This window comes from Macaca fascicularis, chromosome 7, assembly GCF_037993035.2.
Source record: "Macaca fascicularis isolate 582-1 chromosome 7, T2T-MFA8v1.1".
Lineage (NCBI taxonomy): Eukaryota > Metazoa > Chordata > Mammalia > Primates > Cercopithecidae > Macaca > Macaca fascicularis.
The window spans coordinates 108,900,175-109,044,353 of record NC_088381.1 but is presented as its reverse complement, the minus strand read 5'-3'; positions in this window follow the sequence as shown (position 1 = coordinate 109,044,353).

Below are 144,179 nucleotides of genomic sequence, written 5' to 3'. Positions count from 1 at the left end.
ATAACACATTTTGAAATCAAATACACACAAAAAATAAGAATTAGTAAGCCATTTAAAAACAACTTGAGACCTTGAGAATTCCTTTAAGCCATACAAAAAACAAAACTAGTAACAAATCACCAAAGAGGAGCAGAAACAAATGGAAATCTACTTAAATTGAAGTAAGTGATCGTTCATCTGGACAAATAAGTCAAATTTTTCAGCCTTGGGTACCCTCTTCAATGTTGCTCCCATCCTTGTACAAATAGGCCTCTCAGTGAACAATTGTTTTCATGTCAAAAGTTCACCAAAGTGGCCAAAGTGATTTCAAATTGTCCCTGATGAAATTATTCCAATTAGAGAGATTTGTACATATATTATAATAACAAGAGAACAGATGCTTGGTTCAGAAAGAAACAGATCCAGAAGATTCCACAAGAAAAGAAAACAGTACTGACTATGCTTGCCTAAATTTGTGCTTTTGGAACCTAGTCAAATATTGTCATCATCAACAAAAGAACCAACAAAACCCATGGATCTTCCAGGTGAAATTACATAATGCAAGTCTCAGGAACACAACAACAAAATTGTTGGAAGTCTCCCTAAGTTCTTATAGATGACCCTGAATTTTTCAGCCTTGGGTACCAGATCAAGAGAAAGAAAGATTAAATCTAGAACTGTTCTCTTCCTATAAGTTTCTAGTTATAGACTCACAGTCAAGAACTATTAAGGAGACGAAAAGTAGTATTGTTAAATCCAGGCAGGTTCTCACCAAGGACAACAGTTTTTCAAATATAATCATCTCTTCTAAGAGACAAAATAAACTCAACATTTGGAAACTCACTGAAAATAAGTCAGAATTTAGACCTCCTGTGAGGCTTTCTCACGTTATTCTGGAAAGACTTATAAGCTGGAAGCTTAATGGTCCTCAAGTTAGCACAGTGTTTCTGAGTTAAGGGTTTTTGGCTGTGTGATGAGAATTTCTCAATTAAACCTCTGTTCAACATTCAGGAATGATAACTATTGACCGCTCCACAAAGACTATAAAAATAACCTGTTGATCAAACAAAACTAAAGTTACTAAACCTGACCCACCAAGGGACAATTTCACAAAAACAGAGACTTATTAGTGTCTAACAAGGGTAAATTTAGGGTAGATATTTATAAGTTTAGGGTCTGAAAACAAGTTGTTTATAGAGGGTCTTTGAAGTGAGAATATTGACTGCAGTTTGTTAAGGTTTGTGACATGGTGTTTAAGACTGGTGAACTCAGTGCAATAAGGAAAATAAAACTAGAATCCTGATTAACTATCTGTCCAGATATGAAGACAATTTTCCTAATATGTCATCTAACTGTTCAGATAAGCAAGGAATTTGCCCATACAAATCAGTTTATAAGTATTTTCTGAAACAAAAGACGAGTTATTTATTGGATTTTCAGACATCCTGGTCAAGAACTTCCTGTAACAATTAGAATGATGGTATGCATGGTCAAACGGATGTAAATTGTGCATTTATAAATGTGACTGTTTTATAGATGTGTCTAAATTATTTGAAATTCTTTTAGTTTAAAGATGGAGTCTTTCTCCCTTCTCCTCAATATAGGTTGGCCCTAATGAATTGGTCCTATGAACAGAATGTGGCTTAAGTCACTAATTTATTAGGCTATACGATAATCCAATGGGACTTTAGGTAAGCTTTGTCTTTCTTTAGGTGCCTTTCGACTCGTTCACCATGTTGTAAAGAAAGCCCAGGCCACATGAAGAGGTCACATTCTCATCTCACTGAGTCACTGTCAGTCTTTGAGTTTTCCAGTAGAGGTTCCAGACATTGGGAAACAGGGACAAACTATCCCTGGCATGCTTCATCCAAATTCCTAAACCACGTATTTCATGTGGGTTGTTAAACAGTGGTCTTCTCCTTATCCCTGATTTTGCTTTCCTTGTTATTTTTTTACCCCTGATTAACCATGATCTGAAAGTATTAAATTAAAAATTCCAGAAATAAACAATTGATGAGTTTTAAAATTTGCACCATTCTGAGTAACATAAGGAAATTTTGCACTGTCCTGCTCTGTAGCACCTGGGACATGAACCATCAACTTTTTCTCACCTATCCATGCTGTATACACTACCTGCCCATTAGTTACTTATTTGCTTTGATTATCATGTTGAAAGAAACAACAGAATATATAAAGTTTAGTACTAACTGCAGATTCAGCCATCTACTGGGATTTCCCCAGGGATAAGGGAGTATTACTATACAGCATTACATTTTGTGGAAAATTTGCTATACAACAGTTCATAAATAAAACAGATATACAATGCATATGCTTTGATAAAAATACTTCTATTAAGATATTTGATTAACCTGAGTATAATCTTTATAATAGACTCTGAAACACATTTAGTAAAGCGCATCAATCATTTTTTAAAAATATAAACAAACATATTAAAAGTGAAGACCAAAATATCTGAACAAGTGATGGGCATGGTGGAGAGGCAACTGAAAATATGCTGGATGCAGAAGGAGAGGCATGGCCAGGGCTCTGTGCTCCATGCAGCCAGCAGGAGCAGGGAATAAGTGGGAGCCCCACACCTTCCCAGTTGGCAGGGCAGGAGCCGCACCCTCCTTGGCACAGTTACAGCCATTCAGCCCTGGCTGCCAACCTGGGGATCCCTGATTTTTCAGGGGCTTGGGAAGTCCCCTTGCTTCCCTGCTGCCTGGCCTATCCCCATTCCTGCTCCCGGCACCCTCTCTGACTTCAGAGTAAAGTTGAGGCTGAGCCCAGGTGCTGTCATGACCCGGCCGAGTGGGCAAGCCCTCGGAGCTGCACTCACTTGCTGGCCCCCAGCTGCCTAGACCCCCTCTGCACTTTGGTCAATAACAAGCTTGGAAGGGAGGTCGAGGGAGCACTGAAGTCAACTTGGAGTTGGCCTGCAGGCACCCTTCAGCACAAATAGCCTGGGCAACATTTATAATATGATTGATAGTGGCAAGAGGCAAACAGTCTCCTGAGCAGAAATGGGTGGTTCCTTGGTGAGGTCTCACCTTCAAGCTAGGGACTGCCTGAAGCATGGGAGCCAAGCTGTAAGTTCTGGGTGAAGTCTTCAGCCTGAAGTGAGAAATTATAGTGCTATTTCCAGGTCTGCCCATGGTTGCCCATGATTCCTATAAAAACCCTGGACTCAGTCAGACTTAGGTATGTCAGGACTACTTGTCTATGGAAAGAAGCTGTTCGCTCTTGGTCTCCTCTTTACTGACAGCTGGACACTCATCAGGATGACCTGCCTGTTGAAAGGAGCTACCTCTTTGGATCTCCTGAGAACTGTTCTGCCACTCAATGAAGCTCCTTTCTGCCTTGCTCACCCTCCAGTTGTCTGCATACCTCATTCTTCCTGGACATGGGACAATAACATGAGACCTACCAAATGGCGGGACTAAAAGAGCTGTAATACAAACAGGGCTGAAATACACCCCTGCCCCCACCATGTTGCAGGTCAAGAGAAGGAGAGAAGAGCTGCGGCTCTTCAGGGAGTCCAGACCTAGGGGTTCTCCAAGCCAGGGCTGTGACACCATCTTTGGGGTGCTGTGGTTCCTGGTGTCTCCAAGCTTCCAGATGCCACTATATTCCCCTTATCCAGATGAGAGTGCCTGCGGCGGAAGCTGTTTGCAGTACATCTGGTCCAGGTGCAACTTCCCATGAAGCTGTCTTCCTGTGCTGGTGCCTGGAGCTGCCCGCCCAGCCACAGCAGCTGGGGTTCCTTGCTGTGCGCAGTGGCTGGACCTCATGCTTGCTCACCCACACACCCCTCCCTGCTCCACACCTGGCTCACCCTTGGCAGGTGTGGAATCTAGCCTGGTTGCACAAACTGATTGTAGCCTGCCAGGTCAGGTGGGTGGAATGAACCCAGTGGGCATTTGTATTACTTGGGTCAAAGGAACTGCCAGCCACAGAGGTTTCTGACTGGTGAAGCGACACCCCAAAGATCCTGTGACACAAGCTTAGTCACACACTTCCTAAAGTATGAAATGTCACCATTCTTCAAAAAGAAAGAAAGCATTATGATGAGTAATGAAACACAAAATATTTCCAAAAATAATTTCTACAGAATGCCACTTATAATGTTAATAAATGATATGTTAAAATATGGGAATATTTAACTAGTTTTCTCAAGGAGGCACCATTTTAACAAAAATTATGAAAAAATTAATGAGAAATAGTATTAACCAATTTTATTATATATTGTTTAACATTGTCTTCCAGCTCCCCCATTTACCCCCAAAAAATTATGGAAAATATTTGTAAAAATTACAGCTTGCCATTGATGTTCTTAGAGCAATAGAAATAAGTATTCCAACAGAAAAATAAAGAAAAGGACAAATGCAGATTACTTACATAAGAAGGATATAATTAATAAATGTTTTAATTAGTAACATCAAAAGTAATAGAAAATTCCCACAATTAAGCCAAACTAAAATGTTTTTTTTTTTTTTTCATTTTTTGCTTGTGAACTAGTCTTGCACATTATTTTGGAAGAATACATTAATTTAGTACCATAAAAATTTTGTAATACAAATTAAAATCAGTAAGATTTCAAAAATACATCTTTTTTGTAATTTTTAAGTCAATTTTTAGTGAAAATTGAGATATAATCAAGATAAAACAGATTTATTTGTAATCTACTTTCTCAAAAATTTAAAAATTGAAATGGCCAAATACAAAAAATGTTTAAACCAATTGTTATGCACCTATACAAGAGAATAATATAACCACTGAAATCTGGTAATTTTATTATTTTTATTTTTTTGAGACCTGGTCTCACTCTATCACCCAAGCTGGAGTGCACTGGCATGATCTCTGCTCACTGTAACCTCCATTTCCTGGGTCCAAGCCATTCTCCTACCTCAGCTTCCTGAGTAGCTGGGATTCCATGCATGCACCACGAACACCTAATTTTTGTGTTTTTGTTAGAGTCAGGGTTTCACCATGTTGGCCAGGCTGGTCTCAAAGTCATAGCCTCCAGTAATCTGCCTGCTTCAGCCTCCAAAAGTGCTGGGATCACAGGCATGAGCCACAGTGCCCGGCCTTATTTTAATCAGAAAAAAAATATATAAATAGCATAATAAAAATAAGAGTAAAGCAATATAAGATCTTAATTTTGTTGTGTATATATATATACACACACACTATATATAGACACACACAATATATATACATATACTATATATACACACTATATATATACTATATATGTATATTATATATGTGTGTGTATAGGAAAAACTTTACATCAGCTACGTTAGTTAGGGACTCTATATTTGTTATCTTAAATAGGTATTTTTAAATTCCATCCAACTTTCTCCATATTCCAAATTATAGAAACTTAACAAGTATTACACTTTTAATGAGAAAAAAAGATGTTTAATTTTCTGAAAACCTAAAATTTTAGAAAAAGAAAAATATCTAATAACCATAGAAATGTTTAGATCAGAGATATTTGTATGATTATTAAACCAATTTGTGAGACTTAAGAGCTAAATTTATCTTATGAAAGAACTACATAGGTATTTTTAAATTACTGACATTTTAAAAATTAGGCATACTAGTATTTCTATTTTTTTTTTGTTTGTTTGTTTTTTCTGGAGACGGAGTCCCACTCCATCAACCCAGGCTGGAGTGTGGAGTGCAGTGGCATGATCTTGGCTCACTACAACCTCCGTCTCCTGAGTTCAAGCAATTCTCCTGCCTTAGCCTCCCAAGTAGCTGGGATTACAGGCGCACGCCACCACGCCTGGATAATTTTTTTTGACTTTTAGTAGGGACAGGGTTTCACCATATTGCCCAGGCTGGTTTTGAGCTCCTAAACTCAGACAATCTGCCCGCCTCGGCCTCCCACAGTGCTAGGATTACAGGCATGAGCCACAGCACCTGGCCTTTAAATTTTTTGGAACTAAAAAAAAAAAAAAAAAAAAAAAAAAAAAAAAAAAAAAAAAGTGGTCAGGTCCATAACATAGCAGGAAATTAAACTAATTACTACACACAGCATGGAATTGTTTCAAATGATGCTTTTAAAGTTAGAAAGTATTTTTAAGTGCATTTCAAAGTTTTTTCATAAAGCATAATTCACAAGAAAATAAAAGCCAAAAGTGATGCTTGTACTATGATTTCTTTGTGTATTTTAATGTGTTTGGAATAAAAACTGTTTTTGTTTAGCTGATCAAAGCTGTTTTGGTTTTCTTATTGAGGTGGTAGAACATCACCTGTGAATTTTTATAGAAGCCTGGGGACACACTCAGCAGGATCTAACTTTTTGTTGTGGGTAAAAACCATTTTTTCCTTTTATGTGAAAGTTTGCTCTTTATTTAGAAGAAGGAATCCCTTGGTGAGGTGAGTTTTAGCAGAAAAAAATACAATAAAACATACATCTTGAGAGCGGAAGGCATCAGTGAGGAATGCACAACTGAAGATCTATTCATCATTTATATTATTAGAAAAAGTTTTTATTTGAAGTAGATGATAGTTTTGCAAAAATATACTTGAACATGTAATATTAACTTTGTATTCATTTTATAATAGAGTTTATAAATCTTAGGTAATGGTAGGTTTAAAACTTCTGATTGCATTCTCCCTCCTATATAATTTAAACACTGCATAGTAATATCCACTTTAAATCTAATCCTATATGCTTGATATGATAGTATCTTAAGCCACCCGGGATTCAAAATTTACAAACAACATGTTTTCAAATTGGACAGCGGTATTTTTTGTTTTGTTTTATTTTTGTTACAAATAAAAATTATCTTTAAAATGAGGTTAATATTTTTGTAAGATGCTTAAGGAAGTAAGCGTTTATGTTACTATTATGGGTGAATAAGGCCCCTTAAATTCATAAGCCAATGTCTTAAGTCAAAGTACCTCAGAATCTTATCTTAATTAGAAATAGGATCATAGAGTCATTTCAGATGTAATTACTAAGATGAGGTCGTACTGTTATATGGTGGGTTCCTAGTCCTGTATAACTCGTGTCCTTATGGAGAGAGAAAGTTTGGATGTGCATGAGGGAGGAGGCCATGTGAAGATGGAAATTATGCTGCCATAAGCCAGCAAGCACTAGAGATTGCTGGAAAACTACTTGACGCTAGAAGAGAGGCATGGAACAAATTCTTCTGCAGAGCCTTAAATAGAGTATGGCCCTGTTGGACACCTAATTCTCAAACTTCTAACCTCTTGAAATGTTTGACAATAAATTTATGTTGCTGAAGCCACTCAGTTTATGGCATGTTGTAACTGTAGACCCAGAAAACTACTACAGTTACCAACAGAATGAAGTGTCAGTTACAAATTCAACTTTATAAGTATTAAATAAAGTAGATGTCAACATTGGTAAAGCAAGTTTGCTATGGGTATTTAATTCAAGGCAGGTCCAGTTTATAATCACTTTCAAAATACTGTCTGGTTACATTTGGGCAGATAGGATGCTATATGTAATTACATTCAGATAATTACTTTATGAGTCCCACACAACTATATTCAGGCATACCTCATTTTATTAGACTTCACTTTATTGCACTTCACAGATACTGCATTTTTTTTTTTTTTTTTGAGACGGAGTCTCGCTCTGCCGCCCAGGCTGGAGTGCAGTGGCGTGATCTCAGCTCACTGCAAGCTCCGCCTCCCTGGTTTACGCCATTCTCCTGCCTCAGCCTCCCAAGTAGCTGAGACTACAGGCGCCCTCCTGGTCGCCCGGCTAGTTTTTTGTATTTTTTAGTAGAGACGGGGTTTCACCGTGTTAGCCAGGATGGTCTCGATTTCCTGACCTCGTGATCCGCCCATCTTGGCCTCCCAAAGTGTTGGGATTACAGGCTTGAGCCACCGCGCCCGGCCAGATACTGCATTTTTTTTGCATGGAAGGTTTACAGCAACCCTGTATTAAGCAAGTTTATCAGCATCATTTTTTTAAATAACATGTGCTCATCTTGTGTCTCTGTGTTATATTTTGACAATCTTCACAATATTTCAATCATTTATTTTCATTATTATTGTATCTGCTATGGTAACCCGTGATCAGTGATCATTGATGTTACTATTGTAATTGTTTTGGAGTGCTACAAACTGCACCCATATATGATGGTAAGCTTAATTAATCAATGCTGTATGTGGACTGACTGCTTCACCAATCAGTTGTTCCCCTATCTCTCTCCCTCTTCTCAGGCCTTTCTATTTCCTGAGACATAACAATCTGAAAATGAGGCCAATTAATAACCCTACAATGGCCTCTAAGTGTTCAACTGAAAGGAATAGTAGCACATCTCCCACTTTAAATCAAAAGCTATAAATGATGTTCAGTGAGGAAGATACATAGAAAGCTCAGATAGGATGCAATCTAGGCCACTTGTGCTGAATAGTTAGCCAAGTTGTGAAAACAAAGGAAAAATTATTGAAGGAAATTAAAATTGCTACTCTCTTTAATTCTGTGAAGCATCAGGGTGATGGGAAAGCTTCAGAGGAAAAGGTTGAAATTAGCAATTGTTGGCTTATGAAGTTTAAGGAAAGAAGTCATCCTCATAACCTGAGTGCAAGGTAAAGCAGCAAGTGCAGATGTAGAGGCAGCGGCAAATTTTCCAGAAGATCTAGCTGAGATAATGGAGGAAGGTGGCTATGCTAACAACAGATTTTCAGTATAGATGAAACAGCTTTCTGTTGGAAAAAGATGCCATCTATAACTTTCATGGCTGGAAAGAAGTCAATGCCTAGCTTCAAAACTGCAAAGGATTAGTGCAGAGAGGCAGATCTCTTGTCAGGGACTAATGCAGCTGGTGACTTTAAGTTGAAGCTGATGCTCACTTACTGTTCTGAAAATCCTAGAACTCTTAAGAATTATGCTAAGTCTTCCCTGCCTGTGCTCTATAAATGGAACAATTTCCATTTTGCTGGAAACAGAAGAGAGAGCTGGATCATAGCACAACTGTTTACAGCATAGTTTACTAAATATTTTAAGCCCACTGTGGAGACCTACTGCTCGGAAAAAAAATTCTTTGAAAATATTACTTACATAACTATGCACCTGATTACCTGAGAGCTCTGATGAAGGTGTACCAGGAGGTTCATGTTGTTTTCATGCCTCATAATACAACATCCATTCTGCTACACATAGGTCATGGAGTAATTTTGACTTTCAAATCTTTTTATTTAAAAAGACATTTTATAAGGCTCTAACTGCTATTCATAGTAATTCCTCTGATGGATCTAGGCAAAGTCAACTGAAAATCTGGAAAGAATTCACCAATTTAGATGGCATTAAAATATTTGTGATTCATGGGAGGAAGTCAACATATGAAGGTTAATAGGATTTTGGAAGAAGTTGATTCCAACTCTCATAGATAATTTTGAGGTATTCAAAACTGCAGTGAAGGAAGTAATTGCAGATGTGGTAGAAATAGCCAAATAAATAAAATTGAAAGTGGAGCCTGAAGACGTGACTGAATTCCTGAAATCCCATGATCAAACTTGAACAAATAAGGTGTCAATTCTTACGCATTGGCAAAGAAAGTGCTTTCTTGAGATGAAGTCTACTTCTGGTGAAGGTGCTGTGAACACTGTTGAAATGACAGAAAAGGACCTAAAATATTATGTAAACTTAGTTGATAAAGCTGCGTCAGGATTTGAGAGGACTGATTCCAATTTTGAAATAAGTTCTACTGTAAGCTAAATGCTATTAAACAAAAGTGTGTGCTACCAAGAATTCTTACATGAAAGGAATAGTCAATTGATTCAGCAAATTCATCGTTGTCTTATTTTCAGAAATTTCTACAGCCACCCCAAACTTCAGCAACCATTATTCTGATCAGTCAGCAACCATTCATATTGAGGCTAGACTCACCTCTAGCCAAAAAATTACAACTCGCTGAAGGCTCAGATGAGATGATCATTGGCATTTCATAACAGCAAAATACTTTTCATTAAGGTATATGCATTTTTAGATACAATGCAATTTCACACTTAATAGACTACAGTATTGTGTAAACATAACTTTTATGTGTACTGAGAAACCAAAAACTTGTGTGACTCGCTTTATTACTATATTCACTTTGTTGCCCTGGTCACGGAACTGAACCTATAACCTCTCCAGGGTATGCCTGTGTTTCAAAAAAGAAGTCTTAAGAACATTACCTAACTTCCTGAAAAAATATTAGATTTTAAGCTTTGCATCATTTTATTTGCTGTGACTCAGCACATAATAAATGTGTCTCTTGATATGACTTTCTTCCCAGATAATTAAGAACGAAGTTTCTTTCATGTAGATGGGTAGCAATTTTGTTAATGGTGATAAAAAAAAAATGCTGATCAGGAAGAGATGAGTCAATCAGCTTCAAAGAAACTTAAGAAAAATCAATATATTTATTAAAAATGAGCAGTTCACAGTAAGCACAGATGAAGATGAATTATTCTGTGTTATGTGGAATATCACCACAGGGAACAATTTCACTGAACTGTAAGAATGGTGAGGGATGAGGAGGGTGCCTGTTGGGGACCCCTGGTGCTTCTATAATTTAATAAAAGATAAAGAATTGATGAGTGACTCAGATTTCTTAGTGTAAGATGCTCCTATTTACTCAGTAATAATTTTTGACAATTCAATTTTCTAAGAAAAAATAATTAATCTTTTGCTGTCCACATTATTTGGCATGATATTTATGGAGTTTTCCTAAATATTCTATTTTAAAACGCACTAAGACTTTATTTTTATACAGTAGATACATTTATATAAAGTTAAGGTATTTCAAGATAAACAAGACAAATTGAAATAAAAAAACTTGATTTCCATTCTGCGTACAATATTCTCTATAATTACAATGTAGGTTTTGGCCACTTGTTTTGACTAACATAGCTATGCCATCATTTAAATGTCTGTATGCCTTTGTCTTTTGTAAATTAAAATTCAGACATACAAAGAAATATAATAAGGAGAGTTAGGAGAGCAGTGATAAAAGATAAAATGGCACCACAGTATTTCCTAAATAAGGGATAGTGGTTTTCTTCTATTTGTTTGCTTTTTGTAAACAATATTTTCTTATATACTATTTTCTCTTGCAAAGATGTTAATAATAACTGCAGAGTGGGTAAGTTAATTTTGTTTATTCACTCTCTGATATCAATGCTTCTTTGTTCATTAAGAAGATCTTTCTTCTAAGCCTTTTAATTTTCTGTCAAGCATAGAGTTTTCCTATTATTTGCAAATCTGTGCTAAACTTATATTTGTACCTAAGGTATAGTGTATCCACCAAATGTCATTCTAAAGTATGCATATTTAAAAATCTGTAACATATATATGTATATATTTGAGAAAAAATATATATATTCTGTTTTGGGAGTGATAATACTACTAATTTTTTTTTTAAATAATTAAAACTCAAAGTCAAAAATTAGTACAATTTTACAGGATATGTGAAAAATTGTCTTCCAAATAAAAAGGTAAAATAATTTAAAAATATACCTAACTTGTTTTATCATGGTTAATATATATTTCTAAAAGTGATAAAACTTAAAATAGTTATTTTTATTTACTTTTTTTTCTTTTGGAGATGAGGTCTTATTCAATAATATTTTTAAAAATATTTTCTTTCAAGTTTCAACCCTACTAGAGTAATAGTAATAGTATTGATTGTACTTTAAAGTGAAATAGTTTGTCTACATAATAATTTTAAGTATTTGCATAAGGATGTTTGCAATTTTAAAAATAATTTGCTACCATTACACTCTCTTAAATCTTGAATTTTCAGTTAGCTAAGTGCATCAATATAGGAGACAAAAAAATGTGATTTAGTTCAGATCAGAACCAAAGTCCTCTTTCTCAAGATACTCTCTTTATTGTCCACGTTTTAGTTTTTCTATACTTAACCATTTTCTTTTTCTCTATCTAAAAGAATGAATTTTACTCTTACACTAAAGAATAAATGGTGTAAGTATTCTCACTCTTTTCTAAAGTAACATTTATTGCTAAAACCTGTTTCACAGGATTCTAATTTTAAATAACGAGCAAGAAACTAAATAAAGAATCTATAAAATTATGTCTTTCATAGGTGTCTTTTATATAATAAATTAATAAAGATATAGATCATGTAAATTTAAGAAATATGTTAATTGAAATAAAATGTTAAGTTAATCAAAATCATACTAGGATGTTTATAACTAATACTAGTACAAATAATGAGAGATACAAATATATTGCAAATGTATGACTAGTAGTTCTAAATAAAGGATGTTTTGTCAGTTTACTCATTTAATATTTTATCTTTTATGCTTTTCGAGAGTAACATACATTCAAGAAGTAAAAAGCACAAGTCGACAACTTGATTAATATTTACATATTTAATCGCAAACTAGAAAATGATATAGAGTATTTCACCCAAGAATGTTCCTTTATGTTCGGTTTTAGTCAACATCCACATCTGCCCCACTTTGGAAAGCTTTCTGTCACTTTCTAGCACCATCAATTAGTTTTGCCTATTCTTGAACATAATCTTTACTAAGACAGAGAAAGCTGTGTTAGTCCTCAAGTTCTCATCACAGAACAATTTATTATCAGTTATACTTAATCACAAGCTTCTCTAGTAAAACGTATGGCAGTGCTACTCCAGCAATAGCACTGACAGAGTAAAATGTCAGATCATAACACCTGTATGCCTATATATTTTGCTCCATGGAGCACTGTAATTTGTGCACAAAGAAGCAAAAGGAAAAAACAAACTTTGGAGAAAGTTGTAGCTTTCATAGGACAAACAGACAAATGATTATTGGTGGAATATGCCCAACTATGAAGAAGTTCACTTTGTGTGATTTATAGGACATTACTCTCAGAGAGGGATTTTCTCGTCTTCATTTACTCACAGAATCCTTGGGGAAAAAATCAAGGAGCCTGCCTTTATAAATGCTTTGTGTATATATACTTTGGATTAACATATATAAGGAGTTATGCTGGAGCTTTCATGTACAAGCAGAGATGGAAAAGGCAACCTTCAACCTGCTCAAGGTAAATTTAGATCCTTTTGTACAGCCTCTGGAAATTCTGCCCTTTATAGAAAAGAGACTTTAAGAATCCTGTACATTGGACCAGGGAAGCAACAAAGAAGCATTCTCCCCAGCGTTTGTGATGGAAAGAAAAGCTCACTTTCCCTTAAAGAATCAATAAATAGGCTGGGTGCGGTGTCTCACGACTGTAATTCCAGAACTTTGGGAGGTTGAGGTGGGAGGATCACTTGAGGTCAGGAGTTCAAGACCAGCCTGGCCAACATGGTGAAACCCTGTCTTTACTAAAAATACAAAAATTAGCCATGCATGGTTGTGGGCACTTACAATCCCAGTAACTCAGGAGGCTGAGGCAGGAGAATCACTTGAACCCAGGAGGCATAGGTTGCAGTGAACCGAGATCATGCTATTCATTGCACTTCAACCTGGGTGACAAGAGTGAAACCCCACCTCAAAAAAAAAAAAAAAAAAAAAATAAATAAATAAATAAATACGTCTGCATATGCATACATGCAGACACCAAATTTTCATGGATTTTGATGTAAGGGCAGTCCTAGTCTAGAAATTAATATTAAAATACTACCTTAAGACTAGTGAAACTCAGTGAAAATGCAAAAGCATAATCCATATTATTGAAACATCTTTTCAAACCTTATAAACCCACAAATAAATACTCACTAGAAGAGCTCTGTTAGGTAGTTTATTCTAATCCCCATGAATGTGAATTTAATGTGATATCATGCTCTAATTTTGTTACATCATATGACAAAAGAGATTTTTCAAATCTAATTAAAGTTACTCATTAATGTATTGTGAGTTTTAAAAAGAGAGGATGTCTGCGTGAGATTGTCTGTGTGAGGGATATTGCAAGTGTGAAAAAGATTTGACACTCCATTACTGGTTAGAAAATACAGGGAGCTACATAAGGAGAAATGTGAGCTGCCTTTCAAGGCTGAGAGCCGTCCCCAACTGACAGTCCTCATTAATTGAGGTCCTCAGTCTCAAAAAGACTGAATTCTACCAAAAAAATGGAATGAGCTTGGAAGCAGAATTTTCCCTAGGTCCTATTGATGAGTCTGGTTATGCCAATACTTTGGTTCCAGCCCCCTAAGACCTTAGCAGAGAATGTGCAGGAGCCTGTATCAGGACAATTCTCTAGGAGACCTCGGACAGACTAAGTTTTTCCTGCTTTCTTGCTTGTAGTACTCAAGAATAACTGTAAATGTGCTGGCAATGCAGTATCTTGAAACAGGGGGAACTTTCTGAAAAAGTCTGAGCCTTGTTCCTAGTCTCCCTCCTAGGAGACTTCCAGGAACAGTCCCGGTATTGTTCTTCTCTCCCCTGGGAGCAAGATGTCCTTCAAATCTTTGCCCAATGAGTCATGTGACCCCTGAATGTATAACCTAGGGTGGGCTGCTTTTTTCCGGGTCTCTCAGCTGTGGTGGAAGTGGGGTACCTGCAGTTGAGACTTCTTCCACCCTGGGAAGCCATCTTGAGCCTTGAGAACTGGCTTGCAATGAATCCTGGACCTCTTTTGTCCCTTGCTGCCTACCTATTAGGTAATACATCCACTTCATGTAACCGGTTGCATATGAGTGTGTTATGTCTCACTGGACTCAGAGAAGTTGGTATTAGTTTGGTGCAAAAGGAATTGTGGTTTTTGCATTGTTGGAATTTGCTGTTTGATATTAGAATACATTCTAAAATAAATGTAGTTATGTTATACATCATTTTAGTGGGCATTTCTTGTTTTATGGTTTTTTTCTTTTTTCTTTTCTTTTTTTTTGCTAATGACTTATTTGCTGTCTATTTTATGTTTATTTTAGACTATGGAAATGATGTTGGACAAAAAGCAAATTTGAGCATTTTTCTTATTCGAGTTCAAAATGGGTCGTAAAGCAGCAGAGACAACTCACAACATCAAAAACACATTTGGCCCAGGACCTGCTAACAAAGGTACATTGCAATGGTCGTTCAAGAAGTTTTGCAAAGGAGATGAGAGCCTTGAAGATGAGGTGCATAACGGCCATCTATTGGAAGTTGACAACAACCAATTCAAAGCAATCATTGCCTGGCGTGGTGGCTCATACCTGTAATCCCAGCACTTTGGGAGACCGAGGCAGGTGGATAACTTTGAGCTTAGGAGTTTGAGAACAGCCTGAGCAACATGACGAAACCCTGTCTCTACTAAAAATACAAACATTAACTGGGCATGGTGGTGTGCACCTGTAATCCCAGCTGTCTGAGGCTGGATAATCATTTGAACCCTGGAGTCAGAGGTTGCAGTGAACCAAGATCGCTCCACTGACAGCCTGGACAACAGAGCAATACTCCATGTCAGAAAAAAATATGTGTACACACACATATATATGTGTGTGTGTGTGTGTGTGTGTGTGTGTGTGTGTGTATATATAAAGGTCGTCATCACCGTTTGGTGGTCTGCTGCTGGTCTGATCTACTACAGCTTCCTGAATCCAGGGGAAACCATTACATCTGAAAAGTATGTTCAGCAAATGGATGAGATGTACCAAAAACTGGCCTGCAGCTGACATTGGTCAACAGAAAAGGCCCAATTCTTTCCCACAACAATGCTCAACTACATGTCGCACAACCAATGCTTTGAAAGTTGAATAAATTGGGCTAAAAAGTTTTGCCTCATCCGCCATGTTCACCCTGACCATGCTACAGTCTTAACAAAATTTTCATGTTACATAACATGGCTTGGTATTTTTCTAACATTCATTAAGAGTTCCATCACCCTTTCTATGTAGCCCCAAAACTATCACCATAATTTTTGTTATAAAAGTACTCATTCCTGGTATTAAATATTTTATCTGTCAATTTACCCAAGCTGTGCAGCTGTAAAAGGATTCTAAAATTTCAGCATCTTACAAGAACAAATATTTATTCGTCATTCATGTTATATATGCATTACTGATTGAGTTCAGTTAACTCTTCTACTTCTTCATGAAGGGGCATAGGCTGAAGAAATAGCTTAAGATACATTGCTGGCTATAAGAAATAGCTTAAGATACATACCTCTTACCAGAGGTAAAGGGGAGAATACAGAGGAACCCAATGATGACTCTTCTAGTAAAAATGAATCTCCTCCATTTATATTTCTTTAACCAAAGCAAGTCCCACAGTCAAGCATATTATCAATGAACAAGCATGTATAATCTTTCCACAAGAAAGGGAAGTTTATATTTTGTACATTATAAGTTAGCAGCAGCAGCAGCAGTGTTTTTCACTTTTTCATTCCTTTTTTTTTTTTTTTTTTTTTTTTTTTTTGTCTTTGATGGATATAATTCCTTCAAATATTCCTGAAGTAGATGCTTTGGACTTTGTGTTGTACAAAAGAAGCCCATTCCTTGTTCTCAGTAAGCTCAAAATTTACAAAATAAGATAAATGCTTTGAAGATACATGGAAATGATGTGATTGAAGATGAACAGATTGTAACCAGGTGAAGAGTAGAGGGGAGTTCTTTCTGCTAAGACAGAGTAGATGTTATAAGAACAACCCTCCTACCAAGTCCTAATTAGGATAGTTAGATAAAATTCAAAATCCACCTGTTTGGAGTTACTACAGAGAAACAAAGGCAGCTGAATCACAGTCTTCTTCAAGGCACCAGAGAGAGGGGAAGTACATTTTGGTGAACCTAACATGTCACCAACTTTGCCCTCAAGAGTTTTTGCCAATTTGTATCCAGCCTGTGTATGGTTGAAAGGCAAGCAGAAGGTGCTACAAACGGCTGAAAAGTTTGGTAGTTTAGGTAGTCTTACGAGACTGAGAAGGCCGAAAAAATATTCACAATTTCCAAAGCAGCCAGAGTATAAAAGTTAAGAACCCAGACAGAATGAGAGACAAAGAGAATAAAGAGTGAACATCATTTTCATTCTCTTTTTTTTTTTTGTTTGTTTGTTTTGTTTTTTGAGACGGAGTCTCGCTCTGTCGCCCAGGCTGGAGTGCAGTGGCGCGATCTCGGCTCACTGCAAGCTCCGCCTCCTGGGTTTACGCCATTCTCCTGCCTCAGCCTCCTGAGTAGCTGGGACTACAGGCGCCCACAACCGCGCCCGGCTAATTTTTTGTATTTTTAGTAGAGACGGGGTTTCACCGTGGTCTCGATCTCCTGATCTTGTGATCCGCCCGCCTCGGCCTCCCAAAGTGCTGGGATTACAGGCGTGAGCCACCGCGCCCGGCCTCATTTTCATTCTTGAGCCATTTCTTAATTGGTAAGCAGGGCAGGAATGAGAAAGTGAGGAGATTCCAGCAGCCTCATAGAATGATGGAAAAAATAAGCAGATTTCAGGGGTTTCCAAGAAGAGAATTCAGCTGAGATCCTTGGAAACCTGCCTCTAAAAGTAAGTAGCACTGGGAACACAAGGGTTCTATAATGAACAAAATCCATCTTGGCTTAGCTCCATGCTGTGATAAAGTGATTTTCTCCAGCTTTAATTGCATACTAGACATAAAGATAACTTTTTTTGTGGAAGGATAACATCTTACAGAGTTGGCAATATTTTTTTCACACAATGTGTAGTATTTAATAAAAATTTACCAGTCACACCAGGAGACAGAGCTATAAGGCCAAAAAAAAAAAAAAAAAAAAAAAAAAAAAAAAAAAATCAGTGGAGCAGAATCACATTAGACCTAGTTACTACCGTGATCACAATGATTATTATTATTATTTTTTGAGATGGAGTCTTGCTCTTGTTGCTTAGGCTGGAGTGCAACTCTTGACCTCGTGATCTGCCAGCCTTGGCCTCCCAAAGTTCTGTGATTACGGGTGTGAGCCACTGTGCCCAACCTGATTAAATTTATATATATGAAAAATTAAGATATATGACAGCAATAGTAAAATATTTAAAAGCATGGTAAATGAAATGTCTTAAGGTCTTTCATTATTTAGAAATTGCTAGAATATGTAATCTAGATAAGAATGTAGCTTGTTAAGGATGCATATTATAGTCTCTAAAGAAAACACTAAGTTGTCAAATATTGCATAACTAACAAGCTAACAGAGGAGATATTTACGTAGCAATATTTGATTAGTTGCTATTTTGATTTTTCTTCATGTTTGATTAGAACAAGATGTTAATGCTATCCAGTGTCTCTGGGCATGAAGTTGGTGGACAGCTACTGAAAGAAGCACAAAAGAACAAATTGCAGAATCCAATTTCTTGATTAGAATCCCAGTTCCACCACTTAGTATCTACATGATCTTAAAACATTCTTAACCTGCTATATCATCATTTCATCATCTATTGTCACACAGTGATAATAATAATGATTATGGAATAGATTTTAGTGAATATTAAATAAGACATCCATATCAATACACTAACAACAATCCCTGGCACAGAGTTTGTGCTTAAAAATATTATTCATTATTACAAAAATATTCAAAATCTACTAATTTCAGTTTTTCTACTCAGACTTTCTAAGTGGCTGAGGGCCAGAAGAATAATTAATTAAATGCTTATTTTGAGAAACACTACAATATACACAATGCAAATTAATATTCAATCAAGTTCTTTTAAATGAACTAAAATAAAACAAATATAGTTAAGAACTTTGAAAATTTGGTGCATACTATATCATATTTAAAATAAAATTAAAACTGATTGCTTTGACATTTCTAACATATGACCATGATTGTACTGTTACAGAGTCTCAATCCTAAATGAACTATTTAGCTTGAAGAAAAGATTTTAATAAAACTTAAAACATATATTTAAAATGGAAATCAAAAAAACCTTCCACTGAATGTGATGACTGAGTTTATATTGTACCAGTCAATTTCATGTTGAATAATTTCTAAACTGTAAAGGCTTAAATAGTACAGCTATGACCACAATGTATACATTTTACACACCCATTGAACATTTTCTGGAGTAGCTTGATGTGCTGTGCATTATGAAGCAAATAGATAAGTGAAGCTCAAATTTGGTTATTTATTTTGTTTGTTTGTTTTTTTTGTCTTCCATTTACTTCTCTACATCAGGTAGGTAGAAAAAAATATGTTTTACTGGTGAACAGAATTCATTTGCCACTAATTGTTGGCTAAAAAATGGACAAATCCTGGATTAATTGGTTTATAAAAGGAAAACAACTAAGTGGTAAGTTAGCTCAAACAAAATATATTATTACATGAAGTTTTCCCTAAGGAAGAGTTTGCTAGCTGTAACCTGAAGCTATCTGAAGTCTCAGCCCATGCGCTCACCTCAGATACAACATAATTCTTCAGTAAATGGTGAAGACATTATTCTTTCTAGATTTAGAAAGATTTATTACAGGAAATATTCAGGTGTAAGGAATTGAATGAAACAGAATAAACAAATAATTACCAATTCAAATCAGTGGTGAACATCTTCATTACTATTCAAAAAGTAGTTTTTGTCTTAATAAATCCATATTAATTTTCTCAGTTTTCTAATATATGACTAACTTTGTTTGATAATCATTCCATTTAGCATCGATATTATTTCTGAGTTTGAAAAACAAACTCTGGATTTTGAGAAGCATAATTTGTATGCTTAAAACAAAGTTTCTGTTTCAGTTAATTGAAAGCTTATATGGACTTGCAGTGAGTGTGTAAAATAGAAATATCGTTACGCTAGACTTCTAATCTGAGCCCTGTTATGGGAAAAATGCTATTAAATACCACTGGCATATTGCTATGCACAGACCCTGTATTTTCTATGTTCAAACAACTCTTTCTTTGTTTGGTAGGCTGAAATGGAATGAAAGAGCATGAATTGAATATTTCGTGCTGTGCAGGTATGTATAATTCATAATCAACTTCTTCAAAAAGAAATAGATAAGAAGTACTGAAAGCTATAAATGAAATATTTCTATACTTAACAGATACACTGCATAAAGATCTTTTAAGGTTTATCTGCACTGATGCCGAAAAATTACAAAAATAACAAGCCACTAAGTATGAATCAGACAGAGAGAGAAATAGAAAAGAGTTAAACAGAACAATGGATAGCTGTCCATATAAAACATAGAAGTAGTTTTCTCTCAAGTAACAAAATGTTAGCAAAGTTTGTAGCAGGATATTTGAGTCAATTACTCACTTCTTCCCTTTTTTCTTGTGAATGCAATGTGAATGGTAAAGTTATTAAAAGAGGATATTTCAAAATTCCTCTTAAAATGTTAAATTAAAGATAACTATGGTCAGTTCCTTCCCTCACTCAAGTGTTCATTCATTTATTAATTCCACAAATCTTTATCGAGCAGCCACCATTTATCAGTGTTTATAAATGGAATGACCATGTAATTTATAATCCAAACTAAGACAAGTTTCAGTGTAAAGAGGAGACAAACATAGAATATTTTGGCGACAGTTCAAAAGTAAAACTGGCTCTTGCAAAACAGGCTTATATGAACACCCCCTTATAAAACTTGCTCTTTGAACTTAAGGACTTCATAGCGTATCATTTTATACTCGAAAAGGAACATAAAACTCTAACGCGGTATGACAACCACAAGAGCACCTCCAGGATGATAGAAATGTGTGTAGGATGAAACTGACCTAGTTAAGATCATGAGAAGATTTTTAGAGAAAGTAACTTTAAGCTGAGGAAAAGAAAATATTGGTTATATTTCAACTGTGTAATAATTACAGATTGGACTTAGTAAAACACTAAAAATAAATTCGAATCCTCTAACCAAATAAATCATTCAGCATAGGAAAAGATTATACATTATCTTCATGAAAACAAAATGAAGTTTGTGTGTTTGTGTGCTCCAAATCATAGAGTAGGTAGAAATACCCAGTCTGAGGCCTAGATCTGAATTATTAAAGAAAACTGCTAAAGTACCATAACAATTCTGTTATCCTAATAAAATTGTTCAATTCTGAATAATATCATAAGCTACAAAACGGTGTTCCCACTTATAAACACAGCAGAATAGTTCTGCTGTATACATACATCTAAACATTTAAAAAGGAGTTCTTGCTAAAAGTTCACTAAAAATATTTTACAACACTCATAACTGTTCTCTCAAGATTTTTATTTGGTGGTATTTTATATATCTTAACGAGTTATTAGAAATAAAAAATAAATTTAATGTTAAGATTGAGAACTGGATATTTACTGAGAAATCTGTTCTTATTGTACAGAAGAAAAGTTAAGCTGCTTCATACAAGGTAGCAATACTAATTATGATCCATGAAGCCTTGATTCCATATCCAATTCATGAAGTATAAGCATGCTTTTGTTAATTACTTATAAAAATGCTTATACAATGACTATTTTGTAAAATTCAGTAAGTAACTATAAATGTTAAATTTGTTTTAACTGAAGAGCAGTTAAATAGCCATAGCTATTTGTTTATAGCATAGTAATTGATTCCTTGATCTAACTGGCTTTCATTGCCAATGAATTTCAATGAGCCGTTTGCATGTGACAGCCTTAAACCTTGCCATCATAGGGAACAGTTTCACTTCCAAGGAAATATTCACAGTGCCCTCTTCCCTTCACATTCCTTGACTTTCATAGTTTCTAATTTTGAAAGATTAATCAAAATTTCATAATTCATTCAGTCCATCAATTCCTTTTTATTACTCAAATCACTCTGATTTCATCCATTAGCTAATAAATCACCCCCTGCACCATTCCCTGAAATTTTGTCCTTGCCTTTTCACTGCAATTCTTGTCAAACACACTTAGAGAACCCTGCATCACCTGCCACTCTACTTGCTATTGGTTACTGCCTTGGAGTTGATACCCCACAAAAGAATACTCAAATCCCCCAAAACACTCTTTAAAAATGTTTGTTTAGAGTTTAGTTTATAGTTATTTAGTGGCTGCTACTCTCCTTTTCTTCCCTGAATTCTTCACATTTTTCCTGTACGAAGACAATTTTAATCAATGATGTATTAAAGAGAATATCGCAATATAGATGTATGCCCTAATTTATCCTTCATTTCAGCATTACTTTGAAAAGAGAGCTATTGAGGGTTCACAGTTTATTTGAAAACTTGAAGTTTCTGATTGTCCTTCTGCTTATGTAGGCAGTCTTTATTATATTCTTCATAGGCTGTGCTTTCCTGCATGTTATTTGGCAGAGTTCTGGCTTGTGCCATCTCTGATATGTCTAATCCTGGATCTTCATTGAACTCTTATTCTCTCTTGATGATCATGGCTAGCAAATTGGCTGAAACGTCAGGAACAACTATGTCCGTATCTCTACTACTATACAATGAAGGCTTTATGCTTTACTTATTAATTTTTGTTCTATAAGATTATAGTATTTATTTTTAATAAATGCATTTAATGAATATATTTAATTTTTTCCAAATGTTTGCATAAATAAAAAACCTTCTTATTAAGAAATAAAATGAATATAATTATCCAAAATCTTCTACCATTGTCTTTTTCAGAAATGTTCTTCTAATTCTTTAAGATAGTTCCTTTACTTTGTTTTGAATAATTTTATAACCTCTACATATTATATATGCATGTGTATGTTTTTTCTGTTTTTTTTTCTTAGAATTAATAACTATAAACACTAGTTTGTGGTCACTGTTTTTTTTTACCTTAGTTTTGCTTTTTTCAAAAATCTGTAGATTAAATCCTTTTTATATCTACATCAATATTAAAGATGATCTAACATATGTCCCCATGTTAAGCATATCAATAACTGAGAGTGGTCTGAAGTTTACCTTAATTGCAGGTTAGCAAGCTCGTTGTTTCATGCATGCTGACAGGAGACAGAAGATTCCTGGGTCACAGACAAAATATTTTATGATATACAGGCGACAGCAGGAGCTTGTTCTTTGTGCAAGTTTCCTATGTGCCCCAAGTCCCTGGTGAGCCTGGACAGGTTGTAGGCACATGGTTTGTGACATAGCAGGGGAACCACCAACTTAGGAAATTATATTTCTTAATAATGGGATGCAAACAAACCTGACCAACATTTGCTCTAAAAGAAAACATTACCTTTATTGTACTGGATAGTAAGCAAACCCACCCTCTGTAAAGCAAAGAAAAACCCTTTCTTCCAAGACTGTTTTACAAGCAGCCTTGGAAATATAGACTATAGCAAAGGGATGTCAGTGCCTCTGCTGACAAGATGGACAGAAATGTGTGTACCATGAAGAATTATCTTTGAATAATGCAGACTTGCAATCAACTTCTTGTTTCACAATACAAAATAAGATTTTCTTCTTTCACATTTTCTGATTTTCTGGCTCTTTCATTTGATTGGGAACCTGTAATGTCAAATCCTTGATAATGTTAAGACTTTTTTAAAAATTTGCTCTTTCCAGGTAGTGTTTATTAATAAAAACAGAACTACCAAAACACAAGTTTCCTATAAAATATATCTGTTGGGATATGCATAAGAAAAAAAGGCACTGTTCATTGGCAATAAGAAATTTTTTTTTTTTTTGCTTTAAATAAAAGAAGAAAAATACATGCGATAATTTGATACAGGCACACAATGCAGGGTAATCACACCATTTAAAATGGGGTTTCCAGTCCCCAAAACATTCATCCATAATTATGCAATTATACTCCTTCAGTTATTTTTAAATGTACAATTAAATTTTATTGGCTATAGACATCCTATTGCACTATCAAATGATAGGTCTTATTACTCTTTCTAAATATGGTTTTCCTATCTATTAACCACCCCTACCTCCCCTACTATCCTTCCCAGCTTCTGGTAACCATCTTTCTACTCTCTCTGTCCATGAGTTCAATTGTTTTGATTTTTAGATCTCATAAATAAGTGAGAACATGCAATGTCTGTCTTTCTGCGCCTGGCTTATTTCCTGTAGCATAATGACCTCCACTTCTATCCATGTCACTTCAAACGACAGGTTCTCATTCTTTTTTATGGCCAAATGTTATTCCATTGTGTACCAGTGCCACATTTTCATTATCTATTCATCTCTTGATGGACACTTAGGTCGCTTCCAAATTTTGGCTATTGTGAAGAGGACTGCCACAAACATGGAAGTGTGGGTATCTCTTCAACATACTGACTTCCCTTCTTTTGGGTACATAACTAACAGTGGGATTAGTGGATGATAAGTAATTCTGTTTCCAGACTTTTAAGGATCCTCCAAACTGTTTTGATACTGGTTGTACTAATTTACAATCCTAGCAACAGTGTACAAGGGTTCCTTTTCTCCATATCCTCACCAGCATTTGTTATTGCCTGTCATTTGGATATAAGCCATTTTTACTGGGATGAGATGATATCTCGCTGTAGTTTTGATTTGCATTTCTCGGATAATCAATGATATTGAACACCCTTTTCTAAAGCTGCTTACCATTTGTATGTCTTCTTTTGAGAAATGTCTATTCAAATCTTTGGCCCATTTTTTTGATGGGATTTTTTTTTGTTTGAGCTATTCATATATTCTGGTGAGAATCCCTTGTCATACGGGTGGTTTGCAAATACTTTCTCCCATTTTTATGGGTTGTGTCTTCACTTTATTGGTTGCTTCCTTTGCTGGGCAGATGGCTTTTAACTTGATATGATACCACTTGTCCATTTTTGCTTGGTTGCCAGAGCTTGTGGCATACTGCTCAAGAAAATTTTGCCCAGACCAGTGTCATGGAGTGTTTCCCCAATGTTTTTTTTTGTAGTGGTTTCATAGTTTGAGGTATTTGCTTTAAGTGTTTAATTCATTTGATTTAATTTTGTATTTGTGAGAGATTGGGGTCTAGCTCCATTTTTCTGCATATAGTTATCCAATTCTCCCGATACTATTATTAAAAAGACTGTCTTTTCTCCAGGGTATGTTCTTGGAAACCTTGTCAAAAATGAGTTCACTCTAGGTGTATGTATTTGCCTCTGGATTCTCTATTTTCTTCCAATGGTCTATGTGCCTGTTTTTATGCAAGTACCACACTGTTTTGGTTGCTATACCTCTGCAGCATAGTTTGAAGTCAGTAATGTGATCAGGGGTTTTGTTTGTTTGTTTTACTTTGTTTTGTTTTGTTTTGCTTTTTTTTGGCATAAGATAGCTTTGGCTATTCTGGGTCTTTTTGGGATTTCATATAAGTGTTAGGATTTTTTTTCTGTATCTGTGAAGAATGTCATTGACATTTTGATAGCAATTGTATTGAATCTATAGATCATTTAGAGTAGTCTGGATATTTTAACAACACTGATTCTTCCTCTCTATGAAGATGAAATAACTTTATATATTTCGGTATCCTCTTCAATTTCTTTCATCAGTGTTTTATCGTTCTCATCATAAAGAACTTCTACTTCATTGGTTAATTTGTAGGTGTTTAATTTTATTTGTGGCATTTGTAAATGGGATCACTTTTTAAATTCTTTTTCAGATTGTTTATATTAGCATAAAGAAATGCTAATAATTTTTGTATGCTGATTTTGTATCCTGAAACTTTACTAAATTTGTTTATCAGTTCTAATACTTTTTGATGGAGTCTTCAGGTTTTTTCAAATATAAGATCATGTCATATGCAAACAAGAATACTTTGACTTCTTTCTTTCCAGTCTGGATGCCCTTTATTCCCTTCTCTTTTCTAATTGCTCTAGCTAGGACTCCCAGCATCATGTTGAATAACAGACATAAAAGTTAGATTCTTGTGGTGTTCCACAACTTACAGGAAAGGCTTTCAGTTTTTCCCTACTTGGTATGCTACTAGCTGTGGGTCTGTAGCACATGGCTTTTATTATATTGAGGCACGTTCATTCTATCTCCAGTTTTTGAGGGATTTTATCATGAAGGAATGTTGAATTTTATCAAATGATTTTTCAGCACCAGTTGAAATGATTTTATGGTTTTTGGTTTTCATTCTGTTGATATGATGTACCAGATTGATTTGCATATGTTAAACCATCTTTGCATCCTTTTTCAAAACCTTACTTGGTCATGATGACTGAATTTTATAACATATTGCTGAATTTGGTTTGTAGTATTTTATTGAGGACTTTTACATCAATATTTTCAGAGATATTGGCCTTTTCTTAATGTGCCTGTCTGGTTTTGGTATTAGGCTAATACTGGCCTCATAGAATGATTTTGAAAATATTCCCTCCTCTATTTTTCAGAACAGTTTGAGTAGGATACATTTTAGTTCTTCTTTCAATGCTTGATAAAATTATGCAGTGAAGTCATTGGGTCCTGGGCTCTTCTTTCCTGGGAGACTTCTTAATACAACTTCAATCTTGTTACTTGTTATTGATGTGTTCTGATTTGGGAATTTTCATGGTTCAATTCTGGTTGGTTGTTTGTGTCTAGAAATTTATCTATTTCTTCTAGGTTTTCCAATTTACTGGCATGTAGTTGCTCATGGTAGTCACTAATAATTCTTTGAATTTCTGTAATATCAGTCGTAATGTCTCTCTTTTCATCTCTGATTTCATTTATTTGGAACTTTTCTGCCAAAGGTTTATCGATTTTGTTTAACTTTTTGAAGCAACAGAAACTTTTTGTTGTATTAATCTTTTGTATTATTTTATTTCAATTTCATTTATTTCTGCCCTGATCTTTATTATTTATTTTATTCTACTAATTTTGGGTTTAGTTTGCTATTGCTTTTCGTGTTATTTAACATGCATTGTTAGGTTGTTTATTTGAAGGTTTTTTTATTTTTATTTTTTATGTAGACACTTATACCTATAAAATTCCCTCTTAGCACTCCTTTGCCCTCCTTTAGTTGCCCTGGCTGATGTCTCGTGACCCATGTTTTCAGGTATTATGCATTTGTGAATTAAGAATTAGAAACATATGATGTACACTGCATTTATGAAAATTCTTTTTTGCCCAACAAAGAGATAGCGATCTCAACTACTTCCTAAGGTTATTGAGCCCCCACTCATCCTGATTCAGTGTTTCTACATTTTATTTACATCTGGAAGTAGAATAGGTTAAGCCTTACAAGGGGCTCTTATATATTTGGCACTGAGGCAAATGCAAGTATGGTGAATGTATGGGGAAGCGAGACACACATAGATAAAAATTAAAAGACGATATATGATAAAATATACAATAAATAATATGTTACTAACTCTGGTTATATCGACTTAAGAAGAAGCTTCAACAATATTTTGTTTAAGAAGTAAATGCTTAATTTCAAAAGTTAAAATGTTTGTATTTTCCCTGATTAATATAGTTTTTGATGAAATATAGTAAAAATATTTGATTTCTTTTATTTAAATAACATCACTGAACAGCCTATATGGTTGTAAATTTGCTTACCAATATTTAAAATTGTATTTATGTTTTAATAATGGTTAAAGTCATCTAAAATTAGAGCATCAATTAGAATGGACAACTGTTTAAATTATAGGCAGATGGTCAATAAATGCTTTATTCAATTCTAAGCCATCTATGTACAATATCTTAGTATTTTTAAGCAATACAGAGATAAACCTGAAATTAATTATTCACTCTAGTTCTTGTTAAGCCATCATTTTATGAATTTTGAAATTAATGTTTTAATTATCATCAAAGATTATTTTCTTCTTCTTTGAAAAATAACTTTAATTTTTATTTTGGCAAAATCTTTACAAAAATAAGGTAATAGCTTTTCAGAAAGTTAATTCCCAGCACTTGGGACACTCATGTAATGAAGTGACAAATTAAATGCAATAGGACATAACAAAATGACTAATAATTAGTAACAAAATAAAACTTAATAGGGTAAATCAATTTGGAGTTGATTTTTTAATTTTTTTTTTTTTCTACTAATTTCCATAGCTCACCGAACAGTTACCATCATTTTTCTTGTATCCCCCTCGGTAGTGGTTGTTTCCCAACCTAGACTAAAATTATTATGAGACTACCAAAGGAGGGCACCCAAACAGACTCTAAGAATTCAATTAAACTAAGTTAAGTTTTTGGTTTTTCTTTTCTTCTTTTCAGGGTAGCTGTTTTTTTTCTTTTTCTTTCTTTTTTTTTTTTTTTTGAGATGGATTCTCGCTCTGTCGCTTAGGCTGGAGTGCAGTGGCGAGATCTCCGCTCACTGCAAGCTCCACCTCCTGAGTTCACGCCATTCTCCTGCCTCAGCCTCCCTAGTAGCTGGGACTACAGGCGCCTGCCACCACTCCCAGCTAACTTTTTGTATTTTTCATAGGAACGGAGTTTCACCGTGTTAGCCAGGATGGTCTCAATCTCCTGACCTCTTGAGCCACCCGCCTCGGCCTCCCAAAGGCGTGAGCCACCGGGCCTGGCTCAGGGTGGCTTTTAAATAAAAATGAAAATTCCTGATAAGGCATTGGACCAATGTCCACAAGTTAGATTATCTAGCTCCATACACACCTCAGGGATGCCAGGGACAAATGAATGGTGCTTTCTTTAATCATTTTCATTAGTACATAATAGCACCCACAGTTTAGTTTAGATCGGCAGTTTTTAACCAACACCTACATTCTGTGATGAATTTTTGCATATATTCTTAAAGTCTCTCAAATCAAAATTACTTTCTGGTTGTTCTGTACTCTTTATTGCATTATAGACAATGTCACGTTCTTGTCTGAGACAAAATATTGATGTTATCTGTTGATAATTTTGCATCTCCTGTGAATATTTAGGATAGCTACAACCTCTGAATATGTAGGATAGTTGAGCATAAAATGCATTTCATCTTTCCATAGGTCTAGTAGCAAAAGCATATCTTGTTTTCAGAGAGAGACTTGCAATTCCGACTTTTCTTGGATCTTTAATATTGGATTAGGTGTATTTTAAGACATACGAAAGTCTCTTAGGAAAGCATGTCATAGGTCATTAACTATTTCTTGTATTGTATGCCTTAAATTGTTTCTATGTTTGTAATGTGATACATACATTTCCACTTAAGCACATTATTTTTGAAGTTCTAGTTCAACTTTCAATAAAGTGTTATAATATGGAATAATTTCTTGAGGAAAATTTCTGTTAACTCTCCAATTAAAATTATGTAGATTTCATCTAAAATGTTTGCATTATAAATATACCTCAAGTTTTAATGGCAGTATAAAATAACATCTGTATAAACTATCTTATTTCTGAATGCTGCCAGTACCATATAATTGAATGCTTTCCTTTTTTTTGCTTTATCTGCCAGTATGCTCTAAATGTGTTGCTTAATTAAAGTAATTAATATGTTCTAGGTGATAGAAAAAAATCCCATTGAGTATGTGCGGGAGATAAATCATGAATAAACCAAAATAATTCACACATGAAAAGAAGGCTGTAAAATTCAGTAGATGGATGGTATGAGCAACAACATAATGCATTCTGTTTACATGATTTATGGCATTTGAAGGAAAATTAGTATTTTGCAAAGGTAATGATCGTGAAAAGGTTATACATTTTGTTTTTTTCTCCTGCTTTTGAGACAGTGATGAAGTGTTGCTCTTTTATTTTACCTAAAACACCAGATTTTAAAGTGTATTTATATTAGTCTACTACTAACTGTCCTGAGGCAAATGGTTAAGGAAAAGACCTATTCTTTTAATTACTCTCAAGCACAACTAATGATTGATTCATATTTTGTATACAGAGGATCTAAAACAAAATAAATTTAGTCTTAGTTATAAAGTCAAAACATCTTAAATAAAACAAAAGTTAATAGTTCATTTTGGAGAAGCAAAAACTATATGAAAATCATAGTGAATGTGCTATGATTCACCAAAGATGCTTATGGTAATATTATTTTAGTCTGATATTTTTCATTTTATTTATATATTTTTTTCTTTATTTAAACTGTATTTTATACAAAATAGTTTATTTTTGTTTGTTTTTTTGTTTTTGTTTTTGAGACGGAATCTCGCTCTGTCACCCAGGCTAGAGTGCAGGGGTGCGATTTCGGCTCACTGCAAGCTCCACCTTCCGGGTTCACGCCATTCTCCTGCCTCAACCTCCCGAGTAGCTGGGACTACAGGCACCCACCACCACACCCAGCTAACTTTTTGTATTTTTAGTAGAGGTAGGGTTTCACCATGTTAGCCAGAATGGTCTTGATCTCCTGACCTCGTGATCCACCTGCCTCGGCCTCCCAAAGTGCTGGGATTACAGGTGTGACCCACCATGCCAGGCCACAAAATAGGTTTAATAGTATCAGCAAAAAATTATTTTTATAAATTATAGAGTTTCTGCAATGAAAAACAAAAGACATAGAAAATAGAAATTCGTGTTTATTCAACTGTTTTTTCATTTTCAGGTATATCATTATATAACAGTCATTTGAACTCATTTTCCTGTAGTTTTCCAAATGCAAGATGACATATGAGGTAAAAGCAGTAGGAGGAAGACATCAAACGAGAGTAGAAATATGTGGTACATCCTACATAGCCTACATCCCTATGCTAGTAGGTAGACAGCAATATACATAGTATTATATGTAGTAAGACCTGTGGATTATGTAATAAATATAGAAATACTCAAATCCGTGTTCTGCCATTTACTGAATGTACTGTTTTGTCTATGTCATAGCATTTCTCTAAGCTTAGTTTCCTCACATCTAAATTATATATCATTTTAGATTCAGGGGGCAAATGTGCATATTTTTTTATAATGTGTACTGATGGGAATTGGGCTTCTAGTCCACCTTTTACCAAAGTGGTAAACGTTGTACTCAATAGGTAATTTTTCAACTCTGACGCTTCCCATCCCCATCACATCCCCAGTGAATGTGTATCGATTATTTAGCTCTCACTTATAATTGAAATCATGTAGTATTTCGTTTTACATTTCTGAATTAGTTCATTGAGGATAATGGCCTCCAGCTGCACCTATGTTGCTACAAAGGACATGATTTCATTCTTTATAATGGCTGTGTAATATCCCATGGTATATGTGTACCACATTTTCTTTATTGAATCAACCATTGATAGACCCTCAGGTTGGTTTTGTGACTTTGCTATTGTGAATAGTGTTACAGTATGAGTGCATCATTTTTATACAATTATTTATTTTCCTTTGGGTAGATAACCACTAGAGGGATTGCTGGGTTGAATGGTAGTTCTATTTTGGTTCATTGAGAAATCTCCATACTGTTTACCCTGGATGTTGAACTTATCTATATTCCCATCAAAAGTGTATGATCATTCCCTGTTCTCTGCCTGCATACCATCATCTGTTGTTTTTTGACTTTTAATAATAGCCATTCTGACCAACGTAAGATGATATGTCATTGTGGATTTAATTTGCATTTCTCTAATGATTAGTTATATAAAGCATTTTTCCATAGGTTTATTGGGCACTTGTATTTCTTCTTTTTTTAAAAATTGTACTTTAAGTTCTAGGGTACATGTGCACAAAGTACAGGCTTGTTACATACGTATACATGTGCCGTTTTGGTGTGCTGCACCCATTAACTAGTCATTTACATTAGGTATATCTCCTAATGCTATCCCTACCCCCACTCCCAACCCCACGACAGGCTCTGGTGTGTGATGTTCCCCTTCCAGTGTCCAAGTGTTCTCATTGTTCAGTTCCCACCCATGAATGAGAACATGCAGTGTTTGGTTTTCTGTTCTTGCGATAGTTTGCTGAGAATGATGGTTTCTAGCTTCATCCATGTCCCTACAAAGGGCATGAGCTCATCCTTTTTTATGGCTGCATTGTATTCCATGGTGCATATGTGTCACATTTTCTTAATCCATTCTATCATTGATGGACATTTGGGTTGGTTCCAAGTCTTTGCTATTTGAATAGTGCCACAATAAACATACGTGTGCATGTGTCTTTATAGCAGCATGATTTATAATCCTTTGGGTATATACCCAGTAATGGGATGGCTGGGTCAAATGGTATTTCCAGTTTTAGATCGTTGAGGAATTGCCACACTGTCTTCCAAAAGGTTGAACTAGTGGAGTCCCACCAACAGTGTAAAAGTGTTCCTATTTCTCCACATCCTCTCCAGCACCTTTTTCCTGACTTTTTAATGATCACCATTCTAACTGGTGTGAGATGGTATCTCATTGTGGTTTTGATTGACATTTCTCTGATGGCCAGTGATGATGAGCTTTTTTTCATGTGTTTGTTGGCTGCATAAATGTCTTCTTTTGAGAAGTGTCTGCTCATATCCTTAGCCCACTTTTTGATGGGATTGTTTGCTTTTTTATTGTAAATTTGTTTGAGTTATTTGTAGGTTCTGGATATTAGCCCTTTGTCAGGTGAGTAGATTGCAAAAAATATTCTCCCATTCTGTAGGTTGCCTGTTCACTCTGATGGTAGTTTCTTTTGCTGTGCGGAAGCTCTTTAGTTTAATTAGATACCGTTTGTCAATTTTGGCTTTTGTTGCCATTGCTTTTGGTGTTTTAGACATGGAGTCATTGCCCATGCTCATGTCCTGAATGGTATTGCCTAGGTTTCCTTCTAGGGTTTTTATGGTTTTAGGTCTAACATTTAAGTCTCTAATCCATCTTGAATTAATTTTTGTATAAGGTGTAAGGAAGGGATCCAATTTCAGCTTTCTACATATGGCTAGCCAGTTTTCCCAGCACCATTTATTAAATGGGGAATCCTTTACCCATTTCTTGTTTTTGTCAAGTTTGCCAAAGATCAGATGGTTGTAGATGTGTGGTATTATTTCTGAGGGCTCTGTTCTGTTCCATTGGTCTATATCTCTGTTTTGGTACCAGTACCATGCTGTTTTGGTTACTGTAGCCTTGTAGTATAGCCTTGTAGTATAGTTTGAAGTATGCCTCCAGCTTTGTTCTTTTGGCTTAGGATTGTCTTGGCGTTGTGGGCTCTTTTTTGGTTCCATATGAACTTTAAAATAGTTTTTTCCAATTCTGTGAAGAAAGTCATTGGTCGCTTGATGGGGATGGCATTGAATCTATAAATTACCTTGGGCAGTATGGCCATTTTCACGATATTGATTCTTCCTATCCATGAGCATGGAATGTTCTTCCAGTTGTTTATGTCCTCTTTTATTTCACTGAGCAGTGGTTTGTAGTTCTCCTTGAAGAGGTCCTTCACATCCCTTGTAAGTTGGATTCCTAGGTATTTTATTATTTTCGAAGAAATTGTGAATGGGAGTTCACTCCTGATTTGACTCTCTGCTTGTCTGTTATTGGTGTCTAACAATGCTAGTGATTTTTGCACATTGATTTTGTATACTGAGACTTTGCTGAAGTTGTTTATCAGCTTAATGAGATTTTGGGCTGAGACAGTGGGGTTTTCTAAATATACAATCATGCCATCTCCAAACAGGGACAAGTTGAATTCCTCTTTTCCTAATTGAATACCCTTTATTTCTTTCTCCTGCCTGATTGCCCTTGTCAGAACTTCCAACACTATGTTGAATAGGAGTGGTGAGAGAGGGCATCCCTGTCTTGGGACAGTTGTGTTTCTTCTTTAAGGAATTTCTGTTCAGGTCTTTTGACCAGTTTATGTTGTTTTGTTTTCCTATTGAGTTGCTCTTAGTTTCTGGATATTAGTGCTTTGTCAGAGGCTGAAGTTGCAAATATTTCTCCCATTCCATAGGTTATCATTTACTCTGTGATAGTTTATTTTGCTGTGCAGAAGCTTTTTAATTTCCTCAAGTCCCATTTGCTTATTATTGTTTGTGTTGCATTTGTTTTGGGGCTCTTCATCATAAATTCTTTGCCCAGGTTAATGGTCAGAAGAGTTTTTCTAGATTTTCTTCAAGTATTTTTATAGTTTCAAGTGTTATATTTAATTTTTAATCCATGTTGAATTAATTTTTGTGTATAGTAAGAGATAGGGGTCTAGTTTCATTCTTCTGCATATGGTTACCCAATTTTCCCAGAATTACTTATTGAACAAGGGGTCTTTTCCCCCATTATTTAATGTTTGTACATTGTTGATGATCAGAAGTATGGTTGTAGGTATGTGGCTTTACATCTGGGTTCTTTATTCTGTACCATTGATCTATGTGTCTATTTTTGTGCAAGTACCATACTGTTTTAGTGACCATAGCCTTGTAGTATAATTTAAAGTCAGGTAATGTGATGCATGCAGATTTGTACTTTTTGTTTAAAATTGCATTTCTTATTTGGACTCTTTTTTGATTCTATATGAATTTTAGGTTTATGTTTTCTAATTGTGTAAAAAATGGCATTGGTAAATTGATAGGGATTGCACTGAATCTGTAGATGGCATTGGGCACTGCAGTCATTTCAACGATATTGATTCTTTCAATCCTTGAGCATGAGATTTAAAAACACACACACACACATACACACACACACACACACACACACAGAGTGAGATCTCAATACCTCTCTGATAAACAAGCTAGGCTGTGAGAGTGGCTAACCTCTCATAAGTTGGCTACCGTTCTGAGATTGCTCCCTCATGAGTTGCAATGATGGCTATTAATCCATGGAGACTAAATGCTGTTAGTGGATCATGTACATCAAGAGTGAATCTCATTCAAACTAGGAGAAGATTCTAAACTGTCTGGCTTCACTGGATGGGTTCAGTTTACTTCTGGGAAGATAAAGACCTACAAAGAAAGTTGAATGTACAAGAAAATTATTTGTCGTTGTAGATGATATATACCCAAATGTTTCTTTGTTTACTACACTAATGGTACTAGGGGTGGAGGGAATTCAGAACAGACTTGGATATACGTGATAATGATGAGAATGCTTTTCTCCTGTAGTAGCCATTGAGAAGTACAGTAAGTTTATTTGAGTAAATACAAAGATTTAGTAGGCAGAGTTACATTGTGAAAATATATTTCAAATTTAAATTTACTTTTTTCTCATGCTATTTTCTCATCACCTATCCAGAAAGGCATCAGGGCTTTTTGTCTGGTTTCAGGCAGCAATATATCTATTTCAAAAAAAAAAAAAAAGGTCAAAAATACAAAGAACCACTTTCTCTCCTTAATTTATTTTGCAGAGATATGAAGTATATTTTAGGGGAAATCAATGGGAAGAGGGAAGGTAGGAACATAAGGAAAATGGATATTTCCTCTAGAATAAAATGGAAATGGATAACTGTGATTCCTCAAGTAGTCAGAATTTAGTCCCCATTCCCTACAAACACTGCAAGACTGGAAGCAAGATCTCAGAAAGGAAGGAGCTTAGTATGAAACCATATTATCTATTGACTTCCTCTCTCCCTATTTGGATGCCTTTTATGTGTTTCTCTTGCTCACTGATTGTCCTGTCTAGGACTTCCAGTACTATATTAAATAGGAGTGGTGAGATTGTGCATCCTTGTCTCATTCTGGTTCTCCAGGGGAATGCCTCCAGCTTTTGCCTATTTAGTATGATTTTGTCTATTGGTTTGACATAGATGACTCTTATTATTTTGAAGTATGTTTCTTCAATAGCTACTTTGTTGATGGTTTTTAACATGAAAGGATGATGAATTTCTTGAAAGGCTTTTCTGTGTCTATTGAGATGAACATGTGGTTTTTGTTTTTAGTTCTGTTTATGTGATGAATAACAGTTATTAATATTTATATATAGAACCAACCTTGCAACCCAGGGATAAAGCTACTTTATTATAGTAGATTAGGTTTTTTATGTGCTGCTGAATTTGGTTTGCTAGTATTTTATTAAGGATTTTTGTATCCATGTTCATCACCACTATTGGCCTAAAGTTTTCATTGTGTCTCTGCCAGGTTTTGGTATCAAAACGATGCTGGACTCATAGAATGAGTTAGGGAGGAGTCCATCCTCCTCAATTTTTTGAAATGATTTTAGCAGGATTGGTAACGGTCTTTCTTTATATGACTGGTAGAATTTATCTGTGACTCCATCTAGTCCAGGGCTCTTCTTTTTCTGGTAGGTAGGCTTTTTATTACATAATCAATTCTGAAACTAGCTGTTAGTCTGTTCAGTGTTTCAATTTCTTCCTGGTTCAGTCATGTAAAATTGCTTGTTCATAGGAATTTATTCATTTATTCTAGGTTTTCCAGTTTACGTGCATGGAGGTGTTCATAACAGTCTCTGAAGGTTTCTGTCAAGTGGTTGGTAACGTCTCCTTTGTCATTTCTGACTGTGTTTCCTTGGATCTTCTCTCTTTCTTTTACTAGTCTAGCTAGCAGTCTGTCCATCACTTTAACTCTGATTTTGGCTATTTTGTTGTTGTTCTATCTTTGGGTTTGATTTGCTCTTTTTTTTTTTTTCTAATTCCTCTATGTGTGATGTGAGGTTGGTGGTTTATTTGATATCTTTTTAACCTTTTGATGTGGGTGTTTAGCACTATAAACTTTCCTCTTAACATTGTTGTAGCTGTGTCCCAGAGTTCCCAGTATGCTTTATCTTTAGATTTTCCCCCCAAAGATTTCTACATATGATAAATAACTTCAGCAAAATTTCAGGATTAAAAATCAATGTACAAATGTCAGTAGCATTTCTGTAAACCAATAATATCCAAGTTGAGAGTCAAATCAAGAATGCAATCCCATTCATAACAGCCACATCCCAAAACAAAAATAGCTAAGAATACTGCTAACCTGGCAGGTTGAAGATCTCTACAATAAGACCTCCAAAACAATACTGTTGAAAATCAGAAATTACACAAACAAGTGGAAAAATACTCTCTGCTCATGGATAAGAAGAATCAATATTGTTAATGTGGCCATACTGCTCAAAGCAATTTACAGATTCAATGCAGTTACTATCAAAATACCAACAACATTTTCCACAGAAAAAGAAGAAAAAAAAAACTATTCTAAAATTTATATGGAATCAACTAAGAGCCTGTACAGCAAAGGCAGTTCTAATCTAGAAGAACAAGACTGGGGGCATCACACTACATAAATTCAAACTATACTACAAGGTTACGGTAACCAAGACAGCATGGTACTGGTACAAAAACAGACACATAGACCAAAAGAACATGTTAAAGAACCCAGAAATAAAACCTCACACCTACATCCATCAGACCTTCTGTGAAATCAACAACAACAAAAAAGAAATCGGGAAGAACTCCCTTTTCAATAAAAGTGGCTGAGATAACTGGCTAGCTACATATATGGAAGAATAAAACTGGACCCCTTCCTTTCATTATATAAAAATCAACTGAAGATAAAGACTTAAATATAAAACCTAACACTATAAAAATCATAAAAGAATACCTAGGAAATACCATTCTGCACAGAGGCCCTGACCAAGATTTTATTATGAAGAATACAAAAACAATAGCAACGAAAACAAAAATAGTCAAGTGGGACCTAATTAAACAGCATCTTCACAGCAAAAGAAACTATCTACAGAGGAAACAGTTAATCTACAGAATGGGAGAAAATGTTTGCAAACAATGCAATCCATACATCCAATGAAAGTATAATATCCATAATCCATAAGAAACATAAATAAATTAAGAAACAAAAACAAACCTATCAAAATTGGGCAAAGGACATGAACAAACACTTCTCTAAAGGAAGCAAATATATGGCCAATGATCATTTGAAAAAATGCTTAATACCACTAATTATTAGAGAAATGCAAATCAAAACCACAATAATATATCATTTCACACCAGTCAGAATGGCTATTATTAAAAAGTCAGAAAATAACAGATGTTGGCAATGTAATGAGTGATTATACATTGCTGGTAAGAATCTAACTTAGTTCAGCCACTGTGGAAAGTGATTTGGAGATATCTCAAAGAATTTAAGATGCAACTATCATTTGACCCAGCAATCACATTACTGGTTGTATATCCAAAGGAATATGAACCATTCTACCATAAGAACAGATGCATGTGGATGTTCACTGCAGCACTTTTCACAATAGCAAAGACATGGAATAAACCTAAATTCCCATCAACAGTGGACTGGATAAAGCAAATGTGGTACATATACACCATCGAATACTACACAGTCATAAAAATAAACAAAGTGATGTTCTTTTATGGCAACATGGATGGAGCTAGAGCTCATTGTGCTAAACAAATTAATGCAGGAAGAGAAAACTGAATATTGCATGTTCTCACTTATATGTAGAGGCTGAACATTAAGTATACCTGGACACAAAGAAGAGAACAATAGACATTGGGATCTACTTGAAGGTGGAGGATGGGAGCAGGATGAACTTTGAAAAGCTGCCTCCTGAATATTGTGCTCATTACCTGTGTGATGAAATAATCTGTACACAAAATCCCTATGAAATGTAATTTATCCATGTAACAAACCTGCATATGAACTGAAAATAAAAGTTGGCGGAAAAAAAACAAACAAAGGAAAAAGCTGGTGGTGTATCTAGATCAACTAGACTCTAAGGAGCGATTTGTGTTCTCAGTCTTGGCAGAGCTATTTATTAAGGGATGATACAAGTATGAACGATGAGACTCTAAGCTATATAAAGATGTAATACAATTTTAAAAACTTCTTCAATTTTTCATGCAAAACAAATCTAATTTTTTTCTATGACAGTAGATAATATGGTAAAGTCACAATGAAGACAGTTCTGTGGGGTTAGTCATCATATTTGTATTGATTTTATATAACAATGTCTGGACTCAAAATTTTATCAATTACAATATCTGCAAGCATATAAACTTAAAGAACACATACAAGGCTTATTTTAATTACATATTCTGATTGCATCTAGCTCTTCAGGTAGAATGAAAGTCCAAAGAGATGATATGTTATGAATAGCCTTCACAAGATTTTAGACATGAGTGGGACTTCATGTTGGCTTTTGGAATTTCTAGATGCCTAGAAACTGGTTTAACCTACTGCATGCAAATTGATCAAAAATACTTAGTACTTGTCTTTCTGGTTTAGAATTTCTGATATTGATATGATAGAGATAGAAAAGAAATATAGGCTTAGGTGCAATGACTCATGCCTATAATCCCAGCATATTGGAAGGCCAAACTAGGAAGATCACTTGAGCCCAGGAGTTCAAGGCCTGCGTGGGCAAAATATGGAGACTCTCATCTCTACAAAAAAATAAAAATAAATAAAAAATTAACTGAACATGGTGCTGCATGCCTGTGGCTCCAGTTACTTTGGAGTCTGAGGTAGGAGAATTGCTTGGGCCTAGGAGGTCGAGGCTACAGTGAACCATGATCACATCACTGCACTCCAGCCTAGACAATGGTGCAAAACTCTGTCTCAGAAATAAAAATAAAATAAAAAAGAAATACAGTTTGATATGATCTATGTAATCTAGACTCACTAAAATGTTATCTGTTTATAGTGAGAATATTCAGGGAGCATCACCTAAGTTCAAGCACTAAGTGTGTCTGAGTAAAGTGATTTTGAAGTCAGCATTGTACTATTATTCACCACCCTGAGGTTGCCTCTGAAAACACTCTGGCCAAGTTTCCATGAAGAGGCATATTAAAAATCTAAAAGAGAAAGTAAACTAAAATAATCAATACACTAGAATTTTTGAAATACACTGGGAGGAGTTCTCTCTTCTTTGTTTAGGGCTTAAATGAAATACTGTTGATGGTTACTTGGAGAGATGTCACTTACCTTTCATCTTCATGATGACATAAGATAGAATGAGCAGCTAAAAAGAATTGAGTTAAGCATGGTCAATAAGAAAAAGGGAGTTTTTCCTCAATTATTAGACAACTAGGGTCCATTGCAGAAATGGAAATAAATGAAGCAATACGGCATGCAGTTTGGCACTAGTGTCTTCTGGAGAACTTAACTGCTTATATCAACTACAAGGAAAAACGTGAGTCATCTTCGAACGTTGGTAGGAGAAAGAAGATGCAACTGAGAAACAGTGTTCTTTGCTATGTGATATAGGGGATGTGATCTAATGTCTGTCCCATCTGTGAGTGTAAACTAAGAAGTTTGTGCATTATTTAAAAAATAATTTCCTAAGTATTCAAAGAACAGGTAAAAATTTCTATATAAGACAAAATAAAGGCATTAAATTCATTTTCTTTTACAAAATACGATGGTAAGTGTCTTACAATAGAGGAATAATAATGAGAAGCAATTTCGATTGTTCTACCTTAAATAAATTTAGATTATAGCAGAAAACTGAAAATGAAGAAGTTAGAAAATATCAATGACTTTTAATATCTGCAATAAGCATAATTCACAGAACTATCGGTGAAGAAAATAAGAAATTTTCACCATCTATCTGACTATCTGTAACTTAAATTAGCCATCTCTAAATGTATTCAGTGTGTAAGAGCTGTCTGCAAATGCCATTGAAGCCACTGACAATAGTTTGAGCTCAAAATGTACTGCAATGGTTAATTTCATGGGTCAATTTGATGGAGCGACCATGCTTATGTATTTGGTCAGACATTATTCTGGATGTATCTGTGAGTGATTTTGGATGAACTTACCATTTAAATTGGTGGTTTTTGAGTAAATCAGACTGTCTTTCATAAGGTAGATGGAGATCACCTAATCAGTTGAAGGCCTGAAAAGAAAAAAACACTGACCTCCTTTGAACAAGATGGAATTCTGACAGCAGAGAGCCTTCGGTCTTCAACTGCAATACCAATGCTACCTTGATTCTCTGGCCTGCCATCCACCTCTGCTGAATTTGGACTTGCCAGCTCTGTAATGACATGAGCCAATTATTTAAAATAAATTTCTCTCTGTTAGTGTACATAATCTATTGATTCTGTTTCTCTCGCTCCTTTTTTGAGACAAGGTCTTACTCTGTCACCCAATCTAGAGTGCAGTGGTGCAGTCAATGCTCACTGCAGTCTCAACCTCCCAGACTCAAGCAATCCTCCTGTCTAACTAGGACCACAGAAACAAACCACCACTCCTGGCTATTTTTTTATATATTTTGTAGAGATGAGGTCTCACTATGTTTCCCAAGCTGTTCTCAAACTCATGGTTTCAAATGATCTTCCTGCCTCAGCTTCCCAAAGCGCTGGAATTACAGGTGTGAGCCACTGTGTCCAACTAGTTCTGTTTCTCTTGAAAACTGTAATACACGTATTACACATGTCATAGTTCTATAACATTGTATATTTTACTGTGTAAACCAATCCTCCATCCCCACTATTATCTCTGGTAGAGGTCAAGGTCTCATTGGGTATTTGACTTATGCTGTATCTTTTATCATATTCTGATATTAGTGTGTTTTTTAGTTTATTTTACTTAAAGCATGTGGATAGGAATGAATAGAGATTAACTAGGCATAGGAATCAGGAGAGGACAGGAATTAAAATATGTCAGAGTAAAGAACAGTCATGATACATACCATTTCCAGAACTGAAAATCTTCCTCTAGTGTATGAACTTTCCCAAATACTGTTGAAAAGGCTTTTCCTTGACCCTAATTGGTCTTAAACTGCTGTCTAATTCCTAAAACTTAACTCCTTTGGAGCTTTTGTGTCAATTTAAAATTCTATTCTAAGGCTTGGCCACTTTTCTTTCTTTGTATTTGCCAAATACAAACAGCAGCAACAATAACAAAAGTTCAGTGAAGAAACAAGTCAGGAAGCCACAACAGCAAAAATTGTGGAGTGGGCATCTCAAAGCGCCTGTTCCTTGATATATCTAGGAAAATTCAAGCAGAGACTGTCAACAATAACTTTTTAAGAACTCTGAGAAATAGTCATATGTTTACATCACTCAAACAAGTGTTAAATCATGGAAAGAGCAACTTAACATCAATAGGAAAACATTGAGTCATTTTTAATTGTTCTTATCCCACCTATACCTCATTTAGCCATAGTTTCAAAGATGGTAGCATGGAATTCCCCATGTGGGATCCTAACTCTTTTTTCTAGTAAACTAGAATAGACCTAATTTTTAAAGGATTATGTTTTTCTGTTATAAACAGCTTAGAGGTTACCTGAAGAACTGACACAATGCACTTTTTTTTTTCACCTACTCAGAACGCACTCAAAGTAGGTAAGTACGTAACATATCTGAAAATATTATAGGGTGAATGAAAAGTCTGCAGCCACCTGAGAAAAATACAGTTGGAATATACAATAGCATTCCAAAACACTAAGAGGAAACTGAAGAAATAACAAAAGTGCCTATATATACCAAGGTATCTAAAGATCCACATGAATACTTGGGCAGGACGTGTAGTTTAAAAAGTCCTGAGAAATCTAAACTTCTTTTCTCTGGCTGATGTCTAGTCACAGTACAAGCAGGAAATGGAGGCTAAGGCTGAGTTGTAAACTGCATGGCTAAGTGTTGAAGATGTGCCTCAGTGCAGGGCTAATCTGCAAAGACTGGGAGAGGTGTTATTTGTTGTTGTTTGTTTGTTTGTTCATTTCTTCCTCCCCACTTCCCTACAGACATTCAAGAAAAATTTTAGTCAAAATACTAGTTGAAGGCCAAGTGTGGTGGCTTATGACTGTAATCACAGCATTTTGGGAGGCTGAGGTGGGCAGATCACTTGAGGCCAGGAGTTCAAGACCAACCTGGCCAACATTGCAAAACCCTATCTCTACTAAAATTATAGAAATTAACCAGGTGTGGTGGCACATGCCTATAATCCCAACTACTCAGGAAACTGAATTGTTTTAATCCAGGAGTCAGAGATCACACCAGTGCACTCCAGCCTGTGTTGCAGAGTGAGACTCTATCTCAAAAACAACAGCAAGGAAAAAAAGAAGCAGTAGTTTAACACAGACATTTCAGAGATCACACATAAAAAAAATCAATACACACTTTAAAAATAGATTTTAAAAGTCACCAGACAACCTATAAAAAGTTAAAGAAGAAGACAAACCTGTGGATATATAAAAGTTTTAAGATTTATCAAAGTATAATATTAAAAAGGTCCAAAACATGATGCATTTAAAAAAATGAAAAAGGATGGCCTATTAACAGAAGAAATTAACAAAATCTTTTCTCCAAGGAAGTATAAACTTTGGTCTTAATATATAAAGAGTTTAAATCAACTGACTTAAATGTATTCAAAATCTTAAGCATGTTCAAATAGCTACGGAAAACCAGGAGAATGAGGCATGAACAAACAGAGAATTCTGGAGCTGCCAATTATAGTACTGAAACAATTACCTCAGTAGAGTGGTTCAATGGCAGTTTTGAGAAGATTGAAGAGAGAATTAGTAAAGTTAAAGTTAAGTGAATTAAAACTATCCAGTCCAAGAATCAGTATGAAAAATAATACTTTGAAGAATAATGAACCAAGCCTAGGAAACCTATGGAACACTATCAATAATCCTGACATACACATAAGGCTAATTCCAGAAAAGGAGATAGAAATAAGCGAGGAAATATTTCTTAAAATGGCTGCAAACTTCCCAAATTTGATTTTTAAAAAATTCACAAATATATGTATGTATTTAAGAATCTCAACAAATTCCATGAAGGATAAATTTCATGGAATTCATAATCAGACACTCTATTTACTTATAAATAAATCAAAATGTCAAAAACCAAGGGCAAACAATGAATCTTAAAAGCAAGGAAAAAGTGTATCATCAGATACTAGGGATTTTTTATAAGATCATCCGCAGTTTCTTATAAGAAACTATGAAAGTCAGAAGGCAGTAAGATGGAAAGTATGAAGAAAACTTTGAAAGTATGAAGAAAAAAAAGAATTAAAATTTTAAAATTTGAAGATCTCTTAACCAAAAATTCTATGTCAAGAAACATTATTCTTTATATATAAAGGGAAATTTAAGAAACATTCTAATAGACATAAGCTGAAGAGATTTATTTCTGTGAGACCTACCCTACAACAAATGGTAATGGGATTCCCTTGGGCCAAACTGAAAGGCAATAGAGGGTAACAGGAAAGCATATGAAAAAAATAAACAAGAAAGATGAGCAATCTTGGGGTAAGAAAAACTTCAACGACTTGCCTCAAAACTAACTACAAGGAGCAGCAGAAAATTAATTGAGTGAGAATGTGGAATCCTTTATACACCAGGACACTCTCAAAACAATAAAGAAATCTGCTGACATTTAGTGGAGTCTTACAGCTGATGTGACACCAACAGAGGTATACAGCTTAACAAAGAGATCAAGGTTAAGAGAGTGTAAAAGGAAACCATGCTAACACTACTGTTATTCAAGGGTCACTTTGTGCATGCCTAAGGCACCATTCTATGAAGAAAATCACAGACTTCACAATAGAAGGAACAGAATTAACTAAAATAGCGTGTTCCAGTTACTAATCAAATATAGAACCAAATAACATGACCAGACTAAAGAACTCAGTATCCTGTATTGCTATAATAAAATATCTTGTTACTGACTTTCAAAAAAAAAAAATTATGACATAAAAAAAGGTGACCATTCAGAGGAAAGACTGTAAGCAACCAAATCTGTCTATGAGAGGGCTCAGATGTTAAACTAAGTAAAGACTCAAAAGCAATTACTCTAAATATATTGAAGAATAAAAGAAAACTAGGCTTAATAAGTGAAAAATGTTGGAAATTAACATATACTTGATGGGAGAACCAGAAGGAGAGAAGGGGAAAAAAGTAACAAAAGATATTCAAAGAAATAATGATGAAAACTTACAAAAGTTGTGAAAAATATTATTCTACATACGCCAAAAAGGTCAACAAATTCCAAGTAGGATAAAGGCAAGGGGTTCCCCCACCAGAGACACTACAGTAAAATTTGAAACAAATTTGAAAAAAAAAAAAAGATACAGGGAAATTCTAAAAAGCAACAAGAAAAAATAATCATCACATTTAAGGGAACCCCAGTAAGATTAATATTTGGTTTATCTTCAGAAATAATGGGACTCATATTAGTGTGAGTTGACATAATAAATGTGCTGAAAGTAAAATGTTATAAATTATAAATCTTCTATCCAAATGGAAGAAAATATTTTCAAATCATAAATCTGATGAGGAATGTGTATGTAGAAGAGATAAGTACATTTATAACTCAAAAATAAAAGACAGTCAATTACAAATAGGCAAAGAACTTGAAGGCAGATTTATCCAAAGAAGTTAAACAAATAACCAAAGCACCTGCTAAGATGTTCAACATAATTAATCACCATGAGAATGCAATTCAAGCCACAATGAGATAGTGTGTTACACCTTCTAGAATGACTATAAGCAAAAAGACGTATCTTAACAAGTGTTGGTAAGGATGTAAAACAGTGAAATCTTCATATATCACCGGTTGAAATGAAAACATTGCAGTCACTTTGTAAAATAGTTTGGAAGTACCTCAAAGTTAAAGTACTTACCATAAGATCCAGCAATTTCAGTCCCAGATGTATATCCCACCCACCCAAAAAATGTCCACACATAAACTTATATACAAATATTTATAATAGCATTATTCATACTAGCCAGAAAATGGAAATAAATATCCACCAACATATGAATGGATAAGTACAATGTTGTATAATAATTGTGATGGTTAATTTTCTGTCAACTTGACTGGGCCATGGGGTGCTTACATAACTGGTTAAACATTATTTCTGCATATATCTGTGAGTGCATTTCTGGAAAAAGTAAACATTTGAATTGATCAATTGAGTAAATCATGTAGTCCTCCCCAGTGTGGATGAGCATTATTTAATCAATTGAAGCCATGATTACAATAAAAAGGTAAAAAAAGAAGGTTGGATTAACTCTGCCTGCTACTTGAGCTGAAACATCAGTCTTCTCCTACCTTAAGTGCTCATGGTTCTCAGGAGTTCAGACCTAGACTGGTATCTACAGTTTTGGCTCTCCAGCTTTTAAGCCTTCAATCTACACTACTGGCTTTTCTGGATCTCCAGTTTGTAGAAGGCACATCATGGGACTTCTCAGTCCCCACAATCATGTGAGCCAATACCTTATAATAAATCTGTTTATACACATGAAAAAAGTTCAGCATCACTGATCATTACAGCAATGCAAATAAAAACCGCAATGAGATACCATCTCAAACCAATCAGAATGGTGATTACTAAAAAATCAAGAAACAACAGATGCTGATGAGGCTGTGGAGAGACAGGAATGCTTTAACACTGTTTGTGGGAATGTAAATTAGTTCAACAATTGTGGAAGACATTGTAGTGATTCCTCAAAGATTAGAACTGGAAATACCATTTGAACTAGCAATCCCATAACTGAGTGTATACCCAAAGGAATATAAATCATTCTATTATAAAGATACATACATGTGTATGTTCATTGTAGCACTATTCACAATAGCCAAACACGGAATCAATCCAAATGACCATCATAAAGAAAATGTGGTACATATACAGCATGGAATACTATGCAGCCATAAAAAGGAAGGATGTTATGTCTTTTTAAGGGACATGGATGAAACAGGAAGCCATGATCCTCAGCAAACCAATACAGGAACAGAAAACCAAACACCGCATGTTCTCACTTATAAGTGGGAGCTGAACAATGAGAACACATAGACACAGGGAGGGAAACAACACATGCTAGGGCCAGTCAGGGGAGGGCAGACGGGGGAGAGCATCAGGAAAAAGAGCTAATGCATGCCAGGCTTACTACTTAGATGATGGGTTGATAGGTGCAGCAAACCACCATGGCACATGTTTACCTACATAATAAAACCTGCACATCCTGCACATGTACCTCGGAACTTAAAATAAAATAAAATAAAACATAGTTTTTAATTCAAAGCAATTTAAAAAATCTGTTTATATATTCATTTATCATATTGGTTCTGCTTTTCCTGAGAACAATGAATAATATGCCCTTACAATAGAATATTATTTACATATTGAATAAAACAAAAATAAAAATGAATAAAGTACTGGTACATGATACAATATAAACTTTAGATAAATTATGCTGGGTGAATTAAGCCAGTCACAAGAAGACCACATATTGTATGATTGCATTAATATAAAATATCAGAAAAAAGCAAATCTATACAGATGGAAAGTAGATTTGTCTCTATTCTCAACAAACACTGTTCTAAAGGAGATATAAAGCTGTAAAACAGTATATGACAAGGTGTCAATGCCGTTAGTCATTAGTGGATTGCAAATTAAAACCACAGTGAGATAACACTACACACTTTTTAGGTTACAATAATGAAAATTCCAAATGCTAGTAAGAATGGGGGTTATAAAAACATGTACAAGACTGGGAAGAAAAATAAGTTTGTTTGGATTTACAGTTACACATGGCTGGGGAGGTCTCAGAATCATGATGGGAGGTGAAAGGCACTTATTATATGGTGGTGCCAAGAGAAAATTAGGAAGAAGCAAAGCAGAAACCCCTGATAAACCCATCAGATCTCACGAGACTTATTCACTATCATGAGGATAGCATAGGAAAGACCAGCCCCCATGATTCAATTACCTTCCCCAGGGACCCTCCCATAACGTGGGAATTCTGGGAAATACGATTCAAGTTGAGATTTGGTGGGGACACAGCCAAACCATATCATTCCACCCCCGGCCCCTCCAAATCTCACATGCTTACATTTCAAAACCAGCCATGCCTTCCCAATAGTCCCCAAAATCTTAACTCACTTCAACATTAACCCAAAAGTCCACAGTCCAAAGTCTCATCTGAGACAAGGCAAGTTCCTTCTGCCTATGAGCCTGTAAAATCGAAAGCAAGCTAGTGATTGCCTAGATACAATGGGGGTACAGGTATTGGGTAAATACAGCCATTTCAAATGGGAGAAATTGGCCAAAACAAAGAGGTTACAGGGCCCATGCAAATCCTAAATCCAGCAGTGCAGTCAAACTTTAAAGTTCCAAAATGAAATCCTTTCCCTCCCTCCCTCCCTCCCTCCCTCCCTCCCTCCCTCCCTCTCTCTCTCTCTCTCTTTCTTTCTTTCTTTCTTTCTTTCTTTCTTTCTTTCTTTCTTTCTTTCTTTCTTTCTTTCTTTCTTTCTTTCTTTCTTTCTTTTTCTTTTTCTTTTTTTTCTTTCTCTCTCTCTCTCTTTTCCCATTTTAGATAAATCAGGTGCTTGTCCATAGATTGGCTTGCACCTAGCAGTAAAAGTTAAGATTGAACAATTCAAGAAAATTATTAGGAACTAATTTTACATGCTCTTTTTTATTAGATTTTGGTTGTATATACAGTTTTATATTTTAGGGATTTTTATTTAAATTGTAAATTTTTTGTACTGCCTTTTCTTTCAAAGAACAACAATGAGGACTATGAAAATAATGTAAAAATGTGTAAGATGATACAACTATCACAGATAAATTTATGACATATTGCTAAGTTATTGTGCACATCTAGTTACCATGTAATTGTTTAAGAAATTATTTGAATTTCATCAAACAAATAAATATGACATTCAAAGTTAACAATTATAAAAGTAATTAATATATTCTACTTACTCACTTTGGTTAGTTCAAATATTTTTCTCATAATTGTCATAATCACTATATTTTACCTTTTTCCTTTTCTTATATAATGCATTATGCAACTTAGTGTGAGCTGATTAACATGTACATAGTTCATTTATTAGAGTATGTTACATGGACTTCTAGGAATGATTTCTTTCCAAATGATGTAAAAAAAAATAAAATATTTTAGATTTTTCCACAAAAATAGTAAAGAATTGTAATTGAAAAAATAAAGGAGCCTAAGTATTACTTTCAATGTATAAATAACCTCACTCCATTTCGTTTCTTTTAGATCAGCCCCTTTTCACTTTCCTATTCATCCATAGGGACAATATAAGGCCTCCGTTGTGATTTAGGACAAGTGTCTATGATTTGAGCACATTACTGCTTAGGTACTTTTTCAGCATTTATTTTCATTTTATATGTTTATGCATTTTTATGATAATTTTACCTTTTTGGATGACATTTTTTGTCTTCCGTCACGTAAGCAGGGCTTGTTAGCTACAAACAACAGAAACTGATTCTGGTTGACTTAAGCAAGGGGCAATTTATTAAAGGGTATAAGAAGCTCATAGAATTTCCAGATGTCTGGAGAATTAGGCTAAACTAAGTATGCAAGTGCTGAAAAAGTTGAGACCCTAATATCACAAAAACAAACAAAAAATGCATCAGATTTTCATCACAACAGTTTTGTAAGGACAATGCCCCTACAAAGCACTGCACAATAGACACCAGGACTATCTTTAGAAATTAGATGTTGTTGCTACTACTATGATCTCAAAAATAAATTACCTGCTCTCATCTCCTTTACATCAATAACTCCTCACGGATGCCTCAACTCTTAACTTTTTATAGGACGTGCAAAGTCTAGGTAGCATGTGAGGAGTGGGGAGGCGGGAAGAACATTGGACGTTTATGATGTATGAAGGAAGTGATTATCTGGCACTGTTAACCTCAAATCTGAGCGTTGTACTGTTTCCCACTATATTCTTAACATGGAAACATCTCCACAGATAAAAAGAGTCTTTAAACACTGGACAGCTAAACAAAAGATGTCACTTTTACCACTTTGGTGCCCAGCATCCCACATTGCCCTTATTTCCAAATTTACACTTTTGCAGTAAGTTATTTGGGCTCTCCTAATAAAGTATTACCTTAGAATTTAAGAACCTCCTTCTGAAGGAAAATAACTAATAGTTCTACCAGCTATTTTAACCAGGTTTAGGTCAACGAATCTCAAGTAGAATAAACACAAAGTGAACTGTAACTATACATATCATAGAGAAAATGCTGAAAGCCAAAGTTAAAAATAAAATATATTTTTTTAAATGTTAAGCAGTTTTGTTCAGAATTGACAAAACTTGAAAACAACCAACATGTCCTTCAGTAGGTGAATGGATAAATTTTGGTACATCCAGACTATGGAATTTATTCAGCACTCAAAAGAAGTGAGCTATCAAGTTATGTAAACACACGGATAAAAGTTAAATAAAGAATGCTAAGCAAAATATGCAAAACTGAAAAGGCCTCATACTGTATAATTCCAGCTACATGACATTCTAGAGAAAACAAAACTATGCAGACAGTAAAATGATCAGTGGTTGCCAGGGTTTGGAAGAGAGGCAGGGATCAATTGGTTGAGCACAAGGAGTTTAGGCAAAATAAACCTATTCTGTATGATCCTGTAATGATGGATACATGTCATTATACATTGTCCAAACCCATAGAATGTATAACACCAAGAGTGAACCCTAGTGCAAACTATGCATTGTGGGTGTCAATGCTGGTTCACCGACTGTAGCAAGCGTACCACTCTGTTGTGGGATTTTGATAGTGAGGGAAGCTGTGAGTGTGAGTGGTGGGTATTTGAGAACTCTACGTACTTTCTTCTCAATTTTTCTGTGACTCTAAAACTGCTCTAAAAAAATGTGTGTGTGTACATCTGTGTGTGCCTCTGTGTGTGTGTGTGTGTGTGTGTGTGTGTGTGTCCCCCAGGTTGCTGCTCTGCTTTAATCTGTATCTTTTCAGCTTTATTTTGTTGTTAATATGACCTCTATTTTTGTAATATTTTCATTTGTTTTCTCCTCTTCTCTCTTGCTCACGGCCAACCCATTTTTAATCATCTTTTGTGGTTTTCTTATTTCTTCCTTGATCCTTTTGTTTCTGTCATAGGTTCCTGATTCATAGAAGCTATGTATACCACCCATTTATTTGCATCTGTGGAGGAATGCATGGTACGATTGCCCTTTGTTCCACTGCAACATTATTCTGCTGTGTGCTCTTCATCTGCCTTTTTGTTGATCATGTATTTTTTTCTTGTAGTACTTCTGAGAAAATCTTGACAACATTAAGAGGTAACTGGTGATAATAGAATTATCTTTTTTTTCAAAGCAATACCATGTGTTGCTAGAAGTCCTTCCCTTAGTGTTATCTGTATTTCCACTATTTTCAATTCAAGCTAGCAAAATCTTCCAAATTTTAATCACAGTCTCATTGAAATACTTTTATGCAGTTACTCCTGGTGGTAATATTTATATTAATTACAGATTTTAGTTTTAACAAACAGAAGGTGAATCTGCCAAATAAAGCAGAAAGATAATTTATTTAGGAAAAAAATGAAGCTGAAAATGTCTCAAGCAAGGTAAAAAAAAAAATGGGTTTCAATTTTTGAAAAGGTTTCAATTAATAAAGGATCAGAAATCAAATTTCAATCAAAATCTTATCACAGAAGATGTAGGCTAAATAAAATACTATCCTGTTTACTGCTGCTAGAGCTAGCACCATGCACACCCTGTCACTGACATAGGTGGGCCAGTTGGTAAAACTTCCCCTGGGAATAGTATGCTACTGCTGTTACTGCTGTCTCCTAAGTTTGTTCTGCCATGTGCCTGTTTCTTTAATTCACGAGACTGTATAATATAATTTGTTAATAGCATTCAGTTCTAAGAAAGTGTTACACATTCATGCAATCAGGAGTCTGCTAAATTGCAGATAGACAAACACATACATACAGAGAGGGCTTATAGCTTCAATACTAAAATTTCAGCCTTGGATCAAGACTAAACATGTAAACAAACAAATGAACAAACCTACTGGCCCAGATATCAAAAACAGTTGTTTGTTTGGTGAGTACAAACTTCTTAACTGATTAGAGCCCAAAATGGACAGAGAAACAAACAGGGAAACACTTACAAACCAGATTATCTCTTTTCTCTCATACAACAGAGAATACATACCTATAAGCTATTAATCAATTTTCAGAGATCATCAAATAGTAACATGTAAAATGAAATTACCAGTTACTTCTGTCTGCAGTACTTGGCTATAAACATGCCAGTTCTAAAAACAAAAATGCAAAATTAGTAGGGAAAAAACAGAATTAGGAAAACAGAGTCAGCAAACTTCTCTTGATTCTTTGGATTCTCCTCTGGGACCCAAGGAAAGACTCATCTGGACTTAAACTATTTATAAGGTGCACATTTTTAATAATACATTTGACCTGGTTCTGTTAGGTGAATCCATTGAGTATTGCAGCAGGAAGCCTCCAAAACTGCTCAAAGATAATGTTAATAAAAATGCAAAATCATGATTCTCATAAGGATATACAAATGAATATATGTTATATATTTTCTTTAACCAAAATGAGGGAACCAGGCAAATATTTTAACAGATTCAAATTAGAATTTAAAAAGACACACTTTTGTAACTGGAATATTAAAATAAATGTAAAAATAAAGACAGATTCTTCCACAGTGGGGGAAATCAGTCTTTTGACTCTCTACCAGACAAGGCAGAATTTACATAGAAAATAACGGTGAAACCTTGTCTCTACTAAAAATACAAAAAGTTAGCCGGACGTGGTGGTGGGCGCCTGTAGTCCCAGCTGGTCAGGAGGCTGAGGCAGGAGAATGGTGTGAATCCGGGAGGCGGAGCTTGCAGTGAGCCAAGATCACCCCTCTGCACTCCAGCTTGAGTGACAGAGTGAGACTCTGTCTCAATAATAATAATAATAATAATAATAAAGAAAGAAGAAAAGAAAATAATTTGTTTATAAGTAACAAATGTTTTGCTTCACTGTCAGATATCCATAATTTATGGAGTTCTAAAGTAGCTCCAATAAAATTAGTTATATAACAAGGAGTTAGACACACTATAGACAACTTACAGTTTTACACTAAAACAAGCATTTTTTTCTACAAGTGAATTCCTTGTAAAACATATGGTGATATTACAATGCTATATTTTCCTATTTCTCTATCTTTTGGTGATTATAGTTCTTATTCCGTAGAAATACATCTTTCTGTTAGCATTTCTTGAAGTGTAATTTTTCAAAAGCACAAGTTTACATCCAACAAATAAATGAGAACAACTTGACAGATTCACCTCTATTTCAGTATGTTTAAATGCATTTAAATTAAATATATATTTTTTCATTATGAGCCTTCCATATTACATGTAAGCTGAACTAAATTGTCTAATATACTTTAACTTTCTAAAACCCTGTAAGCAAATATTTCTGTAGGAACCACATCAAGAGCCATATTTTTACAGCAACCAAAGCTATCAAAACTGAACAGCTTAATGAGTATTCTAAGTTTATAAAATAATTAAACATAAAAGATTTCTTCATTTTTGTGTGCCTTTAAAACACCAGAAAAAGTCAAAATGGAAAATCAGATAAAATACAAAAATGACATACTAATTATATACTAGTTTAAATGTGATAGTGTTTTTTTCATTAGGATAATTTTCATCAAGATAACAAATTACTATTTTATAACTTGGGATTTATACAAATTTGCTCAACATGTAACCCAGATGCTTGACTTCTAAGAGCACTTTCAAAAATTATTGTTATGCATTTGATCATTAGAATGAAAATATAATTTACGTGTTTAAGTCTAAAGACACTATATTAATAGATGTATATTTTATTGTTTCAGATTAATGTAGTTATATTAAGTGCTAAATTGAATTATAATGCCAGCTGAGTTTTAGCATAGTGAATTACTATTTTTTCTAAATGTATTGTTTTATAACGGCATCTGGCAGAGAAACTCTATCAAGTGTTAACAGAAATAACAGTCTCATCTATCTAAAAAAAAAACCAAAAAACTGAAGGTTATAACTTACCATGTAAAGAGACTGGCCTTTAACTTCTCTTTTCGAATCATTAGAAAGCAATGATAGTTAGTTAGCTTTCCTTGGGCAGAAAATGCTGTATACTTTGTTGAGATTTTCAAATTTGTGTTTCCTGTCATTCGTCTTACCTCTTTTCTTGTGGTTTGTTTCAGTTGTTAGATGAAAAAATGTCTGATTAAATCCACTGACTCTGAGATGTGAATATATGGGAATGTCAATGATTCAGGGACATTCAGAAAGGAATGGTTGCAAAAATAAATATCTCCATAGTATGATTTATATAATTTTTTCACATATATGGGATGGTTCTGACCAGCAACAGCAAACTAGTTTCTGTTTCTGTCCTGCCACTGACTAGTCACAGACATTTGGTGTGTCACTCAACATATGTTTCCTTATAGATAAAGTGGAAATTATTTTGATATCATAGGGATCTTGTGAAGACTAAATGGTATACCATGGTACTTTCCAGGATCTCTTAAAAATAATTAGCTGCAAGTCAGACATAGAAAAATACTACATAATGCCACTTACGTGATGAACATAAACTAGTCAGACTCATAGAAGCAGAAGGTGAAATGGGATTGCCAGAGGCTAGAGGAAGGGGGGGAAAGGGGAAGCCTTAATCAAAGGGTACAAAGTTTCAGTTACATAACAACGAGTAAGTCCTAGGTAACTACTTTGCAGCATAGTGTCCATAGTAAACAATCCTGTATATGTGCTTACATATTTCTTCAAAAGGTAGATCTTAAGTGTTCTTACGTCAGACACAATAATATAAATAATAATAAGGTGGGAGGAAACTATTGGAGGTGATGGATAGGTGTATGGCATAGATTGTGGTGATATTTTCATGAGAATAGATTTGTCTCCAAATTCATCAAGTTTTATACATTAAGTATTGCTTTCTGTGTGCCAATCATACTACAATAATATGGTTTCACAATAAATAAAATGAATTTAAAAAAAACAACTAGCCAAAGAACATAGCCTTTAAACTATTATATAAAAATCTTAGAACACCAGTTGATATTTTATAAAGATTATTCAGTTTGGGTTCAGCAAAGGTCTTCTAGAAAGGGTCAGATAGCAAATATTTTATGCTTTGCAGGTCATATAGTCTCTGTTGTAGCTACTCAAGTCTGCCATTGCAGTGAAACCAGTCATAAACAATAAGCAAATACATGAGTGTGACTGTGTTCTAATAAAATCAAAATGTAAATATCATTGAAATTTCATTTGTCATGAAATATAATTGACAATGATCAAGTTATTAATTTGTAGTTATTTAAAAATAATTGTTAACATATGGGCCGTATCATAAAAAGGCAGTGTGCTGAATTTTGGCGGGCGGGGGGGGTTCCATCATTGCTCCTATTCAGCTTCTCTCTCTCTGGTCAAAGAGACCCTCTCTTCTTAATCCCTAGGAAACTTCTTAGAAAATGATTTAAAGGTACATGATAAACTATATATGAAAGAGCCATGTGCAAAATGGTAGAAGTCTATTCAGTGTTTCATCAAATTATTTCAAAAATAAAATAAATAATATATATAAAAATAATATGTTAGGTTTCCAAATTGCTTTATGAGCTCAATTAGAGAAAAGACTAAACTGTATCTATCTTTATAATTCTATTACCTAAGAGAGTACTTGTTATTCAATCAGTTGAAATTTTAAAAGTGTGTTAATTAATGTATCTAGTATCTGACAATATATTCACTTGAAATCAGGCTGGTTTAATTTATTATAGTCATTATGATTTATCAATATGGCAAACTATGCTTACAATTTGCAAAATGTAAGAAGATTCAAACTAGGAGTATGCACAAGTAAAAGGGACTGGACTTCTGCCATCGTGGGTCTTTATTGTGCACATCCTTATATGACCTTTGGTGAGTTATTAGACCTCTTTTAGCCTCTGGTAGTACAGGAGACTAGGTGATGACTAATGTCTCTTTTTAATACAAAGGCTTTTTGTGATGGCTTGGAACATTTATCATTAGAAATTATAAATAAATCTCCTTGAAAAGGAACTTCATTTCCCTTGTTAGATTTATCCCTAGATATTTTATAATCTTTGTGGCAATTGTGAATGGGAGTTAATTCATGATTTGGCTCTCTGCTTGTCTGCGTTGATGTGTAGGAATGCTTATGATTTTTGCACATTGATTTTGTATCCTGAGACATTACTGAAGCAGCTTATCAGCTTAAGAAGCTTTTGGGCTGTGTTGATGATGTTTTCTAGATATAGGATACTGTCATCTGCACTGCTTAAGGAAATCATAGAGGACACAAGCAGATGAAAAAACATTTCATGCTTATGGATAGGAACAATCAATATCGGAAAAATAGCCTTACAACCCAAAGCAACTTATGGATTAAATGCTATTCCCATTAAACTACCATGCACATTCTTCAAAAAATTAAAAAAAAAAAACTATTTTAAAATTCATGTGAAACCAAAAAGAACTCTCATAGCCAAGACAATCCTAAGAAAAAGAACAAATCTGAAGGCATTATGCTATTTGACTTCATACTATACTAGAAGACTACAATAATCAAAACAGCATGGTACTGGTACAAAAGCAGACACATAGAAACATGGAACAGAATAGAGAACTCAGAAATAAAACCACACGTCTACAACCATCTGATCTTTGACAAACATGACAAAAACAAGCAATGGGGAAAAGCCTTCCTATTTAACAAATGGTACTGAGACAAATGGCTAGCCACATGCAGAAAACTAAAACTGGACCCCTTCCTTACATCTTAATCACAAATTAACTCAAGATGGATTAATGACTTAAATGTAAAACCCCAAACTATAAAAACCCTAGAAGAAAATCTAGGCAATATCATTCAGGAGATAGGCAAGAGCAAAGATTTTATGATGACATTGCCAAAAGCAATTGCAACAAAAGCAAAAATTAACAAATGAGATATGATTAAACTAAAGAGCTTCTTCACAGCAAACAAAACTATCATCAGTGTTAAAAGACGACCTACAGAATGAGAGAAAATTTTTGCAATCTATCCATCTGACAAAGGTCCAATATCCAGAATCTACAAGAAACTTAAGGAAATTTACAAGAAAAAAAAAAAAAAAAAACCTCGTAAAAAATTGGGCCAAGGATATGAACAGATATTTCTCAAAGAAGACATACATGCAGCCAACAAACATATGAAAAAAAGCTCAACTTCACTGACCATTAGAGAAATGCAAATCGAAACTACAATGAGATACCATCTTACAGCAACCAAAATGGTGATTACTAAAAAGTCAAGAAATAACAGATGCTGGCAGGGTTGCAAATAAAAACAATGCTTTTACACTCTTGGTGGGAATGTAAATCAGTTTAATGATTATGGAAGACAGTGTAGCAATTCCTGAAAGACTTAGAACCAGAAATACCATTTGATCCAGCAATCCCATGACTGAGTATATACCCAAAGGAATATAAATCATTCTATTATAAAGATACATGCACATGTATGTTCATTGCAGCACTATTCACAATAGCAAAGACATGGAATCAACCCAAATGCCCATCAATGATAGACTGGATAAAGAAAATGTGGTACATATACACCATGGAATACTATGCAGCCATAAAAAGGAGTGAGATCATGTCCTCACAAAGGACATGATGAAGCTGGAAGCTTTATCCTCAGCAAACTAACACAGGAACAGAAAACCAAACACCACATGTTCTCACTTATAAGTGGAGCTGAACAATAAGAACACATGGACACAGAGAGGGGAACAACACACACTGGGACCTGTCAGGAGAGGCCTGAGGGCAGGGACAGGGAAAAGAGCTAATGCATGTTGAGCTTAATACCTAGATGATGGGTTGTTAGGTGCAGCAAACTACCATAGCACACGTTTGCCTATGTAACAAACCTGCACATCCTGCACATGTAGCCACCACACCTGGCTAATTTTTGTATTTTTAGCAGAGATGAGATTTCATCATGTTGGCCAGGCTGGTCTAGAACTCCTGACCTCATGTGATCCACCCCACTTGGCCTTCCAAAATGCTGGGATTACAGGAGTGAGCCATGGTGCCCAGCCAATTTTTATATCCTTGTTAATACATGCTAAAACCTTCCTTTGGTTTGTCTTAGCACAGAATCTATGCCACAATACTGTGTCTAATTTCAACACAAACCCAAGTATGTTTAAAATGGGTATGTCACAGATTCAGAGAAAGAAGTGCTTTCACACAAGGTGAGTAATATGGACAAACACAGTATCTACCCCCTGTGAAGGGAGGCCAGGCCCACTGTGCTTCACATTCCTAAGTGGGTATCAGTGGGGTTAAGTGGTGATCTCAGTGTCTACCTCCATGTGGCATCAACAAAATAGTCAATGTGTGATACAAGTTGGGGTAATAGACACTCTGTTTTCCTTCACTTATGATGTCAGTGGAAGCTAATGAAGAGCTGAACTTCCTGCCTCCACACATTAAGAAGAAAGAAATAGGTGGTTGGAGGTGGGGTAGTTGTTATTCTGCTTCCTCCGTGTCACTAGGCCCCAGCAGGGAGCCCTCATTTATGCAACAACAGAGTGATCTAAGTCAGCCCTCCACTTTTCCCAACCTTAGTAGCACTTGAGTTCGAAGAAAAACACATCATATAATTCCTTTCAGAGACAAGTTGGTGCCATACTTTTGCTGAGAAGCTATCAGCAGGGCTGAACTTCCACTCTGCTTGTCTGCAATACAGGCAGTGTAAAGTTTTATTCCACTTTTGTTGAGACCCAGTGGTACACTAAATATACATACATACTCAAACTGCCTTCACACTACAACTCAACAAGACGACGGGCTAATAAAAACAAAGAAAGATTAAGATTCAGATTATCATAAAATAATAGCCTAAACATCAAGACTATAATGAAAAAACACTCATCATACTAAGAACCAGATAAATCATAACATGAATAAGAAAAGACAATCAATAGATGCCAACACCAAGATGAAGCAGATTTGGGAATTATCTTACAAGGACTTTCAAACTGCCATTGTGAAATAGATTCTGGAAACCACAGAGCCAAAAAGTGCAATATCTGAAATGAAAAATTCACTAGATGTGCTCAATAGTAGAGATGACAGAGAATGGAATTTTTGTTCTTGAGGACAGAACAATAGAATTTAAACGATCTGGAAAACAGAGAAAGTAAACTGAAAAAATCAGAGTCTTAGGGACCTGTAGGACAATAACTAAAGAGCTAACATTTATATAATCAAAGTCTTAGAAGGAAAAGAAAGAATGCGATTAAAAAAAGTATCCAAAAAAAGTAACTAAAAAATTTTCAAATTTGTTTAAAGACATAAGGTACAGGTTCAAGAAGCTGGATAAACACTAAATACATAAATTCAAAATAATTCATGCTGAGACATATTGTATTGAACTTCCGAATACTAAAGAAAAAAAAAAAACTGCTGAAAGAAATCACAGATAAAAAGCACATACTTGTAGGAAGACAGAAATTTAAACGACAGTTGATTTCTCATGTGATACAATGAAGACCAGAGGAATTGATCCATTATTTTTCAAATTCTAAAAAAAAAATTAATCATGAATTCCATATTTAGCAAAATTACCCTTCAGAACTGAATGACAAAATAAAGATATTCTCAGAAGAATAAAGACTAAGAGAACAGGAGAGAATTTTGTGTGGTTATAAATGGTATAAGAAGGATCCTGGTGGGGATGTTATAATTCTGTATAGTCACTGCATCAATTTCAATATCCTGATTATGATATTTTACTATAGTTTTGTAAAATGTTTATTTTAGAGTACAGTGGATAAAGGGTGCATAGAATTTCTGTGTTACATATTTATTATACTCGCATGTGAATCTACCATTATCTTAAAATAAAACGTTTAGTTTGTAAGACTGACTTTCCCACTTCCTCTGTAACAAGATTGATGCTAAATTAAATATTTCAACTGAGGCTTTTAGAATGTCATAGATAATGGAGGCGTAGTTCACCATATAGAAGGGTCTGAGTAGGTATCTGAGAGTTCATGAAACCTCCTAAACCTTTACAGCCAAACAAGGGAATAAAATAAAATGTATGGACAAATTTTAAGAATTATTTTGGAAAGAACTGCGCTGTGAACTACATTCTCTCTCTTCACTTATGTCAAGAGAGAGGTGTATTTTTAGAGCTTGCTCTATTTATCCCATAGTAAGAATTGTCTTAATGAAAAACAACAACACTAATAATAACAACTAAAAGTTTGAAGAATTTCAGGGGAAAAGAGAGGAAATAATCTTCAGAAGTGTCACTCAGTTTGTCAGAAAGAGTTTGTGACAGAGATTGGTACATGTACTTTGGTCAGTATTAATTTATTTAACAAATGTTTGAATGTTAAATGGACAAAACATTTTAATGTTATATACTCAAATATATACAGTGATATCTTCTTGGTGGTGTGATATGGGATGTGGTTATTCTTTTTATTTGCTTAGAGTCAATAAAAAGGAAAATGACAAAGAGCAAGGTAATAAACACAAAGTAAACTCCAGGCATGTCAGAAATGCTCCCTGAAACTCAATACATTTTATTCCAATGCGTGAGACTAGTTCTCACAGAAACTTTAGTGAATTTTAAAAGTACAACTCATTTTTAATTGTTATGGAATTTTTCGACTTACAATCTAATACAACCACAATGAGAATAGGACAAAATAAAAAGATGGTTAGTTGGCACATGATTCTAAAAATAGGAAGTATATTCAAAATTTTGTTAGCCTTTAATCCAAATATGGAAGAATATTTTTATCCTACTTGTGGTTACCCAATCATGAAAAGGGGATCTAAATTCTTGGTTGTTTACCTCCACATCTGCCTTCAAAATAAAAGTCATAGGGGAAATACAACAAATGATATACATTCAACTTCTCTAAGTTATTATTATCATTATCATATAATGATATATACAATGATACACAAATATATATATTATATATTATATATTTTATATATATATGTGTAAGGTTATTGAGTGAGCGACCCTTTCAAACAGGTAATTACGAGTAACTCTGGGATGGGCAACCATATGTCAGTGTACAGGAAAACTCACATGATAACCATGGAACGTTTTTCTGAACTATTAATTTAAATTAGTGAAATTAATTAGAATCTCAATTAGGTATTTTTCATGGTAGATTGACTACTTCTACAATGTTACAAGTTCATGAGCTGTGATGCATGATATTGCAAAGTTCAGGTAGCTCATAAAGAGCTGCTCTTATATGGAAATTGAATTTGTAAATTAAGTACAATTCTGTCCAGTGAAGAATGTTTTAATTCAGCCCTCAATTATTTATGAGGCATGCACCTTTTTTCAGGAGACATCAGTTTAAATAACTAGGTAATGCTCAGGATTAACAATTATGGAGCCCTTTCAATAAGACAATATTGAATAAGCACTCATGGGAACTCAAATATAATTTTGAACCATAATAATTACTCACTATTGCTTTAATAAAACTTCATATGCATTCTGCACCCAAAAGATTTGCTCAGCTTTATGTATTTTACTCTTTTGCTCAACCTAAAATATTAGTTTTAAATTCTCTCATGTCACAAAAATTATTCTATCTATTATTTTCTGGAAACTAAATCTGTCAGAGGACTCAAATGCCCCTATTAAAGAAGGTGAAAAGTAATCTAGCAGAACAAATATTAGAAAAAAAAATCCATTGACTGATAAACAAAGACCAAAATTGTAGATTTAAAACATGTGTCACCATTGTAAAAGCAGCCCTTTCTTCCCTGAAGACAGTGAATTGGAAAGGTTTTTGAAGCATAACTCCTGGATTCTCACTTAAATTCTTATCCAAGAAATGTATCTGCAAAGCTAGCTGAACTCATCTTCAAGAACTGCTCACTGCAGAGTCAGATCATATGTGCATTAAGCCAATTCCAGTTACTAGAGACAGTATGTACTGGATTTTCAGCGCTCTAAAATCCATGTTTACACAGTTAGGTGTGTCCACTGGCTGAAACTTAAGGATCAAAGTTTTAAATTTAAAACTTTAGGTTAACCAGAGTAAAAAGGGAAAAGTTTACCCAAAAAAAAAAAAATCATCTTATACTACCAAATAGCATGGTTGTCATTTGGTATATCATCAAAGCAAAATAAGTCCTATTTAAATTATAGCACTGACAGAGATCTTCATTGTGATTTTGAATATCGTTGTTTTTGTAAAATAGCAGATAAGCAACAAACTCCTTAATGCTTACAAACAAGCAAAAACCAAGAGAACAAGCAGAATTGGCAATTGACATGAAGTACATAAGAAGAAAGAAATATACCTGGTAAGGTATATTTGTTTGTTAGCTATCTAACTGATTTTTATTAAAAATGATGTTTAGAACATAAAAAATGAAGGCCTGTGGGAGGCAAGACATAGATTTTATATTACCACAATAGCACTTACAAGGATATGAAGGGAAGAAACAACTGGGTATGTGATTTAAATGTAGATTAGCTGAAAGAGAGATGCTATCATGACCTTGCTTCATAAATACTGGATAAAGCAGGAATATGCAAAGAGGGCTGGTGATCTCCTAGCATGGCCAGAACTAGGAGGCTAGGAAGCCAGTGGGAGTTGAGTAAAATATAGAGAAGGCCGAATAACAACATTCTTGGATGCAGAGCCCATTCCTTCTTTCAATTTTTTTTTTTTTTTTTTTTTTTTTTTTTTTTTTTTTTTTTTTTTTTTTGCTCAAGAGGCAAGAAGCCAAGAAATTCCACTGGGCCTTGAGTTTTTTAGGATTCTAATTCACAGAACCAAATACCAACAGGAATCTTAGTAAATCCTAATGTAGGATGACTGAGGGTCCTTGAAACTCAGAGAGGCGGAAGTTTTGTGGAAAGAAAAAAATGCAGCACCAGCCCTTGGATAGTACTAGCCAGTGGACTACACCTAAATTAGGGCATTTCATACACTTGAAGTGTTAGAATATATAAGAAAACCTCATGAATATAAGCCAAAAAGTAAAATGCAAAACACGCAAGACAGATTAAATAATAAATGATATATTTTTGGAAACAAGGATTACATATTTCAAAACTCTTCTACCTTCCATACAAAATGAATTACGACATGCTCAAGATTAGCCAAGTTGCCTGGAGCCCTCCTTCACTCTGCACTGTGGAGATATTATGTCTCCTATCACACTTGAAATTTCTAAGTAGAAATTATTCTTCTGACTTATTAATATTGATAGAGAAAAACCCTAAAGTAGAAAGTTGAGTACTTTCACAAGTAACTAGACTTCTTGCTTTTAAGGAGAAAGTTGTGTCTAAAATATCCTATTTGGCATCTCATCCCTTATCCACAGATTACTTTGGCTGGCAATAGAAAAAAATCAAAAATGTTAAACATAAAGTTAAACAAAAAATTTATAACAGAGAAATTCAAAGAAAATTTTGAACTTAAGAAAAGTTTACCATAGTAAATATAGTAAATGGTAAATGTGCTATAATAATAAGTGCCCTGCTCAGCATGGCAGGAGAGTGGCAGAGAGGAGGAAAAATTTCTGGAAATAAAACTAAAGCACTTTAAATTTTATAGGCATATATTAAAATTAAATTCCATATATATGAAAATAGATGCTTAAACTATAAAATAAAGGTGGTTCGGAGAGTGTTTTAGTGTTATAACAAGTGTTAATGTTAGATGTTCTATTATTTAATCTAGATTTAAAGCATTTTAGAATATTGCTTTATTTAACTTTTTCTATAGAAGCAAATGGCTTTATATGTTTACATGTTTACATGTTTTGTATTTGAAAAGCAAAACAGGCCAGGTGCAGTGGCTAATGCCTGTAATCCCAAAATTTTGGGAGGCTGAGATAGGAGAATCACTTGAACCCAGGAGTTCAAGATCAGCCGGGGGAATCTAATGAGATTACATCTGTACCAAAAAAAAGTAAAAGAGCTTACTGGTGAAAAAAAGAAAAAACTTACGACAAAATTACACTGAATCTAATTACATATGTACTTAGCATTATACACATATATGTTAAATTGCCAGAAATCACCATTTTGGATATAAATATAAATTGTGTATAATTTATATTCATATAATGACTGTAGCCAGCTAAATAAATTAAAAATATACTATATATTTGTATTCAAATGGTCAGAATGTCTTTTGATTCCATAGATGTATGTGTCTAATTCCATGTAGATTTGGAAATTTAGAATTACTGGTGGATAGCAAGTGACATCTTGTTTTGTTTTGCATGAATGCCTTTGAATAGAATTATTAAATCCTTTCACTATCCTTCTCTATTCTTCTCCTGGCCCCAACAAGCTGGCTCTTAGAACTTTTGCCACAGATTTTGACCTGCTACTGATACTCTATGGATCAAGTCCTTACATGGCTCTAATAGCATCATTTCATCCCTTTACTGGTTTAGGCCCAGGATTGGTGACAGTCTCCTACCATTGCTAGTCTCTGAGTGACTTGATATTTCTTGGTTGTTTCCTTAAACATTACATGACTATGAATATAGTCCTTTAGGTAATTTTATTTGATATGTATTTGTGTACCCATTCTTCTGTATATGTATTAATTGACTATTTATATGTATTGATTTCTATAATGTTTATAATATTCTTGGCCCACGAGTTTTGAAAACCTGACAAATTACCTTTATTGATATATTTATTGTTTTTTCTTTTCTCAAGTTGTTATTTGTATTACAAACTTGTTTATACTTGGGCTTTTTTGTTTTGTCTTTTTTGTGTTTGTTTTGTTATTCAGTTTATAGTTTTCTATAATTGTATGGATCATGTATATTTATTAAATTTATTTTGGTAAATGAGTTTGTTTCCTATTCCCCAGAAGCACACTGCAGCCAGTTGTTCTAAAATAATTTATTGAAGAATTTAGTTTTCTTATAATCTCTAAATTCTTCCTATATAACATATTAACATTTCTGTATATAATGTTTATCTTCATTCAAAAATGTATTACATTCACTATAACTTTTTAGTAGTTATTTTACGTCAAAGAGTGTAGAAATTGGGGGAACTTAACATTACTTGCTAGGTAACACGTTAACTTGCCACAATTTCACAAATGTTGGTGGAACTTGCAAGAATCCTGGGACAGAGCAAAAGGAACTCAATGCTTGCCAGATCTCCTTGATAAAGGTCCCAAGCAGTTGAAGTGAAGATGCCCAGGCAGTTGTTGTGCATGCAGTGGGTTTGCTTTGCAGCTGAAAAACTCCATGCTTAACCCTGAACCTTTTATAATTGACTGGATGAAGACATTTTCTGTATTATACTGGGTGGCGAACAAATATGATCTGTCCTCCGGAGGGAAACATTATGTCAATCTTCTAAAGCTGTTTGCTATATAACAGAATCAGAAAAACAACAACAACAACAACAAGAACAACAACAACAAAAAACATAGCCAGTGTCCTGGATGCAAGATGTGCAGAAATTCAAAAGACCCATGTGAAATCATCTACTAACATTAAAAAATACAAGAAAATAACTGATTTTGGTAGAGGTATTTTGTCATTAACCAGACTATGAATATTTTAATTGATTTACTCTTTTTCCATAATTAATTGTATTAGAACTTTTATACAGACAAATCATTAAAAAATACTGATATTTTTGCTTCTTATTTCAAAATCTATCCAGTTTCTTTTCACCTTTCTTGTCCAATGACAGTACTCAGAATTCCAGAAAAAAAGTTTTAAAAATTCTATTGATAATTAAGTTTACACTCCTCACTTTAATCAGGGCATAACTAGATTTTCCCCATTAAGCATGATTGCTGTTTGGTGATACATACATGAAAACACACAAACACACATTTATACACATTCATTTAGCAGACTGGGACATTCAACTACACTCATTACTTACAAAAAGTTTTAGTGGATTCTTGGCCAAAGTTCAGGAGAAATATTTCTTCTTGCCAGGATCTAAATGACTTGTTTTATTTTTTAGCAGAAACAATGTCAAAAGAATTTCTTACTTTCAAACAAGTATTTCTTTATCATAAGAAATATCTCTAAAAACTCACTATAGTGTTAGAAAAAAGAGAGAAAAACAGTAACAGTAAGACAGTGTAGTCTATTTTTCTTGACACACGCTTCCATTTCTAAGATATCTATTGATAGCCTGATGTGGACCTGTAGAGCGTGGGGACTCTCACATTTCCTTTATCTCCCCACCCACATCTTAGTTTGTTAGTTTAGTCGTTATTTTGTACTGACATTGTTTACAGCATGTCATACTTATATAACCATAAGTGACAAAAATATTAAATTTATATATACATGGAGATCATATAAATTCCTGCTCACAATCAGTCATTTTCTCTCCTAGATTCTTTCTTTAAATTTTCTATTACTCTTTCATTATCTGGCTCAACTTAATTGCTAAATGGTTATGTCATTCTTAAGAGGAGTATATACATAAATACACATGTACACATATATATACACATATACACAAATATATACATATATATGTAGTCTTTCAGAACTGTATATGTGTGTGAGTGTATGTGTATATATATGCATATACAAAATCTTTCAGAACTGTGTGTGTATGTGTTTGTGTATACATATACACACAATAAAAACTTTTATTGAGTATATATACACACACATACAGGACTGTATATATATGTATATACATATATATACACACATAAAGTTCTGAAAGAAATATATATATTTCAGAACTGTATAAACATGGTTACAGAAATTTCTGGCATTGGTTACTATTACAGAGAAACACTAATGTGAATCTGATTTTCATTCTTGGTAAGATTTGCCGTTTTTCTGTCAAAATGTTGATTATAATTTTAAAATTTATACCTGATTTTCCTCAATGTAAAAAGTGCTTTAGTTATTCTTTCTTTATTTCCTTAACATTCAGTTTGCTTTTTCAATGGAAATATTTATTCCTTTCTTTTTATTTTATTTTTATTTTTTGGGGAATTTATAGGTATTTTTATTCAAGTAAGACATTTTGACAGCAAATTTCTGAAGACTTTTCAGGTCTAACTTTTTAGTTCTCCAGAGGGGTTGACAAAAATTTTATTGAATCATGTTTGTCTTCTCAACGTATGAAGTATTTTCGCAGGGTTTGGTTTAATATTTTTACCTATTTGTGAAATCAGTTTTGTGTTCTCCTTGATTTTTACATTTTTAATTTATTTGGTCAGTTTGGGGAAAGTTTTCTTGATATTGTTTGTATATTTATTTGCTGTGATTTCTGTTTGTTTGTGTTTGTTGTTATTGTTGTTTGTTGAGAAAGAATCTCGCTCTGTCACCCAGGCTGGAGTGTAGTGGTGCAATCTTAGTTCACTGTAGCCACAATCGCTCAGGCTCAGTTACTCCTTCTACCTTAGCTTCCCAAGTAGCTAGGAATATAGGCATGCACCACCATGCCTGGCTAATTTTTTTTTTTTGTACTATTTGTAGAGATAGTGTCTCACTACATTGCCCACGCTGACCTCAAACTCCTGGTTTCCAGTGATCCTCCCTTCTCAGGCTCCCCAAGTGCTGGGATTACAGGCATGACTACTGCCACTGGTCTTGATGTGATTTTTTTTTTTTTTTTTTTTAAATCTCCATTAGTCATTTTCTTCTCAACCATACTTACTGTGTTCTGTATTAAGGATAATGGTTTTTCATAAAAATATTTTCCAAAATACAGTTGCATCTCATTATCTAAACAATATTTCAAGCAAGAGCTTTACTTACTGTTTCTAAGTGCTGTAAAGTTTATTGAAAATAGAATCATGTAGACTGTTAATTTGGGGAAAGTACCTATTTTTACCTATTTATAAAAGCTTTATTGTGTTCTCCTTGATTTTTACGTTTTTAGTCTATTTGGTCAGTTTGGGGAAAGTTTTCTTGTTATTGTTTTTTAACCTATGCTTAGTTTGCCACATTTTCTCTAATAATAAAAATAACATAAATATTGAAGACATATCAGTAACGGTATTGTGCTTTAATCAGAATACAGTACAAGTGAAATGCTGACTACACATTGCTTCTTGTGCTTTCATCTTTAAGTAAATATTCCAATTTAGCTTCAGTGGAGTACATTGCAGTGAGTGAGTGCATACATTTAAAGTTACGAACTTTTTATACAAAAATATTAATACACTTACATATACTGTCCTAATGAACATCTCTTCTAAAACGTTGATGTTTTCTTGTTACTAAAATCCAAATAATGATACATTTTCACAAGGATATACAAGTGATTTGTTGTAACTTGTAAGCACCCTGTCTTCAGATATTAAACCAGCTACCAAGAAAATCGTATTTGAATATATATGTTTTCACAGTTCAATTCAATGGGAAATTTTTTCCATTAGAATGGAAAAATGTCAAGTTGCTTAAATAAAAACAGTGAGTGTGAAGAAGAAATTTGTGAGACATAAATAAGGGATAATTTTGCAGTAATAAATAAATTTAAATTCTTGAGAAAATATCTAGTTGTAATGATTGCTCATTAGATTCAGATGAAATTTTTGTTCAATTTCCTCATCTATGTCACCATTTATAAATATTGTTTACAATAATCTTTCCTAAGAATGACATTTGATGTTTTCTTGAGAAATATATGCCAATTATGAAAACAATAAGATTAGGATTTATAGAATTAACTGAAATATCACAATATTCTAACTAGGACTGAAGGAAGTTGAATATTAATATAAAAATTTGGTGAAATATTTTAGCATCAGAACTAGGTAGCAAGTTTTACATTTCTGGTTTTTCTTTACATTTCTTACTTTTATTCTTATTAATATCTCTTTGGTTATACAGAAAAAAGGACCAAAGTATAAAACTGGTAAAATTTCTTCCAACATTTATATCTATTTGCAATTAGAATGAATCTTTGAATATGTGAGAAATCTGCATATAGTAAAATAACAAACAAATCTTTAAAATAGTTTTTGTAACAGAAATCAAACTTTCTGAAAAACACTAAATATTACTTGTCTTAAGTGACTAAATATTTGAAAATTTAGAGAGTAACTTAGAAAGTGTATAATTCATAATTTATAAGATACAAATATTTTGGAAAATGTTTTCAGAATGTATTTCTTCACCCTCAAACTTTCCTTTATACAGAATGTAATTTCTCAGTTGAACAAAGTGATGTACTTATTTTTCAGTGTTTGTTTTCCTCCACTGAATACACAGATCATGTGTCCATCTTTTTATTTTTAAAAATAAATAAATAAAATATATTTTAGTTTTATGAATTTTCTATAAATTTTATCCTCCACCTTGCATGTGGCGAAATGTTAATACAAATTGTATTACTAGCCAATAGATTATATTTTTAAACCTTTAGAATTAAAACAAGAAACCTGCTCTTATGTATAAATCAGTTTTGATACTTTTTAGACTTTGTTCATTAGTATCTACCATAGTGAATCTAATTTAACACGGATTTGTGGAGTGATGCATTATATATAAAAGTATGCTTTTCTCTCAATAATGTTGTAATTCAAGTAATAAAGTTGAGGTTTAAATATATAGCCAACAGGAATTTTCATTAGGCACACTTCATATTGTACCATTTTAAAAAACTTGGAATGCTCTATAATCATAATTTAGATATTTGACTTTAAATGCAGTATCGTTCTTAAATTCAAAAAGTTTCCATAAAGTGAACATAATATAATTTATATAATTGTTTAAAGAGATTTAGAGACATTGAAGCTATATTCATAAAGTTTCTAACATTTTTTTCTTAACACACATATGTATAACACATTTAGCAAATTAACATTAACATATGATTTTTTGACTTTTAATTTAATGTTTTCTTGTATCTTTATTTTTAATTTGTTAAATTAGAGTATTAGATATTAATATTGTAGTTTGAAAAATGAGAACATAGCTTATTTACATCATTTTATTCTTCCCCTGGCTTCTAATTTTGATAGTCACTATAACTACCTTGTAGACAAGCAATATGTCTTAAAATTATTGGTCTCAAATAATTGAGTTTTGTTGCCAAGGGGACTTTTGGCAATATTTGAAGACATTTTTTGATATTGGGACTTAGGGAAAGAGAAGCTACTGGCATGCAGGGGGTAGAGGCTAAGGATACTATTAAACACACAAGAAAAGAAAAGGCTCCACAATAAAGGAAAGGTCCAGGAAAGGTCCCCACAGCAAAGAGCAAAATATCAATATCACTCATATGGCAAAAACATCTTTTAATTGGAATATTTAAATAATGTTTGCACCAACCACTTTATGTCTTTCAGGTATGTTAGAATAAGACACATGTGTTAGAATATAGTGTGTGTCACCTGGTATCTTTATCCTCTTCTCACTCATTTGATCTACCTCCCTCTTATTCCAAGTGGTTTCTGTGAAAGTTATAATAACACTACATTCTATAATAGTATTAAATTCTTCGTTAAATGCTCTATAGGTTTATTTTAAAAGTTGGAACATAAACAAATGATACTTGCATTATAATTTTGTAATAAACTTACACTCTAAAAATTAAGTTAGATACTTTTCCTTCTCTATTGGTAAAATGTCCTAACCCCTGTTCCAATCATACAAATATTATCATCCAGGTCAAATTAAATTTTAATTTTTGGAGCCATAAATTATTCAAGTCATGAAATATTAAAACTTTTAATTTGCTAAATATATCGACTATAACTTTTGCTTCTCATCTAAGTTAACTTTCTGTTTTTATTTTCTTTTCCATAGAAAGAAGAGAAACAAATGCTTATACTACAGATTACAATCCATCCACAGTTATTTAATTATCTCACTTTTTGTACTGAATATATTTCACTTTTTCTTTTTGAAGACATTTCTGTTGGTGTCCAGTAACCTCTTTTCTAATTTTACCAACTAATTTTTAGTTATGATACATCAATTTAATTTTGGGTTTTTTTTGCTTATATCTTTATATATGAAACTATATAAATATACCTTATTTCATCCTGTGTCATTCATTTACTTGACTTTCATTTTTGTTTTACTAGTTATTTTTCATACAAGATATATTGATTGGTAAATTTTCAAATTTGTTGTATACTTTAAAATGCCATTTGTTATTGTTGTTGCTGGAGGAATTGAGCTTCATACTTACCTAATAGTTTGGGTATATAGTTTTTGATGCAAAATACTTTTCATCCCTAACTCTCAAAGGTTTTGCCCCAATGTCTTTCTGTATCCAACATTTCTTATCAGAGTTATGAAGTCAGCCTTATTTTTTTATTTGTAAAATGCACATAGTTTTCTCTCTAGAGGCTTTTGCATTTTCTCTTTCTTTTTAGTTTTTCAAAATATCACAATAAAGTGTCAGTTTGGATTTTTCTTTTTTCTACTCAGCACTTGATGTGCTGAGCTCACACAATTTGAGGCCTTGTGTCTCCCTTCAAAGGGCACAAAATGCCATGCTCCATCCATGTCCTTGAACTACAATTCCTTAAGTGATTACTTGAATAAAGAATTTAAGTAATGTATTTTGAAAGTATTAGGTTAGTATTAGGTGCAAAAGTAATTACACAATAGAGGGATTTCAATGAGACTTACTTTCCACAGCTGTGAAATGTGAACAATAAAACTATTCTAATGATTGTTATTTGGAATAAATGAATCAATAGATGTTGAACTTCAGTAGCTGTTCTTTTTTTTTATTCACAATGATGAAAATTTGTTTTTTTTTTTTTTTGTCTTATCTTTATTCGATCTACATGTAGTACATAGGTTAAGCCCTGGGTTTCTTATTTTCTGTTTAATTAAATTAGAAAAAAAAGTTGCCAGTTCACTAAACAGTAAACCACCTTTATCTGCAGAGATACATTCCAAGACCTCCACTGAATGTCTGCAATCACAGATAATATTGAACCCTATATATTTTGTTTTTGCCTATACATACATATCTATGATAAAATACAATTTATAAATTAGGGACAGGAGGAAATTAACAATTACTAATAACAAAATAGTAAAATTAATTGAAATAAGTGACACAAGAGTTACTTGAATACAGCACTGTGACACCAAGACTATCAGTCTGATCACCATGATGGGCACTAAGTGATGAACGGGTGGAGAGCACAGACAGACTGAATGCACTGGACAAAGTGAGGATTCACATCCCTGTTGCGACTGAATGGAGCAGTGTGAGATTTCACCACTCTATTCAGAAGAGCATGCAACATAAAACATATAGTTTATTTCTAGAATTTTCCATTTCATATGTTTAGACCCTGGTTGACCACAGAAGGGGGAACTGGATAAGGAGGGACTGCTGTATTCATAGAAAATCCAGGTTAGTGTTAAAGATCAAATGAACATCATTTCAGTACCTATTTAGATAACTGATATCTTCATGGATTTATTTTTTTTTTAGTACTAGGCTATGACCAGGAAACACATTATTTTGCTTTTGTTCAGATTTTCCTTAAATTGGCCTTTTTAGCTATATTATATAAAGAGGTTGCTAAGCATCATTTGTTCTGTATTCTGAAAAGAATGGCAAACTAATTCTGAAAGAAAGTCTGATAATTCTTTCAAATTTCCATATTACTTTTAAAAAGTCAAATGTATTAATAATATCATATGAAAAAGTAAACCATAACATGATATGAAATGTAGACAAACATTTTGTCAAAAATCCTATTTTAGGGTACATATCAGGTAAACCTCCTCAAAGCAAACACACCCTTGATTTGTGATAACTTATGGGATAGAGGGTTAAAACTGGATAAATACTAAAAGTAGGAGTTATTATATCAAAGAGGATTTTTTTTAAGTTGTTATTTTATAAATCTAATTGTTTCTCCCCAATTTAGGAGTATTTTTTTTTTCAGTTAAGGCCTCATCTAAAAATGACTGTTACTGCTCTAATACAAAGACTGTATAACCCTTTTATGCTTCTACAGTACATCTCAGAGACTGCTGTGTGAAAGCAATGCTCTGGATGATACTGACAGATGACGCTAGCATTTTCTGAAGAGTAGAGTGTAAATAAAGCAGATCAGAGAGGGTTGAAAAATGAAAATGCTATCAAAAAGTTAGCAAAATATATTGGGAGATTAAGAACCTGCTTATATTGAAATAACCATTAGTTAATGTTTGAACTTAACAATTATATTAAAATTTTAGGAAAAATAAGTGGTAATTTAAGTGCATATTAGCAAAAAAAAAAAGAAAGAAAAAAGAGTACAAAGAGCTATCAGAATCAGGAAAGTAAATATACATACATTAGATTCAAAATAAAAGAAGAGATACTACTTTTCGTCATATATGAATAAGATGACAGGGAGTCATTCCATAGTAAGGAAGATAGAGGTAAAAAGAAAGAATTGGAAACAAAGTAACTTTTAGTCATTCATTTAGAGGTGGCAGTGTGGGTCTTTTCTAAATAATTTGGGAGTCAGTGAGAGCTTGAAAATGTGGGGACCCTAAATAAAGAAGTTGTTAGTCATACTGAAAGGAGACCTGGAGTGCATTTTTTGTTTTCGTCGACTTCTGCAAAGCCAGAACAGAGAAGCTCTACTGCAGTTTGTTCTGAGGAAAAGAGGACATGGATCCCAGATAATGAGAGATAGATTCTAGTGGCTTATCTTAATCTTGTACACATGATACTTTCCCTCAGAGAAGTTAAACTATGAGATTTGTGTCTTGACTCAGAGCCTTCTCATTTTCCCCAACTTCCCTGGAAACTATGCATTATTACTTAGGCAGCTTTAATCACTGTGTTGCTTATGTCCCCTTATTACCCAAGTGTACTGATCCCTCTTAACAAAAGCAGAAATTTCTCAATTCTTAATGTCCTTGTCTTATTTGTTATTTTTACCTTTGGATTGCCAAACTCCCCTAAATACTAATTTTAGTTTTCTCTATTAATTTCTGAATCACATCTCAATCCATTTTAGCTTGTTTCTTACATATACAATTATGTAATTATTTTTTCAAATGCTGTTAATGATTCTTTAATTCTCAGATTCAACGGGCATGCCTCAGCCTTTCTCTGGTTGGCTTTTTACCTTCACATGACCTTTTCCCACCCCATCATCATCGAAATCATCCTTCCTTGATAACATTCACATATTTCCTAAATCATTTTCTCTTACTTAATGAGCTTCCCAAATGTTTATTCTGTCTATGTCATTTACTATAATTTTATATGTAGTTGATTCCAGAAATATTGCCCCTACACAAAATATCTTTCCTCAATTCCAGATCAGTCTTCAATTGATTGGACACTTCGTCCTGAATATACATAGAAACCACAAATGGAATGTTCAAAACTCATTAACTTTGTACCCGAAATGCTCATTTGTATTCTGGATCTCACTGTATGTCATCAACATACCAAGACGCTGTATAAGCAAGATTTTGAGAGTTTAACTATTTATTTTTACCCCATCTGCTTCACCTGCAACTAATATAATATTTAGTTGTGTCAATTTAACTTCTAAACATTGCTCCAATTTATCTATTCCTCTCAATTCCTTTTGACATTATTCTCTACTTTCTATCACATGTACTGTTACAATAGCATCCCAACTGATTCTAAGCAGTCAATAAGAGGTTCAAACTTCTATTTGTCCTACCAGATTCTCACTAAAGAAGAAGAAGAAATAAAAGCTGATCTGCACTGATTCAATTCCATGGCTTGCATCTGACCACGGCTATGATTTTAATGTTCATCTGATCCAAAACTCATGTTGAAACTTAATTTTCAGTGCAACAGTATAGAGGGTGGGAACTAATGGGAGGTGTTTAAGTCATAAGGAGTCCACCTTCATGAATGTATTAATGCGGCTATAAAAGTGCTTCCAGAAGTGGGTTGACTCTCTTGTCCCTTCTTCCTTCTGCCATGTGACCATCAGTCTCCCTCCCCTGTGCAGCAGGAAATGTGCACAGTGCCATCTTGGGAAAAGAGAATAACCTCACTAGGCACCAAATCTGCTAGCACTTTCACTGTAAACTTTCCAGTCTCCAGAATTCTGAGTCAATAAATTTCTGTTTATTATAAGTTACCCAGTCTCTGGTATTCTGTTATTGGAGCACAAAACAAATTAAGAGAACCACACTTTTAATCATTGGAGTTTTCTTCACCATTATCATCATCTTATTAAGTGAAGGCTTACAGTGTGGCAGTCACTTACAGATATTTTACTTGATTTGTCTGATTATATGAGTCATTGTCCACATTTTGCAGAAAACTAGGTTTTAGGGAGATTAAAAGACTTGCTAATAAATAATGGAGCTTGGATTAGAAATTAGTCTCCATGCGATTGTTCCGTTTATGTTTCTGTACTTAGTCATCATTTGCATTTACATTGTTTGGTTTAATTTACTTGTTCACTTTTTCCTATCTCCTGTAACAACATAAACAGGAAAACAATGACCTCATTTGTTCTGACCATGAGTATTTCTTTAGTAATTAGACTAAAACTATGTACACAATACACACTCAATGAATAATAAATAAGCCCAGCAAGTCTATCTATAAAGCCTGTGATTTTATATTAACCAGTACACTGTGACAGTCAAAGGAAATGTAATTGACATTCTTTTGGAATGTCCTTTCTTCTCTCAAATGATTATATATTTGATCGTCCTATGTATTTGGTGATACCTCTAGATAGCTACCTTTGGACCGGCACCATTTAATCAGTTCATTCTTGTCACAATATTACTACATAGTAAACCATCCCAAAACTCAGGACTTAAAACATCAATAAAATATTCCTGTGTTCACATATCTGCAGATCAGCTGAAATTAACCTTTCTAGACTGGACTTAGGCTCTGTGCTTTGGTCTCCGCCCGGGTTTAGATCTGCTTTTCATGTCCTTTGTTATGAGATAAGAAAATGAATATACAGATAGAAAATGGCCAGACTATATATAGAAAAGGAGCTCTGACCACAATCTGCAGCAACTATTCCAGGAAGCTAACTCATTATCTCATAACCAGCCCAGGAGCTCAACCTGCTATCTATAAATCAGACTTATAGAACGTCAGGCCACTATCTGTAGCACAAGTCTAATAAACCAAACAATAACCCGGATAACAATCAACCCCAAGTATAAAACTTAAATAATTAATGACATTTTTCCTAACCTTTGGTCCTGCTTCCAAGGTAGAACCAACCAGACAAAGGCAAATACGTGCCATTATCCAATTACATAGGATGTCCCACCTATAGCTAGCCCACCTACAGCTTACACCATGTCAACAACCTACAATCGGGGCATATCTGAAGCTTTCTGTTTTTTCTGCTATGAAGTTTTCTCACTCCTCTTCCTGCTTTTGGGTCTCTGCTAAATGCAAATGATATAGTAAACTCTAAATAAGTAGATTTTCCTTGTTCCCATTTGACTGATCTTCATTTATTTTCACAGTGGTCTGTTCCGCATTTATCATGATAGGGCCCGAGCTACAGAAGTTATAATGTCTGTCTCTAACATCTTTTTGTCATAGTGGTCACTGGTGCACAAGACTGCAGACCTTCCCTATTAGCATATTTGATATTCCAATTATGTTTGTTTGTTCACATACTGTTGTTTAGAATCTTGTGATATAAATCAGACTCAACCTGAACACCCATGGACTCAAAAATTGTATAATCTAATCATCCTCAGTCAACATGAAATAATGCAACAGGGACAATATAAACATAATAAAAATTTCCTTTAAAAAAAAGAAAAAATGTCCTTTTAAAAAAAGGAAAAAATGTTTAAAGAAACTGTCATCCAATTCCCCTACACTGAAGAAAACAAATATTATTTGATCAGGCCCCACTTGCACTCCTTAGAAGTGATTTCCACTCCATTGTTGTCCAGCACTCTTTATTCTTACCTTTAGGAGGTATTTTCTTTTTGTCTTAGGTCACTTTGTGATGCTGTAACAAAATGCCGGAGACTGGTTAATTTATTAAAAATTAAAACTGATTTCTCACAGTTCTGGTGAATGGAAAGTCCAAGATCAAAGTGCCAGCAGGTTTGGTGTCTGATGAGGGTCCAGTCTCTGCTTTCAAGAGCACTCCTTGAATACTGTATCCTCTGAAGGGGAGGAACCCTGACAGGAGCTAGAAGGGCCTTGCTAGTTTCCTCCAGTCTTTTATAAAGCTGCTAATCTCATCTATGAGGGATCTGTCCTTAAGACTTCATCACCTTCAAAAGCTCTAATCTCTTAATATTATTGATGTAGGAGGTAGGAGTAGATTCCAGACTAGACTGAAGACTAGCTGAAACTGGGAAGAAGCACTGAAAGCACCTCTCCTTAAGACACATCCACCAGTGCCATGGCAGTTTACCACTTCTATGGCAACACTGGGAAGTTACGGCATCTTTCCATGGAAACATCTCGAAGTTACCACCCCTTTTACTAGAAATCTCTGAATAACTAGTTTCTTAATTTGCATGTAATTGCAAGTGCGTATCATTGCCTACGGGGTAGCCCGGCTCTGCAAGGAGAAGTACCGCTGCTGCTGCTGTACGCCCCCACTTCAATACACATTGCTGTTTAACACCACTGGCTTGCCCTTGAATTCTTTTCTGGATGAAGCCAAGAAGTCCCCCAGCAAAGCTCCAAATGTGGAGCTTGCTGTCCTGCATCACTATCACATTGGTGATTAACTTTCAACACATGAATTTTGAGGGACATTCAGGCTATAATATTTTTCTAATATCCTCCATGGCTATAACTGAACCAGACACTAAAAATATGCCTGCTTGGTAGCTGAGCAAAAATCTGGCAAAACCTTTGCTCAAATGGCATTCTCAAAAGCTTCGGTGAGGCTTTCCACATATTTGATTTCAGTCAACTCCATATTCAAAAGTTACAGACATAATTATTTTCAAGAATCAGCCCTCCCCATTGCAATATAAACCTAACTGTGGCTTCCTCAAACATAGTCTCTCTAAGACCTTGCCTTTAATCTTTCAACTAGTAGTTTTATATCAGAAAGGGTCTACAAGGCATGACTGTAATAATTAATGAACAATGGATGTGGTAGCCTTGTGCTTGATATGGCTTCACTCTGATACTTTGTTGGTCCAGCGATACACTTGCCTTTTTCCTTTTGTCTTTCAAGTCTTTACTTGCCTCTCAGTTGCCTTCTCAGTGAGGTGTTTCTGAAATCATATTTAGAATTACATTTGCCAACTTTATAACATTTCTTATCTATCTTCCTTTAGCACTTATCACAACGTAACATGACGTCCTCACCAGCTGCATGTGACCATTGTGTTTACTTTAGAGTCCCCAGTTTCTCTAACTATACTTGGAACAGAGTAGATATTCTTTAAATATTTCTTGAATAAATGAATGAATGAATGAATGATTCTAATGGAGCTCTACCCTAATTTATAAAATTCAGAGCTAACATCAAGAGAAAAGATATATACTGACTTACTTCAGCCCAAATAAAGAGAATGTAAAATACTGTCTCTTCTCTTTAAGGAATTTTCTTACCTAGCTTTCCCTGAAGCACTACCTATTATTGTAGACAAAATCAATTAATCACATTTTGTTTGAGCTAAAAGAATTAACTTTTAAAATTATGCCGTGTTATGTCTAAAATTTCTAAGTTCATCTAGCAATATTCTGGTACATAGTTGTGTCTATATTATTTCTTGATTCTGGGATAAGCTTTTCTGGAAGTAGGGGAGATATAAATATTCTACTACCTGTAAATGTGTTTACTTATTTTATTAAATAATATTAAGGAGACATTCTAGTTTATGCATTGACTTTTTAACACATTTCCAAATATGTTTCAATTACAATAATCTCATCACTTTTAGAGTCCCTGACAAATTTCAGTTATTAAACCTCTAAAATTTGAAACCAAATGAAAAACACTATTACACGTAACTAATTCTCTGTAACAATCTACTAACATTAAACAACTAACTATATGTCTGTTTTGCTGTATGTGCACTTTTTTATTAGTTATATCCATCTTACTCTTTATTGAGAATGTAGTAATTTATACAATACCAGCAATGTTTAGGTGGACAAGCTTTTTCCAGACATTTACTAACAAAACTTGCTACCAAGCTTTGTAATTTTTAAAAATGAAATTGGCATGATTTATTAAAGGAAAATTTATTCTGAAAACTCTATTAACAGTGTTACTACCGCTCATTGAAAACGAAAATTATTTCCTTGAGTTAGAAGAGCTTTAAAAGTTAAAACTTAAAAAGTTTTAAAACTGAAGGCGTTAGGTTAGTTGCTTTTGAATAGGAAACTTGGATAATTTTTAGATTCTCAGTTTAATATTTCCCACATCCATTTGATTGTCTGTCATTTACAGAGTGACATAAAATAATTGCAGATGCTTTTATAAAAATCTATTTGTCTGAGTTCCAACGATTCTTTCCAAATGGTTCCTACTTAACCTGTAGTTCCTTCCTTTTTACTAAATTTATACTAATTATCATGGAATATATGATTTCTAGGTAAAAAGTAAATAATTTGACTTACTCTGATAAATAGCCTAAATCTCTTTTTAATAGAATATATTTATAGTAAAATACTCCTCATTATAACAGATTGAAGTCAAAATGTTTCAAACAGAACATTTCACTCCTAAGAACAGGGGATTTCTGAAATATCAGAAACATCATGCCTACTGACAAGGTTCATAAAGTACCAGAGTACTTGTATAAAGGTGCTAAAAATGTCATTTTCATTTATATGTACTCTCTTTGATTGCCGAAGTGCTATGAGATGCTATATTTTTCTAATACTAATTTTCTCAGACGAAATGTGTACTATGGGTAAGAAGAGAAAGGTCAAAGTAGAAAGATTGAAACTGATCTTTGTACTATTCAGATTTTTGTCTTTATATTTAAAATTTTTAACTAATCACATTAATTATATTAACAGGGCTGATCTCTAAATGGATTAGGGAAAGACGTTTGCCTAAGTTGCCAATAAGCTTCACAAAAGCTTGAAATCCTTAAAGAAAAGTTATGTAAGACATAGAAAATGCTGTTGAACAATGATAACCACAGCATCAGTAAAAACTGATAGAATCATATTTAGTTTTTTAGCACTATATATCAAATGCATGTAGATATCGTTAACACATACAAATGAGAGTATTTATGAGTGGTAGTATGTGATGTAAATTTAAGTGAAAAATAAAAGATGAATGAAGTATTAAGGAGTCATCTTGCATTGCATTCACTGAATCTTCACAAGATTTTTGGTATATGTTTATGGAGAGACACAGATTCCAAATGTGAACTTGAATGAGATTTTGATTTCTTCAGCATTACAGTTGTTGAGAGGGTACTGTTTCAGGCAGCACAGCAGATGAAGGGGGATGTCATTAGTACTAAACAGTTATGTTATGTGATTCAAATAGCTGAGGGGACACATATGAACATGGGAAACAGGATAAGAAATGTCAGTGGGAGATTGTTGACATCTTGTGTAAGGTTTATAGACAAAATTTTTATTTAAGTTCCAGAAGGAAGTGAGGGAAATAACTTTATGGACATCTAGGGGAAGAGCACAGAAAGAGAGGTAAGAGACAGAACAAAGACCAGAACAGATGATGTACCTAATGCTGTGAAGGAACAGGAGAGAGAAGGGTACGACTACAAGACAGATGAGAAAGGAAGGAAGAATCACAGATGAGGACAGAAGAAACCAAAGGCCAGATCTTAAGAGCCTTCTAGATTCTAGATTATGATCAGGGCGTTGACCCTCACTGGGAGAGGGAAAAACCGTTGAGGGACTTGACAGAGGCATGAAATGAGCAGTTTCACACTTTATGTTCTACTACTAGATACTCTGCTACCAGAGATAATCATATATACAGTATAACTAAGGAGGAAATGCTTGATTCATATCAAATTGGGGGGATTCTCTTTAGAGTTCTAACGATGTAGAAGAGTTACAAACTCACTAGGTTACAAATAAAAAGGGTTGGACTGTAATCTCTAAGGCTTTTACTGTGGTTCTGTGGTGAGCTCAATATAGTTTATAATATATTTACATACAATGTAAGTTCTAAATGTGACATGTATCTAAAACTTGCTTGCGGGAAAACACTTTCATCAGAATCATGTCATATGCATGTATCAAAATATCCCATTCACCCCATTAATATGTACAACTATTATGTATCAATAAAATAAATAAATAAAATGGAAAAAAATAGAATGAGGCGTATGTAGGCTGTTTTGAAGCCTTCTCCTTTCTTTGCTAACAACTGATGTCATTCAATTTTTTAAAGTCTGCTTTTTCAGGAAATAATGAAGCAACAATTATCTTTACACAAGTGTGAAAGAAGTAGAAACTGAGAGCAGTCAATTAAATTTTAGGGTATGTTTATGTTATGTTATGTTATGTTATGTTATGTTATGTTACTTTATTTTAGTTAGAGTCTTACTCTGTCACCCAGTCTGGAGAGCAGTGGCATGATCTTGGCTCACTGCAATCTCCACCTCCCAAGTTCAAGTGATTCTAATGCCTCAGCCTCCTGAGTAGCTAGGATCACAGACACAGGCTACCTTATCCGTCTAATTTTTGTATTTTTAGTAGAGACAAGCTTTTGCCGTGTTGGCCAGGCTGGTCTCAAACTCCTGACCTCAGGTGATCCGCCTCAGCCTCCCAAATTGCTGGGATTACAGGCATGAGCCACCGTACCCAGTCTGTTTTGCTTTTAAGAAGAGCATTTAAAAATAAAATTAGGCAGTTGTAAAAATATTTTTGGGGGGAAAAATGACAGGATTAACAATAAAGATTCTATAAGCAAAATTTAAGAATGGTTGATGCCTTTTATATATATTCATGTTGAGAAGAAATGCTGCAAATTACTGATTTTGGTGAAAAACAATTAGGTAAATAAACACAAAATGTATAAAACATTATATTTTAATTTACTTTGATAAACATAATTTAGTTTTAATTATTTATGAGTTTTATGGATTTTCCATATGAAGTAAATGAACTCTAATGGAATTTTTAAAGATTATGAAATATTTATTCTCATCGATTATTTTCAGCATATATTATTGAGGTTATTCTTTGAATAAAGACTACTAATCTTAGACATGTTTGTCAAGTATATTGTATTTGGAGCTTAATTAATTGGGAAATAATTCAATATATAATCATCATATGGCTTAAAAAGAACGAAATCCTATTTAGTAACATGTTCCACTTCATTTATCTCAGATCAAAGGAAAAAGATGGAAAATTAATTGCCTGGTAATACCAAGCACAATAATTTCACAAAAATTACATTTGTTTAATTCATTTCAAAATCATATATTTTTAAAATCTTATACATTATTATTATTAAAACTACATTGAAGCGTGATAATTGATCATGAACTCTATCATGACCTTTGGCAAGAGATGTAATAAGACTGATAAGTATAATCTGGTGACAAAGCAAAAGAAATGGAACGGAATATGGAGGTTACAAAAATACATGCAATATTATACATGGTATTAGTCCATTCTTGCATTGCTATAAAGAAATACCTGAGACTGGGTAATATTTTTCTTTAAAAAAGGAGGTTCAATTGACTCATGGTTCTTCAGGCTGTACAGAAAACATAGTAGCTCTTGCTTCTGGGGAGGCCTTAGGAAACCTAACATCATGGCAAAGGTGAAGGGGAAGCACACACATCTTACATGGCCCCGTAGGAGCAAAAGATGAGGAAAGAGCTGCTAAGCACTTTGAAACAACCAGATCTCAGGAGAACTCTCTCACTAACAAAACCATGGTACCAAGGGGGATGGTGTTAAATCATTTATGAGAAATACGCCCCCATAATCCAATCACCTCCCACCAGGCCCCACCTCCAACACTGGGGATTACAGTTTGACACAAGATATGGTGGGGACACAGATCCAAAACATATCATATAGTAAATATAGTCTAATAATTTCTTAATATCAAAAATTAAAGAGGCAAATGGTAAAAATGTATTTAAATGAAATTTAAATACATGAATATATGACAGCTAAAAATAACAGTGAGGCTGTTAACATACTTTAGGTTTGACAGCAGATAGGATAGACATTATTCACCACTTACCTTCAGAGGTAATAAAATACTTAATTAAATTGAGCAGATAATGTCCTTCTTGGTGTCCCTATAGTTCTCTGCAAATAGTAAAAATCCTAAAACATTAAATGGGATTTATTATTTTATCTGACTGAATGGGTTACCCACTAAATTGTCAGTTTCTTGAGAATTGAATTTATGTTTCATTTATTTTTTCTAGTGCTTCCTTAAATGCCTGCAACACAGTAAGTAATGGAAGTTGAGTTAACATGGTTGTTGATTTTACAGTAATGGTCTATTAAGGAAAGCCTCAAGGACTAGTCTGAATCACTGTCTCCCTTCTTAGTCACCCATTCTCTTACTCATTCTAGTTGTCTTTTATCCCTAATGACTTCACTAAATAGGTCACTGAATAATATTATCATGTCATAATTTAATTGTTTCTATGTTCACATCTAAGTTAGTCTCTCAGTGGCATTTACCGTAATTTATTATCCTTATTTGGGAGGAGTCTTCTAGAATTTTTTAAACTGTACCTCTGTTTTGTTTTTTCATCAACTTTCATGTATCTCTTTTACTATTTGTTGTTGTTGTTTTTGGCTTCTGCTCTTCACTTTCATTCCAGGTTTTGGAGCATCCCAGGACTTTATTTATCCTTTGATTCATTCATCTGAGTTCTCTCCATAGGGGATCTCGTTATTTTACAAGCAATAATAAAAAAATCCAAATCAGATCCCTCTTTGATTTTGGTCTAAACCTTGTTTTTTATTTTTTCCTTTACCTTATCTATTATACTCACTCTCACCACCTTAATTAAGCCATGTTGGCAAAATCAAAGCCCATTACATATGTCATCAGAGTGACTACTAGTTCACATCAATATATATGATGTATTTCTTTCCTTGATATGGCTAGGGTATAGCTGTCAGCTCTACTGGATCTAGTTGATGCCATGAAATTAGAAGGAGCCCCTGGGATATGCAAGAAGGTGACGCATACCCTTTTCAGACATGACTCTTAAAAGTTTTGTTGTAGTCTTCTACTCATGCTCTAACCCCATGTCCGCTGGCCAGATAAACAGAAGATAGAGAAAACATTTAATCCATCACAAAGTGTTACATTATATATCACTTCTACTTTGCCACTGGTTGGGTGGTATCTGCTGAATTATTGGGATTCTCATTTCCTGTTTTTTTAAAAATGTTATATATACGTGAAAACAGTCTATAGGGTAGGCCTAACTTTTTTTTTTGTTACCCGATTTCTAGTTCAGGAGCAATCTTTTCTTTTAGTAAAGCAAAATATGGTTTCTTTAGTGATGAATATTTGTTCGTTTGGAGGAAAATTTGGGGACATGTTTTGTTTCTTTCCATGTTTATTTTTCTTATGTCCTTTCCCATTCTAAGCTTCTTTTTCTCCTTGTTGTCGCCTTCCTCTTCAGTGCTGATTTCCCTTAGGGTATGTATCAATTCATTCTCACATTGCTATAAAGAAATAACTGAGATTGGGTAATTTTTTAAAAATAAAAACCAAAGTTTTAATTGGCTAAGAGTTCTGTAGGCTCTACAGGAAGCATGTCAGCATCTGCTTCTGGGGAGGCCTCGGAAAGCTTCCTGTCATGGCAGAGGCAAACGGGGAACAGACACATCAGACGGCCAGAGCAGGAGCAACAGAGAAAGTGTAACTGGGGAGATGCTACACACTTTTAAACAATTAGACGCCACAAGAACTCACTCACTATCATGAGAACAGCAACAAGTGGATGGTGCTAAACCATCCATTAGAAATACATCCCCATGAGCCAGTCACCTCCCACCAGGCCACCCTCCAATGATGGGGATTAAAATTCAACATGAGATTTTTCAGGGACACAGTTCCAAACCGCACAAGGATAACTCACATTTGCTTTATTTCTACCCTTAGGGCATTATAATTCCAAGACTGCATTCTCATGTACCCTGTACACTTTTAAGTCTCTTCTCAGGAGTAAGTGCTCTGATGTGCCAATGAAATTTCTCATTATTTTACTACATAAGGTAGATTTTCTGGGGATTTTTTTGACCAATCTTTTTCTGCTTCTCTTTTCTTTGTAGTTTTTCTCTGGATTTTTACTTATTTCTTAGAAGACGTGCAGACAGTTAACATGGATGTGATGATGCTGTGAATGAAAGTGTTTGACAAGATTCAGTTTTCCAGTTTAATCCTTGAAAACATCCTATAAGCTGTATATCTTAATAGCTCTGCAAACATTAATCTTACAATTCTTAAAACAGGTTCATGAGGTCAGAATTATTATATTCATTTTGCTTTTAAAAGTTAGATAATTTCACACCTTTGTTGAGAAATAAAAATACGCTTGGTCTTCAAAATTTTTTTCTTTTTTTCTTTTTTTTTGAGATGGAGTTTCGCTCTTGTTGCCCAGGCTGGAGTGCAATGGCACGATCTTGGCTCACCGTGATCTCCGCCTCCCTGAGTTCAAGAGATTCTCCTACCTCAGCCTCCCAAGTAGCTGAGATTACAGGCATGTACCACCACGTCCGGCTAATTCTGTATTTTAGTAGAGACAGGGTTTCTCCATGTTGGTCAGGCTGGTCTCGAACTCCCAACTTCAGGTGATCCACCCGCCTTGGCCTCCCAAAGTGCTGGAATTACAGGCGTGAGACACCGCACCCAGTCGGTCTTCAAAATTTCTAACCATTACTTATTTCTTTGTTCTGTACTCCCTTCCAGATATCAGATTACATGATGACTTGCTTAAATTTTTAACCTTCTCACTTGCCTTCATCTCAGATAAAATTCAGTGTTTTATCGTATTCTGCTAAGAATAGAGACTTTGGGCACTTAATGTGCAAATTGAAAAATTTATTTCAACCATTGTTATGCTTATTTGGGATTTCAAAATGCACTTAAAATTCTATTTGTTATTTGAATAATCTTGGGCAAATGCTATTTAATCTCAGTCTCCAAGTGACTCTGAGTTTAAACCAAAGTGACATTCTTATTTACACTTATAAATAATGGAATCCTGAAAAAGAAAAATTGTCATAATACTATCTTCTATAATGAGGTATGCATGTAGGTAGTTTTCACTACACTTCTTATGCAAATTTAGGTGTGTGTATGTGTGTACATGCACTTACATATGATAATCTCATAGTCTCATACAAAGGCAAAAAAATCATATGAATAATTTCTGAGGATTAGATTGAATCTTTCTATTATAAGTTGAGAATTGGATTTAAACATGTCTTGCATTGGTGAATTCCTTGAAATTTTTATTGCCATATTTCAAGTTCTTATTTCCTACTATTTGTTTATTGCAGAATTATGGGTACTTTCTCTGAAAATACTGAATCCTCTAACAATAATTTTTGTCTGCAAACAAAAATCTGTGTAACCCATGATTCTTGATCACTTACATAAATAAACCAAAATATCCTAGATCAATATTCACCACAATTTGACACGATGGGAATAACTTACCTTCTGAGTGTCATATTCTCAATACCCTGATATGTCCGTATTGTAACCACAGACTTCTATTTGTCTTTTCCTTTGCACACCCTCAACTGACTTTCCTGTTTATGTTCAAGCTGAATGTTCATTCTTCATAAACATTTTGATAAAGAAGAATTTGTTAATACTGTAACAATTGAACTCTAGTATTCTTTATCGTCCCTAAACACTTAAGGTACAATGTGATCTGTTCTGTTGTGGTGGTAAGGTTGAAATACTATAGTTGTTCTCACACTTGGTCACATATTCAAATTAGATGTGTAAACTTTTCGATAGTGTCCATGAGTAAGCTACATACATGAACAATAACTGAATATCTTATAATACTAGGCCTTATGCTAAGCACTTCTGATACAATGCCCTAGTTAACAATTAAAAGACATCAACTCAGAGATGAAGAAAGTGGCATGCAAGGAAGTTAAAAAAAATTGCTCTTTATTTTCACTTCAATTTAACATATCCTTCAATTATAAATAGAAACCATATATCTTAGCAATTTAACACTTGTAGTGATTTTCTCCCCAATAGAAATTGCATATATTTTATACCATGTTACAGAAGTTGTATAGATTTAAACATATTATTATCGTTATCATCTTGAAAATTTTGTTAGTTAATAGGCTTAATGATAGATCTTGCTATTTAACATGTAAACAAAGAATTACCCATAATACTGTCTTCCAAATTAAATGTTATAAAATATTTGGTATTTCAATGTTGTTGTTTTCTTTGGTAATTATACTTAATTTTTTAAAATGAAGCCATTATTCTGAAAATGCATCTATTCTGATTCACTAGGCTGTAAATATCATGGAAAAAAATAATAACTGTATCTATTATCTGCTCACGCAATAGCGTACCTAACGCAGCCATAGTCACAAGTTCAGTGACTTACAAAACAAAAGAATGTTTCTCACACTGGTTTCCAGATTGACTGCAGTTTGACTGATTCAGGCTAAGCTTGGCTCTGCAGCAAGATAGGCTTCACTTAATGCAGTGGATTAGAATCAGGTCAGTGACAAATGAACCTCAATACCTGTGGATCAGCAGATACTTTTGGCATATTGTTTTCACAATAAATTAATCACAAGAACCAAGTCAAACTGGGCAATCACATTGAGGCCTGCTTGAAATAAGTCCACTAACATTTCACTGGCCAAATCATCTTACATGTCTAAGCCCAACACCAGGGGTGTAGTATACCCAACCCCAGGTAGGTATACTCCACCCAAAGAAGAAGAAAGCATTTTTGTTTACTGAAAAATAATCCAAGCTACCCCAGTAATCCTTGGTCTAGACCATATGATGTCAGAATTTTTTTTTTTTTATTTTTAGATGAAGAAATTGAGATTGAGATGTTTATATAATTGCCCTCATTCATTAAATTTAGGAAGCAGAGGCATACGTCAAGATGTTTCTATTTGATCCCAAATTGTCTGATCTTTCCCATATACATTTATCTAACCTTTGGAATTTTCACAACATATTTCCTGTAATGCAAAAAGTATTATCTTTAAATAAATAACATTCATTTATGTGGAAAATTATTTAGACTGAATATTTAAGTCTGAAAGTACTAGATAATGAAGATGTTACCGTAATTTAATGCTATATTAAACACTGAATACCAATGCATAATAATTATTCAGTTACAATTAGTCATGACACTAAACATTGGGAAAGCAAATCAAAACCATAATGGATACCAATTCACATTCATTAGGATGTCTATTATAAAAAAAAGTAAAGAAAATAAGTGTTGGCAAGAATGTGGAGAAATTCAAGTGCTTGTGCATTGCTGGTGAGAATGTAAAATGGCACAGCTTCTGAGGAAGACAGTATGGTATTTCTTCAAAAAATGAAGCACAGAATTATCATGTGATCTAACAATTCCACCTTTAGGTATATACACAGGTAATTGAAAGGAAGAACTTGAAGAGATGTTTGTAAGCCAATGTTCATAGCAGCATTATTCACAATAGAAAAAGATAAAAACAAACAAAGTGTCCATTAACAGATAGAATAAATATGTGGAATAATGTGGTATGTAATGTAATATGATTCAGTCTTAAAAAGAAATGAAATTCTGACATATGCTACAACATGGATGAACCTTATAAACATGCTAAGTAAAACAAGCCAGTCACAAAAGTACAACTACTACTTCATTCTATTTATATAAATTACCTAGAAAAGTCAACTGTAGAGACAAAATGAGAAACAGGGCTTCTCAGGGCCTAAAAAGAGAGGGAAATAAGGAATTATTTTTTAGTAAGCATAGATTTTTGTTTGGGGTGATGAAAAATTCTGGAGATGGATGGTGATGACGATTTCACAACAATATGACTTTACTTAATGCCACTGAATTGTACACTTAAAGATGGTTCAAATGGTAAATTTTACATTTATTTTGCCACTGACTAAAAAATAGAAATAAAAAAGATACTCTATTGAAGAATACAAAGTGGCTAATTTAAATCTATCAGGATTAACTAAATAGAGACATAATAAAGAAACAGGGGATAAGACAAAATCTTGAATAAGAAAGAACTTGAGAGCATACGATGAAATTTCTTTTAGTAAAATTGATGAAACAGGTGGGAGCTTGTCTAGATGTTTTTTGATGTTAAGTAGGAAGATGGTGGTGGAATCTCCAGGACAAAGCAAAAGCTCACCTGTGAGAATTGATCACAGGATACTAACAAATCTGAAACACAGTATCAGGTAATTGGACTAAACAGCATTGAATTCTTCTTGCCTTGCATAAAGATTTATAGTTTAAGGTGGAGGAAGGCAGAGTTCTGGTTGGCACCAAGTAACCCAGCTGTGGTGAAAATGGGACTAAAGGAAAGTAAACAAGGAAAGACTGACAAATGAACACTGTGTTTTACAGAAAGCCTATGTCTGTGACTCTAGCGGTTTTAGTGAACCTGGGATACTTTATAATTCAGTAGAATTCTCCTGCAGCAAAGCAGAAGTTGATAAATGTAACTTCAGCAAGCCTATCAACAATTGATGTTTGTCAAGAGGAAAAATGGAAGTATTTTCCCTCTGGTACTTTCCTGCAATAAATCAAAACACTTAGGTCTTTGACCAAATAAGACAATGAATCAGCAAAGGTTATCAATAATTGTCTTACTTTTCTATAGCCCAGGAATTTGCTACATTAAAACTGTTTTTGCATTCTAAATTTTACAAATCAATAACATATCTTCTTGATATTTCAAAAAAGTCAATAACATAATTAATATCTGATTATTAAAGCTGTGTTGCAAAGAATCAGCCAGATGTTATGTGGCCACTTTTTACCCAGGTAATAAATTATGAAATAATGATAATTTGACTTTACAAATTTGTCTTCCACATGAGCATAAAATTTATATTTGTCTCAGTTTTTGTCAGCATTAATAATGTGCATCATTAAAGAACATTAGGATCTGACCTGATGAAATGGAAAGGTGAAATAGAATAAATATAGAGTACTGTCTTTAAATCAATGAAAGCAGTCTACATGAAAAGAGAAAAAAAGCTTAAAGAAAAATATTTTAATGTGTTATAAAATAATGTAAAACATTTCATGGACGCCATGCTACTAGAAAAACATCTGTTTTATGCTAAAATCAATCATTTTTGTTTACTTTTGGTAAAATGCTAATGTTTATACCTACAGTTTATAAATATTGATTGCATAATTAATTATAGTTTGATTATTATGCATAACTGGCAAGGATAAATATGCTTCAGTATAATTGTTTAATAATTATTTTCTAAATATTAATTTAAAGCAGGTACTACAATTCAATATTCACTCTACTCCAAAATTGAATATCAAATACTTTAGTTTTGCAAAATACCAAGTATAATTGATCTTTCTGGAATGTATGCAATGTTAATCCTGTGGCATTTTGAATCTCCTAACTCAACCATCCACTTATCCTGGAATGTTCTAAAATCTACTTTGAGAAAAAAAAACTTACAGAAAGATTAGTATTCTACACTCATTTCTCAGTGTTAATTTTGTGGAAAGTGGAATATCAGAATAAATTTTTTAAATCTTGCTTTGTAAGGCCTAGACATTCCACTTTTGTTTCTGACCCTTCCTTGCTTTCAGATACATCAGCTAAGGCTGATCCCCAATTCAGAATGAAGAGCAAAAGCTTGACTTGGTACGGCCTATCTTGGCAGACATTCTTCAGGTTGATTGATTTGTAGATGGGCACACAATACCTTCCTCCGAATGAAACCCCAGGAAGTCTTCAAGAAATACCACGCAAACAAAATTTCAAGTTCCACTAGGAAAGTTATGTTATATGTTCCAGCTGAAAAACATTAGTTTGCAGCACTGGAGAGTGACTAAAGCAGGCAGAAATTGAAGAGATATAACCTATCAAAAACAGAAATTACAACATGTAATATTCATATTTATATATCTTTTAACCTGAGGGCACTCTCTAATCTATGAAGCCTGGTGTAGTAATAATTCAAAGAAAAAAACTGGTGTGGATAAAATTCAAACTTTTGTCGGATTCATGAGTTGGAGGATTCATTTTGGGGGTATCATAGCTTGTGGAAATTTAGAGAAAGGAACCTAGGAAGGAAGAAGCAGGGCATTTTTTAAATGCTCATATAAACTGTACTGAAATCCTTGAATAACAAGTGGACTGCATATATGCAGGAGGTTTTCCTAAAGTTCCATCAGAAAACAATAGTTTACAGCATTAAGAAGGCTGAGCAGGAGGTTTTACCCCACCCCTCCAGACAGACTGAGTTTGTAACTCGAGTGTCATTAAAGAAACAACCTTCTAAGAAGATAATCAAAATTCTTCTGAGAAAGATAAAAGAATTAGGTACCCTACAATGTATCACTCACAATTTATATTATGCAATTTAAAATGATATATATATATATATGAAGAAACAGAAATTCATGAACCCACAGAGAGAAAAATAAGTCAGCAGAAATTGATTGCAATATAACAACGTTGAAATTAGCAGAAAGCGACTTTTAAGCAATATTATAAATAGGCTCAATGACCTAAAGTAAAATACAGTCCTAATGAGTAACAAATGGAGAAGCATCACAAATTTTTAAAAAACTATAAAAATATTTATCATAAAACTACATATAAAGAAGAAATATCACTAGATGAGCTTAACTGCAAATTGAAAAATATAAAGTATTGATAATCTAGAAGATAAATTGATAGAAATTATCAGCTATGACAAATAGAAAAAAACTGCAATGAAACGATCAGGTCTTTTATGACCTGTGGAAAAATACCACGTGCTATACCAAATGGAGCTTCAGTAGAAAAGGGCAGAGAGAACGAGACCAAGGCAATGAAATATGAATGGTGTAAAATTGCTGAGCATTGATGATACGTCTAAAATTTATAATTTCAAGAAGCTCCACAAACTCATAATAGTTATAAAAACAACTTTTTCAATGTACTAGATAGCTGGAATTAATAAGTTTGGAATACCTAGTGCTATCTAGAATATGGAACAATGGGAATTTTTAGATACTGTTTGTAAGAGTGTTAAGTATTAAATCACCTTGGAAAATAGTTTGATACTTCCTTATAAAGTTCAATAATTAGTTATCCCAGGTTAAGCATTTTTTGCTACCAGGTATTTTCCTAGGATAAATTAAAACTTATGCCTCAGAATGATAGGCCCATTTTTCCCCCCTGTAATGGTCTAACAATAGAAATAAGCAAGATGTCTATCAGTCAGTGAATGGATAAAAAGTCATACATTGATACAATAGAATATTGCTTAGCAATATAAATGAACTGTGGATACATGCAACCACATGGAAGAATTACCCTGATACCGTGTTGCACAAAAAAAGTGAGATAGAAAAGAATGCGTGTTGTATTATCTCCTTTGTATAAACTTCCACATTAATCAAAATAATCTATGGTGACATACATCAGTTCAGTGATTTACTGAGACAAAAGGGATGTGCCAGTGAAAGAGCTGTTAGGATAATTTAAAAGGTGTTGAAAATCATCAGGGTAATGGTTATCCTGATATCCCAACTGTATCCTGATTTGCATATATACATTTACAAAAATTGTCTAATTGTACATTTAAGGTCTGCACATCTTTGTACATTTTACCAAAAAAAAAATACGAAATTCTAAATGGTATGTGTATTAGTTTCTTATTGCTACTGTAACAAATCACTACAAGCTTAGTGTTTTAAAACAAAAAGTTATTTTCTTACAATTCTAGAGGTCAAAAGTATCAAATTAGTTCCACTGGCTAAAGTCATAAAGTGTTCAGGCATGGTTCATTCTGGAGGATCTTGAGAATAATCTGTTTCCTTGATTTTTAGCTTCAAATTACATATATACACATACACAAAACTCTATTTGTGTGCATATACATATATATGTATATAAACATAAACATACACATCTGTGTATATATGCACAAATACATTCATATGAACATATATAACATATAAACAACTATATATGTGCATATCTACCTATTTATATGTATGTAATGTTCTTATATTGTCTCCTGAAAATAGTTCCTCAGTAGCAATGAGCACACCCAGCACTCGGATCTCGGCCTTTGGCTTCTAAATATCAGTCTTTACAAACACACAAAACAGAACTCCTTAGAGAAACGGTAGATTTCAGCTCTATGGCAGGGATCTTAAGAGATAAGCAAGGAAAACTTTGTTAAGCCAGAAATAAAAGAAGTGCTAAAAAAATGACTGAAACATGTTCAAAGGGTACAATTACATCTACAGTGCTTTCATTAGCCAATTCAGAGACAACTTTACAATCAAGATTACCAAATATTGTAATGAATTAAAAACTATAACCAGAGTGTCCGTAAGTAAGTAAATAAATAACACAACATTAAAACTCTTCTTTTGGACAGAATATCAACTAATTAATGTAGATGGGTAATATATTTAGAAAATGATTAATGTTTACTAAAACTAGTGGGTGAAAATTGCATACGAAAGTTATCCAGACAGTTTTAAAATATCCGCCAATATCTATTTAGTTAATACAAAGGAAAACTAGGAAATGTACAGGAGAGAAATCTGACAGAAACCACATTAACCATTAACTAAGCACTAAATAAACAATTAAGCATTAACATGCTTAAATGTCAGGAAAAAGAAACATGCCTCTGTATGTGCACTTGTGTACTGTTGCTACTTTTGGAACTTTTTCGAGTTTGAAATTAGATCAAAATAAAATGATTTTAAAAATCAGACACAGCACATCATCTTCAATCTTCCCCTCCCTTCATTGATTTGTGTAGTGGTAATCCCTATGTATCCGACATTGTATCAACATGAAAGTCATGGCAAGCATGTTGAAGGCGCCAGGTGAAAGTGGGAGAAAAATTTGAGCCTTAATTACACATTTGAGTCAATGACTTAGCAAATTTTGTAGCCATGCAGCTCTAGAGTTGCTAGGTGATATAACACATACCATGTATATTTAAGCCTGTTTTAATTGTGTTTTCATTTATTGCTGCCGAACCCATCAATACAAACAAAAATTCCACATCTTATATGAGCCAAACGCTGTTACCACTATAACAAACTAATTTAATAATATAAATGGAAAAATCATTTGGAAGAAATTTATTTACCAGTGAAACTGTTTGAACATTCTTCTGATGGATGGATTTCAATCTTGTTAAACAATTTACCCTTAATACTTGCCTCAGTGGCATGGATATGTTATTTAAATTCTTATGTGGCAAGTTTTACATCTCATTAATTATCTGAATAATCAATATACAAGCAATGCTATTTCCTTTCTCAAAATTAATGTCTGGGTCGCGCACAATGGTTTAGGCCTGTAATTCCAGCACTTTGAGAGGCCAAGGGGTGCATGTCACCTGAGGTCAGGAGTTTGAGACCTGCCTGGCCAACATGGGGAAACCCCATCTCTACTACAAATACAAAAAAACTTAGCCAGGCTTGGTGGCGGGTGCCTGTAATCACACCTACTTGGCAGGCTGAGGCAGGAGAATCACTTCAACCCTGGAGGCGGGGATTGCAGTGAGCTGACGTGCCACTGCCCTCCAGCCTGGGCAACAGAGTGAGACTCTGCCTCAAAATAATAATAATAATAACAATAATAATAATGTGTAATTATTATTAGATAATTATTATTAGATATTAATCTAATATCTTGTGAAGAAAAAGCAAGATTCAGACATTATTACAATACTATTGGATATTGCTGATGTATTTTGACAAAGAGTGACAGAAAGAAAGAGAGACAGAAGGGAGGAGGGGGAGGGAGAGAAGGAACAACTTTTAAACTCTTTGTTGATAAGTCATGAATTTTTAATTCATGGAAAATCTACATAGATTGTATGCAAAGCTAATAAAATTTCTATAAAACCTGCATCATATCATTGACATTATTGTGAATTTAATTTTTTAGTCTTTCTTATTAAATATCTCCCTGTTTCTTCATTTTCATTTCAAAATACACATTGAAAAAAATGTGTATTTTTCATTTTCATTTCAAATAAGCAAAGAAAATATCACTGCACTCATGCCAAATTCGGGGCTGCTAATATAGTAATGTGTTTGTAATTAACTGCCACCAAACAAAGCAACCAGTCACTGGTAGTCATCTGTACTGTTCAACATTTCTTTCATTTGAAATTGGCAACATATATAGTATCTGATCAATTCACTTCAAGATTTCCACCATTTCTATTTTGGATAATGTGTCCCTTGTGTGTGATAATTAAAACCAAATAATATCTTTAGTGTTTCAAACTTGAAACTCTGAGTAATAATAATGTAAGCCACGTAAAAGAAACACTTTAAAATGACCTGATTTTAGTGTAACTGTGTACCAAACAAAGTCAAGGTTTACTTGTTTCCAATATACTTTTTAAATGTTAATTTTGTTCTTCTATAGCATTCTCTTCCGAAGTGAACTATTTAAGTACACTTCTTTTATCATCATTTAAATCCAACAATTTGTTTATCCTTTTAAAAAATTATATTGGCCGGGCGCAGTGGCTCAAGCCTGTAATCCCAGCACTTTGGGAGGCCGAGACGGGCGGATCACGAGGTCAGGAGATCGAAACCATCCTGGCTAACACGGTGAAACCCCGTCTCTATTAAGAAATACAAAAAACTAGCCGGGCGAGGTGGCAGGCACCTGTAGTCCCAGCTACTCGGGAGGCTGAGGCCGGAGAATGGCGTGAACCCGGGAGGCGGAGCTTGCAGTGAGCTGAGATCCGGCCACTGCACTCCAGCCTGGGCGACAGAGCGAGACTCCGTCTCAAAAAAAAAAAAAAAAAAAAAAAAATTATAGTGATATATATACATACACACACACACATATACACACACATATATACTAGTTTGACCTATAATTTCTTTGCTTTTTTGCTTATAAACTCTCTCAATTATGTCAACATTTCTGCAATTATATTTTGGTTTGTTAAAATTTCGAGTTCTACTTTTGCCCATCATCTATACTGCAATTTTGTCACCAATTTTTTGTTTTACTTTCCATTAAAGAAAGCACCTATTTTCTTTCTTTCTATAATCTATATCAGACCAATTGTCACTCTTTCTTTAAGTCATTTATACTCTGTTGTTCTTTATATTTTCATCTAGGTATTTCTCATACTTTACCTGAGATTAAGTTTCAGATTAGTTGAATTGAAATTCTATAGTTAAACCTATTATCCCTAGGCTTGATAAGTCATGTGTGAAGAAAGTTAATTTGCTTGTGACATTAGCTATAGTCTAGAAAATGAAATATTTTTATCCATAAGTCACTATTCCTTCTTCATATAGACTTTTCTCCTTCAAAGTCCTAACTCTCAAATAAAAAGAAGTAAAATTTGTAGCCATGCAAATAAGCATTTTATTTTTCAAATCAGAATTTGCTTTTTGTTTTAAACATGCAAAATATAACAGAGATTTTGGGAGTAAGGCTATGGTGGTAGTATGATAACTTCATTGATTTTCACATAAGACGGTTTAGTAGTGGTTTAGAGTTTAACCTTTCTTTTCCTTTTTCCTTTTGGCACATTTTAGTCACACTTCAAGCAACTATTTCCCAAAAGAAATAATAACCCTATTCTTTATCATTTTTTCTCAGGAAGATAGCTTCTAGTCTTAAATTTCATGACCTACTAAGCAAGAAGCCATCAACTAGGGGGGAAATGATATTTGAATGAGAAACATCTATGTTCATTCATGATTTCCCATTAAATAGAATTTTTCAAGTTCAACAACCATTTTGACTTAATAGGTGATAACTTTAAATACAGGTGAAATGACTATATTAGAACAGGCGACATTTATTTTACATAAGCTGGAATATTTAAAGTCTTAGATACTGTTCATAAAACAATATTGGTATATTGTTTCCAGGAAGACAATTACTCTAGTAAATAATTGCATATTCACCAACACGGTTTTATGAACTATGCTCAAACCTTTAAATATAGAAGATATAATACTTTTTACAAAGGTTTGAACTTAATTGGAAAGTAATAAGTGCATTTAAAACACAGTAAACCTAACATCATTCCTACCTGGTAAGAAGAGAAATAATCCCCATTTGAAGAAGAAGAAGGAGAAAAGAAGAACAGACACTGTAATTTTTAAAATATAATTATAAGGGCTGGGCGCCGTGGCTCACGCCTGTAATCCCAGCACTTTGGGAGGCTGAGGCGGGTGGCTCACGAGGTCAGGAGTTCAAGACCATCCTGGCTAACATGGCAAAACCCCGTCTCTACTAAAAATACAAAAAAATCCAGGGCATGGTGGCGGGCGCCTGTAGTCCCAGCTACTCAGGAGGCTGAGGCGGGAGAATGGCGTGAACCCGGGAGGCGGAGCTTGCAGTGAGCCGAGATGGCGCCACTGCACTCCAGCCTGGGCGACAGAGCGAGACTCCGTATAAAAAAAATAAATAAATAAATAAATAAATATAAATAAATAAAGTAAGATCTAGAAATATCTACATGACATTAAAATCTTGCTTTTTGTACTATGCTAATAATGTATGCAAGAAAAATACATTCATGATTTACAAATAATACATTTCATGTAGACTTTAAATGTTTTCCTCAGATATTGTAAAGTGTAGTAAGCTCAGTGTGCCACACAGTAATATTAACCAAGTTACATCCTTGGACAGCTCTTATGCACAAAAGAGCTTCAATAAGGATTTTTAGAGTTTTTAAAATAATTCTTGTTTGTAATTTTTGTGTGTATATAAAATGTTCCCATAGACCAATGCAAAATAAAGTGATGACTAAGTTTGAATGTGATTCATTACCTAATAATATGAATATAATAAATACTTAGTTTTTCAATTTATACAGTAATTATTAAACAAATTTATTTTCAGTACTTTTTTAAAAAAATAAACATTTATTATGACTTGCAAAATACACTGTCATTTTATTTATTTATTTATTTATTTATTTATTTATTGAGACTCTTGTCAAGTTTCACTCATCGCCAAGGCTGGAGTTCAATGGTACTATCTTGGCTCACTGCCACCTCTGCCTACCGGGTTCAAGTGATTCTCCTGTCTCAGCCTCCCAGCTGGGAATACAAATGCTTGCCACCAAGCCCAGCTAATTTTTGTATTCTTAGTAGAGACAAGGTTTCACAATGTTGGCCAGGCTGGTTTTGAACTCTTGACCTCAGGTGATCTGCCCACCTTAGCCTCCCAAATTGCTGGGATTACGGGAGTGAACCACCATGCCTGGCCCTATATTGACACATTGATCTTTGAACGTTAGTCCATATCTTTCCCAACACTTGAATTTAGAATTCACTCACGTAGGCAAACAATGACTTTTATCATTTCAAGTATATCTTGATGTTGGAATGCCATTTACTGTCTCTCAGCAATATGTCTAGACACAACTGAGCCCAAGGCTTTGTTTGAACTTGCTAGTATCATCTCCTGAGAGGTGAAATACTAATGTAGTGTTAGTATATTGACAAAATACAGAATACTAGAACATATTCTTTAGATAAGAAAATTCTGAGAATAAACTAAAGCAATCTTCATTATTCATTTACAATCCATCATTCCCTGTATTGTTTCTGTATATAAAATTTGCTCTAATATAGATTGATCACATATGTGACATATATTATACTAAAAGCATAGTGAAATAAATACATTTCTGAGAAGATGAACTATAGTAAGGAAAAGTATAAATATGGAAGAAATCTGCAAGATGATGAGAAATCTGGGATAATGGAATATATATGTGTATAATAATGTCATGGCTGTGAATCAGATCAAATGAACACGTGATAGAACATATTTCCCCAACACTGACAAGGCCTCATACAAAAAGCACAAATATCAGTGAAACAGGATATTTATCTAGCAAAGTGATGATTGCAAGATGAATGACAGTATAGGCAGAAAGAAAGCCAAGGAAAGAAAGTATTAGAGCAAGCCTCTAGCCTGAAGTCTGAGTGACTATAAATAACAAAGGCATGAAAGCTACCAGGATATGTTTACAAATACAGTGATGACAACACCAAAATTAACAATAGTGATTCTACTTCTCTTCCAATACTTGACAAGTTCAGTATTCCTGAGCTGGTTATATAAGGATAAGTTAAAATGAAAACATTGTCATATTTTGTGGGTAGTTAAAGCATTCAGATAGAAGGCCACAATTAACCAAGAAGCCCTGACTTTAGGAAACCCAAATTATTTTTGTTTGTTTGATTGTTTTAATAAAGGAGATATTTACAAGAATCACTTATTTACTGGCTTCTATCTTCACTTGCCAAGTTTTGATCCATGGGTAATAACTTTCTTGCATTTCAGGACTATGTATATGTGCGTACAGAGCAGATTTTCACAGTATATGTTCCATACCATGGCATCACGAAGTCCCAGAGCAGAAAGCACGAGAAACGGGGATAATTGTCAGTTTGTCCTCACAGGGTCTACTGTGTGCTGATAGGTTTCAGTTTCCCCTTACTTCCCTTCATTCCTTCACATTTCCCTTATCCCCTACATCCAGATTTTTTCCAGAATGCCTGCAAGGCTGAACTGTAGCAGCTCTGGGCCCACCACCAGACAAAAGAGTAAAAGTCTTCCATAGACTTCTTCAGCAGCATACTTTTATGTTCCATGGTAAATGATACTGATACTTCAACGATCATCTTTCAGACCTTCATTTCTCATGTTCTCTCACAATTGTAAGGTTTAGTTCTCATGATAAGTCCCATTTCACATCACTCCTAACTGTTGAATTGACCTAGCCAACCTCTAAATGACATATGTCTTATTTATAACAGAGACTAGAACATAAATCTAGATGATTTCCTAGTTAATCTGTAATACAGAATTTTGGTAAATGCCGGGTAATAAATAGCAGAAAAATCTATGTATGTATTTGATAATAAATAAGTAATATGATGTCTGTACCCTCTGAATCCCATGGAGTGGAGCAACACATTACACAAAGTGAATAAAATCTATATTGGAGCAGAATACTATTAAGAATGCCATCACCATACTAGCAATTTAGTCATTCTTGTTACATTTAATGTAGAAATGAATGAAATGAACAAGGCAAAAGGCCAGGTTGCTATCCTGTCTTCTTTGAAAGATAGTATCCCTAGGTAAGAAGGGAGGCCATAAACACACACACACACACACACACACACACACACACACACACACACAGAGAAGCAAATAAAGAATCTACTGCTATACCTTATCTACAGTTAAAAAAACAAAACAACACAACTGGCATGTCAAAACATAAAGATCAGAAAGATAGCATGAGCACTTACAAGAGAACAGGGGAAAGTCAATTTAGTGATGGCTTCCATGATTGGCAGACACTGGTAAGATGAATATATGCATAAAGTCTAATCAAAGTTTTATTGTGGATGTTCTATATTCTCAGACTTTCATAGGTATATGAATCACCTTGGGGTCTTGTTAAAATACCTATCATAACAAATCTGTGATATGACCTGGTTTTTTTAATTCTTACAAGCTAGTAGGTCAGGTCACTGCTATTGGTCTTTGGACAATATATTGCTTAACAAAGATTTCATAGACAATAATTGAAACCAACAAACAAAAGCATACTGTTGGAAAAAAGACATGTAGATAATCAAATATAATCAAACGAGTCAACAAAGTTCATGAAAATAAATGTTTCATATCTGTATGTAAATTTAATTTCTTTGTAAATTACTTATAATCAGGTAAACATTTTAATAAAATATATTATGAAGATAAAACATTAAATATATGAACATGCTGAAGATAAGATAAAATAAGGAAAGGCCAGGGGTAAACACTCTCTCATCAGAAAATGTTAACTAAAAGAATTCATAACAGAAAAACTATAAGAAGTTCCTTCTTTTAAATTATCCTCATTTAATTGGTAATATTAATTATAATCAAAGTCAGTAAGATTTTAATAGACTTGGTCAAGAAGCTCTAAATATCATTTAGAATAAAAAATACTTGTTTTTTTTAAAGAAATACTAATAAAGACAGTTTATCATGCATTAAAATCCACATAGTATAAAATAAACTGCATTTTGATAGGTACGTGGTTAGATAGATAAATCAAACATAAGAAATAATGCACAAAGAGATGCAAATGTATATTAGAAAATAAAAAAAAAAAGACTGGCTGCGACAGCTCACACTTGTAATCCCCAACAGTTTGGGAGGCAGAAACAGGAGGAACGCTGGAGCCCAAGAGTTCAAGACCACCTTGGGCAACAGAGTGAGGACTCATCTCTGCAAAAAATAAATTTAAAAGATTAGTCAGATTTGCTGACATGCACTTGTAGTCCCAACTACTCAGGAGTCAGAGGTAGGAAAATTGCTTTAGCCAGAGAGATGGAAGCAGCAGTGAACCATGATTGTGCCACTGTACCTCAGCCTGGGGGACAGAGTGAGACCTTGTCGCAAAACAACATCAAAAGAATAAAAATGACATTGAAATCTACAAATAAAAATGTTATTTAACAAATACTACTTTCTAAAATATTTTATCAATATGCTACATATGCTGACATAAATTATAAGTTTTAAATATTTTAGGGTAAAAGTGAATTATAATATTTTAATAATATTGTGTTGAAAAATACAATATAATAAAGGTATAAAAATCTTTAAAACCATAACACTTAAGAGCAACTGTAAAACAAATTATTATATCTACTTCTGTTAACAGTAATACTGATGAGAATAGATTTTTATGTCCATAATCAACATTAATTATATAAAGGTAAATGAATAATTTGAAAAATATATGTTGCAAAGGAATTATATTCTTAAAGATAAAATATTTTTTTTAATTATAATGAGAAATAAGCACTGAGAGTAAAGGTACGTGCAACTGAAAAAACTATGTCCATTGTAGAGGATAGAAATTTGAAAATTAAAAAAAAATCTTCAAAAAATAACAATAAAATAACAACATGTCCCACATTTCTCCCTAATTAATTTCACAGAGTTAAAAATTATTTTAAAACTCATATTGATGAGTCTGCAGATGGGCAGGCAAACTTGTAAGCGACTTAGGGAGTACAAATGGGCACAACCGTTCTGGAAGGAGACCAAATTAAATACTCAGCATTTAAAATGTATATACAGCACTTGACACAGCTAATATACACCCAGAAACTGTCTATAATATTTGAGGCAAGAATATTTACTTATAAATATTTATAATTGCAGGAACATGTTAAAACATATACCCACTAATAATCCAATGGTAAAAATTACAGAACACATTGTTACAATGAAATTTTTTTCCTGTGTTAAAAAATTTTCTATAGGGTATATTTGCATGACAAAGAAAAGTTTTCAGATAAATATCTAGACAGTGACTATATACTTGGGTCAGTTTATGTATTGATTCACTTTCACTTATTTTGGCCAATATTTCTTATTTATTTATTTATTTATTTTTTTTCTGAGACAGAGTCTCGTTCTGCCGCCCAGGCTGGCGTGCAGTGGCTCGGCTCACTGTAACGTCTGGCTCCTGGATTCAAGAGATTCTCCTGCCTCAGCGTCCCAAGCATCTGGATTACAAGCACATGCCACCACGCCTGGCAAATTTTTGTATTTTTAGTAGAGACGGGGCTTCTCCATTTTGCCCGGACTGGTCTCAAACTCCTGACCTCAAAGTTCTGGGATTACAGATGTGAGCCACCGCGCCCAGCCTGGCCAGTGTTTCTTTCCCCAGCCCTGAAACTCCAGAACTCAGCTTGTTTTCCAGCTGGAGTTGCCCTGCAGATAAATCACATTATTGCTTTGATCACAGAGGCCAGATAACTGCACTGGTTGAAAAGAAACTGGAATGACTGGATGTCATACTAGCTATTCAGTCCACGTAGCCCAACCAGGATTTCTGAAGAAGTAACTCTGGTTACTGGAAGATGGGAACAAGGATGAACACCGTGGGTAAATTGCTGCCTTTGTCTATATCCCATCCCCCTCAGACTGTTCTGAGAAACTTTAGATTTCACAGAGGCTCTCTGAACACATTACACGAGACAAAGTATTGACCATGATTTTTTTGTGAAGCACTGGACAGTTTGGCAATACAATCCCATACACTGTACAGATATTAAATTTATCGTGCTCCACTTTATTGCACTCTGCAGATATTGCATTTTTTGTTTAAACAAATGGACAGCTCTGGGCAACCCTGCATCCATCAAGTTTCTTGGCACCATGTGCTCACTTCGTGTCTCTGTGCCACATTTGGTAATTTTTACAATAGTTCAAACTTTTTAAATATTAAAGCTGTTATGGTGATCTGTGGTTGGAGAGCTTTAAATGTGACTATTGTAATTGTTTTGAGGTGCCACAAGCCACTCCCATATAAGATGGCAAAGTTAATCAATAAAGGCGTGTTCTCACTGCTCCACAAACCAGCCATTCCCTGTCTCTCTCCCTCTCCACTGGCCTTCCTATTCCCGTAGACACAACAATAGTGAAATTAGGTCAATTAGTTACCTTAAAATGGCCTGCAGGTGTTCTAGTGAAAGAAAGAGTTCCACATCTCTCATTTTAAATCAAAAGCTAATCTTAGTGAGAAAGGCACATCAAAAACTGAAACAGGCTGCAAGTTAGACCTCTCGTGTCAACTAGTCAACTTGTGAATGCAAAGAAAAAGTTATTGGAGGAAATTAAAAATGCTACTACAGTGAACACAGGAATGATAAGAAAGCAAAACAATCTTATTACTTTTATGAAGAAAGTTTCAGTTTTTTAGATAGATAAACAAGTCACTAATTATATTAAAATAAGACCTAATTGAGAACAAGACCCTAACTCTCCCTTTATTTCTATGCGGACTGAGATGGTGAGAAAGCTGCAGAAGAAAAGTTTGGTTTATGAAGAGGTTGTTTATGAAGTTTACAAAAAAGAAACTGTCTAAAAATGCAAGGTGAAGCAGCACATGCCGATGTAGAAGCTGTGCAGGTTCTCTAGATGTTTTAGCTAAGGTAATAGATAAAGAGGGCTACACTAAAAAAAAAAAAAAATAGATTTTTAATGTAGGAGACTTAAACTGTAATACAACACCATCTAATACTTTCATAGCTTGAGACAAGTCAATACCTGGCTTCAAAACTTCAAAGGACAGGCTGACTTCTTAGGAGCTAATGTAGCTGGTGACTTTATGTTGAAGTCAATGCTCATTGACCATTTCAAAAGTCCTAATGCCCTTAAGAATTATGCTTCATTTACTCTGCTTGTGCTCTCTAAATGGAACTACAAGCCCTGGATGTTTAGTGTACACAATTTAGTGTAACTTTTATATGCACTGGGAAGCCAAATGTCCTGTGACTTGCTTTATTGAGATATTTTTGATAGAGTAGTTGGGCTAAGATTTTACTTAGACAGACAGACAGATAGACAGACAGACAGACAGACAGACAGACAGACAGACAGACAGACAGATAGATAGATAGATAGATAGATAGATAGATAGATAGATAGATAGATGATAGATAGATAGATAGATGATAGATAATTTTATGTAGACATAATGACTATTCACATTTCATTTATTGATCAGTTACTACTATGTGATCATTCTCCTTCCTTCTTTCCTTCCTTCCTTCCTTCCTTCCTTCCTTCCTTCCTTCCCTCCCTCCTTATTTCTTCCTTCTTTTTTTTTTTTTTTTTTTCCAAGATTTCACTCTGTATCCCAAGCTGGAGTGTGGTGGCACAATTATGGCTCCTTTCCCTGTAGCTCTGACCTCCTGGGCACAGACAGTCCTTCTGCCTCCGCCTCGTGAGTAACTGGGACCACAGGCACAAGTCACGGTGCCTGGCTAATCCATTGTTACTATTATCTGTAGATATGGGTGTCTCGCTATGTTGTCCAGGCTGGTGTCAAACTACTGGGCTCAAATGATTCTCCTGCTTCTGCCTCCCAAAGTGCTGAGATTACAGGCGTGAGCCACTGTGCCCAGCCCACTAGGTAAGTGTCTTTTGGGTACATTTAATCCTCTGAACAATTATATGAGTTTAATTGTATTATCACCTCAAATTACAGATGTGAAAACTGAGGCAAAGAGTGTGCTTTAAGGTCAGGTAGGTAGTAAATAATGGAATGGTAAAGTTTGTTTTCAAGATGGATTTTTAAACTCTGTGACACACTGTCTAACCATTTGAGGAGAAACACCTACCCTTCCAACTTTTCTACAATACTCATAATTGGGTAACTTAAAAGCAAACAAAATAAGCTAGTTTAGTCAACAATAGATTCAGAGGTAGTTTAACTATAAAAAACTCATTGTATGCACATAGCCCTACTATATTATTTTGCAGAAAGTCATGAAAATCTGCAAACTCAGAATATTTTTGGCTTTTAAAATCTGGATCCAAGTGGTCTCTTTTAAGCCATAGGTGATGTGCTAACCCAAAAGTAACAGATGGTAATTGGAAAATTTTTGTTGCCTATCACATCTTTGTGGAAATGGAATTTATGAATAAACTTATTTTCTACTTTGAATAAATCTAAAATGGTTGCATGTACTTCCAAAGTTTCTAATGGTGATACATAATATAAATAATGTAATCTAGATAACAAATTCACAAATCTATTTAAATCTGTAAAATCTATTTATCTTTAAAATGTGCTATCATCATATCAAATTTGCAAAATCTATTGGTCTTTAAAATATGCTATCATTTGTTGTATGACATATTTCAAATATAGAGTATAGAAATGGCCAGGGCTAGTGGCTCACGACTGTAATCTCAGCACTTTGGGAGGCCAAGGCTGACGGACCATTTGATGGTAGGAGCTCAAGACTAATCTGGCCAACATAGTGAAACCCCATATCTCCAAAAATACAAAAATTAACCAGGTGTGGTGGTATGCACTTGCAGTGTCAGCTACACAGGTATGCACTTGCAGTCCCAGCTGAGGTGGGAGAGTCACTGGAACCCAGGAGGCGGAGGTTGTGGTGGGCTGAGATCACACCACTGCAGTCCAGCTTGAGTGACACAGCAAGACTTTGTCTCAAAAAAAAAAAAAAAAAAGTACTTGTACTTACTCATGTGTATCCAAACTAAGCTACATCATCTTAACATGTTGACACATTAGATTTTTTTTGTCCATGAAGTAAAACATTATGGGTGCATTAAAGTTTTCAGTGAAACCCTCTGCTCTCTACCTGTTTTCCTCAGAATTAGTTTAATTGTAATTAGTATTACTACATTCTTATATTCTTGAGTGATAGGAGCATTATGTAAAATGATCTGGATGTCTTGTTAATAGTGAATAGAGTTTTAACAGTTAAATCCATTACTTGAATTTCCATTATGCTATTAAATATTCAAGTTTATTGCACAGTACATTTTGGTAAGAACTATTTTTTTTAGGAAATTGGATATCCTATCGATGTTTTCAAAGTACTCAGTTTAGAGTTTTATTTAACATATTTAATGTTGTTTTATGACAGTTGTTCAGAGTAATTAATTATCTCAAAGTGAAAACATCTATGTATCTACCAACCAAGTCAAGGAATATAACATTATTGGAAACTTACTATGTTCTGTTCCCTACTACCCACCATTCCTCCTCCTTCTCCAAACCTGATCTGACTTCTAATTCCATAAATTAAGTGGAATTTACTTTTTAATGTGAATAACAGAATCATAGAGTGCATGTTTTGTGACTGACTTCCTTTATTCAACATATGTTTGTGAAATGTATCTGTATTGTTTCTCATATAGCAGTTCTCATATTACATTTGGTTAGGTAGGAAAATGATCATTGCCACATAGCATTCAAAAATATTAACATATTATAATATACTCTATTATATCATTATATGAATATATTACTTAGTACCTTGGTACTCAAATTAGCAGCAATAAAGTTGACAGACCAAAAGTCCTGTGGTAGTGCTCATGTGCACATGTGTCATTTAGGAGTGGAATTGTCAAGTAGCAGCATTTAGAAATGTGTTTCACTATCTAATTCCACTAATCAATTGTCTTAAATGTTTATAGTAATTTATATACATACTTGTACAATATAAAACTTATTGCTTCACATTCTAGCCAATACTTGGTTTTCCCAGGATTTTTTATTTTGGTTATTCCTGTAGGTATGTTTTGGTATGTTATTATGATTTTAATTTACATTTCCCTTGTTATTAATGAGGTTGAGCAGTTATCACCTCACCAGAGAGTCATGTTTAGCCTTATAAGTAGCAAGAAAACTGGCATTGCATGGCCACGATGATATTCATTACAAAATATAGAGAATTTACCTATTATTATTATTTTTTGCTCAAACTGCTTAAGCTGTATCTACTCATGCCTTAAAAGCTGCCAGTTTACATGAAATAGTCATTAGTAGAATAAGTTAAACAACTTGTAAAGATATAATCAGAAAAATGTATAATGTGAGACATGCTTGCTCTAAAGCTCCATCGGTACACTCTCCTCAAAATCAAGTTAACTTGGTAGGAGAGATGAAGATGACAGAATTGTTCTGGATTAACAGAAGCTAAAGAGCCATGAAATAACAGGAAAATCCTTGAAAGTTGGTATGGTCTTTTAATGAAGAGTAGCAACCGAGGGTGTTTCTTTAGGGTAAGCTCTGAAGAAATTTAAATATGGAATGGATTTTAAATATTATTGCAATTACTTTTAATTTTTAAATTAATGGTAAATAACTTCAGGAGATGAATGCTGAATTACGAAATATGTTATTTTCAAGTTACTTTTTCAGCAATTGAAGGACAGAGGAATTGTTCTATTATTTCATCTTTTCTTATTTTTCAATGTGAGGTAGTAAAATTTTTATCAAACGTATCTATTAGTCTTAATATCTTAAAACTCTCAGTGCTCAAGCCTAGAATATAAAGAGCTTACAGTTCAAAGTGAAAAAGAGTTAAGCGTATGCATCTTCAGATTATATTATTTTGTACATAGAATTTTCTGAAGAATTAATACATAAAAATTAGTAAATTAATGGAGTAGGGTCACAGGATACAAAATATAACTACATACAAACATAAATTGTCTTCCTATATACCAGAAACAAGCAACTGAAAACAGAGTAAAAACTATTTGTAAGATAATAAGGACATAAAATATCTAAAATATCTAAGACTATATATATGTATATAGTTACGGTTCACATGCAATGTTTTCATCAGTGATAGATCACATATATGATATGTTCTGCTGAAGAAGGCAATTGAAAAAAAAGACAAGACATGGTAGAACAAGACAGTGGAAATGAGAATGTGACAATGAGAATGTCATATATCATGATTTGGGTGTTAATTACATGGAGTTCATATATTTGTCAAAGTTCATCTATAGCTTCTACTGCGTAACACACTATACCTAATTTTTTTGACCTGTCACTGTTTATTATTTCAGCACTAAAACTGAGGAGACTGAACTGCTGGCTCTTATTCCCTTTGTATTTGTGTAAGGATCACTGCACTAGCATGAAATGTTTTAAAATACAAAATGTACAAGAAAACACAATCCCAAGTGCTGTAAACATAACTGAGGATCAGTTCCTTTACTAAACATCCATTTTATAAAATACGAGGCTTCAACTGGAGCCCATCTGAGCCTTAAAGTGGCTTAATGCAGAAACTATTTAGCTTTTCTCATGATTCTGTGAGCAGCAGCAGCTACATTATTTGCAGGGCCTTGTGCAAAACGAAATGCCTTTGAGGAAAATTAACATTGAAGTCCCTAAATCTAAAATTTTTTTTCAGTCTTCCTATGGGATCTGTTTCTCTCTCTCATGAGCTATGACAGTGCTTTTTAAATTTGTTATTTCATGGACAGTGAATACTCACTGGCAAGTATGAACCTGACAGGCATTGGGAGTCCCATCCATGGCCTTGCACATGACTGTGGCTCGGTTGCTATTAAATTCCTTCTCCCGCCAGCTGCCAGAAAAATGCGCTGTGCTCCTACAAAGTGAAAGGAAGTCACTCAGCCCATTCTGTGGTCTCGATACCCCAACCCGTGACAGACAGGTGACCCCCAAAGGATCACAATCTATATTCAGGGATGTGTTTATCCTGGATCAAGGGAGGGTCAGGGGCTTGTTCCAGCTGAAGTGACTATAGAAAATGTTTTGCCAATTCACCCTAGGACAGGGACAGCTGCCACCATACCCCAGGTTGAGATGCCAAGGAGTGGATACTAAATATGACATTGACAAAGCTCGCACTCAGACGCTTGAGGGCAGTAGTGTAGGGAGGGAAGGCCAAGTAGAACCCTGGGCACCTGGGGAAAGTGGAATAACTGCTGAGAATATGTTTCAGGGAGACAGGGAGGATATGGGTTGCAGGATTCCATGTAAATAAAAATTCCAAGCACTTCCTGTATGCCCCATTGCCCCATGAGACTTCATTTGGAAAATATAATTTAAAAAATAAAATTATTAGAAATTTCAAGACAGAGATCACAGTATATTTAACCCCAGGAGCTTTTACACTATTGATCTCAGAGTTCTATGTAGTTACAAACTCATGAAGCCACATCTGTCTGTTGACCCTTGGAGGTTCTTCGGCTATCGGCTAACTCAGACAATCTCTGGTGTCAGAGTCCTACTTTGAACTAAATTTCCAAGATGGTCACACTCACATTTGTGGTGTTTGCTTAGATTTCGGCTGGAGCAAAAGAGATGGGTTGATCACATGTTGATCATCATTCAATAGGCTAGTTTTGCTTTTTTCAAACAGTTGTGGTTTAAAGGTTTCCAAGAAATGTAAGCAAGCAAGTCCCATGTGAAAGTATTTTCAAAGGTTCTGCTTTAGTCTCATGTTCCAATATTCCATTGGGCAGATCAAGTCTCAAGGCCAGCAGAGAGTCAGCATAGAACTATATTTGCAAAGGGCTTGTTTAGAAGGAGAGGTACAAGTTGCAGCCTTTTTTTTTTTTTTTCAGTCTACTAAGCTCATAAAACTGTATACTCCAGATCTATGTTTTTCCTTTATGTAAATTATGCAAGAATAAAATCAGTTAATTTTAAAAATCAATATACAATCTTGGAGAACCGCAAGCCCAACAACTTCTCCTGGAACTGTTACTGCATTAGCTCAGGTAGGTTGATTTGCTTTCCCATTCACCCTTTCTTCTGCTCCAGGAATTTTTATATTTTATTTTGTTGTTCTTGTAAGCACAGTTATGCATTTAAAATTGTTTTCTTAAGCATTTTCTAAGGTTTCTAGCAGATGGATTTTCAAGATATCTAGTCCATCATTTTGCTCAAATAAGCAGCTTGCAATGTGATTTTAGAATGACTCAAACATTAAAAGAATGAGAGAGCTATTATATTTGTGAAAAAGAAGAATAATGCTATTAAAAGAGAGTTAAAATCATATGAACACATTGTAAATACAGATTGCTATAGAAAGAATATGGTTAAGATAAGATGGTGGTTGAAATAAAAAGTCATGTAAAAGCCACCTTTTTGCCATACATCTAGGACATTTCTTTAGCTGATCTTTTTCTACAATTTGATTATTTAACATAAAATGACAAACAGCTTATGGCTCATTCTTACAATGATGGATCATCTATGGAAAGAGTATATGTCTACAAAAACAAAATGTGAATTTCAATATGAAAAGTTCATATATGTAATCACAGTATCATTTAATTTTTAATGCATTATAGCATTTTATGAATGACTGAATTTTATTTGCCCCAATGTACAAGGCTAGTATAGAATACATGTCCTTCCGTTTTTTGTGTGTGATATGTCATATAGATTACTATTCAATTAAAAAGTGGAATTTTTAAGTCCCCAAATAGTGTATTCAATTCCAAGCCATTTCTATTAGTAACATTTTTCTTTGATAGTGAAAGCATCTTTTCATAGTTTCAATGGCTTGTCTTCAATGCCATACTTTTTTTTCCCGTTATATTATAGTCCTTTATTTAAAAAGAGTAGTGAAAGCCTTTTTAAAGGTCAGAAAATTATATCAAGGGCCATCCTATGTGAATTTTGTATCACTGTTCCTAAAAGAAATTCAATCTTACTGCAATCCTCCTTTTATGAATTCCTGCTGACCAAAACGAATCATATTCGTAATATTTAGGTCACAATGGCAGTTAGTTTTGTGTTCAGTTGCTCTGAAATCTTGACATTTACAACCTGAAAGCTGCTAGAATTTAAGCTAGTGCACACTATAGTTTTTCTTCAATGAAATCTTCCTCGTTTTACTTGTAATTTTGTATTGTTTTTATTTTTACTATTTAAGCTTTCAAGTTGTAATATAGAAGCTCTCTGTTTATTTATTTTGTCTCAATTTCAGTGTACTTCCAAATGTATGTATTTTTTCATACGTGTTTTATCTCTTTTTTATCACTGCCTTCTAAATTTTCACACAGCCAAATAATTAGCTAGAGGGCATAAAAAGACTTATCTCTCCTAAAATAAACCATGTTTTCGTATTATGAATTTTGAAAGTACTTCTTCCTTATTATTTATATCTTTTTTTTTTTTTTTTTTTTTTTTTTTTTTTTTTTGTGAGACGGAGTCTCGCTCTGCCGCCCAGGCTAGAGTGCAGTGGCCGGATCTCAGCTCACTGCAACCTCCACCTCCCGGGTTTACGCCATTCTCCTGCCTCAGCCTCCCGAGTAGCTGGAACTACAGGCGCCCGCCACTGCGCCCGGCTAGTTTTTTGTATTTTTTTTTTTTTTAGTAGAGACGGGGTTTCACCGTGTTAGCCAGGATGGTCTCGATCTCCTGACCTCGTGATCCGCCCGTCTCGGCCTCCCAAAGTGCTGGGATTACAGGCTTGAGCCACCACGCCCGGCTATATCTTTCTTTCTGGAAATTTGTTACACTATGCCTATTTATATTTGACTGCATTTCATAAATCCTAAGAGGCATGATTTCCATATTTGAATGCCTCTGAAATTGATTTTGTCTTACAGTGATGTCATCTTACAATTACTTCTGCTTGAATAGCTATCATGACATAGTTACCATTATTTGTGAGTATGCAAAAAGTGATCATATTTGTCATAATTTTGTCACTTCAATTAATCTTCGTGTAAAGCTGATACTAAATTTTGGTTTTAATTGTCATGTTTAAACATTACTTTAGATTCAGCATTGCAACGGAAATTCATTGTGTATATACATATGCGTAGTATCAAACCATGGAGGTATAAATGTGATTATACCAAGCCAATAGTCATCATTGGAGGAATGATAGAAATTATCTATTTTCTTGCAAAACAGCAACCAAGTGCTTCATATCATCTAAGAAAGGAAGATATCTATGAGTGGATAGTTTATTTATATTTTAAAGCTACAACCAAAATACTATCTTTCACACATCAGAATGTACCTGATTCAAGATAATTATATTTTGAAATAATACATTTTAGAATATGTGTATATGCAAATGGGAGGAACTTAATTGAGAAGAAATTGATATACAAAAAAAAAAAAATTTTTAAGAAGAGAATTCTTGAGAAAGTTAAAGGGGTTAAAATATGGCTAGAAGTTGAAGCATGGGCCTTAGGATAAAATTCCAGAGAGATTTTCCAAGGCTGGTAAGAAATAAAAATAAAGCCTAGTCATAGGTTCTGACTCTTGTAATGTTTACAACAAGGTGTATTGAGGATTTATTATGTGTCAGACCTTGTGCTAGGCAGAGGAGATGGAAAGAGAACAGAATAAGTATTCCTCCTATTGAAGGAATTGGGTGTTAGAATAATTGTCACTCCTGAAAGTTTTAATTATACACTGAAGTGGGTTAAATTGTGTCCTACACAAAAGATATGTTGAAGTTCTAAATGTTGTCCCTCACAAAAGATATGTTGAAGTTCTCATTCAGTACCTGTAAGTGTGACACTATTTGAAAGTAGGGACATTAAAGATGTTACCAAGATAAGACAAAGTAATACTGAATTTGAGTGGGCTCTAATCCTTATGGCTTGTGCCCATGTAAGAGGAGACAAAGACATACACCAAAAGATGGATATATGACAATAGAGGTAAAGAGTGGAGTGATTCCTTTACAGGCCAAGGAACACCAAAGTTTTGAGGAATGGATCTTCTTCCATTCTAACTGGCAGTTTTTCTGACTATGTGAGTCAGATTTAGTGTATAAATAGGTATACGTGGGAAGGCATATATATGCATGCCAAAGTAGTAAGCTCCCTAATAACAATGCATCTAGGATTTTTTCTTTTTGTTTCAATATATAAAATGCTACACGTGATATAAATAAATTTATTTTTTAGGGAAAAAAACATTTTCAATAATCCTAGTGTACTGAAATTTTACAATGAGTGTTGCTTTCACCAAATACAATGTAAAATATAGGACATAAATGAGGAGATATGTTAGAATCCTGGGAAACTATTCTGACATTATTCAGTTTTAAAAAGTATGCTTTTTTTTAAAGACAGTGGATTCAGTGAAACTGCCGTAGTTATCTAAAAATAACTGGCAGGAGCAAGGTAAAGTATTTTAATATCCATTTGGGTTGCCCATAGTAGCAAAGAGATATGAAATAAAAGTAAAAATTTGGAGGCCTAGGCAGGCGAATCACAAGGTCAGAAGTTTGAGACCAGTCTGGCCAGCACGGTGAAACCCTGTCTCTACTAAAATACAGAAAAAAAAAAAAAAATAGCCGGTGCAGTGGCGAGTGCCTGTAGTCCCAGCTACTTGGGAGGCTGAGGCATGGGAATTGCTTGAACCCTGCAGGTGGAGGTTGTAGTGAGCCGAGATTGCACCTTAGTGACAGAGTGAGGCTCCGTCTCAAAAAAAAGAAAAGAAAAAAAAATCAAAAATCCTTCATGATTAACCCCCACCCCCCAACAAACTAGTCGTAGGGAGAATATACTCAAAATAGTAAAAGCCACAGCCAACATTATACTGAATAATCAAAATCTGAAAGTATATTCCTTAAGAACTGGAGCAAGGTAAGGATATCCACTCTCACCACTGCTATTAAACATAATACTGGAATTCCCAGACAGAATGAAAGGAAAACAATGATAGATGAATTCACAAAAGTATCAGGATACAAAATTAAGGCACAAATCAGTTGCATTTTTGTGTACCACCAATGCTCAAGCTAAGAATTAAATCAAGAACTCAATTCCATTTACAACTGCCAAACACATACAAAAAACTAGGAATATATTTGACTAAGGGGATAAAATACTTTTATCAAGAGAACTACCAACTGCTGATGACAAAAAGGACAAGTGACACAAACAAATCTAAAAACATTCCATGCTCATGGATAGGTAGAATCAATATCATTAAAATAAATATACTTTCCTAAGCATCTAGAGATTCAATGCAATTCTTATCAAATTACCAATGTCATTATTTTTGTGGAATTAGAGAAAAATTCTAAAATTTATATAGAACCAAAAAAGAGGCCAAATAATCAAAGCAATCCTAAACAAAAAGAACAAAGCCAGAGGCATTACATTATTTGATTTCAAACTGTACTATAAAACTACAGTTATCAAAACAGCATGGAACTGGTACAAAAATGGACACATATATCAATGGAATAGAATAGAAGACTCAGAAATAAATCCATACACTTTCAACCAACATCTTCAAAGTAGTCAATAAAAGTAAACAAAGGGGAAACAACACTTTTTAAATAAATGGTGCTTGGGAAATTGACGAACCACATGCAGAGGAATTAAACTTGACCCCAATCTCTCACTACATACAAAAATTAACTCAAGGTAGATTAAAAACTTAAATGTAAGACCTCAAACTTAAAAACAAATAAAATAAATAGAAGAAATTTTAGGAAAAGCTGTTCTAGATATTGGGCTAACCTAAGAATTTATGACTATGACCTCAAAAGTAAATGGAACAACAATAAAAAATAGACAAATGGTACTTAAATAAACCAAAGTAATTCTGCAGAGCAAAATAAACCATCAACAGAGTAAACACACAACCTGCAGAATGGGAGAAAATATATGTCTCTGATAATGGACTAACATCTGGAATCTATAAGGAACTTAAATTAACAAGAAACACCAAATAACCCCATTAAAAAGTGGACATGAGACATGAAAAGATACTTTTCAAAAGAAAATTTACAAGTTGCCAATAACATGAAAAAATGCCCTACAAAACTAGTCATCAGAGAAATACAAATCAAAATGCAATGAGATGCTATCTCACACTAGTCAGAATGTCTACTGTTAAAAAGTCAAAAAATAACAGATGTTGAAGATGAGGAGAAAAGAGAATGCTTATACACTGTTGATGGGAATAGTTCAACTTCTATGGAAAACAGTATGGAGATTTTTCAAAGTACTGAAAATAGAACTACCATTCAACCTAGAAATCCCACTACTGGGTATCTACCCAAAAGAGAAGAAATCATTTTACCAAAAGAATACCTACACTAATTTTCTTTTTGTTGCAGCACTATTCACAATAGCAAAGACATAGAATCAACCTAGGTGCCTATCAATGGTGGATTGAATAAAGATATCATATTATACATACACCTTGCAATACTACACAGACATAAAAAATAATGAAGTCATGTCCTCCACAGCAGCATGGATGCAGCTGGAGGTCATTATCCTAAGTAATTTTCTCAGAAAGAGAAAATCAAATACCACATGTTCCCATTTAAAAGTGGGAGCTAAACAATGGGTACACATGGATATAAAGACGAAAGCAATAAATACCTGGGACTCCAAAAGAATGGAGGGTGAGAAGTAGGGGAGCGTTGGAAGCTACATATTTGGTACCATGCCCTCAATCTGGGTGATAGTATACTAAAAGCTTAAACTCCACCATTGCAGTATACCTATATAACAAACCTGCACATGTGCCTCCTGAATCTATAATAAAAACACAGAATAAAATAAAATACAATAGAGATTAGACAGAAGAAAAGGATTATGAATGTTCTCATTTTAGAATTAATGAAAATAATTCAATATTGGAGACCAGGCTTAACAGTAATTAAAGATAAAAGGTTATCAATTAAAAAAAAGAAGCACAAATGACAAATGTATCTAATATACATACTTAAAAGCAAATAATCAGAAATATGCAAGAATTATTTTTGATGATTAAATAAACTAACACTGATTAATTAATGAGCTGTTTATCCATTCAACACTGAGTAAAAGCTTAATAATATTACCCAGTGTTGGCATTTTCATTGTTTTAAAAAGCTTTTTTTTTTTTTTTTTTTTTTTTTTGTGGCAGAGAACTCACAATTATTTGGACAATAGAGTGAAAAGCTGAATGAGCACTTGAAGAAGATGTATCCTCTGACCTAAACAAATGCCTATCTCAAAGAGCCACATCTATCTCTGTGCAAAGGACTGTAAAACTGGGTGCTGAGCTGCATGAGGTAAGAGGATGCAAATTTGAATTGTCATTTTTTTGGACAGGCGTGAAGAGGATGTTGATACGTCCTCTGTGAATAAAATGGTGTCCAGAAGTGGATGGGAGCAAAGCTTTTAGATGTTCCTAAACATCTGTTGTCATTTTCCATTGTTTACAGATATAGGCTGGAAGCGACTCAGGACAAAATATCCAAGTCTCCTTGTAAACATTTGTTTAGTTAACGCCAAAGGAATAAAGCTTTCAAAGCAGTATTGTTTATTTTATCCCTTTTTCCTTTATGTGTCCTGGAGGTAGGTGCCAAAGGGAAAGATACCGGGTGGTTAATAATCAGTCAGAGGTCATAAAACCACTTAAAGGAATATCAACAAAATAAATGTTTACTCTTTTGCACCATGAACACTTTTAGGTTACATTTTTTCATTTTAGCCTATCCTAAGTAATATATTTATCTAGGGCTGTATGCAAATTGATATAACTTCCTGGTGGGTAGCTTGGCAATATGTTTCAGGATCCTTACAAAGATGTGTTCATTTTCAATTTTTATTTTTATTTTTTTTTTAGTTTACTATTTTGTATGGAGACAGGATCTCACTATGTTGCCCAGGCTGGTCTTGAACTCCTGGCCAGAAGTGATCCTCCTGCGTTGGCCTCCCAAAGCGTTGGGATTACAGGTATGAGTTACCATGTCTGACCTTAATAATTTTTAAGTAAGGCAGAATGACACTCTCCTCTAAGGATTTACATACAAGTTGTTCACAAAAGTGTGGTTTACTTTTAAGAATAAATTTGAAATAACTGTAATAATCCAAAATATAGAAGCAATATCAAAATTATCATGTGTCCTTATAAAATGATATTCTGCAACCATAAAAATTCTGCCTTGGAGTACTAAAGAATACATTTTAAACCATCAAAGTATAATAAATAAAAATAAATAATAGCACTATGTATTATATATTTTATTTTCTAAAACAAATTTTAAAAGGTCCATGAAAATTTTAATTATTAGTTTTAAGTTGGTGGGACCATGAAAATTTGCATTTTATATATTTATGTGGTAAACATGTTTCCTAGAAATTAATGTGATGCAAAAGTTTTAAAAATGTTTACTATTTTAGTGGATTCTCATTTGAAATCAGTCAGAAGTACATATTGACTTTCAGAGGCCAGATCATAATCACAATTTATAACTAAAACTGTTAGGTAAAAGTATTTTCATTAATAATATAAATATATGTGAATTGAATGTAAATAATTATATACAAGAAATTATTGTCATAAAATGTAATCATGCTGATACTATTATACAAAGTAGAATAATAAACAGCATTTTATTAATGCATATTCAAAAATATTACTTAATGTATAAAAAACAATCTAGAACACAGACAATACCAAATGCTAACCAAGATGTGGAGCAACAAGAACTGTAACTTATTGCTGGTTGGAAAGCAAAAGCGTACAGCCATTTTGAAACCCAGTTTCATAGTACTTTTTTGTAAAACTAAATATGCTCTTGTCATATGATTCATCAGTGGTGCTCCTTGGTATTCACCTAAAATAATTGAGAATTTATGTCCATACAAAAACGTTCACATAGATGATTGTAGCAGGTGTATTCATAATTGCCAAAACTTGTAATCAACTAAGATTTCTTCCACAAATGAAAAGATAAATAAACAGTAGCACATCAAGAAAGTAGAATACAATTTAGCATTACAAAGAAATTCAATTTCAAGCAATGAAAAGAAATATAGAAAACTTAATGCATATTACCAAGCCTCCCAAAAATCTCAATCTGAACAAGGTGCTTATGGTTTGAATCCAACTATATGATATCTATATGCAAAAGGCAAAACTATGAAGATAGTAAAAATAGTAGTGTTTGCCAGGGTTTGGGTAGGGAGGTATGAATTGATGGAGCAGAGGATTTTTAGAGCAAGGCAATGAAACTACTCTGAATGACGCTATAATGGTTGATACAAATAATTAAACATTTGTCCAAATCCATGGAATGTACAGAATCAAGAGTGAAGCATAATGTAAACTATAGACTTTGGGCAATAATTACGTGTCAATGCAAGTTCATTGATTCTAACAAATATATCACTCAGGTGGGGAATATTGATAATAAAAAAGAATATACAAATTTGGCATAAGGGGTATATGGAAAATATCTGTACATTCTGCTCAACTTTACTGTGAAACTAAACTACTCTAAAAATAAAGTATGTTTAAAAATATTGAACAACCATGAAGGAAAAAAAATGTAACTTTTCTAAAATGCATCATTTCAAAGAACATTTTGATACTTATTCAAAAAGTATCAAAGATATATTTAAATCAGAGAGAAAATGTACAATGCATGTGGTTTTACTAAGATAAGACATTCTAGCCTTGTGTGAAATATTCGTATAATGCAATCTGACTCTCCTAGGGCAAGTCATTACCTCTGCACTATTTTATTTCCTAAAGTAAGTATTTTTCCTATTTGATTAGATTTTAAAGAAAATAATCAACAGTGAATTGATTTGACTTCAGGTAGAACCATTGTCTGTCATAAACTACCTATCCAATAAATAATTATTACATAAACGAATATATTAATTAATGCCACTATCAAATATTTACCAAAATTTCCAGTATTACTAAAAATTAAAAATTTTCACCATCTAAATAAGGCCATATAATATGCAATCACAATATAAAAATGTGCATATATAATTTTTTGAAAGTTTAATACATTTTACCTCCACTGATCATTACAAATTTTATAGTGTAGAATTATGTAAGCAGAAGGAGATAGTAGACAATTTAACCACAGGCTAAAGGGCCAGAGGACAGAAGGAACAATTAGTCTATAGGAACAGAGCAGCATCTTGGTCATTAAAGACCATGCACTTGTGAAAGTTCACAGCCTCCCAGCAGTGAAGAATATAAGACTTTGGAAGACAGCGAGTGGGTTCTATTGCACTCTGCACTTGTAGCTTCTATGTCAGTGACCAATACAGAGTAAATAGGAAATAAAGTTTTATTAAACTGAATAGGTGACTTTGAACAATTACCTCATTTTAGAAAGCAAATGAACCATACAATATGAATCACCCAAGCATAGCCAATCACCCATAATCATTTTAGGTGAATAGCACTTAAACTCAATTTCTTCATAACCTTCTTTCAAAATTGAATGTAAACATTTCTTATTTTTCCTACCTCTTTAACTTGAAATATATGGCTTTAGAGAAGCTTTGCTGACAAGATAATAACAGAATAATTTTCAATTTAAATGACTGTAACCAGAATGTACTTACATTTATTTCAGCATTAATTTTAAAGAGCAGAAGAAAATAATGGATCAGTGATTTTGTGATTTTGTATATACTTTTTTTTTTTAAACTTCTTTTTTTTTTAAATTTATTTATTATTATTATACTTTAAGTTGTAGGGTACATGTGCATAACGTGCAGGTTTGTTACATATGTATGCTTGTGCCATGTTGGTGTGCTGCACCCATCAACTCGTCATTTACATCAGGTATAACTCCCAATGCAATCCCTTCCCCCTCCCCCCTCCCCATGATAGGCCCCGGTGTGTGATGTTCCCCTTCCTGAGTCCAAGTGATCTTATTGTTCAGTTCCCACCTATGAGTGAGAATATGCAGTGTTTGGTTTTCTGTTCTTGTGATAGTTTGCTAAGAATGATGGTTTCCAGTTGCATCCATGTCCCTACAAAGGACACAAACTCATCCTTTTTGATGGCTGCATAGTATTCCATGGTGTATATGTGCCACATTTTCTTAATCCAATCTGTCACTGATGGACATTTGGGTTGATTCCAAGTCTTTGCTTTTGTGAATAGTGCTGCAATAAACATATGTGTGCATGTGTCTTTATAGCAGCATAATTTATAATCCTTTGGGTATATACCCAGTAATGGGATGGCTGGGTCATATGGTACATCTAGTTCTAGATCCTTGAGGAATCGCCATACTGTTTTCCATAATGGTTGAACTAGTTTACAATCCCACCAACAGTGTAAAAGTGTTCCTATTTCTCCACATCCTCTCCAGCACCTGTTGTTTCCTGACTTTTTAATGATCGCCATTCTAACTGGTGTGAGATGGTATCCCATTGTGGTTTTGATTTGCATTTCTCTGATGGCCAGTGATGATGAGCATTTTTTCATGTGTCTGTTGGCTGTATGAATGTCTTCTTTTGAGAAATGTCTGTTCATATCCTTTGCTCACTTTTTGATGGGGTTGTTTGTTTTTTTCTTGTAAATTTGTTTGAGTTCTTTGTAGGTTCTGGATATTAGCCCTTTGTCAGATGAGTAGATTGCAAAAATTTTCTCCCATTCTGTAGGTTGCCTGTTCACTCTGATGGTAGTTTCTTTTGCTGTGCAGAAGCTCTTTAATTTAATGAGATCCCATTTGTCAATTTTGGCTTTTCCTGCCGTTGCTTTTGGTGTTTTAGACATGAAGTCTTTGCCCATGCCTATGTCCTGAATGGTACTACCTAGGTTTTCCTCTAGGATTTTTATGGTATTAGGTCTAACATTTGAGTCTCTAATCCATCTTGAATTAATTTTCGTATAAGGAGTAAGGAAAGGATCCAGTTTCAGCTTTCTACTTATGGCTATATTCTATCCATAAGAGGCGTACATTAGATTCATAATCGCAAATAGTTGCCTTTAAGATTTTCTCTTAAGCATTGACTTTGGACAGTCTGGTGGCTATGTGCCTTGGTTGTGTCTGTTTCATATAGTATCTCTCAAGTGTTCTCTGGATTTCTTATATCTGCATGTCTACCTCTCTAGCAAGATTAGAAAAAATTTTCTTCAATTATTACCTCAAGTATGTTTTCCAGGTTGTTTGCTTTTACTCCTTTTCTCTCAGGAATTCCAGTAATTCATAGGTCTGGTCATTTTGCATAATTCCATATTTCTTGGAGACTGTTTATTTTTAAAAATTCTTCTTAATTTATTCTGTCTGACTGGATTGGTTCAAAACACTGATGTTCACATAGAGGGAAAAACACACACCAGGGCCTTTTTGGAGGGTGGAGCATGAAAAGAGGGAGAGGATCAAGTAAAACAACTAATGAGTACTAGGCTTAAAACTAGAGTGATAAAATAATCTCTACAGCAAACCCTCATGACACAAGTTTACCTATGTAACAAATGTGTACCTATGCCTCTGGACTTAAAATAAAAGTTAAAAAAAATATTTGGTATTCAAGCTTTGAAATTATTTCTTCTGCTTGGTCCTCTCTATTGATAAAGCTCTTAATTGTACTTTGAGATTCCTTATATGAGTTTTTCAATTTTAGAAGCTCCGTTAATTTTGTTTTAAGATGCTTATCTTTTCTTTCATTTTCTGGGTTACTTTACAGGTTTCCTTGTGTTGATTTTCAACATTGTCTTGAATCTTGTTGAGCTTCCTTGCTGTCCATGCTTTAAATTATTTGTCATTTCTGAGTTTCCATTTTAGCTAGAGGTCATTGTTGGAGATCTAATGTGATCCTTTGGTAGTGTCAGTACAGTTAGATTTTTCATGGTGCCAGAATTTTTGTGCTGGTTCCTTCTCATGTAGAGACACTGATACTTGTATTTTTTGTAATTATTTTCATGCAGGTAGTTTTTTTGTTCTTTCTTTCTCTATAATATTATTGCTTTCTTTCTTTCCCGTTTCCCCTTCCCCAGGGAGTGTGACTATAGGGATTGCTGGGTACAGCGTTTTGGCAATTCTTCTGGCAGGTTTTATACTGGGCTGTGCAGTGTGACCTACAAGGCAGAAGATGATGCTTATAGGTAATAACTGGGAGCAGGCAATATAGCCAGGTATAAATTTGATCCTTATTTACAGGCATAAGTTCTCTGCTGGCTCAGCCACTGGAATACACAGCCAGAAAAAAAGAATGAAATCAATGATGCCCTTTGCAGCAACATGGATGCAGCTAGAGGCCATTATCCTTAGAGAATTAATGCAGGAACAGAAAATCAAATGCAATATGTTCCCACTTGTAAGTGGGAATTAAACACTACATATTTATGGACATAAAGGTGGCAACGATAGAAACTTGGGACAACTAGTAGGCAGAGGTAGGGATGAGGGCAGTCATTGAAAAACTATTGGGTGTTATGCACAGTACTTGGGTGATGGGATAATTTGTACCACAGACTTCATAATCATGAAATATACCCAGGTAAGAAACCTGCACATGTACCCCTTCAATCTAAAATAAAATTTTAAAAAATCACAAATAGTTTAAAAACAAAAGAATGGAAAAAGATATACCATGTAAATATGACCAACATAGAGCTACAGTGGCTATAACAGTTTTCAGTATTTTAAGACAAAAATTGTTAATATAGACTGAAAATTGTAATGATAAAAGGGTAAATACATCAAGAGGTGTATAAATTATAAACCTATGTGCATCTGACAGAGATCCAAAACACAGAAAGCAAAATTGACATTATTGAAGGGATTAGCATATATTTCAATAATAATAATTGGATATTTGAAAGCTCACCTTGAAATAATAGCTAGAATAGGACAGAATATCAATACTCAAATAGAAGATTTAAAAAACATGATAAACTACTTAGACCTAAGATATATTTATAGAACATGTCAAACAAACACAGCAGAATATACATCCTTCTCTAATAAATATGAAACATTCTACAGGACAGAACAAAATCCTCCATAAATGTTAAGAATTGATTGCATCAAACTAAAAAGTTTCTTCAAAGTAAACAATGAACAAAGCAAACAGATAATCCGGAGATTAAGGAAACATAATAGCAAACCATATATCTCTGATAAGGGACAAAATTCTAAAATATGTAAGGAACTAAATAATTTAAAAGCAAGAAAACAAATATCCTGATTATAAAATTGGCAAAGAACCTGGCCAGACATTTCTCAAGATAAGACATATGAATGCTCAACAGATACGTTAAAAAATGTTCAACATCTCTAATCATCAAGTAAATGCAATTAAAAATCACTAAGATATTTTATCAAGCGCTTTTGAATGGTACTTACAAAAAAGACAAAACATAACAAGTGTTGGAGTACCTGAAGCAAATGAAATCCTTATACACTGTTGGGGATGTTAACTAGTACAAGCATTTTGGAAAATAGTATGGAATTCCCTCAAAAACCTAAAAAGAGAATTACTATATGATCTAGCAATTCCATCTCTGGAATATATACAAAAGAATTGAAAATTTTATGTTAAAGATACATCTGTACACTGATGTTATTTGCAGCATTATTTACAATGGCCAAGAATGGAGCAATCTAAGTGTCTATCAATGAGTGAATAAACTTTTTACATGTAGTATATATACACAATGGAAAACTACACATTTTTTTTTTTTAAATGGCATTTTTTCATTTGTGACATAGATAGAACTGGTAAACTTTATGTTAAGTGAAATAAGCGAGACACGGAGAGATAAAATAATGTATGATCTCACTTCCATGTGGAATCTAAAGATATCGATTTCACAAAGGCAGAGAGTAGAAAGTTATTACCAGAGGTTGTGGTGGTTTGGCAGGGGAATGGGAAGAGAAGATATTGATCAAAGTGTACAAGGTTTCAGTTAGATGGCAGGAATAAATTTTCATGATCAATTGCACTTCATCATGACCACAGTTCATAATAATGTATTTAATGTTTTAAAATAGCTAAAATAATGGATTTTTAATGTTCTTATCACAAAACTATAATAAGTTGGTGAGAAATTGGATATGTTAATTAACTTTATTAAAATTTTTCTATAATGTATACAAAGATCAAATCCTAAGATTCTATCCCATAAGTATAATTATTGCCAATTAAAAATAAATAAGGAAATATTTTTTGAAATGGTTGAAATTGTAAAATACATTTCACTGACCTGGGTTTAATGGCATTAGAAATCAATAGCAGAAGGAAATATGGAAAATTTAAATACATGTGAAAATAAACCAGACACTTTAAGTAAAACGAGTCAAATAAGAAATCAGAAGACAAATTAAAAAGTACTTTGAGATGAAGGAAAACGAAAGCATAACACACTAAAAATTATGGGAAGAAACTAAAACAACACTAAGAGGAAAAATTTATAGCTGAAAATACATACATTAGAAAGAAAAAATCAAATCCATAATAGAACTTTCCACCTTAGAAAACCAGAATAAGATGACAAATTAAATCCAAAGCAAGCAGAAAAAAGGAAATATTAATAATTTAAGCAGAATTTAAAGAAATTCTAAATAGAAAACCAATAAGAAAATTGGTAATACTAGCAGTTAGTTCTTTTAAAAGATCAATTTAATTGATAAACCTTTAGCTAGAATTATCAAGAAAAAGAGAAAAGACAAATTGCAAAAAATCAAAAATAAAGGGATGATCATTATTACTGACTGCAAAAATAGCTATACAAGGAAATATCATAAACAACTGGATTCCAACAAATTATATAACCTAGATGAAAGGCCTGAAAAGGCCCTAAGCTCCATCTCTGGCTAACCTTGAGGGTTTACCATTATAAAGCTAATATAAGAAAGACTCTGTGGTACTGGCATAAAGATAGACATATAAATCAGTAAAATAGAATTTTATTGCCCATAAATTAACCCATCATTTTATGGTCAATTGAATTTCAACAAGGCTGCCAAGTTAATTCAATGGGGATAAAGTAGTTTTTTAACAAATGGTTCTGGAATAAAACTGGATACCTACATGCAAAACCATGAAGATAGATCTTTGTTTCCCATTACACACAAAAAGTAACTAAAAATGGATCATAAAATTAAATATAAAAATTAAAACTAAAAAAATCTCCTACAAGAAAATATTTATGATCTTGGATTAGGCTAAAATTTCTTAGATATAACAACAAAAACATCAGTGGAAAAAAACATAAATTGGACTTCATTATCAAGGAAAAGAAAAAAGACAAATTACAAAATCAATATTAAAATTAAAACTGTATCTCAATGGACACTATAATGAAAATTTAAAAAGACATTGACAGAATAGGGAAAAATATTTGAAATCACATATCTATAAAAGGTATCTTTATCCAGAAGTTAGAAAGAATATCCATGATTCCATATTAAAGAGACAACCAAATTTAATAATTGGCAAAGAATCTGAATAGATATTCCTCCAAAGAAGATATAGTAAATAATATACAAATAGAAAATATTCTAGAATAGTTTAGTGGTAATAGTTGCACATCTTTGCGAATACACTAAAAACATTGATTTGCACTTGAAAGGTTAAATATTATTGTATGTAAATTACACATCAACAGAAAATCACAGTCTGTCAAAATTTGTATAGATATTATTGGTTTTAGCTAGACTAAAATAAGTACTGAATATTTTTGTTGTTTTTTATTATTATAGCATGAACTCAGGAATTATCCAATGTAAAATGGATAGATACAGGCATTTAAGATTCTGGAAAGAATACATTTGCAAATGAAATAAAAGGAATGATCAGAAGCACAGTCATTATTAATTCCTCTAAAATAATGAGTATATATATCTAAATTGCTAAGCTTAGAACATAATATGTCTATGATCAATTAAACTTAATTATAGGAAGACAGATGATTTTTCTTTAAGCTTACATGTACGTTGTTTCACCCGACCAGTGACATTTATATTGATGCAATGTAAAATATGAACTATTACCTTTCTTGCCTCCGCAAAAATAAATCCAGGGCTGTGATTGGATCCTGGTTAATGAATATAAGCTTGGCCCCTACAGCAAAATCAATAGTTGTTTTTTACTTCTTTGAAATGCATTGATAAAATCTGGATCAATTTTTATTGTTGCTTATATACTTGTTGTTGGAATAGCAACCCAAAAGTGCACATGAAGAAAATCTATTCTCTTTTAGGAAGCAATCCTGGGTTGTCGGTGCTTTCCTTATTTTTCAGGTTTCCAGGTATAATTCCCAAGGAAACATGGTCCTCTGGAGAAATAGGGATTTTTTATCTGTTGAAATTTCTAGTAAGTGCATCATAAATACAAGACAGAGTACATAAAGTAGTTGATTGAAAGTCTGCTTTCCACTTAAGAATTAAACCCTGGTGTGGAACATATTGTCCAATTTATCACATCAGGAATAAGCCAATTATCCATCCTTTGAGATTCATGGAATTCTCTTAATAGAAATGAATAATTCCTGAGAAGCAGTCTGGAGAACGTTTGAAAAGAACAAACAGACTGACTACTGTGGTGAGAATAGCTCCTATATCCATTGTTCACCCTGGTGAACTCAGTTATGCCCACAGGGTGAAATGGTTTCAACAGAGGCATTCTAGTAATTTGTGGTGAGAACCTGATTTTTAGAAGATTGAAGGTTGGAGTTAATATACAAGAATAATTATATTATAAAATGAACCAGTTGAAGTGAATATTTCCTCTGTAATATTTAACGAAATTTCAATTAGGTATTTATTAGGAGCTTAAGTTGTAGCAGATAGATCTAATCATCAAAAAGATTCAGAGAAACGCACAGGTGAATGATATATTTAAACGTGAGAAAGGATAGGAGGGTCAAGAATGTGGTAATGATATAAATGGAGTAATATTTTGAAAAATCCTTTTAGGACAATTGGTAAGGTTCATTTAAATAAAGTTACAAGTTATATGTATAACAAAGTAAGAAGAAAGAAGGATAGTAAGATCTCAAAACAACATTCTATTTCTGTCATTATAGATCGAATCTTTCGATTTTGTGCCAACATTTTACTGATTTGAAGGTCTTGGTTTACTGTCTTTAGCTTGAAGTATATTTACTTCTAAGGGTTCTTAAGTTTAGGATCTCATGGAAAGGAGGGGCCAGCTGAGCTTCCTGGATCGAGTAGGGGCTCAGAAGGCTGTGAAGCTAACTCATTTCCTACATCAGGACTGACTTTGGTCCTGGATGAGTAATATTGAAGATATACGCTTAAAATATTCCTAACACCAGGATTTGTGCATGTGTTTTCTTCCCCAAGAAATCTACAAACAGCAAAAATTTTGCTGTAAATTTCCCTTTGGCCTCTCGCCCTCTCTCTCTTCCCCCTCCCCCAAAACTAAAAGGAATGTTAACTGCCCGTTTTTCTGTGACCAGCGGACCTTATGGATACTCGCAATTCCAATTCCTTGTAAACATACTTTGTAACGTCCTGTGAGATCCTGCCTCCTTTGCCATACCGCTTTAAGGTCATAAAGTAGATAAAACCTAAGATGCAATTCCGATTTTCCTCAAAATCTAAGACATGTCACAAAATAATTTACTACCTTCCTCACTCTGGTAACACCTTCCCGCGGCAAGTATTTCCCGCCTTAAAGAGTATAAAAGGCAATCACTGAAAACCAACAGTAGCTACCCATTCAGGACCCCTTCCACACTGTGGAAGCTTTGTAGTTTCACTCTACTCAATAAAGCCTACAACTTTTTCTTTCTATTGGTCCACGTCTCTATCACTCGCCAAGGTCACCTGCCACACCAATTCTTTGGTGTGGCTAGGCAAGAACCTTAGGTGTTACATTTTGGTGAGCCAGCCAAGAGTCTCCAGGAAAGGCATCTAGATTGTCACACGGTGAGTATGATTGGACTTCTTTCGCTTGCTGTTCTGTTCTGTCCTTCCTTAGAATTCGGAGGCTAAACTGGGCTCCTGTCAGCCCCTTACAGGCAATTAGCACAGCTGCGGGACTAAAGACATGGGTGTCAGGCTGTCTGGAAAAGGGCTAAGAAACCCCTGACCCTTCCGCGTTGGGAGTGTCGGTTGGCCTGGAACTACTTTCAACTCTTTCATTTTCCGTGGTGGTCCCGAATTGCACCTGGGAGTGCTCAGTGGACGTCTTAGTCTCCCAGATATCCTGGTTGAGACCATGGACCCACCAGAGGCTCCCCCTGCACGGGTTACTGAGCATGAGACAGCCACATCTTCTGACTCCTGCCTCCTGGGTCCTAATGTCCGCCAGCTGGACTTCTTTGCTTATCTTGCAAGCAAGGTTATTTCCACTAGACAGGATGAAGATTTCCTATTTAGAAGTCTTAAATTCTTGGGGTGGCACCCAGAAGATCCCTGTTCATGGTGCCCTCTAGGGTTTAGGCAGGTGTAACCACTTGATGGCTCTTTTGAAGGGCCAGTCCCCACCATAGTGTATGATCCCCCACATCAGGACAATTTAAAGACAGGTCTGTAATTTTCATGTGAATAGTAGAAGCCTTAGGGTATTTCCTCCATTGCTCCCCAGATAAACTTTCCCCTTCGTTGGGGCCCCTCAAGTACAATCTGTGGTGCATAGGCACAGGTCTTAGAGCCGTTGAATTGTTGTCTCAACCATTCAATAATTGGTATTGGAGGGAAGAAAATATAGTTAGTTGGGACACAGGATACTGGTACTACTTTGAGAGGAGGGCTTATTCCTTTGATGGCAAGTGGGGACAGAAGGCTAAAGTACAGCAGCTGTTCTGTCAGCCCTGGCCTAGAGGACATTCACCACTTATTACTAAGCCTCCTGTCACTAATTCAGAGATTTCTCCTTGAAGGTTATGACCAGGCCCACGTAAATTGGGCCTTAGCATGTAAGCATCAGTGGTGCCCCCGACCCAGGCCTTGCCACCCTGGAACAGGTAGGACCCGTTGGCAGAAGGACCATTTAGAATTACATATTTAATCAGGGATCTCAGGGCTAGGTCTTCTGTAATCATCAAGGGTATGTTTCTTTTTGTGCATTACAATACCAGCTCCCAGCTACACAGGATAATATCCAGGTTCAAAAATTATTGTCTAACTGGATACCAGGTGATATGGTCTGGCTCTGTGTCCCCACCCAAATCTCATGTCGAATTGTAATCCCCACCTGTTGAAGGAGGGGCCTGGTGGGAGGTGATGGATTTATGGGGACAAATTTCCCCATGCTGTTCTTGTCATAGTGAGTTCTCATGAGATCTGATGGTGTAGCACTTCCCGTTTCTCTCTCCTGCTCCGTGATAGTATGACGTGCTTGCTTTCCCCTTCACTTTCCGCCCTGACTGTACGTTTCCCGAGGCTTCCCATCCATGATCTGTACAACCTGCAGAACTGAGAGTCAATTAAACCTCTTTTCTTCATAAATTATCCAGTCTCAGGTAGTTCTTTATAGCAGTGTGCAAATAGACTAATATATCAGCCTAAACTTTCAATTCAGACTTTAAGCTACCTCCTCATTTCTGGCAACTGACATGAACACAGGTGTGTGTATGCGTATACATGTTTCACATCTATTTACATAGATCCTTGTTTGCAGCAGGTAGAGTCTTTGCATCAACTTAGTGTGTGCTATTGTTTAAATTCTTCACCATGTCAGTCTCTAACACCACACTAGATTCAGATCACATCATGGTACTAGGCACACAGCAAAAATTCACTTTCTACTTACTGAAGAAATGGTTTAATAAAAACTAAGAGAGATTTGAAAACAGAATTAAAAGCATATTAGGTTTACAGCCTCACTGATATAATTTATATACTTAATGATTTTGTTAAACATAATGATTTAGTAACAATGACTTGCCACCTAAATCTTCAAATAATTAAATATTATCTCTATCTCAAAATATTTTATCATATTCTATTTAATTCAGTTATACATAATTAAGTACTGATATGTTGATTTATCATCACATTTAGTTTTCTAGCTACTATCTGTGATTCCAAAATAAATTGCTCTTCACATACTATGCTTTTTTTCCCTGTGAAATAAAACAACTTCAATGTAGATATAAAAAGCAGTACATTATGAAATGTATAGTTATTTAGGGGAGATGTCCCAGAACTTAACAGATGAACTCACAAGATATTTAGAGCTTCTGAAGACTTGTCAATTGCTTCAAAACATCCACATCCCCTCAGTATTATCCTACATGAGGAGTTCTCAAACTTGAGCATGCATTAGAATCACGTGGAGGATCTTGTTAAAACACAGATTACAAGACCTCATTTTCAGAGCCTTTGATTCTATAGGTCTGGAGTGGGAATGGGAATTTCCATTTTTAAAAAATTCTGAGGTGCTGCTGCTGCTCCTCAAACCCCACTTTGAGAAACACTGACCTACATGATAAGGTAATTTCTTTCCTTTTCCATTTACCAAATAAAACATAATTGCTTTTCATTACATAGTTTCTATTCTGGGGAGAGGGATGTGTGATATTTTAACTCAAGAAAATTCTCTGAAGGTTTAAATTTCTGACCTAATGAAGCGTCCAGCAAAACAGACATAACAACCATTTCAGATGGTTGACATTTGAATACGATTGGAGTTAATAATAAATCTTTATGGATTATGAATGGGACAATTTTATTTGAATACAGTGACATTTATCCTGAGAAAGTACTTCACAAGACTTACAAGAAATACAGAGATTTTGGGGAGATTTAAACTTTATTATTTTTTTTACTAGTAGACAACATATGGTTGGTTGTCTTTTTCTTTTCTTTATTATTATACTTTAAGTTCTGGGGTACGTGTGCAGAGTGTGCAATTTTGGTACATAGATACATACGTGACATGGTGATTTGCTGCACTCATTAACCTGTCACCTATATTACGTATCTCCCCTAATGCTATCACTCCCCTAGCCCCCCATCCCCTAACAGTCGCTGGTGTGTGATGTTCCCCTCCCTGTGTCCATGTGTTCTCCTTGTTCAGTTCTCAATTATGAGTGAGAAAATGTGCTGTTTGGTTTTCTGTTCTTGTGATAGTTTGCTGAGAGTAATGGTTTTTCAGCTTCATCCATGTCCCTGCCAAGGACATGAACTCAACTTTTTATGGCTGCATAGTATTCCACGGTGTATGTGTGCCCCATTTTCTTTATCCAGTCTATCATTGATGGACATTTGGGTTGGTTCCAAGTCTTCGCTACTGTGAATAGTGCCGCAATAAACATACGTGTCCATGTGTCTTTATAGTATAATGGTTTATAATCCTTTGGGTATATAGCTAATAATGGGATTGCTGGATCAAATGGTATTTCTAGTTCTAGATCCTTGAGGAATCTCCACACTGTCTTCCACAATGCTTGAACTAATTTACACTCCCAACAACAGTGTAAAAGCATTCCTATTTCTCCACATCCTCTCCAGCATCTGTTGTTTCCTGACTTTGTAATGATCGCCATTCTAACTGGCATGAGATTGTATCGCATTGTGATTTTGATTTTCCTTTCCCTAATGACCAGTGAGGATGATAATTTTTTCATGTTTGTTGGCTGCATAAATGTCTTCTTTTGAGAAATGTCTGTTCATATCCTTTGCCCACCTTTTGATGGGGTTGTTTTTTTTCTTGTAAATGTGTTTATGTACTTTGTAGATTCTGGATACTAGCCCTTTGTCAGATGGATAGATTGCAAAAATTCTCTCCTGTTCTGTAGATTACCTGTTCACTGTGATAATAGTTTCTTTTGCTGTGCAAAAACTCTTTAGTTTAATTAGATCCCATTTGTCAATTTTGGCTTTTGTTGCCATTGCTTTTGGTGTTTTAGACATGAAGTCTTTGCTCATGCCTGTGTCCTGAATGGTATTGCCCAGGTATTCTTCTAGGATTTGTATGGTTTGTCTTATGTTTAAGTCTTTAGCCCATCTCGAATTGATTTTTGCATGAGGTGTACGGAAGAGGTCCAGTTTTAGTGGTTAGTCACTTTTCCCAACACCATTGTTGGATACTGTGCTTTTTTATTAATAGTTCTTTTATTTTTATCATATATTATATAATGAAACTATATAACTATATATTAAACAATACATATATATTGTATTTGTTGTAAATAGTTTCCCAGTCAACTTGCTATTTTTATTTTTTCATTTAAGTTTTACATATGATCAGTTGTACTCTTTTGATTACCTTTCTATGCGTTTTGTGAAATGTAGAGAGCAATTTAACCACCAGACAATCAAGATACAGACTAGTTCCATCACCTAAAGGAATTTCTTCCTATTTTACTTGTCATCAGTCCCACATCTTATACCAATGCCTGGCAAAATCTAATCTATTTTTCTTTACTATAGTGCTCCCTCCAATAACTTTTTTTGTTACTTTTTAATTATATCCAGACTAAAGAAAATATATGGAAATAGTACAGAGCGCTTCCATATATCTCTTACCCAGCTTTCACCAAACATAACATCTTACATAATGTTTTACAATTATCAGAAACATTATCTACTTTAAAGTCTCTATTGGAATTTCACCAGATTTCAACTACTGTCTTTTTTTAATCTTTCAGGATCCTATTCAGAATTCCACAATGTATGCTTGCTTTCCTTTTCCTAAGCCTTTTGCAATCTGTGATAGTTTTTGAGCATGTCCTTGTCTTTCATTCTCTGACACTTTTGAAGCACACTGGTTACTGTGTTGAATGTCCCTCCAGTTAGATTTTTCGAATGTTTCCACACTATTAGACTAAGGTTATGCGTTTTTATAAAGGGTCCCAGAAAAATGAGGTGTCCTTTTTAGTACATCATTGTTATTTTCATTGTGTTAATATGCCTCACTACTAACGACATTGATTTAAATTAATTAAGAAGATTTCTTCCAAGATTGTCTACTTTAAAGTTATTGTCTTTCCTCTGCAAATAAATATCTTGGGACAGATATTTTGAGGTTATGAAAACTCTGTTTTCTTGTTTTCCTTTCACTTATGTTTATTTTGTTTGAAAAACCCTAGTTTAAACCTTTTATGTATAATTTAACTTAAAGTTTATTCTGACATCTGTCTCTGGATATATGCATAGAAAAGACATATCCACATTTCTCTGAGTTAAATTTCATATTAGTTCATCTTTCAGATTTTATGGCTTGACATTTTTGAAAAGTTTCAAATAGAATTTTGCATTTAGTATATTTCTTGGAAAAATGTAATGTAAGTTCAGATGAGCTAACCAGTTGACCAAATCAAAAATTTCATGAGATTTTTAAAAGAAATAAAACACAGAAAAAAATCAATCTCCATTTAAATTTAACATTAGTTTAAACTAAAGAACTAACCTCAAGTTATGGTCTATAATTTTCTAAACATCAATTACTATATATGGGTGTTTGTATGTTTTCAGAATAACAGATGAATTTGTTTTTAATTAAAACTATGCATAAATTTTATACAATGCATCATTTTTAATATTCATAGAGTTAATAGTAGAAATATTTAAAAATAGATAGAATTTTTAATAAATAACTCTTAATAGGTTTCCTGGGAAAAGTTTCCAGATCCAGCTTCTATTTGTATTAGTGAATGCCTTTCTATTAATTGCTCTCTATTTGTCTTGGATAATTTTGGGCTGTTTTAATTATTTTGCTTGTTCAAAGTGAAGTTATTTTCACCTTCTCTTAGGTTACAACTTTACAACTTATGTTATTTTATATCTTTAAGTATTTTACCTTCTACTTGCCTCTGCCCTCCCCAATACTTGAATGAAGCTAGAACTCATTAGCTGTGATAAAACCAATTAAAATAACACAAGTATGTAATAACACTGTTCAGGTAATAGTAGATCATATTCTCCCCGTACTCATTTGCCCACTTAATAAAATAATCAGATTCCTCTCAAATAATTTTTGAAAATATACATTTTTTGCCTTGTGTAGTTACTCTACATAAATTCTACTTTATGAAATAGAGACAAAACAAACTTGAGTCACTTACTTTATTCATATTATGTTTCAATAGCTTTAATTTTCTGTCTTCCAGTTTTGATTTTCTATGTCTTACAGCTTTAGTTTTGCTTATTTTTTCGTCAGAATATTAGTAATTGCCATGCTTTTTCCAATGAACTAAATGTAGAAATTAGTTTCAAGTTTCTTTGGCATTATGATTTTTCATTGTACAGAATTTGAATCTTCAAAGAATCAGAGTTATAATTAACTGATTGTTTTTATGCAAAAAAATTATAAATTTTTTTAGCTTATGTTTTTTTCTTTCTAAAGTCATTTCCATTGTGTTATTTTTTAAATAAAATTGGAATCTTTTCCAACTACCTCTACTAATTATAAAAATGTCAAATTTGTTTACCTATCTATGTAATGATATTCATGCCCATTTCCACATGTTTTGTGTGATAATCTCTTTTTGAGTAAAAGTTTATATGCAAATCATATTCTTATTTGTCACATTCTTGTAAATCACATTTTAACTTTGTAATATGACATCTGTAAAATTATTTCTACATATGATTTAATGATTTTTACCTGTCTACTACTGCAAGCATTGTTGAGTGAAGTGTTCAAGACAGTAAGAAATGCAGTACCAGTCCTTATTATTCAGCAGCAAATGAGTAACAAACTAAAAGGAAGATTTATTTTGTGATTTTGCATTTGTGGGCATCTATACATTTAGGATCTGCATACTTTTCTGAGTTTGAAATAGTCTAAATCTAAGAGAGTGAAGTGTTTACTCTTAGATGTGTGTATGATATATGTAAAAACTGGGCATTAAATCCTTTTGATAATGCCATATGGAATAGCCTTTACTACATATGCTCTTTCGTTTTAGGAGAGATCTTCATGATATATAGCAGATGATCTATGGCCTAGTGTTTTTAGACTTACATGTGGTATTAGCACACATCAGTGATTTTCTGTTTGTCATGATATAATTGATCACATAAAAATGAATCTTAACAGTGGGAGGGGTGATTAAGAATGATACATTTCTTAATGGGTACAATGCACACTATCTAGTGATGGTCACACTAAAATCCCACACTTTACTATGACTCACTCGATCCATGTAATAAAACTGCACTTATAAACCTTAAATTTTACACAAGTAAAAAATAATTAAAATTACTCTCACAAATCTATGTTTGACAAATGATTCATGACTTTAGTTTTAGAAACTCTATTTTCCTCTCATTAGTAATAATTCCAAAATACATTACCTAGGATAGCTATATTCTCAGAATGAAATTAAAGGAATAATTAAGTTAGAGTAGGTCCCAATCTAGATAAAGAGAAAATGAAAGAAAGGAAAAGAATGACAATATACTCCCTTAGCCATTATCTATCTAATTAAGATACATTTGAATAATTTTTTTTCTAGTTTTCAAACTGCCTTCTAGATAGTTACCCAAATAAAATACTAACATTTGCCAATGGATGCATTCAAGAAGCATAGCATCAATGCTTCTATAAAGTAGTCACACATTTTATTTGAAAATGAAAAATTTCACAATTTAAAATTATGTTAGTTTTATGTTAAAGAGATGAGTTCACGCTTGTAACATAAAAGAAGGGAAAGCAGCATAGCCTAACAGTCGGTGAAGAGGTGCTTTAGATACAAAAGCCCAAGGTAGAACCAATAGGCAGGGATTTATCTGAGATGGTGTTAGACATAGAGAAAGAAAGGTGCTGCCATTAACAAAGTGATGTCACGGTAGAATTTTTTTCCAAAAGTAGGGGAGAAGGTATGGAATGATTTGGATATTAGATACAGCAGGGTAGGAACAGCAAGGGTTGGGTAGGTGGAGTTTTGAGGCTATAGAAGATCAGGTTTCTATTAGGAGATTAAGTAAAGACGAGGTGGATTGGTTGGTTGGGGCTGGGTCATGCTGGACCTGCACATCCAGATAGGGATTTCAATATTATTTTTAAGACGGATGCCATGGACTGAACGTTGTTTTCCTTAATTCATATGTGGAAGCCCTATTCCCCAGTGTGATGGTATTTGTTATTGGGGCCTTTGAGAGTTAACTTGGTAATGAAGATGAAAGTGGAGGTGTCAGAATGGGATTAGTGTCCTTCTAAGAAGAGACACTAGAGATCTTACTTCTTTTTTCCCACCATGTGAAGATACAGCAGATAGTCCCTCTAGAAGACAGGAAGCGGGCTCTCACCAGACATTACATCTGCTGGAGACTTGGACTCCCCAGCATCCAGAACTGTGAGAAACAAATGTTTGTTGTTTAAGGCACCTAGTCTATAGTATTTGGCATAGCTGCTCATATTGACTAAGACGGTAGTGGAGAGCCATATTAAAGGTTTAGTGGCATACGGTGACATTATAAAAACTGCTTTTCAGAAGCTTACTACAGCCACAGTTCAGACAATAACTAGAAGAGAAACAGAACTCGAGAATTTCCACTGTGACAAATGAATGTTCTAATGCACACATACATCCAACTCTTATATTACAAATAAACTCGTTTTAGTAAGATTGCATATATTTAAACAAAGACTAGTAAGTGCAAAAGTTGCCCAGAATTTGTATGTGCAGTCCAATTAATAGGAGTAAATTATTAAGAAACTTAAGTTGCTAAAATGCTGCACTTTAGAAACATAAATAGGACTAAATAAAATGCATAAAACATCTATGTTTTTCTGCAACTTCTGTGTTTTTCCACCAAAATCCATAAAAATATAAAACCATTTAATTACTATGAGACAAAAAAGAAACTGCTGATATGATTGAAACACAGTAATCTGGCACTAGACATTTCCCCAGAGTAATATACATATAGCACAAGGGTTGCTGTTGTTGTTTTTGATTTTTAGTAAAAATTGGCGGGAAGCAAGCCTACTTACCAAAAAAAGACTGAAGATATAACTTTGACATTAACTCATTATGAAATTTCAAAACATTACTATTGCGAAATCTCACAAATTCAAGGATAAAACAGATATCACATTTTTATAAAACAAAATTTAAAGGAATAAATCACACCTAGTATCATAGTTCTCATAAATTTTTATAAAGATTTCAGTTTTTAAAATCTAGACTTTGATGTTTAGCCAAACTTTCAATCTAACCTAAATGGAAGTTAAATAAAATTTCAGATTAGCAGATCTCACAAAGTTTAATTCACCTCAAGACACTCCTTCTAAAGAAGTTACTTGAGAATAAACTTCAGAAAATCCAGACAGTAACTTAATACATATGAACACTCGACCAAAGAGTATTACATCTAATTTACAAATATAAAAAGCAGTTTACCTGAGATGGTAGCTTTAGTGCATAGCTAGAAAATAATCATGAAAAATGACAGAGAAGGATGAGAGTAGAGAAATCTCAGTTTAGTTTTATTCAAGAAAGAAGAGAATTTCACAGAATAAATATTACATCTGATATATTTAAATAACTTAAAGGATAAAATTTGATAACGAAAAAAATTTTAAAAAGAAACTTACACAAGTCAGGAGATATAGCTGTCACATTTAACTTGAATATGTAGTTGTGTTATATTGAATTATTTGTCTAATATTTATTATTTACTCCAGTCATATAGTAGCATACATTAACATAATTGCTATACCTTTAGTAAGGTCAAAGTGTATTTCGTAACCTCTTGACTTTAGAGTTTGCCAAGTGATTTGCTTTGACCAATACAAAGTTAGCAGATATATTAAAGGCAAAACTTTAAAATATGCATGCATGGTTGGGCTTCTCGTCTCACATTTCTTCCAACTATATAAAGCAAACCTTTCTTGGATAACTGTGTTTTAGAGGGAGATATATGTGGAACAGATCACATCTGAACTTGACACCTGAAGAGAGCCTAGCTGAGCCTACTCTTGCAGGCTATACCCCACAGTATCACTGCATTAATGCGTTCATTAGAGATCTTCATTAATGGGTTCATCCTAGGTGTTCATTTAACATCAGCTAATATGCTGATTAATGAGTAAGGAATACATACTCACTTTTGCATTGTGTTGAAATTTTGTGGTTGCTTGTCATATAAAATAACTATCTGATATAACTAACAGTGAGCATTATATTCATATAAACATACGATCAGTGCTTTATATTCCTTTGTGCTTTTAGAACTCATTTTTGTTTGTTTCTTCTTTTCTTTTGAGGAGGAGTCTCCTTCTGTTGCCCAGGCTGGAGTGCAGTGGTGCGATCGCAGCTCACTGCAACCTCTGCTTCCTGGGTTCAAGAGATTCTCCTGCCTCAGCCTCCAGAGTAGCTGGGATTACAGGTGCGCACCACCACTCCCGGCTAATTATTTTTGTATTTTAGTACAGATGGGTTTTCGCCATGTTGCCCAGGCTGATCTTGAACTCCTCAGCTCAAGACCTCAGCTCAAACAATCCACCCACGGTCGGCCTCCCAAAGTGCTGGGATTATAGGCCTGAGCCACTGTGCCCGGCCTAGAACTTGTTTTAAAAGAAAGGTTAGTGTATTTATTTGTGATCGTAGAATACAATGTTAATATATTCAAAGTTGATACCATAAAGTATAGATGAGAAAAGCTGGGAATCTGAGGAGTGAAGAATAGATATGAAGTGCACTAGAAGAGAAATATGCAAAATCAAGAGAGAGTGTCCTACAAATATTAGAAAACAAATGAATGTTTATAAGCCCTTCCATATTTTATAAGGTTATTGAAAGAAATGATTATAAAAGATATTTGAGAATATGATCCTGAAAAGAACAGTAATCCATGGGGACAATATATAAAGAACAAGCAAATTCATTGATATACTTCCAAAGAATTATAAAAAGAAATTCCTTTTTGATTAGAGAATAAAGGACAATACAAAAATAATGTCTTTCTTTGCTGAGAATATATGTATCTTAAGGAAAGAAGAGCACAGATATGACATATGTCAAAACGTAGTTTACATGCGATAGAATATGCACATTGACATATAGAAGATAATATATTATCTCTGAAATTATTTATTTCTGATTGTAAATTGTTCCACACCAAATACTGATGTCTTTCTTAAGATGTAACTAGCTTCTTTTGTCATCCTTAACCACACACATCTTGCAGATTTTTCAGGTTTAATGCAATGATATTGTGGAGATTATAGCTTTTTATTTTAATTAGAAGCCAAAAAATATCTTCTGAAAAGTAATTAATGTTTTAGAATATAGGCAACATAGTTTGAAAATTTAATTTATCTATAAATATTAACAACAAAACCAAAATGCAATTAGGTCACATATGGCTCCAATTGTTTTTAAAGGAACTTTATATTTGAGTAGAACTAATGATAAGTATCTCTATTCAGCAAGCTGGCCTGGGTTGGGTTTCATACACACTTGAAGAAGAAGATAGCTTTACGCTGCTATCAGCATGCCACTGTTATATTGATTACCATTCAAAACACTGCCATGAAACTATGGATATTTTTCTACCAGCCTATCATCTTGGGTATCATTGGTGGCAAAGTCATTATTAAAGTTCTATTTTCTTTCATTATATCATATAAATTGGTATGGTGATTATAAGAAACCCAAAGATCTGAAAGTTTTCGACAGAGCAAATGACAAACTTTCAAAACCCTTACATTAAAAAATGAGCAGTTTGGTTGAAGAGCTTCTTTTGAAAAATTACCAAATATAAAAAGCCAGCATTCATCTACAGTAATTAAGGAAAGATGGTATCAGGAGGACAGATAGCATCCAGGCAAGGATGAAACCTTCACAAAATCACATGATGGGACTTGGTACTTTGCTATTTCAGTTTCAAAGAATAAACTGATCCAGTTCTCCAAATATATATGGAAATTTGCAAGAAGAAAAAAGCATCATCTCTAAGTGATGAAATGAACCTGTCAAGCTATTATTACTACGGTTAGTTGTTTTACTGCAACAGATTTATAAACATTCCACAAATAATACAAATAATTTGTGATTATATGAAACATATGTCACTTCCCCATATATGTATCTTTTATCCATTTCCTTCACTTTGTATATCTTTAAAACATACGACAATTTTGTAGAGAATATGAATATATAAGGCCTGGTATTAAAAACATATAATGCACATATACTTAATCAAAACAGAAACAAAAAAGTCAGGGAATTCTGGTTTATTTTATTTATTTATTTATTTAATTAATTAATTATACTTTAAGTTCTAGGGTACATGTGCACAACGTGCACGTTTGTTGCATATATATACACGTGCCATGTTGGTGTGCTGCACCCATTAACTCATCATTTACATTAGGTATATCTTCTAATGCTATCCCTCCCCCCTACCCTGTCCCCACAATAGGACCCCGTGTGTGATGCTCCCCTTCCTGTGTCCAGGTGATCTCATTGTTCAATTCCCACCTATGAGTGAGAACATGCGGTATTTGGTTTTTTGTTATTGCGATAGTTTGCTGAGAATGATGGTTTCCAGCTGTACCTGTATTTAAGATGGAGTCTAGCTCTGTCGCCCAGGCTGCAGTGCAGTGGCGCGATCTCCCCTCACGGCAAGCTCCGCCTCCCGGGTTCAAGCCATTCTCCTGCCTCAGCCTCCCTAGTAGCTGGGACTACAGGCTCCTGCCACCACGCCCGGTTAATTTTTTTGATTTTTTTTTTTAATTAGAGACAGGGTTTCACTGTGCCCGGCCAAAAGTCAGGGGATTCTAAGCAGAGATGGAGTCCATAAAGCCAGTGGCCTGTCTGGGTAAAAAATGCCAAGGTCAACTGGGCGCGGTGGCTCACGCCTGTAATCCTAACACTTTGGGAGGCCGAGGTGGGCGGATCACGAGGTCAGGAGATTGAGACCATCCTGGCAAACATGGGAAATCCCGTTTCTACTAAAAATACAAAAAATAAAAAAATAAAAAAAATTAGCCGGTCGTGGTGGCGGGTTCCTGTAGTCCCAGCTAATCTGGAGGCTGAGGCAGGAGAATGGCCTGAACCCGGGAGGCGGAACTTGCAGTGAGTGGAGATTGTGTCACTGCACTCCAGCCTGGGCAACAGAGTGAGACTCCATCACGATCACACACACACACACACACACACACACACACACACACACACACAAATGCCAAGGTCATGAACACAATAAGAAAAAGCTAAGGAACTATTCCAGACTGAGGAAGACTGATGCGATGTGTCCAGTAAATGAAATGCATAATTCTGGATGGATCCTGAGCTTATAAAATGAAAGAGTCGGATCATTGGTAAAATATTAACATCTCTAAATAGATGGTAGAAATTTACCAATGAAAATGTCCTGATTTTTATGGTTGTACTATTGTGATGTTAGACTGTGATTGCTCGCAGGAAATAAAAACCGAAATAGCAAGCAGTAAATTGGCCTCATACCCGCAACATAAATGTGTCAGGAAAATGTTTTGTATTTATATATTTTTGTATCTATTTGTGTGTATATAGAGATATGCATGTATATATTTCTATGTTGACAGAGTATGATTAGATGAACGTGTTTAAATATTAACAGAAAAACCTGATGAGAGCACATGTGATATCTTACTACTCTTTTTATAACTTTTTAAAGCTTTAAAAATATTTTAAATTAAAATCTGAAAACAAAACAATTCCATTGGAAACCAAGAAAACTGCTACATTTAGAAATATAAATAGGGAAAGAACTTGTCAATTTATAATCTGAGATGTCTATCTTGTTATATACTCAGAGTAAAAAGAAACTAAAGAGGAGGAGAAGAGGTTGGAGAAAGCAATTTCTTAAAATTTCTCTAGTTTTAAAACTGAGCAATTCACTCAAAGCCATTGAACAGAAGAATCATTTTTTTCATTCATTTTCTTTTCTTTTCCTGTCTTTCTTTTTTCCTTCCTTTCCTTTCTCCTTCCTTCCTTCCTTCCTTCCTTCATTCCTTCCTTCCTTCCTTCCCTCCTTCCTTCTTTCCTTTCTCTCTTTTCTTTCTTTCTTCTCTTTCTTTCTTGTGTGTTTTTTTTTTTTTTTTTTTTTTTTTTTACAAATTACTAATAAAACATCAAATCCACTATATGTTAGGTCCTTTTCTCAGTACCAGAGACATAAACTGAAGGCAGAATAAATATTGAGGGGAAAAATATTGTATAAATCAACCCTTAAAAGAAGGTATCATTAGAAAATCTATAATATATGGTCCACTAAGAGTAATCATAACAACAGAACTTAACTCTGACTCTGAAATACATTAATTCAGTCTCCTGCCTAAATTTAGAATAGAAGAAAATTTTTGCTATAATCAGGCGTTATAAACATTTACCTCAATCTTTACTGTCTTACACTAGATGTTTGATATTTAAAAAATATGAAGCATATAAATAGATAACAAAAATAACAAATCTGCAATATGCAAAGCAATAATCAGACTCAAATTTGAGAAAGAAGTTAGAAGTAGGATTGGAGGAAATTTGTGATACATACAATTAAGTTGCTTTTAATGGAGAAGGTGTACCATATGCAAGATGGGAAAGAAGATTTCAGCCGATAAATTAACACTACAAAGAATAATGTATTAGGAATATAATAAGTAGAAAGCAAATTTTAGAGATGAAGAGGGCTTCCAATAGACACTTCTGGTGGTTCAACACAGTCAAGAAAAGAAATAAATATTTATTCAAGAAAATCCAGTGAGTCTTCATGAGATTGTCAAGGGTCTGTGGCACTTGAGCCACAACCCAATACCTCCATTCATCCCCCAGCTTAACATGATGGCTGCTCCATCAAATGGATGTGTCTAAGAAGACGAGTGTCCCTCTCCCTTCAGCCACCAGTTAAAAGCAAAGGAAAGGCAGACCTCCAGCATTCCCCATTTCCGCAGTCCCATGACAGTGTTGCTGAAATTAAAATCCATGTAATTGTGGCTGAGATGGCAGGAATTCTCTTTTTCCATCCAGCATTAACTTACAGGCTGTCTACCATAGGAACAGCAGGTCTGGAATACTGGGGCTCCTAATACATTCATTTTAGCATGCAAGTAGAGCCAGATTTCCATGCAGCAAAGGGACAGCAGAGAAGAACAGAGGCTACTATCCCTGTCTAACACCTTGCTTTTTTAATGCAGGATTGTCACTTTGAGAAATGGGTCATGGTCCCTGTCCACATCTCTGAAGCAGTATCAAACTTATTTTGCTTACAAGAATAAGCAGTCATAAGAACAGAGGACTCTGAACAACATCAAAATGTCTAACATACATGCAATAAAATCTTAGAATGAGAAGGATTGGAATAAGGTAGAAAAATATTTGAAAAAATAACCAAGAATGTTCTAGAATTAGTAACAGACATCCACTCAGAACAAACTCAGAGTACACCAAGCAGGATGAATCAACACAACCAAACAATAAAACCGCCTAGCCATGTCACATTCAAAAACAAAAGCAAAAGACAGAGAAAATCTGTAGGGAAGACAGTGAAAAAAGAAAACATGTACAATATACAGAGAACCAAAATTAAGAATTAAAACAGGCTTTTAGTCATGTACTTTGCAAGACTCAATACACAGTGACACTTCTAATGTCCTGAAAAGAAGAAACAAAACCCTATCTTTTTTAAATGCTACATCTAGTGAAAATGTATTCAGTAATTAAATAATAATAACCAAGATAATGTTAGTAACTTTGTAGTGAGAAAATCTGGCAGGCACCACCTTAACCAAATCATCAAGTTTTATATCACCAAAAATGAGGCATGTGGCTAAAAGATACAGAGACAGGCACATCTCTCCATGCAGAGATGGGCACGTGACCTCCATGGTATTCTTCCCTCAAATCTCTAACCTCAGTCAAACTATGGGCAAACATTTGTCAAATTCAAACTATCTAACCAGTTCTCTTTAAAAGTGTCAAAGTCATGAAAAAGAAAAAACAAAAGACAAAAGAAAACAAACAAAAAACAGAGGAAATGCTACATATCAGAGGCAACTAAGGAGGCATGACAACTAAATACAATGTGGGAGCATGTATTATATACTAGAAAGAAATGAAACATTTATGGAAAAGCTAGTGAAATACAGATGTATTCTGTACTTTAGTTTGTGGCATTGGAATAATGTTAATTTTAGTTGCAACCATTACAAGATGGTTATATTAGTAATAAACACGGTATGAATGATATATGACAACTATTTTATTATTTTTCTAACTTTTTTTAAGCCTAAAATAATTTCGAAATTAAACAAATAAGATAAAATAAATTAAATGATCATTGTAATAAGTATTCCAAGAAACAGGCAACATGCTTTTATGGAGAACGAATCGTGAGGGTAAGGAAAAGTGTTCGGGGAAGACCTTTTGACAAGGCAATTTTTGAGGTAAAATTTAGAATATGCAAAGCCCTATCAACATGGTAGGTGAAAAACATCAGACAGAGTATAGGTATAGAAACGAGTTTGGTACAAATAAGGTTATAAGACCAGTATAAAACAAGTACAGTTGAAATGTATAGAGAAGAAGAGGCTGTAGCAAGAAAATGTTGAAAAGGAAGAAAGAGAAAGGTAATGAGGCCAATATCATTTGCATTTGACTCTATGCATTAAGAAGTCACTGAAAGATTTAAAGCAAGCTGAGGATGATATGTTTTTAGTAACTGAGCATAGTCACTTCATTTTGAATGTGCTACAGATTATAGTAAATACGTGCATTTCAGAAACCTTAATATCTGATTTTATGGTTTTTAATTTTCTGCCTAAATTGAATAGAAACATTTAAAAAATAACAAACATGAAAGCTATTACTAATAATCAATGGAGACTATATGGTTTGTTTCTC